This window comes from Clavelina lepadiformis, chromosome 7, assembly GCF_947623445.1.
Source record: "Clavelina lepadiformis chromosome 7, kaClaLepa1.1, whole genome shotgun sequence".
NCBI classification, from domain to species: domain Eukaryota; kingdom Metazoa; phylum Chordata; class Ascidiacea; order Aplousobranchia; family Clavelinidae; genus Clavelina; species Clavelina lepadiformis.
The window spans coordinates 13,457,869-13,580,130 of NC_135246.1; the positions used below are offsets into that span (position 1 = coordinate 13,457,869).

Consider the following 122,262-nt stretch of genomic DNA (forward strand, 5'->3'; position numbering starts at 1 on the left):
AATGCATGATGTCACGTATGCCTAGTTGTGCGATTTCACACTAGAGACTAGACCAGGGGTCGGCAACCTACGGCCCGCGGGCCGGATCCGGCCCGCCATGCGAAATCGTCCGGCCCGAGACATATTAATTAGTTATCACAAGAATACGGCCCGCCGTGTCTTATTGAGTTTCAAACTGTAGTGTTAGCATTTAGCAATTATAGTATTAATGAAAATTCCGGCCCGCCAAAGAGTTGTACGCTCGACATTTGGCCCGTGACTAGCAAAAGGTTGCCGACCCCTGATTTAAGGGTAAGATATTCGCGTTTCAGAAAAGCTGTCCCGGCAGTTACGGCCCGCCAGTATATTTTATTTTATCAAATTGGCCCGCGGCTCAAAAAGGTTGCCGACCCCTGGACTAGACCCAACAAACTGGCAACCTGTCAGTCTGTCATTGCAAAATGTTTAGGTCAAGTTGAGTGTGTTCTATAAAACGTTAAAAGGATATACCACTCAAAAATGCATTATACGTTACCGTTAAGAGGAAGTTTTGATGTGGTATGAGAGTCTTTCCCCTAAGACTGAGGAAAATCTTTGCGCGATTTAAACCAGGCAATGATACCTCATCGCTCGGGATCCCGCTCCCCGTTACTGTCACGGTGTCACCCAAGTAGCCCTTGTGCCGGATTGGAAAGTTTGCTAAGTGCGTTGGGAAAAAAATTAATTGCGTGTATAATGGTTGTTGTTTCAATTTGATTGCGCGGGGGATTTATCACTCATCCTCTCACTCTTTTTCTTGTATCGTATTGCCCAAACTTAGAACTGTTAACCAATAGGCCTACCACTTTTAATTAAGGCCAAAAGCGAAACGTAACAAATCGCACTCTCTGTTGCCAATATACGCCATATGACACAGGGCTACAGGGTAGCTAAAGGTAAAACTAGCAGATGGGGATGGGGTAGGAGACCAGGACTTATTACATCAAGATGTGAAATCGTGGTTTGTTTTTAGGGAAAATCCCATTTCAACAGCAATTCTTTTTATTGGCAATACGTATGATGCATACTATACCTCATTATATCAATGCATATTCATCCAATTAGACAATGAAAATGCCATGGCAAAAACGTACTATCAACTTAGATTTATAAAGTATGAGTTTGCATGGTCTCAAAATTTACATTTATACTTCTTTTGAAGATATTAAATGCGAATTTTGTAAATATCACATCACAATGATCCATAATTTTTTAATTATATGAAATAAGCCAGACTAGATAAACTATAAACATCAGATAAATATTTATAAATAACACTTTAATCAGAGTCTTTATATGCTTGTTATATATATAAAGACTCAGTTTTAATGTTAAACGTGTTACAAGTGGAAGTAGAAAATGTATTCCGGCAAATTTCGAAGCCAGTATACATTTGGCATGACGCTAGATCTAAAATTCGATCTTTATTTCGACATCCAGCTGGTACCGGACTTTGACTTTGACTTTGACAAACCGGTGGTACTTTTAAAATTTCGTATGAGCTGAGAAGAATCGTGATCACTTGCTAAAATGCTTCTGCAATTATTGTTGTCAAGTTATTTTTGATAAGTAAACTTATCAGACCTCTTCATTTGAAACCTTGTTCTGGTACAGTATCTGGCATATGATATGCTATCTTGCATCCAGGAACAAATTTTGAAAACTGTTGGTTATTCGATGAATAAATGAATTCGTCCAGAATCCAGATTACCCGTGTTTTTTCCTGAGAGCGCTTTTAACCACTACTGTTCTAAAAAAAAACTTAGCAAGCAAATCTGTTAAATTACGCGGCCAATTTGCGGTGTTAATTGATACAGTTAAGATACTTTTGGCGGTCATTCAATTTGCGTTAGGATGTTAGATATAAGTTATTGTAGTAGCCTATGTAGTTATTAGGCTATATGTAACTTATTAGTTATTACTATTGCTAACCTGGGCAGTTTGGTTAATGAAAACAGTGGACAAAATAGAACTATTGGTTTAGCAATATATTTCAAATGTTATTTTACCAATTTAGTCTTCAGTTTATTTTACAATGCTTTGTTTGCATTATAGGCTATTTTTCGTTTAGAGATAATCTCCACTTAAATGAATCATATCTTGATTTTCAAGTAAATTAATGTGAACATTACCTTAAATTCTTACTGGTGGAGCCGCTTCTAAAACCATTGGTAATTGAGCAGCTCGATAACCAAAAGGAATTTAAGCAAACTGCAAAAATTTTTAGTGTAAGTGTTAATTTCAAACTGCTACTGGTGGAGCCATAGCTTTGCAGCTGCTACATTGATAATTAATAAATTACCACAAACTTTCCATATACATAGCAAAAGCGTACTGTGTAGCCTACATAACGACAGCAAATACAGTAGCCTATAACTTCAAAAATGAGTATTTCATTATAGAATAACACAGATGAGTAAATTGTGAGTAAAACAACAAAAGAGCGTCTGGGTTTTTTTACAAGCAGTGATCACCTTTATTCCGTTGACTATGTAGTTAAATGATGATTTATGAATGGCAGATGTCTATGTTTCAGTTACTGTATGAAAAACGTTGTGGTATGGAACTTCCACCTCTTTTCATGTAATGTAAGGTTTACCTGTTATTCTTCCCCAAAAGATAATCTTTCCGATCCATCCGTTTAGGACAATGAATTGTCAATTTAGTATATACATTTTTTATATAGATGAGGAGTTACCCTGGCAACCAAGAAATCTTTTAGGGTGAAAAATGGCCGATGTCTGCCCAATCATTTTAACGCCAATCTTGAATATGTATCTCACTTGCTCTGAATTGGGTGTGACGTATGACACAACCAGATTTGCAATTAGCCCATGTAGACAGTAGATTTTAAAAATTCAAATATAATCTTTTCTGTACTAATTACGATTTTACATTGATTGTGTTTTCGGTCATGTGTAGAATTGTTGGCAACTTTGACATTTGCCTTTAGTTCGTCATTAACAATCACCCAAACCTTAACCACACACAAAACAAAATCAAGCTAAGAAACTGTGCGACAAAAGGGCCTTCATGTGCAACGTTGAAACTTTTACAGGAGTAGGATTTGTGGTTCGATATCTCCGGAATGACGATTTACCTAATCCTTGTTTTGACTTTATTTTGTTACTCTTAGATACGCGAAATAATTGCATTGTCTAGAAAGACCTATGCGGCGTGTATAGTAGGCGTTTAGCTGAAAAAGAAACACAAAGAACTCCAGAATTGAAGGTAAACTCTTTTGTGTTTCTTTCAAAAGGCGCGTTGCCAAGCGCCGCCATGAATAGACGCACATTTATGCCATTGTCACTTTTTGATATCATTTTAAGACACGCTGGCCGCTGAGAAATGAACAACTGAGATTCACGGCTTACGTAAAAAAGAAAGACGCAAAACGTTTGCATTTTTTTCGCCTATGTGTCACTTGTGGCTTTGTTTCAATCTTGTCCACCTCTAACTGATTTCTTTTGTGATGCGCAGAGCAAATAATAGCTTACAATACGATCCTTTGTATTGTATTTTGTTTGGTTCGGACCATTGTTGGCTTAATCTACACCTTTTTAATGAAACCCGATTCTCTGTAGTTTTTATTGATAGGCAACCTGTACGCCCTAGCAACGGTATCGACAACGCATCCCACGTATCTATGGCTACCACACTTAAAATGTTTTGGAAGTAGATATGAACTGTTAGTTTTCACCTGACCACGAAAGAAGAAGCAGCGTTCAATTTTGCTGACCGCTTTTTATTGCGGAGGATTATTAAGTTCTTACAAAATCATATTTGACAGACAGAAATAAGGTTAACTAGGGATATAATAGATTTTATAACAGATAAAATAAGGCTAACTTTACTCTGTAATTTGCTAAGGGAAGCCTTGCTATACCTAGGCCTATACGTTTAAAAACATACAACAATGCGCAGGTTGCAAGCATATTCAATTCAGCTTTGACATAGGATAAAGTTTCAAGGCTCCCGTAAAACTGAAATAGTAGATTAGAGAAATAATTTTGTTATATAGGAGACACACATAATATTGTTTAATTACAGGTGTTTTAACTGCATAAAAGAACATTCAATTCAATTAATCAATAAAAATGGCAACTTTCAACCAAGGACTTTGCGGTTGCTTTGACAACAGTTCCCTCTGCATCCTTACCTTCTGCGCTTTCCCATTTGTTGTTGGAAAGAATGCCGAGTCCGTCAAGGAGAATCCAGTATTGTGGGCCATCGGATACCAAATGGCTCCATGTATTGTTGGTGGCTACCTCAGAAGTTTAGTTAGAAAACAGAGCGTAAGTTTTCTTTTTTTACAATATATGCTTATAATATCTGATATCCTATTATATACTATACTGATATTAAAAATTGTGGTTCATTTTCTTACAGGGTATCGACGGTAGTTTTGGTAACGACTGCTGCATGCATTGCCTATTCCCGTGCTGTGCAGTTACACAAGAAGCCGCCCAGACAAAAGCTTGTCATTATCTTTTCCCAGCTGAAGGCCAAGTTGTTGAACGAACCCCAGCGGCATAAGTTGTTCGCAGTAATGTTTAACGAACAATGACATCATTTTGTAAATAGTTCGTTCTTTTGTGTATTTTCACTGTGATCGTATAACCTCCTACCATATTTGGAATTGCAAGCGGACACAATTTTCCTAAAGGTTTTTCTGTAAATGTAAACTTTTAAATAGAGATTTTTATATTTTTGTATAAGCTTTTTTATGCAGGATTAAAACACAATACGCAACCTTCAGCAATTAATCAAAGTGTTTTATTTTTGGAGCAAACCTAACCAAAGAGCCGAATACAGTATACCTGGTATAGAGATCAATACAAAAAATTTTGAAAAGATTAACGGTGGGTTTGTTTAAACTTGCCCAGTAATGCGCTCACATCAAATTACACAATCCTTCGTCTGCTAGCTCACCATCATTGAGTAGAAAGACCTAGTTACGGTGAGGCAGGTTTTTAAAGTTAAAGGCAGGCAGTTAAAAGTTATTTTATTAAATGAAAAATACCACTGAAACAGCAGCTTACAACAATATAATGGTAGCTGTTAATTTATCTGGATTCTAATCATACAGGTCAAAGGATTTATTGAAAAATATTTCTGCGTGAGAGCGCCAAAGAGTTAATTACCGTAGGCAATAATGCCAGCACTCAGCAGAGATATGCAAATGAAATGAAAGCACTTTTTCAGGAAGCATCATTTCACTTAAATCACACAAAAAGGCACAACCAAATTTATGCAAAAAGGTTAGGTACATTTGTTCATATATACTGAACAAAAAAATATATAGAAAGAGTAACATGTAGTAAATATAACGCATGCGTATGTAGTAAAATGTACAAACAAACTACAGTATGCGATTAAAAATAGTTTTAGAATGACAGGTCCACATAAACTGCAATAAAACAGAATAGTCCCGGCATGTAGGAAAATCAAAATTTTCAAACAGATTACGAGCTATTTGTCACTTCACGCTGCATGGCCTGCATCTCCGGTTGCTGCAAATAATCCAACGCTCCGGTTTCAGCCGTTTCCTGACAGATTGCGCAACAGGGAACGCAACACCATAGCCCACAGTCCACCCAAAACGAACCCTCAATGCCCTATTGAATAGAAAAATAAACGACGTTCAATGCCTGAAGGAAAGGAATGTATACGGAGTTTTTGCTAACAAGGCAAAACACTAATCTGTATTTAAACACAAAAGGCGCCTGCTCCAAAATTAGGGCCGGCACGTCTTAAGCAACGTGGTGTAGATAGTTCTGTATAAATACAAAACGGTTTCCCAACCACGCCTAGCAATTCAATCGACCCAGTGATGCAATAGTGTATGAAAAACGTTTGCTGTACTTGCAAAGGCAAGAGCAGTGAAGTCGAACAGAGACAGAAGCGAAAAAAGACGCGTAGTAGCGACGGAAAAAAGAAAGGTGGATTTTATTTCAGTGACGTCAATGGACCAACTCGCCTTAACAGCCACATTTACCAGTTAACCTCCGCCTACGTGAACAATGCTAAGGCTAGTTGAAAATAAGCGATGCAATGGGATTAGCCAATAGTATTTCCGATATTTGCTAACTTCCAACGTTGGCCAATGCAATATAATCTTTTTACACTTAATTACGCCTATAATCTCATAAATTTCATGCTGTTTGTAATATTTCTTGTATAGTCGATATATTTACCATTACTTTACTAAAAAATGAATAGTTCTAAAGCAGACACTGTAAATTATGGCTGCAACCTAAGGTTCAAAATAATATTTCGGACCCTCTATCGCATAACATATAATAACTGTCTGTGATTGGTAGGGTGACATGGCTAGAAATATCTATATTAAGAGGTAAACGGAAACTTTCAGTTAACAGAACTCTGCTGTAAACGTTTTTATTTATTGTTTCTATTGTTTGTTTCTATTTATGGACAAGCCAGAAAAATATGTGCTCTGCATTTTCTAGTGAATGCAATCGTAGAATAAAGTACCAACTTAAAATGTTTTATTGAAACTGGGACCGTGACACCTTTGCTTGTTTTTGGTTGTCTCTAGCAACTGCAACGACACTAAAGCTAACTCTTAAAATCACAACGTAAAAGTTAAGCGTTTGCATAGCAAACAGGATACCAACCCATAAACATCGCCGTAAAATGGTAAAGGAGATATCCGCCACAGTTATTCCTTGAAATAACTGTAGTATAGAAGTATTCCCTTGCGGCCATAAAGCCGGTTGCTATAGATTACACGCACGATAAGAAAGAAGGGAAGGGCTCGCTGTTGTAAAATATTAATCATTCAACGTATCGTAGCAGGGTATGACCAGCTATGTTGTAAGTTATGATATGATTTCACAAATCACAATGTGTGGAGTGTGTATTTGAAATTGTGCCATATCATACAAATCAGAAATAATAATTAGAAACACAATACCTTCTTTTTCCTGATGAGCCCTCTGAGCAGGGCTCCCGCAATGCAAGGCGAAGCACTAACTGCAATTACCCATAGCACAGAGTTGGGTTCACCAACCGCTTCTGCATTCTTTCCAATAGCCAAAGGAGCTGCGCAACACGCGATGACACTCAAACCCATGTTTCCAAAACATCCGCAAAGTCCTGTCTTCCAAGCCATTGTTTAGATCAGTTTTCTTATTTTCTTGGCAAAGTTAACAAAAAACTACCTTTAATGCAATCTGTAATGGCAAAAGACTAACTGTAATCAAGTTACCACCATTAACTACAAATCATCTGAGAAAATCAAACCAAACTATTCAGACCAATTGCTGCTGTTGGCGTTTCGATTCTTATGCTATCCGATCTATTCAACATTCTGCTTACGCGTTTGTTTGCAAATATCTGGCTTGACGTCTCTCGTAACCATTGAAGATAACTGAGATACTGTTTAACTCCAGAACTGTCTCGCTGCTAGCAACAGTCGCACGATTAAAGAATTCAGCTTCCTGTATTTCTCATTGCGCGAGCGCTCGAATTGCATTCACAATGAAATCGCTTGTAATGCTTGTACATCGTCATTCTCATACATAGATACAATAATTTCAAACTACGGCTGTAGGGAGCTTAACCTTATATATATATATATATATATATATACGTATATACAGTAGTATGATATGACAGGTTCCTGTAGTCCCAACAGTTGTCTCAAATTAAACAAAACAGGTTTTGAACTTCTGTCGTGATCGAAAACAACACAGCCTATTGTAAACTTCACCGCAGTTAACAAGCGCTTGCTTGCTTCATGTAAGCAACTCTAAGCACATTTCATTCAGCTTTAGACCATTTCACAAACACATTAACCAGAGTAAAATCGATCAACCCACATGTTTACCAATCAGTTTAACCACGGTAGCATTATTCGGCACAATTCATATCCTGTAATGATAATAACACAGAATAATATCAATAGGCAACCTTTGCAGAGCCAAGGTAGAGAAGCGTCGCATGCCTACGTCGTTTAACTGGTTAATTGGTAATCGTGTACACTGAACAGCATGTCATACATTTTCTAGGCATTGTATTGTGAGGAAGTGATGACAGTATGACCAGCCAAGTAGAAAAAGACTAATGTTGCAGTGCAAAGCATAACGAAATGCTTGTTGGATGGTTTATCAATGAACAACTATATTTTTGTTGCTTTCAAACGTATTACCTACAAATAACGTTGTTTAAAACTTTAGGTACATACAGCAAATGTAATTAATTTAACAAAGCTAAAACTTTCTATCCTATCACCATAATCTTTACGACGTTATTTTGACACATAATGCAATAGTAGTTTTTATTCACAATAGTCTACCTACAGTATTATTCGCTTCCCTGCAACATGTCTGCGTGCAGGACTGTGCACGAAGTCCTTTTTGACAATGTTGACGTAACCTTAAGCACAACTGAAGCGCGACGTTTCTATTCGAAAACCGCAAATTTGGCGGCAAATGCTATTCTAAAGCCAGCAACTGATCCCTTGTCAAGCTCTCACGATAACATTCCTTACTGCTTTGTTAAACTACCTGTAATGGCACTTCTCTACTGGCATCAATGATAAGCTCCAGATAGTACAAAAAGGGCTGTAAAATTAGTTCAACATCTTGTTAAAAAAGAAACTACCGCCCTGTGGCGATCACAGGAATTTTAAGTATTTAGAACTTTTCGTCTTGAACTTTTCTTCAATTTAGTAGCAACCCCGGCACGGTCTCGTAGTTGCTTGGAATGGATCAGATAAATTCGCCCGATGTGTGCCAAGAAAAACAGGTTACGTCGTAAACCAAAACGTATACCTATAAAAGGAGAACCACCCATCAAACACATAGAAGGTTCTAATAATAAATCTTTAAGTCTATAAAAATTTTGCGAAACAATACGGTTTATAAGGATGGGTGCAAAGCAAATGTTTGAGTTGGTTTGTTTGCTTTCGCGGCGTTTTTTTCAAGATGTTTTAGCTTTTACGAGTGAGCCATCGACTGGAGTTTGGACGACATCTTTACATAGTCATCGCGACCTAAAAGTTTCTGCTTGCATTTGAGACTAAACACATCTAAAAGATAAAACAACACAAACTTCGCCCACGCTTCTTTTAACTGTTTATATGGCACACACAAATATTTAGCCTTCCTGTTTGCTGAGCCGAGACCAAACAAAGAATGCGGAATTGCTTTAACGCTATAATGCTACACGTCCACATTCGTGTTGCTCGTCTCCTAAACCTGCATTTGAAATGACGGCCTGGTTTCACAGTGCTAAGCATTACCATGCAATTGTAAGTGTTATTACTATATACAGTTTAAACTGGTTTTTCTAAGATCCTTTTATTTCTCGTAAAATCAAAAATATTCAAGTAACATCATAAGATACTTCAGGTTTTTCAAACCACCAATGCAATACGATTAATCTCTAACACTGAACTTGCTTGCAAATAATTACAACTTTGTGGAGCGTTTACGAACTTGATGTTGATCAAACAATGCCTAAAATGCCCTAGCAAAGGACGGCCGTTTTCATATAATTCAACTACTTTCAATTATGGGGATACGTAGAATACAAAGGTATTGGAATTGTCATTTACGAAGTTAAATGCCACGCAGATGTTGAAGCAAATGACTCCACTAACTCACTTACGGAGGCTCGTCATATTAACCAAAATAAAACTATAACTATAATTCACACCTCATTAAATTAAACAGACGTTTTATGGTGTTTATAAAAACGATACACAAATTACGAGCAGCTGCGTACTTCTAGTTAAGGTATAGACAGCTCACTAATATCCAAGAATGTCTAAATAACACCCCAGACGACACCCAATGGCCTTTTGTTATAAATCCAGCCTTTCTTCTTTTATGAAGTAACGTGCACTTTTTTCCTGGCACTATCGGCTATGTTGATTTTCTTGACGATATACTTTTATATCTTCCTTTCTTTTTGTGAACAATTTGTAAAAGACTATTTCTCAGTACTCTCACATTATTATCATATCTTTCCAACCCTTCGTAATTACATGTAGCCTACTGTATACAGCAAATTTATGTTCAAGTGAACATTGCATTAATGTCATCAAAATCATCTAATCATTGATATTAAGTATGTAAAAATAAACTCAATTCAATGTTTCTGTTTTCATAATCGTCTCGACATCCTGAGGCTATCTTGCCTTGATTGTTCATTTATAATGTCAGTGTCATTTAAGCGCCCCACAAAATGTCGTTTACAAAATCATAACGAACAAGGACATCGGCACAGTCGAAAACCTAATGAAAGAAGCGCTTAAGACTAAATAAAATTCTAGTTATCAAGCTTACTTTATATCCTTTATTCGCTTGCTTTAAATAAAAACATAAATATCTGGAAACGGTGCTTTGTCATGACCTGACATAGTGACATGACTCATTTCGTTTTTCTTCACTGTCTTCGCATTCAGTCGTCTTTTACTTGCTTTGTTAAACATCATATCGCCACTAATCTTTAAAAACGACTTCCATGCCTTTTGAGCATATAACTATTGCAAAGCGGCGCATCTTGTTGATTCATTTCGTCATTGGCCCGTGGCCACACCCTTTCCATGCTGACGTGTTCTGTCCCGTAACTCGCTACGCTTCACTTCCCAATTAGTCGTCTTTTGGATTTCTCGAGCGAAATTTTTCAAAAACGATAAAACGGATATATCAGTTTTATTGACACCAACCAGACAGAGATACCTTTATTTTCAGCGCCGCTCAATCCAATGGATGGAAAAATACAAAAATCTATTAAAAACGCTTCCTCAGTTATAGCCTATAACTTATAGGCTATACATTATATTGCCATCCCTACAGCTGCATGCGCACAGAGCTCTGTGTTCGCGTTATTTCTAACTACAGTCATTCTTATTCACATTAACATTCATTAGAACTCAATATAAATTCATTAACTCCACGCTGCAAGCATCGACTTGACTTGATGGCCTTACCACAAGTGATCAGCTTTGCAAACTTCTCCCTTGGGCCAAACTGCATAGCATTGTTTAGCGATGACGTCATACTCTTTGTCGGTATTGGCCATTTGATACTTTATCACCAATTGCATTGGAGGCGAAGTAGTTGAGTTCTTCAGAAGAATGGATTCACATTGCGAGGTGTTCACAATTTTAATCGTGTTTAACCATTATGGTAAAATGGCCACATAGCATGTAACTAATATTATTGGCACCACCACTGTATTTTCAAGTTTTCAAAATCACCCAAAATTTTACAACTTGTCTCGAAGACAGGGCTACAATGATGTAATATGAACGTCAGTTAAATGTCTGTTGCAGGCCAAATAATTCAAACTTTAAAAAATGGCTAACAATATACCGAAAATAAACTGAATAGAGTGTTAAACTAACTGAATTTTCTGTAAATTTCATATTTACCCAAAACGGCTGATCTTCATGAGACATAATTCAATAATAATATTTTTGACGAGTTACAAACACCGCTGTACACAAAAACTATACTTACAAATGCCGTTGTCGGTGACGATTTTCACTATCATTGTATGATTTTGAGAAACTTTTATCGAGAAATGAGCAAAATATTATTACACTGCCTATACAATATACAAAAAGCGACTAAACATCCTTCTTATTTCTTTTTTGAAACTATTTAAACTATTGGTATACACCTTCACTGATATAGGTAACTCAGATAACTTATAAAGGCTTTCCTTTCCTGGCTATCCCACACAGTATACTTAGTAGCATAACGACTGGTGTCTTTTTCAACAATCTCTAAGCTGCCGGTAAGTCACGTTTTATTCATATATCTAGGTGCTTAAACCTCCGCGTCATTCCCGAAATAATCGTGGGCGATGATTTTCCGGAATGACGTAACAAATTCTTTGCAAATCTTTTGCTCGCAATAACTGCCATCACGCAAGAAGTTTTTGTATTTGATTCCTATGGGTTAAAGAGGACTTCTTTCTCATTTTAGTATTTCTGTTTAATATATCATCAACTTAGGCGTGGTCGAAATTTCCTCCACGCCATTTTTTGCATACCAATCACCACCAGCCGTGTAATCGGGGTCGGGTGCAGGTTAAACATTTGATTTTAGATGATGAGCGCGCTCACTCTTTTGACATTCATCAAAATTGCAATAACGTTCTTGTACATTAGACGACTTTGAAACAGTAACAGTTACAAGTAAACGCGACAATTTCCTTATCGGTATTCTCGAAAAGGTGAAGGTGTTTACTAAGAGTTTAAAATTGAAAAGAGTCTGCAACTGAAGCATGCAATATTCACGACGGGTACATGTACAATTAAAAAAAAATACGGTCTCGGCAGCCTTCGCATATTAACAACAAGGAATCAAATCGTGAACGAAAGCATAAATTCAACGGGACTCCTGTGCCATTCCGTCAAGCTTCCAAATACTTTTGAGTCACTCTGGTTGGATAGCTCACATAGCGCTGGCAGCCGAGTCACTATGCAAGAAACTTATATTACACTAAGGCGCTGTGGCTGCTACCCTTCGTGCAGCATCTCTGGCAACAGAATACTCCACTATTGAGTACTGAGCACCTGGTGTCTAGTGATGTCGTTACACACATGATCCATTAAAACAACGCTGTCATAAACAGTGTCTTGCGTGTGGTACTGTGGCTGGATGTCTGCATCTCACACCACTGGACAACCTTCTCATTGTCGGGTTATCTGCAACCTGATCGATCTCGCCGCAATAGAGATATTTTTTCTCATCCATTGGGTAAAGGATCGATTCCATCTGCTCCCTGCACTAAAAGTCCTCTCAGTAAATAAGCAAACCCGACGACTAAAACCGAGACATCCATTTGTAACGACCGCACTGCAACCGTTAGAACATGCCGAAATTTGAGGCATTGGTGAGAATCGTCGAGTATATAGACGGTGTGGCAGGAAAGTTTGTCCTAATCACCGATGCCAACTCCCATCAAACAGGAATATCACTACACTGTTATTTTGTTAAACACTTTAACTAAACACGAAAAGTGAGGCCTAAAAGAAACGCCTAAAATGGTTACATGTTTAAATTGCACATGTTTATTCTGTTTTGTGTTTAAATGTTGTAGGTGTTTACTAACTAGGTGTTTATTATCTTTGGTGTTTATGTTTAAATGTTGTACGTGTTTACTAACTAGGTGTTTACTATTTTATGCGTATTGTCACTTGGCAGTCAAAATTTCCAAAATAGCATTTATTACAACAACGCAACAGAAACAAGGCAGGTATAATCACGGGCGCCGGAATTATTTTTGTCAGGGGGCAAAATTCGAAAAAAGGACACTTTTGAATGTCATTTTGGAAAATAAAGAAAGAAAAGGGGGCGATGGCCTCTCTGCCCTTCCTCTTCCGGCACCCGTTAGTAATAATAATTGCTGCAAAAAGTTTAGTGTAAAATCATTACTCATAATGTTCCATGTTCATATTGTTCACATACTTCTCAAGAAGACGTATTTGGAGGACTTATGATAACCAGACAGAATATCCTTCAAGAGATGAGCTTGTAAAAAACCCAAAATAGGGTAAACCTTTGGGTATTGCAATTGCTAAGCATAATAACAACCGATAAGTTCCATTAAATAGCCTAACACCACCCTCGAATCGTTGTTACATCTGACGTGGATTGAATCAGCAACAATGAATGTTTTCATGGTTCCGGCTTCATTGTAAGAAACAAGCAAACTTGGCGGTGTTTTCTTTCTGGAGTTTAAAGTAATCCGTAATGCCTAAAAAATTAAAACAAATATGTCAATGTATACAAATTGTTCTGTAAAGCCACATGTTCTGTTCAATCGTTCTGTAAAGCAACTACAACTCACATTAACAGTCTGCATTGCATGAAAAAGATTTGTTTTGCAGGTCCGCCAAAGTTGTTTTTGTGACCTCAAAAAGAGATTAAGTTTTTTCTCTGATGATGGATCCTATGTCAAAAGTTTTGTTAGATTTTTACACTATTAATAATAATGACTCTATTTTTCCCTCAATATATATAAAGTGTCTCAAGATCTGAACAAATTATTCCTCAACAAAGCAATAAACTAATACACAAACAACCAAATTAGATTTTTGTTAATTGCTGGATTTGAATGCTCAGATTGCTCACCTCAGTCTCATGGCATTGCCGCTCAAAATTGCTGTCACATTTGTTGTCTAGTGTGGTTAGCATGCTTACGCAAGCCTCTTAAATCGTATTGTAATCAAATTGATAAACGTTTCTGAATTTTTCCTCAACCTGCATAAGTTATCATCATATCAATAACCATGTTGCAGCCTCTAAGCACAATCTACAACTGTATTGTTTTAAAAATGCATCAAAATCTAAAACACATTATCATAGTTTCTTTCAAACACTGACAAAATGCATTTGTCCTAATAATGAAAAATTTTCAATGATTCCACTAATGCATCCATCTTTACATTAAACTAATTGCTTCTTGGCGAAAGACAGACATTGGTCTTAAATACCTGTTTTAGTAGACCGCATTCCCATTCTTGATTCTTCCTTTTCTAAATGTTGTCTAATAACTTCAGTAGCCTTTTTTGTCCATTCTGAATCTACAGTGATTACAAATATAAAACTAAACAATATAGCTTTTAAAACAGTAGTCAGATGTAATTATTATTCAAGCTTTTTGATAAGGTATCAGAATCTTTCTTCTTGACCTGAGTAACGTCTTTGGAAGACTCGGACTCGGTAATGATTCCTCCACTCTCTGCAGTTTTCCACAAAAACTTAATTTTTATTTGTGGAATTTCACAATGGAATTTTATAACGTATTGACCAACGCTGACACTGCTTACCGGGACCAGAAGAGTAAAGGTTGATAATGTCTTACCCAAGAACATTACAAAAGTAGTAACACTGGACATTTGCAATAAGTCCGCATTGTTTGAACCTGTTGGTGCTAAGCCAATCCACCACTGAAGCAACACTTTTTGGTATGCACTTATTTCAAAATTAACTCAATATTGTTAATAATATAAATTTCATCTGGATCAAAAATATATAATTCTGCATCACCTGCCAGTCTTTGTAGCTGAAGGAAACCTAATGATGAGGGTTGTTTACTACCATTATGTGATGGCACGGGTGGATGGCTTTTCTTCAACATAAGTTTCTAAGCTTTTCCAATAACTTTCTACAGAAAGTACAGAAACAGCTTAGTATAGACTGTTATAGCCTATACTGCGTACAAAAATATTTTATAATGTAGGAAATTTATCATTACAATTATTACAACAATTTCCTTAGGCTACTACTAAATTATCAAAATCAAATGCTTACCGAAGGCCGATGCCTTGCCCATCAAGAACATTAAAACGGTATGGCACCACCGGTTATCGAAAACATGCTATAAGTAGGCCTATTTGTTATTGTCTATAACTCTGTAAACCTTTCTGCCTGCATGGAATATAGGCTATAGGCCTATATAGGCCTAGCTTGTAGTAACAAACCTGAACTATACAGCGAAATACGTTACACCAGGCTACCTATATAGGCTACAGAAAATAAACTGTGACAATAAGCTACAGCCCTACGAAACGTCATAAAACAATTCGCTGTCTTTATGTAAGCTGATTAGCTGAAAAGAGGATTCAGATTTTAGAGATAGCTTGTAGCCGTCTGAAGGTGGTAAATGCGCGCCCATATTTTTGACAATGGTGGAACTTAACATATTATTTCATAGAACTTAAAATAATTTTGAAATGGTAAACTTGCTGAATAAAAAACAAATAAAAACTTTTGCTTGTTCTAATGTAAAAAAATACGTTTAATGTAATGTTATAAAAGTTTTTTTTATTTTAATATTTTAGATTTTGAGTTATTTAAGCATGGAATAAATAGTTATAACCTACTATTTTCAGATACACATTCTACATTATTTGAACAAACGTTATTCAGACGTTCCACTAACTGACTAACTGATGGTGAACGCTTATCATTTACCTTTCGATCAAACGACGAGAAGAGAACGCCCACGTTAGGCCATGCCCGAGTAATTTCAAACTTTGATGGGCAAAGTATGGTAATTGGTTTTTCACCCTCCATTCCTGGGTGAATGGCTTTACTTGAAAACCAATCAAAGCCAGTGGCGTAGCCGGAAAAAAATTGGGGGGAGGGGGTCAAATATTTCATGAGATTACAAAGAAAACTATACAAATTGTTGGTTTTAAGACACCGCCACCCGATGTAGAAACCTATAGACACAAAGTATGGGGGCAGGGTGGCCAAGGCCCCTTTCACCCCTTTGAAATATAGCCTACAGTAAGGCCTGAACAATACAATTTAGTGTTCAGCCACTCCATACACGAAAATTTTGAAAACGACTTCAAGTTGCCAACTTTAAACCTAAGAATTGAGTCCGAGATACAAATTTATACTGAACAATAGCTCGTGTAATTGGGTAATGCAAAAAAGTCTAAAGCATATAGTACCGAACTGTTTTTGATAGATTCTTTCTAAAGCAACTTAAAGTATAAGATATAATTCAATAAAACTCATCAAAATAAACACATTCCTCCTAAACACCTTTTTGTTTGACACATTTTGTAATCTTTGTGTTATGTGTTTAACATTTAAACGCCTAAAGCGTGGAAAAAGTGCAGAATAGGCATAAATCATTATTAAACGTGTTATGGATTGTGGTGTTTAACCCATAAAGTGTTTAAATTTTGTCAAATTAACAAAATTTATACACTTAAACACATAATTAAACACTTTAACATGTTTAAAGAAGTAAAATTGTGTTTAAAATTTAAACACATGAATGACAGTGTACCCAAGATGGCTTGAGTATGCAGGTTTAAAGGCGTCGGTGGTTTTAGATCAACGATCATTCACAAACGTGGAGCTTCAATGTCTGCCGCTTGTGCCGCGTAGGAACAAACCATAGACCATGGCTTGTACAATTGTTCCATATACCGTGTTTCCCCACGTAGCATATTCTTATAGAATACACACTGCAAATTTTGGATGATAGCACGACCGAGTGGTTGTTCGACTTGTTCCCCCAGCATCATGCTCGAGTAACAGAAGCAGAACGCTCACGATGAAGATGATGTCTTCATATGTTAGACGTCAAAGATGTGTTAAACTTGTCAAAGTTGATTGCACGTTGGTTTTGTTTCATTGAGTTTTCACTTGCGCCACCTAGAGGCTAACAAATGTAAATATTTTGGCTACCAATCAAAAAAGCCATATTTGGCCTCGCGTTCATGCTTAGAAGCTTTTAAAATTGGAGATATCGAGCTTAGCAAGAAGGAATAAAAAATACACAAATATATCAATCACCAATCAAGACCAATTAAAGAATACAAATGGTAAATGGCCAATTCTCCTAATCCTATCTCTAGGGACAGGTTTTAATAACAGCATGTTGCAAACCAGGGTGACTTTCATTGCAAGCTTACTTACCGAAATGGGAGAAGCAGGTGATTACATACTTAACCAACTATGTCAAAAAATTGGCGACCTTTGGGACGGGCATTTTGCGCCATCAAAGAAGGCTACCTAGTACCTACTGCAATTTTGGCTACCAATTGCACAAAGCAGTAGGACTACTTATTATTACACTCATCATTATTTTACCAAGTGGAAGCTCACTAACCGAAATCAGCAAAATTTCACATGGAACGAAGTCGAGCAAGTTAACTTTATTGTACATCGTAACTCATTATTCATTAGGCATGCGCACTAGTTAAGGAAAAAAGACAAAATTACATTTACGTAATCGCACAGATTTTTTTCAACTGGGAGAGCTGATTTGCTCCTTTCCAGTGAAGCACTTGACTCAAGTGCGAATTTCAAAGAACTCGGGTGCATTTTATCAGTACTAAAAGTTATGACGTATGTATAGGCTGTAACCGAACTGGAAAATAATATTTGCGTTCATTCCTTTGCACAAACGATCGATAGTGCGCTCGCTTAAAACTAATAAAAATTGTTGTCACGTTATACCAATATAGCATGCCCTATGAAGAGGAAACTTCATAATGCAAAAGAGTATAAGGAACAAACGCTTCCACAAACTTTTTAAAAACAATTGTGTTTTGAGTCATCTATCTATACATATTTGCTATATATAACACAACCAAGTACAATTACAACAGCGAGCTTCTTATAGGTTTTATATATGGACCACAAGCTTTATTGAAGTTATGTTCGGCACTAGTTATTTCAATATTTAAAGTTCAAAGGTTACCAGTGTACAAGGCTGCTTCACATGTATGATTCAGTTGTCTGTGCATGGTTCATGGTATTTTCGAGTGATTTTGTGACAACATTGCCAATACATTTATTGTTACATTTATTTGTTTAACCATGTTTAAGGTTACGCATATATGCATCTGGCAAATGTTTAGATACATTCGTCAATTTTTTTATTCGTTAACGTATACTTAAAAAAACTTAACAAAAGAGTCAACCGAAAAAGTGAACAAGCATTAAATCATAAATATTGATAACTTCAATATTGTTAAAATGATATTTTGGTTTGTGTAAAATTTGACAGAATTTAAAGCAAACAGAAAAACGATACGCAGTATAATCAAATTTATATAGTGCAACAAATCGTTGTAAAGAAATTCAGAATAACAGTGAAACAGAATTATATGAAAAGAGTGAAAAACGAAAAAACGACAATAATAATAATTTTATTTTATTATTTATACATTTACAGGCCATAGCATTTTGGTCTCTGTAGTTACTCCATCATATTCACCGCGATGTAAAGAAGAATGAGCAGACACAGGATAATAGCAAAATTTAAGCAGACATCTCTGATCCGGAAGTTCTGCACCTCCATGGCGAAATCCGATAGGTTTTGTGTTAACACTAAAGGAGGAGCGGGCAATTCGCGAGTATGTAAAGAAAATTTTCTGAAAAGTAGATTATCGTCAAATATAATCACAAAATATATGCAGTGATATTATAATAAGCAGAAGAATATTATTCCATGTGATACGTAGCAAGCGTTTTTGAACTAGGGCAACTTATTCAACTTTGCCTATGCAATATGTAAGCTATACTCATAGCTACAATTTTATGCGATACATTCTGCTTAGGACATACTCATGGAAATTGTGATTGTTTGCAGTCACGAAATCACTGTTAGAAATTGGGTACTAAACATTTATCCTATTTTTGAGGTGTAGGTCTATAGATAAACAAAAATTCTTTGAGTGCAGGCAGTCCCTGATATATATATGCATATGGCACTGCCTGCACATTTTCAATGCCAGCGCTTATCTACATTTTTCTGCAAGATATGGATAAGGATTGACAATGACAAGAGCCCATAGATCTAGAAAATAAAATACAAACCAAAGATCGTAGCAAAGTAATAATCCTACAAACATTGCTCTTTTTAGCATCTATGTCCTTTCGCAAAAAAGCTTTAGATTACCAATTTAGCTTAGTAACAACTCAGTTTAACGCATTTTTATTTTTCGCATTAACTGAAAACCTTTAGTTTACTACAAAACGTTTTGCAGCAAGTTTTCATATTTTATACGAAGTAACCATTTCACCGTATGTAGGTCACGAAGCCTGTTGTTAAAGATAAGCGGTTAGGTTGAGAGAATGGGAATGCAAAAGTTGATTTTAGCTATTTAAGGTTTTATTGGAGTTTTCCATTCACACGATTTTATCCGGTGAAATAGTGGCAGCCTATTTTATATGCATAAGTTACCATTCATGGTAACTGCAAGCTCTGCGATAAGGTAGGCTAAACAACAAAATGTTTGCAGATTTTTTGAAACATCTACCACAATTATTAATTCGTCTATAACTTTTCATAATATCGAGAAATCTTCTGGCTTACTTTTGCTAATCAGAACTTTTTTTAATTCTCCAACAGCACACAGGCTTTTTCTTTAAGTTTTCCGCAAGCAACTAAGGAAGGCACCTCCTGCACATAATAAACCCAAATCACTGCGCAAAGCAATTGTGTCCTTCTATTTATGGTTGCTGGCAGATTGACTGTTATCTGTTTCACAACAACACTTTTTGCTTCGTTGCTTGCAACAACGCATGTCTTCCATCACGTGGTAAAATTTTCAGACGTAAAGAAGTCTTCCAATGCAAAAGCGGATAAGACAATCAAAAGTGTGCTCAAGTGAAGTTATGACTGCCGAGGTGACATCAGCAGAAGTTAGATGTAACATTTCTGCTTGTTTCCTATTCAATTACCATCAGAACACATGAACTGCAATGCAAGACGCAAATGTATACTGGTTTGCTTTAAACATTTGACAGTTTAGCAAGTACGAATCACAACAAATTGCGTGACGGTACTTCCGCAAGGATTATTACAGACCGACGTCATTTTACGCCCTAACTATTTAGCTAAACGGCTCGCAATGCACCACTAAAGTTTCATGATCGTAACGAGGTGTTGGTATTTACTGACGCTACCACTGTGACCCTCGTCAAAGATTGCAGTACTTGATGTTCGTCTAATCAAATTCTTTGATATCATATGTATTACATATCACTATATGCAACGCACAAAAAGCTTCATCTTTTATGTCATAATTTTGTTCGATTTGTGGTTAACAAAATTACTCCACATACAATCTGCGAAAACATCTTAAAATAAACGCCTTTCCAGTGAAATTGTTTTTGAATATGAAAGAAAGCAAGCGGATACTGATTTTATACCTACAATATTTACAGTAACTAATTAGAAAAAACGTTTCACCTTGAATTTCACCAACTTTTGAATTCGACTGCACCCAACAACCAAACAGGTAGTGTTGCTGATATATAATACAGCCTATTAAAGACATGAATACAAGCTAAAATAGACATAGTTTAGTCATTACCACATCAATGTCGTAAATGTCACAAATACCATACATACAGCGTGAATTAAAATAAATTCCACAAAAGAGCTAAAGCTATTGAATGGAAAAATAACAGGCGACAAAAGCTATACAAGAAAGCACAGGTCTGCATGTCACTATAGATAAATATAATTAATCATATGCACTCACAAAAATATTCTCAAAACACAGTATGTCTCTATAGAGGGAAAAAAAGACTGATGAAATCACGAAGAACACAAAGTCATTTTAATATGTGCCCTGTTTTTTATTTTTCACTGTTTTATTTGTCTTCCAGTCTCTGTAACGAGCTCTACATCTTTGGCAAAGTTTTATATGTAGCATTATTTGATTTATTATAACATTATTATATAAGCAGTAAAGGGAAGCCTTTTGCTGAAAGAAAAACCTCAGCATTAAAAATATTAAACGAATAAAACAAGATTGTAAAATCATAGGCTAAATGTATCCCACATATCAATACACCAAAAGAAATCTGTGAAATACACATTTGTGCCATTTGGAGCATCTTGTGGTACTCTTTATTTAGCAACCATCAAACTTTCTTCGCAAAGTTAGTGTAGAAAAGGGAGTAGTGAAGCAACTGCGCAACTTGGCTGTCCAACCTTGCAAAGCCATCTAAGCATGGCCCTTTCAACAGCCACTCACTGGTATCAACCGGTGCAGTCTGGTTAAGCCATGAAAAAAGGTTGTCAAATATTTGCAATTGTTAAGCAAAGTATGTTAGTGGGACAAGCGCAGAGAACTCACTTTACTTGCAAAGAGTGTCATCGTGAACTTTCCAGGTTTGAAAACATCCAGCACTTTGTGGATCAGTGATGAATAATCTTTGGTGAGCAAGTTTGTTTCAAAACTAACATAGGAAAAATCTTTTTCAGGTGTGATGTGAATTGTCCAGTACTCCCCCTATGAAAAGAATTAATACTCTTCAAACAAGTCTAATTGATGTGCGTTGAACAAATACAAACAGCATAGTAACACATTTTTTCCGATAGGCATGATTAGTGATGCATATTCTACAATGCTGAATTCTTAGAAATCAAATTTCAAAATACTCAAATCCAATTTTTGTATATTTTCTTAACCCCAGCAACCAGTCGTCTTTCATCATTAAATGTTTTCATTAGCACATGCTGCATGTAATCGATTCTTATTACAAATCACAAAACCCAGCTTTGCATGTGTTAGTTATCATAAATTAAACTGCATCACGTTAACTAGACAACTGTTATCATTCTTGAAGATTCAATATCTTGGTAAATGTGATTTGAAATTTATATCAGGAATAAAGTGTTGTAGAATAATTAAATATTCAGGATGGTAAGTGTACACCTCTAAGCATAAGTGCCTAGTAAAATCACACCTTTGGAAGTAAGCCATTAAGAGAATAACCACATGGATCAAAGAGACACACGCTCAGTTCTGATTTAGGGATCAGATCTGCAATGCCGCTTTCCTGAAATTGTCATGTCACAAAATAAATAAAGATTAGTCTTACTTACACTTCTGAAAACTGCTGATAATTCAAACTGATATCATTTTAATAACCACTTAAAACCTTTGTAACAACATCCTGGTTTTTCTTTTTTCCCTCAGCATCCCAGAGAGTAAATTGTGACATAACATCCTGGTCTAAGTCTGTCATCAAAATTTCAAGTGTCTGATCTGGTTCGACGACTGCAGGAAGTGACATATTACCTGCATGATTTAGTGTGTATAAAAACCAGCAATCGCCATTCATTCTTCCAAGGCAGTATGATGCACTAGCTAAAAACATACAAAAAGAAAAAAACATTATTTTGCTATTATTGGTATATAACGTGTTTAATGCCATTACTGCTTTTAAATCAAACAGTTTAAGATCTTTTTATCAAAAAGAATCAACAAGAAAAATGCATGTTAAATGAATGCTTTTTCATGTTTGAATGCACGAAAAATGTTGCTACAATGTGTCCATTTTTTATCCAGTCAGAATTTAATGGTTATTTATTGCCAATTTTATCAACTTTTTGTAACTAAAAGTTTGGGAAAACTTAAAATAATATTATCAGTTCCTTCAATTTCATGTACACGTATAAGAAATTTACATATGCCCAAGCTTATTTTAGAAAATTACCTGATAACATTTGGTCAAGATAAACTATTTCATCCTGAAAGGTTTTATGGGGGTGTGGCTGTTGATTAGGCTTCATGAAATTCTTCCTTGAATAGAAGCAATCCTGAAATTTAAAAAAAGTTTCATTCACATGCATTTAACTTATACATACCACAAAAACACACTTCTGGAAGTAATATATAGAGCATGTTTCATCGGCAATGATTATTGAAAACTGTTTTAAAATACTTTTCTTAGAAGTTGATCTATTTAATCTTATAATTTTCAAGGTGCAGGGCAGCAAATTTACAATTGGAATTAAGTTAAAACAATCATCTTTGACATGAGATAAGTCAAGATAAGTGGGCTTATGAAAAATAATAAATGTTTACAGCAACAACATCCAATCCACAATGCTTCTTCATAAGGTCAAGTATGTAAGGGAGTGCTTGCAGACACAATGTTGTTCCACATGTTTTCAGAATAATTCGTCTTTTCGAGACAAAGAGACTTGACTCACTACAATCAAATAATAAAGATTTAACCTCCAATTGCGCTTTGCTACTATATATTCACACCTGGAATTCAATAGCTGGTTCACTATTAGAAAAATCGTTAAAAACACTGATTGAATACCATACCTTAAAAGGTATGCAACCTGCGCACCACTTTCAACCACATTCAATATTTTGCAGTGTACATGATCCAGGATACTTTCCCACTGTTCCCTACAATCAATAACAAAGTTATCTCATTTGTAAAGGTTACATGAAAATTTCAACTGATACAGTTAATATGTTACACATAAGCTAGCCCATCCCGCGGTTCTCAAACGTTTTTCTTTCTCGGTAACCTATGAAAACTTGCGGCGTCGTAATCAATCCAAAACCAGCAGGTATTTCAAAGGGCTGAGCAGTTGTATTGAATCATGTTCAAAGCGCATGAGAACAATTAATTGAGTTTATTCTTCTAATTCTACCGAGACAAAATAAGGTTCAGTCTTTCTTATGAAATTAGCATAGCTACATATGGTCAATACGATCTGCATTTGTTTATTAAGTAACAGAAGTAACGTGCATTTTCTTAAAAACTTTGATTCGTGCAAGGTGAGGTGCATATTTGAGAAAAAATTCACCTTGTAACCAATGAATTAGATTTACATCCTTATAAACGCAAGTATAAGAAAAACTAAATACAACGATTTTCGTTCAAATTTGCCCCCAGCAAAATCAAACCTTTAAGAACCACTGGCCTATACAATTGAAAGTGCACTGTAAAAAGGGGAAAATGCACATAAAGTTATGCCAAGCAGATAAATGTAATTCGAAACCTTGAAGCCATTCGAGCATCTCCCTCTCCGCTAGAACTTTCAGATTTGGCAAACCAAATCTCAAGCAATTTTTCCACCCCTTCGAAGAAGTGTGCCTCACCATTGACCACAATGTCGCCCATGATGTGACGTTAATAGAATAATGTGATGTCAGTCAAAGAAATCGAAAAACTGATGAGGGTCAGCTGACATCAAAACACATTTCCCAAATGACACTAAAATATTTTACAACAAGTACTTTCAGAAACCAAATGTTGCAAACCACTCTACATCTCACACTATCAAAGAAATTAAAAACATCTGTAAGCACTACGGTAGAAAAACAAAAGTTGTAGGTTAGAATTTAGAAACGACTACACAAATGTTAATTGATGTGCAAATTATCTCAGTTGACATTTGTATTGTCCACTTTTTCCTAGAAGCCAAGATGGTATTCTAATTCTTATCCGAGCAGATAATTAAAATGTAGGTCAAACTTATATACAATGACAACAAATAACAACTATTTGGACCATTACTTTTTCCTGAACTTCAGAAAACTGTTCTTAGATCGTCTCAAACCATCAGTATATATTATTATGAATGACTGTGTGCTAGAATTTTTGGACCTAAAACTTTTGTGTGGGTTTGCACATAAAAATTTTACTGAATTAGCTTATGCACACATATCATTTATGTAGAAACATTGTCGTTTTAGGTACATGAATTGTTTACTATAATCCTGTAGTTAGATCATTTCTCACCTAAAATCAATTGCCCGCATAATGATATTTGATAGATGTTTTTGGTAAGGTCATTTCACGACAAAAGGTGTTATTAAAGTACAACCGCAAAATCTTATAGGTATTTTTATGTGGTTACCAGTGATGTCGTTAGAAAGTGAAAACGGTACGCGTTTTCAATAGTGGTTTTGGCACAAAATTGTTTATCTTTCTCCCCTCTACCTCCTTCCTTTGCCCTCATTTTTGTTTCTTTCTTTCTCATTACACGTCATGTATTTCTTTGTTTTTGCTGATGGCAGTCGTTTCGTACTAATGCCATGTGATACCTTTGGACATAAATGCTGTAAAGTATAAAACAATGGACATACCACAGTTAGCAAGTTTTTTATCGACAAGACGAAAATTTGCAACATCCTATGGTTAAATTTAAAAATTTAACCATTGAAAGAAACAACGATATGATAGTGTCGTTTACAGTTTATTCTTATGTTTAGTTGTCAAGGTACCAGACGTCTGGTCTAAATAACATAAGCTAATCTTGGTAAAGTCCACTGTTTCACAATATTTATGTCCAAAGTGATCGCATGGCATTAGAACGAAATGTCTGCCGTAATTGAAAACAAAGAAATACTCATACACGGTGCGTGAGGAGAAAGAAACAAGCAAACAAAAATCGAATGCAAAGAGGGAGGGAGGGGAATAAAAGTAAAAAATCTTGTACCGAAACCACTGTTAAAAAGCATACTGATTTCACTTTGTATAGATATTACTGGTTACAACTATTTTATGCAGTTAACATAATTATGAGCTATGCATATTAATTAATGCAACATTACTGTTTTGAAATGTATGTTGCAAGCATTTCTCCAATAGCAGTGCCTAGCAATTTGACCCTTTCCAAGGTACAGCTGCCAATGTTTTTGGGTGGCAAGATTTTATTGATTGCCTATAATTAACAATGAATTTTGTTGACCCACATTAATTCTTTATTAAATAGCAATCGCTTTAGGCATCGGATTGTAAATGATTTACTCAGATGAGCAGCATATGAATTCCTTTACACACCAAGCCAAAAATGCTGTGTAGGGTTTATTCTACTGTCCTCAGAATTATGGGCACTGGGCTTGTTCAATATGACGTCATGGTCAATGCAGCAAATGCAGTTAAGTATTTTTGTATTTACTTTTAGCGTATTATTTTAGACTTCGTTCTAAATTGAAGGAAAAACTAGCTTCTGTTACGCACAGTTAATAACTGCAAAGATAAAGTTAAATTGGGTCAATTTTTACCGATAACACTTTTTAAGACTCAAGTCAAGTGGAGTCTTTCGGAAGTAACTCACGTCAGTCAAGTCATTGGGCAAATAAGACTGTGCCCAAATGCGTTTGTACACAAACAAACTTAATTTCAAGTTATGCTATAATTGTTTTTAGCCTAGTTTGGACCAAAGAAAAAAATCGATTTACCTTACAGCTTTCATTCTTATCTAATCAACTACCGGTAACACGGTAGGCCTATAGGCAGGTAGGAACGACTACAACCAAATTTGAAGTATGGTAAAGTCGCCCCATGCATGAACTAGGCCTAGACTAAGAGATTGTAAAATGGGACTGTAAAAACTAAATTATCGTAATGTAGGCCTATGCAGCCTAGGCCTAACCAAAGAGATTTAAACACCAACCTAACCAATAACCTATTGGCCTAAACAATAGATTACTTGAACACACCACCTGCTCGTCAGCTTAATTTTCGCTTTTCAAGTTATGTTTTATGGGTTTAACTAATTATAGCTTATATGTTTAGTGGCCGTGCTAGTTGTTACCAGCAAATATTAAAGTTATTTCTCTTGAGCACGTTTTAAGCCTTTTCGGCTTTGTCACTTTTTCCTGTTTATTGGCGCGTGTTAATAACAACTGGTTTGATGTTTCGTCCCCACCACGTTTTTGACAAAAAGTATAATGATTGATTGATAGACAGATCTTAGTTTGTTTTTCGTCATTGCGAGACAACACTAATCAACCGAAGTGCAGAAAGTCACAATACTAAATTAATCTAAAACTAGGTTCACCGGTAATACCAACCAACTCTAACTCTTACTTTTCATGACTCCATTGGCTCCAGCAAAACCAGAAACCGGCCGGCGCATGAGTCGTAAAACTAATTTTGTGGGCGGGGTTGTAGCCAAAACAACGGGTGTTATCGTTGAATAGCAGCCTACACTTTTACAATACCACCCTGCTGTTGCTTGGTGACATACCGGCTGCTGTTGGTGATGTAATCAATAGCAGTTTGATATTTTAACAAATTGAGCGAGTGATGTGGATTTTTCCAGGAAGTGAGTGCTACTTGAGCAATTGCAGTCTGCTGTTGGTTACGTCATGATCTGCAGCCTAGCGATACAAATTACCAACAGCAGCCTGACCCTGACTCTCTTTTACAATCTAAAATTCTAAATTTCTCACGTCGGATTGATACCCTAATGCAGGGGTGGGCAACATACGGCCCGCGGGCCGGACCCGGCCCGCGACGGGATTTTGAGCGGCCCGCAGACAGTTTCCGGTCTTACATGATAATGTGGTCTGCGGCCACACTCTGCCGCAATCCAGCTATTGAAGTACATTATTCGTTAATAAATTCATTAAATACTGTTTTTGGTCTCTATGCTTAAAACTTAAAGTTTATATTAAATACGATTTATTCCTTGCATAGGTGGATAAATACACGATTAATGTATCGATTCAGGAATCCGGCCCGCCAAGTACTTTATTTTCTCATATCAGGCCCGCCGACCGAAGAAGTTGCCCGCCCCTGCCCTAATGGCTTGAGTAATGTGTCAGAACATGAATAAAATTCATCAAATAACATACAACCAGATTTGTGATAAAACGTGCGGAGTATATTTTCACATGAATCACAGTTCAATGCAAAAAATTAGGTAGAATGAATTGACAAAGCCAACAAAGGTGTGACTACAAGCGTTTTTTATACTACACAAAAATAGCAGGCTGCAATTGGTGACGTCATGAATATTTTAACATGCGTTCAGTTAAAACTGCTGCCGCCTGCCGCTTCTCTCTACCGCCAGTTGTGTGGAGACAGAGACCATGAGCGAAATTCCGGTACTACTATGACTATAAAATTAGTAACTTATCCGACATAAACAATCATTGGTTGATTAACAAACTAAACTGAAAATATCTGCAATTACTATTACAGTAATTCTTATCACAATGGAAGGTTTTTCATCAATTTTACATTTCTTCTTTTTTGTCAGGTTCCTTTTCGGCGCAGACTTGGACAACCCTCAGAAGTCCAGAAAATCTAGTTTTCTCCGAAGGATGTGGGCACTTCTCAGCAGAACTATAGGCCTATACTTACAGAATTGGAGGAGATTTTTATCGAGGGGCAGAGTTGGAGGGGATTTTTATCGGAACTTGGCTTCAGATCACACTGCTAAAAAGTAAAGAAGGTTTTGATGAAAGCAATATTAAGGCCAAAGTGGGTTGAAGAATTTAGTAAACATAGATTTGGTCATATTTTATACAAAGAGCGATGTTTTACGTGTTAAAGCTTTAATAAAATCAAACAGCGTTTAATTGCAGTGTTTTTACAGCCGAGTAAATTAATTTGAACACTACTGCATGTAGGCTACACTACGCTATTTATAAACCTATTAGCCTACATTAAACTAGTGTTGTAATGACTCGAGTCAAAGGTCTTAAATGACTTGAGTTACTCTATGACGATTGTGACATCAAAAATGACTACTTTAGGTAACAAAAACGCATGTTTTTCAAAACATTTACCACTCTCAATAAAAAAGTATCAACCAGACTAATCTGTATACCGTTATGAAGTTGTAGTAACCAGTTTAATGCAACGCATGATGATGTGCCCTTAAAATAGTCTTTACGTTAAAGGCATTGGTCTCACTTGATTCGAGTCACACTTTTAAGCCGAATCAAATCACATCTCAAATTGACTCGTCTTGACTCTAAAACTCAAAATGACTCGAGTCAGAAAAAATGAGTTGGTTACAACGCTAGATTAAGCACGAAATTAAGCTGGTAGATTAGAAAAACATTTAGACCGCGTTTGTACAATACAATCAGGATGGAAATGACCTATGTGTCTCGATAGCGAAAGAAAAATTTCACTAAAATGAACTTGCATCCGAGGAACCGAGAAATCCTGTTCAACTGGCCTGAAGTGAGAGCAAGGTACCGACGAAGACCTGTTCACCAGTCAGTTGTGGAAGTGAAGTATATTTTGGATACTACACTGAGTGTGGGTTTGTACTGCCTGGCATTTCAATCAGCTTGATTAAACTTGCACACATTGACTGTGATCAATATGTCTGAGCTACCAGTAGGCTAAGACTTGAACAAACTGCAAGATGCCAACGACGCCACATTTCACGCATACAACAACTGTAAATATTTACAAAAATTTTAACCATATCCCATCGTTTGTCGTGCGAGTTAGGAAAAACGCGTTACGGTTTTGGGTAGAGGGGTCGTTTGAAAAATAAGTAATACTCTCCTCGCAGGCGAAATCGGAAATTAATGTATTTCAGAGGGACGATTGGAGACAACGCAAGATAGCTTAGTTCGTTCACATCGAGACCTTCTGCAAGTTCGCTCGCAAATTGGCCAAGGACTTGCATTTAGAAACTGAAATGTCCTTTTTCAAAGAGGTACGGAAGCATTTGAAGAAACCAGGTAAAATCACAATGGTTATTGTACGCAATTTCAATAAAAGCGCCTTGTCTTAAATGGGGAACCAAAGTATCTATGTATACTCTATATAGGATTGTTTGAGAACCGAGTGAAGTTTCTATGAGCCGTATTTACTTGAATAGAAGGCGCGGCTAATATCTTTTTATTATAGCGTTTTGTGCGGGTTCTAACGGAAGGTGCATTCCATGTTAGGCCGAAATAATTTTGTTTGCTGATTGCTGCATTCACGAAAATTACCATGCTGTTAATCATATTTAGGTTGTACGTACAATAGTTACGTTCACAATACCACAAATATCCTTTGTTGGTAAGATCACGTCGTCATACTTCCAAGTCGTATGCTTCTGGGCTTTTAGCAGGATAGTTTTTAAACTTGAAGAACTTGTTGTTAGAACTTGATCAATTCAATAGCCAATAATAACCAGCTTAAGACCTAAAGGCTATACTTACAGGTAGGTAAAATTTGATGAATGGTGTCAGACAGTCAGTGAGCCATAAACAAATCTATGTCATGCTATTTGAATTTCCAATGCGGAAATGTAAGCTGTGCATAACAGAATTCGTTTGTTATGCAAAATTCTGCTGAATAGTCCGTCAAATTTAATCTATAAGAGGGACGTATGCTTAAGTGTCATATTTTAAAAACATATTGAAAATCAGGCTGTTATTAATGCCGTTTCTAACTACTATACGCACACAAGTAATTAGTTGGCAATTAGCTTTGTTGCTACAACAGTCCCGCCTAAACAGACGTGACATGCATGGCCTGCAGTTAATTGAAATACTAAGACACGGAAGTATATGTGTGAAAATGACGGGCCGCGTCATTTCAAGTGACCCAACAAATTTTAACTGTTGCAATGTAGACTGTAGAACACTAAGCTGTAAAGTTTGCAAACAATTAGGCTATATGGGTGTTTTATGGCATGCTGGTGAAAGTATCGCTCGCAGTTTTAATGTTTTATGACTTTTTACTACCTGTAATCGAACAGTTATGCTCCACCGCAGCAGAAATAGAAAAACCGGTAGGTTTGAAAACACCGTTTTGGCTGTTCATACCGAGTAAAATTAAAATGTTTTTACATTAAAAATACAAAAAGTGATAAATATAAAACCGAAGCTGATCTTATTAAGCAAAGTCGGATGTACTTTCAAGAGGTAACGCTGCTCCGCTTTTACAAACGCGTTGTTATTTTTACGAGAAAGGACTTCAGGTGTTTCGTCAACCACTTAACTTACAGGACTTTACCATAGACTAAACCAAACAATAGCCACGTGTACAGGATAAAAGCAGTCGGCTGAAAGGTTGGTTGTTTGTAACGAACAGCAGTCAGTTGTACTTATACTTTGAAACTACCTTAATTAGTGTCTCTTCTGCTCATCAAAACCTACACAATATTAATCTTATGTTTGAACGGACGACCAAAAGAGCCTTCCCCAGTCTGCTTATTGAGTTCTCATTAACACCGCAAAAATAAGAATGCGAGTTCTTTGGGTTTTGTAAACAAAGGTTTCAAATATAACAAACCATTTTGTGTCGTTAAAGTACTAAAAATCACAAGTATATGATTATAAAGAAGATCACTGATGTATGCGTGTTTAAACTGCAGTGACATACATAGTGGTTCATGCATATTAATTCCTAATATCAGACAGTAACCGTTATATATAGTCCTAGCAACACTGCTGCTCTTTCTGTTTCCCGATTTTGAGATATCAGTGTTACGCTGCATTGCGTAACATTACTCTGTTATTTTAATGCTATCGTACCATATCCTGTTACAAAAACTCTTTATGGGAAGTGCAATCAATCAAATGCTTATTTTAACAAGGGGTTTATTTTACCAAAAGGACAGGTAAGTAAGGTATGTTTAGGGAACTCTTTTGTAATAATTGAAATCCACACGATGACGCCAGGTCACATGTGCTTGTGTTGTTTTATACAATTTATAGGGTTGAATCAAACTTTTCTATAATATGAGATATATTGGGCATTTTGCTTTCTTTTTTGTGTAAATTCAGTTATTTCTGAAAAAAAATTGCTTTTGTTTCTAAACAAAGTTTTACGCATTGAACATTACCGGATGACCATGACAACCGTCAGCAGTATTCTCAATAGGCTGGCCACACAATATTCATCAACCATCAGTTTGCTACTTTACACCACTTATAGCGAATCATCAACAACAAGACTTTAACTTGATTTAGGCTACTTTTCTATACATGGCAAACTATGTCCTAAATATAGCCTATGCTACAGAATTCATAATAAAACATACAAGTAGAAAACACTGCTCAGATCACGACAAGGGAGAGCTATATACATTTTTTAATGTAGCCTAAGCGCAATTAGCATATGTTTTGATAAACCATTGGCTTGTTAGTGTTTGTGATTCATGCATACTTCTTCAAAAACAGCAAATATTTACAAAATATATAAACTTTGTTTGTAAAATAATGTTTGCGCGGAAGATTGGTTAACACGAACATGTGTGGTGCTTGGCAACATCCAATCAACAAAGTCAAGTATCATCACTTAGTCAATACTGTTTCATTTACTGAGTGTTGAAATGATTTTACGCAACAAGCTAAGAATAACAAATGGAGCTTCAAGTATTTAAGGCGATCAAATAGACTACTGAAAGCTTACTTCGACTTTGGATATCGTTGTTTGGCTACCCTTGCTCTCTCTAAAAATGAAGTTCTGCGTCTTGATCTTATTGGCTTGCATCGCCGTAAGTATTTGTAAAGGATAGGATTTGTTTGCATTTTAGTCTATTTTTCTGCTACTTTTTCTTATTTTTCATTCAAAATTTAGAAATTCTTTTTTATCATATTCTGGAAAAGCCGGCTGCTAAAAATAAACTATGAGAACGATATGAAGCTTGTTGTTTAATACCTAAGCTACTTTTTTCATTTGTATAACAATTTAATTTACAGACTACATTTAAAAATTGCGTTGAAATAAAGTATGATTTTTGTAAATGATTAAACGATATGTTTTTATTTGCAGGGATGCTACAGCTTTCCATGCTCCTACACTCCTCAAGTTGTCCCACATACAACTATCGATTGCCAGCAAGTCTTCGACGAAATTAAAAAATGCATCAACATTCCTGCTGTTAAGTGCGTCACTGCTCAACCTGTTCATTTTGCTTCTTGCATCACCCCCGTTCAGCACACCCCCGTTCAGCTTGCTTCTTGCGTTACCCCCGTCAAGGTCAGCAACTGCTTTTACCACCACGTCTATAGCACTCCTGTTGTTTCTGCCATTCATTGCTAAGATGCAGCGTGATAAGACACAACACAGTGATTACGGTGTTTCATTAGAATGCTAATAAAACCAAATAAATGACCTAACATGCAGTGCAAATTTTTCCAGTCATTCAGTAACAGGATAGATCTGAGTTGCTTGTAAAAAGTCTACGGCTATGAATACTACATTACAAATTACAGTAGGCCTACGTTAATTTACTACTAGAAATTACTTTATTTCCACTGCGTTTTGTACCAGTGATATGTGGTGTGGTATGTTTTTGAACAAAGGAAAACGCCATAAGAGTGTTAGGCCTATTTATCTTGCGACTAGCCGCTTGGAGAATATTTCGGGAAAAAATAGTTTTATAATAAGCAGGATTAGGACCCTCGAAAGTCAATTAAATAATTTATAGGCAATGACAACCTTGGCAAGCCATTTAGCAAAATGGAAATAAGATCGATTTCAGTCAACCTATATAGTGTTTGGTCTGGTTCATACAAACGTGTCGCACTAGTTAGGTATATACTAGTTAGATATATAGATAGACAATAATTAAGTAGAATTAACAAAAAAATCTGCTCAATTGGCACAAGAAGCAGAAATAAATTGTCTTTTCCATTTTTATTCCAACCAAAGCACTACGCAGCAAACAACAAAAACTTTTAAAGTAAAATTTAGGAATGATTTGGCTGAACCAGTAAAAGAGATAAAGATCATCATTAATATGCACGTGCTTTAAAATGTCACCAACAACAATCATAAGCTGTTTTTATTTCTTTAACCTAGTAAACATTGTTTATATTACTTAATATAGCAAGTATATAAACTTTTATAAAGGTTAGCCCACTCTTTTTGAAGGTTAACTGGCGAGTTTTTCTTAGCTTTCTTTTGTCAGATTTGATTCTACAAGGCTACACAGAGTTAAATTGGGAAGAAATCATTTGTCGTCTTAAGCTAGCATGACATTTTCCCTATCATGAGTACAATTTGACATGACCATCATATCGGGTCTTCCTCACTGCTGGTTGTGGTTATTCTGAATCAAGGGTATCTTACAAGATGTTTTTTGAGACAAAATCGACCACAAACATTGCTTTTCTTTATTGTGTAGGGTAATGCGTTATTAACTTATTATAACATAGTTCATTGCAATCGCTAGTTTGTAGGCCTATACGCCATAGTCGGTGTGTCCACTATTCATCACATAATACCTTAGTTGAAGGGAATGTATAGGCATAATTTCCTAAGGGCAATATTATACTTTTTTGTTTGATTCTTATACTGTTAATGTTTTAATACACTAGTGGGCCTCAAAATTGTGCCCTTTTTTGGTCACGGATAGGGTATTCCGGTCCCTACAATGGACTTTCTTTTGGGCGGTTTTCTTGTCTCTTTGGTCAAACCAACGATATATCGTTGGTCAAACCATGTCACTTTAAGTTTTTATTTCAGCTGTTAATATCGGTGTTTGTTAGGGAACGTGTCTTCTGCGTTTTCCAATAGTGTAGATGTTATGTTGTTTGCGTTGTTATTTGTTTCGTGTTATTTTGGTTTTAAACTCGTTAGACTTAGAAACTATATTATGGGTTTGGTGGACATGCTAACCTACCATCTTATAGCACAATTCTATTATAAGTTTATAACCATTTTGCATGTTTTAAGCTCTTTGGTTTTGCCACTTTTTCCTGCTCGTTATCGGTAACAGTTAATGGTAAAAATATGCATTACAATATAACAGAATACACTCGCTCAAGTCCCATTTACCCAGCTAGTCTTTGACAAAGTTTCGATTGTCACAATTTTTTTTTGCGACCCTGCCTCCACAACAATGAAAAATAAACCATTATAGACATCATATAAAATTACAATGTACTATGGGGAATAAGAATTTACTGCAAATCACGTGCAAAAAGTGCTACAAAAACCAAAGGTTATGGTAATGAATATATGAACAGTTTTGCCATAGTTTTCGTGGCTAGCATTATCATAAAAAATTGAATAACAATAATTAACAAGAGTAAACAACAAATTTCCAAAAAAATTTAGCATTCAGCAGACAACAAACATTAAGAAATAGGCTAGAAGTTAATGTTATTGTGTTATAAGTACGCTAGACTGTAAACTATAGGTTAAGCTAAATGTCTATAATGGTTAGAACTTAGAAGTAGTTTAATAACTAATCAACTAATAGTTTAACAACCCCGAACAATTAACAGCTAAAAATAAATGACGTAATACCAATAGATGATAGTATAACTGCGACTGAAGCATGCGCATTGCACACGCAAATGAGTTCGTTACCTTTCCCAGTTACCGATGGTGTTTCATAATCAGAAAACTTTACCAGTGCTTAGCGTATACATCGCAATCTGTACATAGGCTAGGCCAAGAACAAATAATAGTTGACTTTTAACATCGTGATGCATTGTAGCATTAGTACGTAATTTATATGAACATTGGGTTTTGTGCACCCATCAGTCCTTACTGTCAATCTGCATCAAAAGAGTAAGATTAACACTGGAATTAGTAAAAGCATTTGAACAAGAGCTGAAGGGGGAACATCGATAAGACCAAGAGCGTATAGGAAAAATCTAAACTAGCACTGTTTCACCGGAACAAATCAAGCGTTTGAAACTATTTTTCAAAGTTCCTTGTAAACCTAACTTAATTGTTATAATATAGCAATCTAAACCTAACCTAAATCGGGTCTAGTATACAAGTGCACAACCAGAAGACGTATGGTGAAATAGTCACTTTAAAAAATATATCCTAACTCTACTGAAAAGTTTGTAGTTTGTGCTCTTCTACTTGTAAGACATAGTGATAGAGATGGAAAAATTGCTTGAAAACAATCTTAAAAGATCTACTTTTTGGATGAGTAATTGTTTCATTACCTAGGCACTTATCCAAATTTAGTATGAGATAATTTTATATTTGAAGGCAAATGGCAAGTATAGCATAAAAATATGGTTAACTTAAATCTGTATGCGGTCTGCTGGTTCTTACTCTCTATCGTAGAGGTTGTATTTTGTCAAGAAATCTTGGGTTGTGGAGGCTTTGTTAAGTCTGATGTGTCAATTGACTTCACTCAAATTGAGGTAAGTTTTTTCCTAGGTGCTAATTAAAGCTGTGCTGGTCGTTGCAGATAAAGGCAACTAAAAAGCACATTTGCTTAGGTAAAGTGTTTAGTTATCTTTCAATTCATGTTATACTTGTGGCTTTTGTGATGTGAAGTTTACATGCATTTGTGCCATTTTTACAAGCATTTCATTAAAGACTTCAAAGTATTGTGTTGGTCACCACTCATCATTGAACAAAATACTTAGCATTTAGATACCTACTGCCACATTTTTAGCCAATTAGCTTATTTAGTGGAAGTCGATTAAGGTATAGATAATTAGATATTCTTACATTCTGTGATGAACCAGTGAGTAGATGAAGTTTTCTTAAACGAAAACTACTAATGTGACACAATTTTTGCTGACTAACTGAAACGTTATGCTTTTTGAATTGAATAGCGATTTTGCATGAACATATTTTTGCAAAATTTTGTGTTTATGTACACTACCTTATCCAATTGTCTCCTCGTATGTCGTTTCGTTATGTTAGCTTTAAATATTTTAGCAAACAATAAAAGTCAGCAGCTTTTTATAAACAAATACAAGTATATATAAATACAGTTACGTCAGTTTTCAGTCATTACGTCCATCTTCTTTTTTGTTTCAAAAATTTAGATACAACTTTTCACTTATGAAGGAATGTTGAAGTATCAGACTGAGTGTGCTCCTAACAATGGATACTTTATGGTTCCTTTTGTAGAGAAGGTCTGTGAAGCTAACAGTTTTTGTTGATATATATATATATATATATAATTATCAAATATAAGGCACTACTGGTAAATGTAGAACTTTATAGTCTGCCTATGTTTCATTAACCCATTTGGGTTAACTTCATCATGGCAATGGGAATAAAATTTCAATTTGGCGAAAATATATAGAATAATTGTCCAGATGAAGTTAACTCGAATGGGTTAATGAAACATAGGCCGACTATAAAGTTCTGTATTCAACTGTAGTGCCTTATAATTGATGACTATTATGCCTGGTGGCAACCGTGGTATATGTAGATATATAATGTTTGCAAATGTTATTTCACACTAAAGTAATGAAAAGTAAACCTATGGGTCATGTAGTTTTAAACTTCTATGAGTAACTGTATGGTTGGTTTATTTTTGGCATAATTGCTATTTTTTGATTTAAAATGATTAAGAAATTGGATATGCTTTATGGTATTTGTCTTTATATTGCTTTTCAATTTAGGGAAACTTTATTTTGAAAATTGATCCTCCAAAAGGTTGGCTGTTTGGTAAGCAATTACTATTTACACTGATTCAGGAATATTGTTCAATTAATGAGAAAAAGTTTTGACGACTTTCACGTCTTTTAAATTATTGCATGCCTTGACGGAAATTGTATAGTATCATTCAATTGCTATAAGAATTTGCAAAATGACAGCATTTTTTGTGATTTTAATCATATATACACAGGAACAGTATGATTGTTTTATGTACTGTATTATTGGCAAATGCAGTGGCTATAGGTAAAAGCAAAATTGTTGTTTTAGAACCGATGTCAGTTGACCTTAGTGTAGATGGTGTTAATGATGACTGCACCAAAGGCAAGGACATCAATTTTGTTTTTAAAGGGTTTGCTGTATCTGGGCAGGTAATCTTTTGGCATTTTTTAGAAAATAATATCGTGTTTTAAGTGAAATGTTGCACTAACTAGTGTAGTGAAATTTACTATGATTTAAATTGTTGTTTTACATTATGGAAGATATAAAATTTGCATCCTGTTTAGAATTGCTGTTTAAAATGTTTCATATTTGTAGGTATCCAGTATTGGAACTGGTAATTCAGGGCCAGAAGGTGTAATTGTTAAGCTAAAAGCATCAGACTCAAACAAAGTAATAGATTCAACAGAAACAATCATCAGTGGAACATTTCACTTTGATGGTGTTCCACCTGGTCAATATGTCATCACTGCATCACATGAAACATTCTTGTTTAGCAAGGTTTGTACCAATGTACCATGCTTATTTGTTAACATGACAGTAACTTTTAACAAAAAATGTGTAACTATGAGCTTGGTTTTGTTGGTAGTTGGCGATGCAAAACTTTTATAATTTGTTCGTACACTGCAGCATGAATCGCTACTCGTAACATCATGCAACTCCAGCAGTTCCCATCTTTGTTACCTCTGCTTGCTTTATTAATATTAACTCCAAATCACACTGAAACTACTTTTATGCTAGAAGAATCTTTTGAGAGTGTAGTTATTTCAATTGTAAATTGTAGCATTAAATATAATATAAATTATACAAACACAAATATAGAGGTTAGGTCTGTGCAGTCAATGTTGGAGTTGGTGAAATTGTCCTGACTCCTACTTCAATTGATTATATTAACATCTCAGGGAAACAAAACAATATCTTGGTGTCAGTGAAGGTTTTTGCAGCCCCCCCCCCCCCTGTAGCCCTGATACATAATTTTAATCGACAGTTAACTTACAGTAGAACTAAAACCAAAATTCACCTAATTAGCCATCTATCCCTTGGTGCCTACCTAGCTAGCATAGCGAATTTTACAATGATTTAAATAGTTGTTTAACATTCTGAACTAATAAGGATATAGAAGTTGCATATATTCTTTGACATTGTTCACAATCCTTATTCCTCACTAATGTAACACAACCTGCTTGTGCATCACAATGTAGGTATGTCATCATATGGATCCATTATTTTGTGATTTTATGCTGCTTTTATCAGTTTTACTTAGTGGAAGCTCCTATATAAAGGACAAATCTTTGGCAAAGGCAAAGCAATCAAAGATATTGAATTCCTTCAAGATTGCATTCTGAACTCCACATTATTGTGCACCAATCCAAATTGTGTCTCCTGCTTGCATTCTTTTTTTCCAGAAGTTCAGTTTGAAAAAATAGGGTTCTCAAAATTGTGTAGGCCTATTCTTATTCACATGTTGTTTGCCTAATTCCCCACTTTTTCTGTGCCCCTTGAGTCGGCAAATTCTACTGGACATCATAGATCCAAAAGATTTTGCATTTTGGCTATATATAATTTATGGCGTCTTTTAATAAAGGCTTATTCACACTTTTTTAAGCTCTAAAATTGTTTCAAGTTTAAAGGTTTGTGCTGCACCCCCAGGTTTAGCTTAACGGCAGTTGTTGTGCTTGTAGTTGTAAAAGTTGGATTGATTTTACCTTTTAGGTTAACTCAGTGATTTATTTGTGTAGCAAAGCACTACTATAACTGTTACAAATGGAAACGCAAAGTGCAAAGAAGATCTTGTTGTTTCTGGTTATGACATTAGAGGGAAAGTATCAGTTCAGTCACTTCCCGTTACTGGGGTCGAATTGCTTCTATTTACGAAGTCAAAGTTATCAAAAGAGGTTGGTGATGTATGCAAAACAAATCATATTGTTTTAACAAATTTGTGGCATTGTCATGTGTGCACCACACATTTATGTTGTGTCATTACATGCACTTTTAAGTATGCAACTTACTATTATGTCCCTTTATGATAACTTATTTTTAAAAAGTAGGCTTTTTTTCTGGTAATTTTCAGTACTTACAAATATTATACACAAAAGTATTATGCAATAAACCATACAGCAGAAGACAGTTATATTGTCTGTGTTTCACAGATCACAGATTGCAACAAGCAAAAGCCAGCTTCTGCTAGTCATATCATTTGCCAAGGATACCCAGTGTTTCTATGCACTGCCACCTCAGGGGGAGAGTACAGCTTTCCCAACCTTCCACCTGCAGACTATGCAATCATACCTTATCATAAAGGGGAACGAATGCAGTGAGAAAATGTTTCGTTATTATAGAAAGAGTTTTCCATCCAATAGCCAGTTCTAACGGATTCTTTGTACTATCAAGTACATAGTTATCATTTTAAAATATGAGTTTTGCTTGTAAGCAATTGGCTACAATTATGTTGCTTCAGTATTCATTTATTTTTTGTGCTTTGATAAATTGAATATCGTTAGTAGTTCATGTAAAATATTTTTGATTTGAACTAGATTTGAAATTGAACCGAACATACTGAAAGTAAGTGTGAAGAACAACCACATTGTCAAAGGCACTGACTTCACCGTCACTGGTTATTCAGTTCAGGGACGAATTTTGCATGTGGTTGGTGGTAAACCAGTGGAAGGTGAAATATTTATGCCTAAAAAGAAGTTATGTGAAATAATATAAACATGTTTGAATTGTCTATGTTTAAAAATTGGCCATAACATTTGTTTATATGCATGTAACTTATATATAATATATAAATTCAAAATTATATTTGAGGATGACATTCAGTGGCTTGTGTTTTACTTATTTACAGGTGCAATGATAATGATCAATGGCAAGCAGCAGGATGTCACCAACAGTGAAGGATATTATACAGTGAGGCACAAGCATTCAGGTTCTGCCTCCGGTTAGTACAGTCTAACCGTCTACACATTCTACCTATTATTCTACATATTTTACATATTACATTACATTTTTGCGTTGGTCGCCGTCTTCATTGCATTTAAGTGGAAACAGTTTGAAATAAATAGTGTTGCGACTCCTATATATCCACTATACTGCATATGGTATAGGCTACGGCAGGGGTCGGGAACCTTGTTGGCTAAGGAAGCCATGAAAGCTACATATTTTTAATTGTATTTCCGCTAGAGCCATATAATATTTTTCAAAGCTTAATGCAACTAACGTGTGTATTTTAAGCAAAACTAACAATTTTAGACAACGGTAAATGTCTGAATTTACTCTTTAAAAACATGCTTCTTACTGTTAATGCCACTTACAATTACAGTAAAAGTTTTATTCGTAACAATTGTGTTAAAAAATGCCAGCTTAGATTTATCTGCGAGTCAGATGCTGTCATCAAAAGAGCCACATGTAGCTCGCGAGCCATAGGTTCCCGACCTCTGGTTTACACCATTGGACGCAATATGGCAAAGGATGTCAAGTTTAATAATTATCAAAGAGTACAGAATATTGCAATATTTCTCTTTTTGATTTTGTAGGTGCTGTACTAGAGGTTACTGTTAAAAAAGAAGATATGACATTTCCCACAACTAAGGTATGAGTTACCAGCAGTTATTTTGTAATCTTTAGTGTTTGACAGAGTTGCATGATTTATTTCTTGCAAATATGCAAATATTTTGTTTAGGTTAAGGTTGATCCAGATACTCCCATTCTACCAACAATTGTAGCAAATGCCTTTTCTGTTTGTGGTAATGTTGAAATTTCTGAAAAACTTTCACCAAGTTTTACTCCGGAACTGTTGGCTATGGAAATTTCACCAGAAGGAAAAAGTCAAAATGCCCAGAAAGCTTACTTGAACAAAGATGCTCGATTTTGTTTCATGAAGTCACCAGGTATTCAAAACAGTTGGATTCTTTTGTAGGCAGAAAAAATAAATATAACAAAGTCACGGAAATTCATAACCGTTTAAAATGTTCGTAATAAAAGTATTGAAATACTGGAAACTTGTATCTAACACTTTTATAACAAAAAAATGATCTACTAAATAGTGTTGTGACTGAAAACTTGCCTATTTTATTGTACACCATTTGACTTTTCGTGGTTTAGGTGAGTACAATCTGAGAGCCAAAATACCTAAAGTAATTGAAGAACAAGGTTTGGTGATACACCCGGCTATCGCTAAGGTATAAATTCTCTACTATTTTTCAAACTACAAACTTTTTTGCCATTTTCACTACTTCTTTCATTTCATATGAGGTTTCTGAGGAAAGACGTTGCTATGCATGTTTACAATTTTCTTGAGCCTTAATAGCTTATTTCTGTTTAATTTTGAAGGTCAGTTTCACCAATTCACCAGTGAAGGGCATTCTATTTAAACAATTTCAAGCTAGTTTTACTGTACATGTTACCTGCATCGCTGCTTGTAAGAATGTAGTTGTAGAATTGTCAAGTGCTCAAGTAACAAGAAAGAAACAGAAAGTTTCCATTACGGAGAAAGTAAACGACACCATTGTAAAATTTGAGTAAGTTTGTTATTTCTCGTTGTTTCAGGCTTTACAACCTGGCTGAAAGTTTAAGGTGTTTTAACCTACTCATTTGTATAGTGGTGTAGCCCCAGGAGAATACACACTACATGTATCCCACAATGACTGGTGTTGGGAAAGCGAATCCAAAAAAGTAACAGTCCCAAAAGAACTGGTGAAAGACACTGTTCCTCTTGCACATTTCAAACAGTCTGGTTTTGTTCTGGTTTGTTCCATTTCTCATGACATCAAAATGGTGAGCTATCCTTAGCGTTGCTTTTCATGCAGTCAGATGCTTTGTTGTCTCATTAAGGTTTTTCACAGACTTAGCCAGTGAATTCTTAATGTTTTTGTGCGTTGGTTATATATCAGTGATTAATTGCATTTATTATATAATGGCATTTATTGAAGTTACATTTTAAAGGTTATTCACCATGCTGGTGAACCTGTTGATACATTTTCCCTAAAAAAAGGCAGAAATCGCTTGTGTCTTTCGAACCTTGGCAAATATACTTTGGAACCTCAATCTTGCCACAAGTTTGATGTTCAGTCTCCCATTGTTTTCGACACCGCTAATCCAAAGCCAATCAACCTTCATGCAATTGCTCATGAAGCTGTAATAACTATGGAAGCCAAAAAACTATATCTGGAATCCCCACTCAAGGAAGATAAAATTCAAGTTGAGATTCGGTCTTCCAGGGGAAAAGGTAGCATGACCACTTTCATAAAATCATGTCTGTAATATATTGTGATGTATTGCACCATTAAGTGACGTTAGCATCATTTAACTAGGATAGTTATCTATGACCTTTATCAACTTACTGTAGCATGTTTAAGTGTAGTGATGATTATCTTTTTGTGCAGTTACAAAAGATTATTTAACCTTAAGTGAGGAAAGCATAGATGGAAAGAAGGTATGTGATTTCTTATGTCACATGAACTTATACACTTATCAGTCTCATATTGCAGTAAAAAACAGATTTTTACAATAGGACACCATCTTGTACAAACTCTCATACTGGGCCAGTGATGGTGAAAAACTTGACATTACTCCAGTGTCAAAGCTGCTTCTGTTTGACCCACCCACTGCCGCAGCGTCAATGCAGTCTGGTAAGATGGTTTATTCTTGCTTAAACATAAGCCAATATCCTGTTGTGTAGTTGGCATATGCACTTCATACTATGTCAGTATTGATTTAATACTTCTTACTAGAGGAAATTTAAAATGTATTTTATTACATTTAGGAAGCTGCGCTGTAGAACTTGTCCGATTCAAAGGTATAGTTGGTACCTTTGTCACTGGCCAAATAAATCCTCCTCTAAGTGGTGTAGCTGTATCCATATCAACTGTGGGTAGTGAAGTGGAACCCATTTCACTTAAAACAGGAAAAGATGGAAAATACAAGTAGGGATTTTTTGAAGTACATTTATTCTTTTTCAGTGAGAGGTTTTTATAGGAACTATTGAAAACAGTTTTTTGACCTTTGAATATTTTTGATTTTTAGAGTTGGGCCGCTTCACCCTCAAACGGAGTATGCAATCTCAGCATCATTGGATGATTATGTGCTTACTCCTGTACCTGATAAACGTGGTGATTTTCTGGCCAAGAAATTAAGCAAGCTAATTTTTAAAGTAAGAAAAATTTGACTTATTCTCTTTCTTCATCTCATTGTGAATTCTATTCGAAAAGGGAATATTTTTTTGCAAATTTTGCTTGCACACTTACGAAGTGTCTCTTCATTTTGCAGATAAACCTGGGCACAGATGAAACACCATTGCCAGGAGTTTTGCTCTCCATTAGTGGTGGTGATTACAGAAGTAATAATTTAACAGGAAAAGATGGAAGTCTTACTTTGACAAAACTTGTAAGAGAAGCTTTCACTCATTTTAATCTGAGTGTTGTTTAATATCATTGAATGAAGTTGGTGCGTGGTGATTTTGTTAAAAATTGTGTCTTTACATGATTTGATTCATTTTTCTCATTTTTTACCCATCTTCTGTTTTGTTTCATTAACAGGAAGTGAATTTAATTTTTTCAGGAACCTGGTCAGTATTACTTCAAGGCCATAATGAAAGAATACCAATTTAGTCCACCATCACAGGTAAATGGTAGTGGTATTGGTAATATTTAGCACTGTGTTGTAATGTTTTAACCTTGAAGGAATTAAATTTTTGTTTAGGTTATTGATATTGTGGAAGGAGCTAAGACTGATATCAATATTGTTGGAAAACGTGTTGCGTTCAGGTAAATGTTTAAGTATATACAATTTTAGTCTCATCAAATCATCTTACACACTTAAGCTGTACTTTACATTTAAACTGATATGAAATTTTAGGCATTTTCTCCTGTAGAATTGTAGATTGTGCATATATATAATTCATATAATTACAGTGTCTACGGCAAGGTGACTTCACTTAATGGTGAACCTGAGACGGGAACCGTGGTACGTGCTTTATCCCAGTCTGGTGAAAACAATTGTGCAGGGCTTGGAGAAGAAGGTACGAGTGGAAATGATGGCTCGTTCAGAATACGTGGCTTGCATCCTGGCTGTGAATACAATGTCAGTGTGTACGATGGAGCTGAGAGATTTAGCAGAATAGCTCCTCAACATGTAACCATCATCATGAAAGAGGAAGATGTGGACAATGTTAAATTCGTTGCCTTTCGATCTGTTGTGGGATTTGAACTATCCGGATACGTGATCACACCGCAACAATTTCTTCCGCACATTAAGGTATCTGATTCTTGGTGAGTAATGAATTATGAAATACAAGTTTAACTCATACTCGTCACTTGCTTCTGTTAAGCTTGTGTTATATCGGGCTGGGGGTGGTGCATCTGCTAATCCTGTTCAAACATTATCGATGACAAAGGCGACGCCATTTTTTCACTTGCCACAGCTGCCACGTGATGAAACTGAATACGTTGTAAGGCTAGAATCAACCCTTTCTCAGTCACGTTATGACTACACCGCTCCAGCGGCTGGTTTTTTTGCAAAAGGCTCATACAAGCATATAACATTCAGATTTGAACCACAAGTACGTTTATTTGTTTTGAACTTATTAGCAGAAAATTTAAACTGTTTGTTTCACTTTAATTTATTTTGGTTCGTGTTATTTTTAACAACTTCTTGTACATTATAAGTTTATTTCGTAGATTTTTGTATTGAAATAGTGGGAAAGCATAACATCGTATATTTTATAGATGAAAGTTTGTTTATTTCTCCACATTATTGACTCTTTGATTTTTTTCAGCTAAAACCAGTGCTGCCGGAAATACCTCAAGTTTCAATTTTGGCACTTCCACTGACAATACTGGCAATATATTTGGCTTATAACTATGCTGCTGTAAGTGTAAAAGTTATGAATTAAAGAAAAATTATAATGACACTTCATTTGGACTTAGGGCTGTTTGTCATACATTTTAACAACAACCATAGAAAATTATATGAACTTCCAACCACTATAAATTTCTTACTTTTAGGTTTTCACCTTCTTGCAACAAACATATCAGACCATGTTAGCAGGCATGGATCCTGTACGTGCTCCTACGCAAAAAAGTTTACGAAAATCAAAGAAATAGATCATATGCAAAAATATCTCTTTCAGAATTACATGCACCTATTAGGTGGTCTGTGCAGTATTGTTGGAGAATTGCAAAGAAAACTGATTTTTATCAAGTGCAGAAGACTTTTCTAAATTGTTGCATTTTCTCCATGACCTTTCGATGGTAATTTTTATTTGTGATGTTTTTTTGTCCACAAGAACTGAATTCTCCAGTCTACTGTGTGAAACTACATCCATATTGTTGACCGTTTTGCCAATCCTCACTTTCTAAATTAGTGTAATTATCTCATTCAATTAACTATGCAGTTTGGAAAAGCATACATACAGAAACATTAGCAGTTAAAAGCAAAATACATCACATAAACCATTGCACAGGAAATTGTGTAAATCAAGCTCGAATTTGCATATCTTTTAATGTCTGAACTATTGTGATAATGTTTTATATTAATGTCTATTTAATTGTCTGGTACTATATGAACTTCAACTTTTGTTTTGTGCAATTTAGCAAAGATACAGAGAATACAGAATACAAAAATACAGAGAATTTTGTTTAGTTATCTTAGTGTCCTCTTTGTGTAGTCTATTATTCAGTAGTGTGATGTAAAATGACTAGTTAAAGTTTTCTTGAGGCATGAAATAATAGAAATCTTAATACAAGCAACATTTCTTTAATAAACAGGTCCCACCTCTGCCATTTAACAGCAAACATGCATTTCGATAACGAAAATTTAACATGCAAAGCAGAAAAATGTTACTATTATAATTTTATGTGTTGGTTCTACGCACCTGGCATATGCACAAATCACACTGTAAAAGATACTAAAAATTATGGCACTGAAGTTCTTTGTGGAAAGAGGAATCAAAACATTGTACCAACAAGGGACTGGTACTGCGAGGTGATAATTGCTACACTACTATAGCTTCTGCAAAACAACAGCCCAGTTACCACTGTCATAGTAACAGTCAATAACATTACAGCCAGATATGCCTTGACACAAATTTTGAAGTTCATTTTGTTTAAAAACATGATAAAACCTATAATAGGTTGAATCTGCTGAAATATTATGGCTGGATGTAACATCGTGCCTGTTTTTCTTCTTTTTCCACGGGACAAGTAAATCTTGCTGTACAAATGAAGTCTTGTTTTCATGGACAACCAAACTTTGATTTTCTGCAAACGCATTGCAACTGTTTTCATTACGTTTCGTTATATTACAGTTTGCATGTGATTTTTTCAGATAATTTGAGTCAATGTCATTAAACCTTTGCTCAAATGCCCATACATAAATCAAAGCAAGTGCACCCTTACGCAACACTCGAAGTATTTCAAGTATGGCAGAATGTCTTCGATCACTTGTGGAATAGTGATGTATCACAGCGATACAAATGCATGCATCAAAGGTACTATTCCTGACAGGTATGTTTTGTCCATCACAGAGGAATGCAAAACAATTCTTGTTTAAACAAATGTCAACCAGGGATTGACTACTGTCACATCCCAACATACAAATACCGGGACAGCAATTTAGATATCTTCCACTACCACAGCCAACATCTAAAACAACAGAGCCTGGATTAAGATTTTCAAGAAACTTGACTACTTTTGGCCAAGGCTTTTCACGAGTTGATGAAAAATGGTCTGCTATTTCATTATAAACAGTCTGGACAAATCGCTTTTCCAGATCCACAGCTGATTTTTGACTATCTGGTATGGTGCAGCCCAGGTTTTCAACGTGATTAGATGTACTTTTAAGAATCTTTCGAAACGTCATCGATATTCTTCGCTCTCGTTTTACAAGGAACTCTTGATCACTACGTTCATCACAAACTAAATCACTTTTCTTCTGCGTTATGCCATGTGTCCACTTATACCGAGCGTCTCCAGTAAAAATTAACAATGTGCGAGGTTTCAACATAATGTTTGCTTTGGGTCCAACTGGAGATTTCATTTCCATCACTATCTGTGAGCCCAGACTGATTGATGCTATTCCTGTATCAAATGCATCAGGATTGTCAATATGATGAGGAATACCATCACCAGGATTGTAAATATTTATGGTAAGTTGATCTGGCCGGTTTGGGATATGTCCTGTCTTCATTATCTTATCCAATATGTTGTTTGCAAAAGAAGGGAATTTTTTGCTCAAGGGATTTGATGAATTAACATCGTTGCTTCCGTATTGAAATTTATATCCATAGTGAAGAACAGTTCGATGCTTCAAGGTTTCTTGAATGTGCATGTCCGAGCGCTTTGCCAGATCTTTCTCAATTTGCATTATTAATTCTTCTTCCTCTTCAGTACTAAGAAAATTTTCAAGTGTAATTAAACCTTGTGGGAAGTCATTTTTCTTTTTGATTGCACCTTCGGAAGGAGGCAAAGTTTGTAGGAAGTACAGATACAGTGTTGCTAACTCATTATCTGATGTTTTAGAAATCTCAACACTTTGCAGTTTATTGAAACAAGCCATAGCTTCATCTGTTTTTTGATATGATAATAGTGCATAGGATTTGTCCATGTATGATCGTATGGTATCAATACAACCATACGGCTCACATAACTCGGTTATTACTTTGACGCATACTTCATTTCCTAAACCAGCATTGGCCAAAACAAGGTTGTTTGTTGGCTCGTCGCTTATATCAAGACCATTGCTGGAAAGTTTTGCCTTGACTTTTAGCCATTTCCTCGCTTTCTTTTTGCTCAGGTTTAAGGTCATTATGTGTTTCAGACTAGCCTAATTGTCACAAAATCGAACATGGATGTAAGATCACACCGGGACCGCAGTTAGTATTTGACGCTGTACATTACGTTCTACGACCCGATCCAATCGTAACCTTTTTACATTAAGTCAATTGCCAAGCAAAGCAAAAGACGGTAGAGCGGTGTTTCCACGTTCGATTGATCACGCGTGGAACCAAACGTGTGCAAAGTTTCTCCGTTATTATTACTCTCTTTTTAATCTCTAACAATTTTTACCTGGCAGAAGCCAGACGAGAAGTGTCACGCTCCATAGCTTTTTGAGGGTATGCCCTCGTATCATTTTCTTTGGTCTTTGGTCTTTGTTGCAATGTTTCTGTACAAAAACATTCTCGGTGCTGATAATAATAACCAAGGTAAAGCCAGCCCGACTTTTTCGTTTGTGTCATGGCGCAAGGCGCATGTCTTTATAGCCCTGATGTTAAAAAAAAAACTTTTCTTTTGAGAATGTTTGTAGACAGAAATGAAACATTTGCTACAAATATGTATAAAATTACTTTCTAATTCGGCTTTGAATTACTAGTCGCTGTAAACACTGCATGCAGTGAAGTATATTTTCTTCATTTTGTGCAAATAGGATTAGTTCTGAAAAGTGAAAAGAAAAGTGCCGGTCGCGTCACTCTCAGACGTCGGTTCATATCAGTTATTGTTTTAACAGCAGGAGTTGATGTTAGTAGCTAACTACAAAAAATGCAAAATAATCTGAGTCGCTTTTCGGAATGGGGAAGGAAAGTTGTATGCGTTGGAAGAAATTTCAAGGACCATTGTGTTGAACTTAGTAACCCCATTCCAAAAGAACCTTTAATATTTTTGAAACCAACATCATCATATGTAGTGGAAGGAGAAAGCATTAAAATACCCAATGGATGTAACAGTTTGCACCATGAAGTTGAACTTGGTGTAGTTATTTCAAAAGATGGGTCAAATATTCTTGAAAATTCTGCAATGGATTATGTTGGAGGCTATGTTCTTGCCCTTGATATGACAGCTAGAGATTGGCAAGACAAAGCTAAAAAGCAAGGCAAACCATGGTCCTTCGCCAAAGGTTTTGACACAGCATGTCCGATTAGTAGTTTAATTCCAAGAGGGGACATAGTAAATCCAGATGATGTTGGCTTATGGTTGAAAGTAAATGGAGTTGAGAAGCAAAATGGTTCAACAAAAGATATGATTTTTAATATTCCAAGTCTTATCAGCTATATCAGCCATGTTATGACACTTGAAAGGGGAGATGTTGTTCTAACTGGAACTCCAGAGGGTGTGGGGCCAGTTGAAGCAGGAGATGTTATAGAATGTGGTGTTAATAATTTGCTTACAATGAAATTTAATGTGATGAAGAAATTTCAATCTTAAAAATATTTAGGGTTATAATAGTAATTTGCATAATTTTGTATGTTTTAAGCCGTTGGGACTTTATTGCCTTTCCTGTCTATTAATTAATTGCAAATGAGTATGTGTTTTCTGTTGGTCAGTAATAGTACCACGAAGTTTAGAAGGGAAAAATAAACAACTCAATTGAATATCTTCAATTTTAAATCCTAATGTCGTAGCATTCTAGCATCTGTACTCTGTAAGTATTAACCTATTTCTACAATAGGTTATACCTGAAGTATAGCTACATATTAGCAATTAATACAGCCACAAAGGTGCCAGTCGAAATTTGAAAATCTATATATATATGCACTATATATGAATGTTCTTATTAAATTCAATAATTTATTACACTTCACATCCTATAAGAATTAGAGTAATAATTTAAATATAATAGTTGTCTGTGATGGATATTTTGCAATGTAAAATGTGAAATTGTTGCATAATCTAAAATTTTTGGTTGTTGAAATTCTATTGGAAGAAAAATAATAATATTATACATTTTAAGCGAGAATGTTGTTGTTTAGGTTAAATTGATTAAAAGTTTATCATATCTGATTGTTTTTTAATTAGTTTTTATTGTATGTTATAATTTTGTAAATCCATCAAATGTACCTGTATAGCATATACCTTACCGTATAGAATCTGCTATATCAAAATAAATGGCTTACGATGATAAATAAATTGGTTTTAGTGTTAATAACAATTATGTTTCATTAAGCACCAGGGCGAATTGTGAACTGACAAGCAAACAAAAATGGCAACATATAACCCCTATGAGGGTAGAAAAGAAGGCATCAAGATTACTTTTAAAATAAACTTACCACCTAAACTTAAAACAACTGGAAGCAGCATTGAAGCTGCCTCGCCTACTTTGAAGGTTTTGAAGCGATGGTATTATCGGGGAGATCCTAAGCTCAAAAGGGTAAATCAAGATGTTTTTCTTGATTTAGAACTTTTTTTGATTTGTTAAAACATGCAATATGATAAATGTTATATTCAAAACATGTACTAACTAACCAGCAAAGACCTTCTTATGCTTAAACTGTCATTACTTAAAGCAGCGAGGTCCAACTTCTTTTCATCGCGGGCCAAAATCTGAAATTTTTTTATCTTGCGGGCCAATGTTTTTAAATTAGAACTGAAGAACAATGTGACATTGATATTAGAACTGAAAAAAGTTCTCTTTTTTATTAAAACTGAAATTAGAATAGTTTAAAATTTAGCTGATAAAATTTAAATGCTGATCAATGTGACATCTGCGGTCGAGGTTCTTCCTCGACAATAGCGACTATCAAAGCTGACTATCAGTTCGCGGGCCAACTTTGGCCCGCGGGCCTGCAGTTGGACCACGCTGACTTAAAGTAACAGTGCTATAAATAAGTTAATTTTGCAGTACTATGTTTCATTGTGATTTTGAGAAACCATGTCATCAAATTATATTTACATTTAGGCTGGTATATCGGCATCTTTACCTGTTTAATTTTATTGTACCTTACCAAGGTTGGTTGATAGGTGATTAGATTAAATCTTAGCATGTTGTTATATAATATCACAATTTCTTGTTTTTGTACTGATTTCATGGCTTTATTCATTTCAGGTTTTGGAATGGTTTTATTCTGTGACCCCAGAGAAGGCAAGCAATGCATTTGACTTAAGTGTTTCAGAGCCAATATTAAAAACAAGTGACAGCTCTTTTTCATGGAAAACACCAGTTTCTGCAAACAACAAAAATAATATAAGCCTTTCAGTTGAAAAACCTGTAATAGCTGCAGATCCCCAGCATATAACCTTGACTAAAAGTAGACCTGTTATTCAGAATGACCCCAGAAATACAACCATAAGTATTGAAAAACAGCCTCAGTTTTCCTCAAACAAGCAACAATCAAGTCTAAAATGGGGAAAGCCAGTTATTTCTGCCAAAACTGGAACCCTGCTCAAATCCACCCCAGTTTTAAGTAATGACACTGAAGCAAAGCTAGAAGAAAACAAACCAGAGCTTTCAAACAAGACTGAATTAGTGTTGGAGAAAAATGAACCTCTATTCTCTAACTCAACTCCAAGTGTACTTGAACAAACTGTTCCTGAGTTATATCTGGCTGAAACTGTTCTGGAGAAGAACAACCCTGAAATGAAGATTAATCCTACAACTTTATTACAGTCCAACCCAGAGCTGTATCTCAATCCATTGGAACTTGTACACCAGGTTCCTTTGCTGACAGAACCAACAACTACCCTTGAAAGGAGCCTGCCCGAACTGATGAAGGTTGAGGAAATATTGGAACATGCTAGGCCTCTTATGCTGTCAAAAGATTTTGAACTTGAACACAATTTGCCAGTTTTGGCCGATGTCAAGGTAATTTTAGAGCATAATCAACCACTACTTGCACAGGTCCCAACAGATTTCTTGATTACTACCCCAATGCTCTCACTAGATGAATGAATTAACGATGGCTTAATGTTAGCAAAATTTTAAATCATTGTATAATGTACATTGATGATGGAGAAATTACAAGACCAAAGCCTATGCTATAGCTTACATATGTTTTAATTAATACAGCTGCCTTGTTATAATACTTGCTGTCTTTGTTTTGTAAGATATATTTTTTGATTCTTTTTCTTTATTAAACAATATATAATACTGATTATACTGTTTTGCATTTGTTGAAATCCGAACCCTTGCATAACACTTTATTAACTTTGTGTAATTGTGTGTACTGTGTACTACATATTTTGATCAATAATTAATCAATTGTATTTTTTGTCCATTAAATGAAAAGAGATTGAAAAATTATACAATTGTCGAAAGCAGGTTGTTGGATTCAAAAAAAATGTTTGGCTTAGCTTTTCATATTATTATAGCCTATATGATGTATTTGAAAGTTGAGACTTCTACAGCAATTTTTTGTAGAAAGAATGATTTTATTAATGTTCTCAAATTTTGGACTAGAAGTAAAAGTGAAACTTACACATGGGATGCTGTTGTCTTTTAACTTTTCTATATATATATATCTTATATTCTTAGTTGCAATTGCAGAACTGTATTGGCATCTTACCTGCAACTGTCAATGTTTATTAGACGTGCAGCTATTGTGCAATAAGCAGACAAAGTAAACCGTATTGCAAATACTTAGATAATCTATTCCAATTATGGAATAATTTTAAAATGTACTTTGTATCATGCTCATTGATTTGTAAAATGAGTTAAATGTTCTAATTTTGAAGATGTGAATATCATACTTTTAGGAAAATAATTTTCTTTCTTTCATTTTTTAAACTTTACAATTACCTTCATCTAGCTCTTTTTATTGCTCTAGTTACTAACTGTACCTGCCTATGCATTTGTCACTTTTTGAGTAAGATTGGGCCTTTAATTCCCGGTTATACCTTAATTATTCAATGACATATTTCCTTAACTCTAGATTTTCTAGCTAGATCGGTTGGAACAAAGAAGTTTCCTCTCTGATTATACTGTGATTGTCACTATTCAGCACTAATTGCTTCATGAAATTCTTACAAATCTTTGATTCATAATATTATTTTTGTTAATAATGTGCTTTTGTATTGTTTTAAAGGCAGTTTGTATTGTTTAAAAGCTTTACCAATATTTGGACCCCTCTGGAGAAGTTTGTTGCTGTGTGAATGAATTATTTCCTGTGATGTACAGGCAATTAGCAACCTGGTCCATATTTGTAAAACTTTGTCTGTGTGCTTTTAACACCAAGTCAGATTAAGGCCCAAGAAAGTTATTTACAATTGTAAATGTTTGTAGTAGTTTAAAGGACACAAAATCAAAATATTGCCTGGTGGCTGTACAAACTATTGCTGTTTTATTAATTATCGACAAAATAAATTTTTTACTTGAATGTGTTGAATGTTAACAATATATGTATTAATACTGAACTGTGTTTATATGTAACATTTCCTACAAAGTTTTCATGGAGTAAATATATTCTGATAGTGATGTGTAGACTAAACTAACTATTTTATTGGAAGCTTGAGATGAATTTTGAGGACAGTAAAAGCCTGAAATGGAAAACAGTGTTTCCCAACTACAAGCCTGTTTTCTTCTTTTCAGCCCTTTCAGGCTTTTAGTGAGATATGAATTTTGATACGTATTTACATGGTGCGATTTTCAATAAAACTACGCATTTATTGGTAAGTTTTTGCTTTCTTTACTTGAAATGTGGCTGATATGTTTTGGTTTATAGACTGTTGAGTAGTTCTTTGTTTAAAATATGGTAAGAACTGATTATTACATCCTCTAATAGTCTAGTCTAGTGCCTATTGAGTGTGCGTTTTTCCTAATTTTAAACATTTTATAATAAACGGAAGGCTGGAGATGTTCTGTCATTTATGCATAAAGATGTTTTTAGTGTCCAAAGAGAGTAAGTCATTGATCGATCATAAGTAAAAATCGGTTGTCGGTCAGTTCAACTCAGGAGGATTAAACCCACAACAATTCAACCGACCGCCGATTAAACCCAGGACAGTTCAATCCAAGGACCATTCAACACACAGATGTTGGTTGGGTGGTTTTGGGTTGAATCGACCCAGAAACGTAGAAATCACTGCAGTTTCCGTTATTTTTTGAAGACGTAGGCTTACCCAGAGTAATCCAATAAAAAATATTTTTGTAAACAATTAGCTAGGACACCAGGCAGAGATGCAGTATCATAAATGAGATTCTATCAGGCTATGATACAAAATAAGTAGATTACTGTGAGTTTAATAGGGTTTCATTTTCATCACTGCACAGGTATTTCTTTCGATTTTTTACAACAGGATGGTCATGTGATATTTCCATGACTGGTTTTCGCTTATGTGTATTGCACTAACACATTCTATTTCTTCACCATTTACCAGCAAAGGTATTAAACTGGGTTGTTTAGGTTTGGTTGTGAAGAGACCTTGACTTACGAGGGTATCTATACTTAATTTACCTGTTTAATTATCTGATTCTACTGTTGCGTGTGACTAGAATACTCTAAAACTGTTGCTGTCAGTTGGCTACAGGTTGCAACGAATATGCTTATAAGTGCAGGCGTTTATTTAAAATTATGTATACGTTTTAACGCAAGACCATTAAGTAAGTTGCATCTTGAAAACTGCCGTGAATTCGGTAAACAACAAGTGTCAGGCGCATGGGGAGTTGAAATAAGCTTTTTCAACAAAAACATATTGATAAATACCAATCAGTTGGAAAATGTGTTGCAAGAAATGGTGCAATGTTGTTAGAAGAGATCACCAAAGCCGCTGCAGTTGATAAAACATAGATTTTGTTTTTTAGTATTTAGAGTTAATTTGTTGGCAATTAGCCAATTGATTACTTTCAACATTTCCAAATTTGCAGTTTTAGTTAATTCTTCGACACTTTTATCCATAGGAGGGCAGTACCACGGTACTATAGTGTTATACTGGTGTTGTAAATCTACCTTCTAATCTAAATCTAACTCCAAGAAAACTTAAATAGCTAAAATCAACTTTTTGCATGGCCTTTCTGCCTGTTTGTTTTCTACCTATCCACCTGTTTTTAACAACAAGCTGCGTGACCTACATACGGTGAAACCGCCACTCTCTATATTCATAGCTAGTTATAATCATATATTCAGTTGAAGATTCATAGCTTGATAAACATTTAAAATTGTGTAACCAAGCCATTTTTTTATGATTCGAGTCAAATAGCTGTTTGGACAAGAGTGAAGTCCTTTAAAGTTTGCTGATGTCACACTACACTACTATGTCATTTTAGTCTGGTTATTGCTCTCTTTAAGAGGACTTCCTTTTGTTCTGAAAATATTCGTTTTTGTTACATAAATGCCCAAATTTTTTGCTTTCAAATCTACCAAAATGTGACTTGAGTCAAGTCGAGTCATTTCTGCCATACCTGACTCGAGCCAAGTCAATGAAAAAATTTTGCATCAGGTGCAATGAACAATGAGTTGTGGTAAAACAATGATGCTTGATCTTTATTTTTTCACATAACTATGAAAACAAAGGTGAAATAATTACTTGATTCGTATCGTTTATTTTTGGCCATGAACTGTGCAAAGTGAAAATTACGATGCCAACTGTTACAGTTTTAGTGCAATAAAGGACATGCTCATGATCAATTAATGAACAGGAAAAACTGTTACATCAATATCAACTTTTGATCAATTGTAAAGTCATCGAGTGTGCAAGCGCAGGAACCAACACTGTTTTTCTTAAGTTGTCAAGGTGTCAGGTTCTGGTCAGTGCTTGCTGCTGGTAAACTAGGTGACACGCTGTAAACATGATAATTGCAAGAACTTATCATATAATTTTCATTTGCTATAGCTTACCCATATAACGTCTAAAGGTAGGCTGTATGAATATTGACCTATGTTTGGACTTACTGATGATTGATAGGGCTATACAAAAAATGTAAACAGTCTGACACTGTTAATAAAGTATTATGTTGTCCAGCTAATACTTGTGGGAAAAGTGTCTATTTTTATTACTATACTTTTTGTAAAATATTGCACGAAGCTAAAGAATGCAGTTGTCTCATATTTTTCTTACACATTTCTTTAAATTTAACTGCTTATTTTGTTTTTTTAGTAGCACATTAAGTAAGTTAACTGAATATTTCTTATGTATGCTAGTAATACAAGTTGTACAAAGGCAAGATTGAGTCTGATTAAGTGATATACACCTACAGTTTGTGTAATGAGCTCATTCAAAAATGGCAAAAGGAGATGAAAAATCTATAAGACAAAACAAACCAGGTCAGAATAACTTACCAGAATATGAAAAGTTATTGAAAAGTGTTTTGTACGTAAATACATTTTAGTGTCTTTACTATCAAAATTGATGTGTTTTTTCTTTAATTAACTTAAGTTGTAAAAAATGGAAAAGTTAGAAGAACTGGTGTTATTTTTTATGGGGGAACATTCCAAAATTCTAATATTGGATATAGAAAAGTCACCATATATCGATATTCTATGTGGAAAATATAATGTATTATGTCCTGTTTATGGCAATGGTGATAGGGCGTGGCAGTGCTCTGAAAAGTGAACATTTGTATGATAAATCTGAAAAGGTTTTAACATGATTTTAAATGGCATTGTTATATACTTTTTAGCCTTCTAATGTGAAACATCATAATTATAGTGCTACATACAATGGGAAAGGATATTTTTTACCTGTAAAGTATTTTACTTTTGTTATATCAATAAGGAAATATGCATTCTACCTGCAATGTAATAATATCAATATTTGGGATAGAAAGCATTGAGAAAGAGACAACGAGAAAAACTTTGCTGATATTTTGATCAGGATTTCATACTTGATAATGTGATTTGAAATTGTAACTTTCGGCTTATGGTTATATTATTTTATCAATGAACATGGGGTTTCGTGGAGTTAATCAGCTTTAGCAGAACTGTTTTACATGTTTTATTGAAAGTACTGAGTAAAAGAGCTATCAAGTCAATATTGGTAAAATTCAAGTCAATACAATTTGTTTATTAATTTACCTTTTCGAGTTTGCTTAATGCTTAATAGAATTTATTGTTCTTGAACTGGGGAATGTTTTTAAATAACTTAAACTTGGTCATGGTCTCTCATTGTTAGCAACAGTTAGTCAGACATTCTACCACAGTTCCATTTCTTAATCTTATTTAACAGAAATGTCAAATGATGAAATTCAAAACTTGGATTTTTTGCAGAGCTGTACCATTTAATGGCTGTTTGCAACTAAGTCACTGTGCCACAACCACCACCATAAAAAATTACACACACCTGCTTATCTTACTGTTTTCCTGAAGATGCACTTCCCCCAGGTTGAAATACCTTTTTGATGTTATTGGCACTGGGCAAGAGGCGAGTGTAATAAACTCATGCTTGTAATAAACTGATGTAACTTCCAATAGTATGATTTAGAACGAGCTCACACAGAGCGTGCATACACAACTGTTAGTTTCATCAAATGACCTTAGTCAGTAAGGCGATCAGAAGGATACCGGCACAACACAAGATTAAAGGGAACAGTAATCAAGGAACAGCATGTAATAATTTATTGGCAATTAAATTCCAGCATGCTGTTTCCGCATTCGATGGTGTAACAGTTAGGGAGATGATGACGAAGCTAGGTCAAGCAGTTACCAGGGCAACTATTATAACAACCAACACATCATCAATAACAATTTCATTTAAACATCATTTATCACAGTGAGCAAGAGATGTATCAGGGTAAAATTTGTCAAAATGACGTACCAGGACCAAAGTCGAAAAGACGCTTTGTAACTAAGACTCCATATGAGAAAAGATACAGCAGTTGCTTCAGGAAAACACATAAATTGCAACGTGAATTGTAAGAATAATGCGATTTACTTATTCTGGACATTCTGATTTACACAGGAAAGGTGTTGGGTATATAGTTACAAAAAGATGTGTACATCCAATGCTGAGATACAACTCGATTACGGTAATGACTGACATGATCGTACTATTACAATTCGTCTCAAAGGACACCCTGTAGACTTCACTGTTGTACATGTGTATGCACCTACTGCAGCATCAGAAGAATACCAAGTGGACACGTTCTATGATACATTACTGTACATCACACCATTAGTGGAGTTTCTAGGAAAGATGCTTTGCTTGCTGTAGGTGACTAATTACAATCCTAAAGTGGGTTAAGGTGAAGTGATGAAAGTTGAAAGTAAATATGGGTTAGGACACAGAAATGAAGCCAAAGATAAACTTGTTGAATTTTGTGAAAGCCATGATCTATGTATTGCAAACTGTATTATTTTCCAACAGCCTAAGCGATGTTCTACACATGGACTTCACCTGATGAGGAGTATAGGAATCATAGAGATTATGTTATCTGTCAAAATATTGAAAATCTGTAGTCCTTTTGCCCACAATTTTTTTTTGTTGTAAAATTTGTCATTGCGCTTGGTTTCTAGCTTTTAGCCTATTCAAAATATGTAAAGTCTTTGATTAGTTTTGATGAAGCTATGTCTTGGCAATAAACACTTAGATCTAATTTTAAAATGTTGGTGTGGCAGCAGCTTTTTCAAACATTATGGACTGAAAGAAGAACAAATTCATCTACAGTATAATAAGGGAAATTAAACTACAAATTTCCTTAGAAGCTAAAATTTTAAAACAAAAACTTTTTGTTTTCAAACCTGTTATGAGGAAGGGTTGGATAGTGAAAGATGTGATGTTGGGTAAAGTTGTCGGTAATAGAAATCCCGTACGACCAATAAATGAGTAGTTGAATGCCATTATAAAGGAAGCGGGAGCATCACTAGATGAATTAAAGCTTATTGTGCAGGACAGACAGCTGTGGAGGAAGGACATTCATCAGGTCACATGGGCTTTGTATTGGAATACAACTAAAACATTGGCTTCCTTAAATTATGTAATTATTAAATGATTAAGTTCAATCACTAATTTGTTTGCAAATTCAGGTTGGCCACAAATCTGCTCTGTTAACTTGTCATACATTAGGAATAAGATTGAATTTATGAAGTAGTTGGTCTAACATGGACTGTTTACATTACACTTACAGTCTTAATTGACTGATGATATTGACTGCCTACCACAAGTATTCTTTTTAAGAGGAGAGTAGCATTCACTGCCAATACGAGTAAACTTGTTGTTGCCAGTTTGTCCACTTTGCCTTCTAAATTAGTTACTTGGCATTTAACATAAAAACTGCCAGATCCAAATGTCTGGGAATAACAACAGGTTTCCTCTTGATGGCCAGAAAAAAATTTTAAACTTTTAATATTTGTAATATGTCTAGAATATTATATCGGAAAAGCTAGTCAGTTTTGAGATTTTGTTGCAGGCATCTTGAGCTAAGCTGCTTTTTAACCCTGCAGCAGTCAATGTGTTTTTAATTAAGTAAATACTTCCCTTTAAACATAAGCTTGCCACAATTTGTTTGAAGCTGTTCCATGGAAGGAATGATTAGCCTAAATACTAAGTTTTTTAATAACTTTTTGAAATTTTATCCGGCATAATTATGTGCAAAATGCTTTCCTGAATCTTGGTACTACTTTGCAGGTGAAGGAGTAAAAACAACATTGTACCGAGAAGGAGGTGCTTCCAAAAAAAATAAGGTTTGTAAAATTTTGCGTTGTTATTTTGTTCAAAAGTATTTGTTATAATTTACAGTAAATGTTACTTTCAAGGCTGTCCCATTTAATACTAACTCAGATGGTCCAACAGTGGAAGATCCTGCATCAAGCGTAAGTATTTTTCGCATAAAGGTTATACTAAGAGCTGCTCATTGCCCACATATAGAGCGGGTGATGGTGTGGACCACCATGCATAGTTGGTCAGTTATACACTCAGGTCTCGTTTATCTAAACCCATAGAAACTAGAATCCCCATTATCCAACATGAAACTGCTAGGAACGGATTAGTTCTCATGCCCTTTCTCTGTTAATCTGGAAACCTCGTTGTCCGGCTCTGACCCAGAAATTTAGAAACGTATATTATGTATGTCTAACAAACAAGAAAAAAACACCCACTTATCTGAATCATAAGTTTTCATACTTGTCATATTTTTATGTTTGTTTAAGTCTGAGGCATTCATTGACCAACTTTCTAAATTTCTTTACTTGAATCATTTATTTTGGATGCAATTGGATTTTTTAATGAAACAAAGTGATCTGCATTAAATAGGTCTGACTGTAAATGATTCTTTTAGCATAGAACCTTCCATCCCGAAGAAGAGGAAAACAGTGCGGCCTGGTCGAGCAGTAGACATAGTGAGACAGGGGAATCAAGTAAGCTGCTATTCTAACAGTACTTAAATTAGCAAAAGCTAACTTTCTATAAAGTTATTAGGGTGTCTTATAAACTAAAAATTAAAGAAAAGCTTTTATGCAGCCATTGTACAAACTGAGACTACAGAACAACTACCAAAGAATTCACCATACAGAACAGTAAGATGAAAATTTTACATTTATCTTAACATTTTTTGTAAAATGTTATGGGAATTTGAAAGATAAAGATTACTTTTGTTTCCTATACCATTACGAGCAATTTATTTATTCTTTACCAACTTCATGATGTTGCTACTATCAGAAAGTTTCGTTTGGAACAGGAGTGGCCAAATCGCACATAAATAACTTGAAATTGGAATAAAATTTCAACGCTACTCTTCCTTTTGTATCTCTAGTTTGACTCAGTCCGTGTTTGTTGGCATCATACAGAAATATAAGAAAGCTTTTCGAACGATATGTTACTTTAACTTGACTTTAAGATGATGCTCCCGTCATCTAATGACAGCGTTTTCTTAACCACTGTTTTAGATGCTATATTTTTGCAATGTTTGAAAAAATGGCTTAATTGTAAAAAAGTTTCCTTGTTCAGAAGTTTGTCCAAGCCTAACATACTATAGATACATATGTACATAATGTTGAAATATATGCCTATTTTCAAGCTATGTTTATTTAGATAGCTTGAATTTTTTTACAGAAGCATGTCAGTAACACCACATTTACTAAAGGAAGTTTTAAGAATACAGTGCTCAACTTTGGCCCAGGAAATGTCAACGTCAATAAGAAAACTTTCTTTGGTATGCTTTTCTGTTTTGTTCTGTTATATATTATGACATTTGTTTTGTTTTGGGAAGTATTGGTCATAATATCCGAAGACTAATTTTAGTAAACGGAGAATTATATATGGCAAATTTCGGGATCGTACCAAAAGGGTAGTATAAAGCGGATATCATATTTTCTTGATTAAAAGCCGCACAAAATGATTTAAAATATAAAATAGTATTAGTAATGGGGTTCTATTCGAAGAAATGATGTCATAATTCAGCAGATTCTACTGTACTTAGCATTTAAAGTTTTTTCAGATATTTTTATTGTATGTGGAGGGTTTATTAAAGGTTATGTCCTGTATAAATTAAAGGTGTCTTTTTACGCATTTTGTCTAAGGGCAAATGACATAATTTTGAATGTGTGTTTTCTTATCAACTTTCTGAGTGCTTGATTTTGAAGCAATTTCATATCAAAAAATACCAATTTTTTGTTAGTGGAGTGTATACTGTAGATAGGTTATATTATTTATATCAAGTTTAGTTTTAATGAAGTGAAAATGGGCCTTGATCCGAACTAAATTGTTGATCTCTTAGCTAAGTATAGTGTACATTTTACCCAATTACAGCACACTTGCTTTTAAATGATATAATCATATTATGCAATGTTTTAGGTGATCCGAGACGACATACATCTAACACTAAAGTGACTTCTGACAACACTGTGGTAAGTTACAAAGCTGCAATAAGTTTTGCATGTAGAAGTCAAGAGAGGATCGTCAATATTTATATGTTTTATCACACACACTTTGTAAAAAGAAAGTAAGGCCCTGGATATCACAGCAGAACATTATCATGCGCAGTTAGTCAGTTATTGAATTATGCCATAAGAAACACAACGTCTCATTCTCAAATAACTAATGTATTGTTAACAATTGATTTTCACTGTAATGAATGGGTTGGTATTTTATGTTGTAATATCTCCAAGAAACTCCAGGATTTATATCTTGTATCCGATAACTTTTGGACCAGATTTTTTCTCCAATCCGTTATGTGTAAAGTTTACTGTGTTGCAATTACAACCACATTTCGCTCAGAAATTTTCTTTTGTACGTGTAATTTGCAGCAGTTAAATGTCGTTACAATAAGTACTTTGACAAAACAGAGAATGCTTAACAAATGTTTACGAAAGTGTACTTTAAACTCCATTAAATTAATTCCCAGGAAGTGCGAAAACGTCGCCCTTCTCAAGATACTCTGGAAAGGCTAAAAAGTTTCACAGCTAATGTAAGCTTTCTTTTTTTCTATGTGTCATGTTGTTTGCAAATTGTTGAAAGGTTTGTTGTGATTTGTTTCTTCATTCTTTAAGATTTGCTTCATGAGAAGATTTCAAAACTTCACATATCATTTATTTTTTTAAATAAATATCCGTATGGAAGCTATCATAATCGCATTCAGTTGATCTTCAAAGCAAAACTGTTTATGAACTTTGTTAAATTATAACAAATGCAAATAAGCAAACAAATACACAGTAAGCCATTTTTAAAACATTTTCATAGGTAATTTCTCTTTTTAGGCACAGCCTCGTCTTTCTGCTGAGAAAGAAAGCAAAGTCCCAGGTAAAGATGAAAGCATTTCCATTATTACAGAAACTAATTTAAAACAGATCTGACATATTTAGTTGATTAAGTCAATACTATTATCTTCCACAATTTAACTTAATTTTTTTAGCTCCAGTACCGCCTGTCGACCCTGGTCTCCAGGTATTGCAATATTTTGCAATGTTTTGCATATTTACACTCATTCTGGTTGCTGTTTACATGTTATTTACCAAAACAGGTACTTCAGGATTATTGGCTTAGTTGACTTTTTAGGTTACGTAGTTTTTAGGTAATATAATCTCTAGTCTGAACCAAAACTTTTATTGCATAAAGAATGGACTTTGTTCATATTCTTACGTTAACTGTTGTTTGCGTTCTAGGTTTTATCCACATAAGTGGTAATCAAGGTGCAACCATTACTGCAGCCGGAAACACTGTAAATGGTTGAAGCTGACAACTAGAAACCTAGATAAATGACATTGCGGTGAAATACTTTTCTTCTGGTTACAAGTGAAAGCAGTTTACAGCATTGTTTGTTTTTTGCAGCAACACATAGAACGCCAATGTTTTCAGACGGATATTCGTTTGATATTTTAGTCTTTTTTATCCCCAATATTATGATATTATTATTTTATCCAGACGTGAGAGGCATTGCCATAATTGTTATTAAAATGCCAACATACTGGTAAGCATTTTGGATGCTTTTTGTTATGTTTCAATTTATTTCTGAATTAAGGCCCTTCCATGAAGTTTGATTTTTTGTCACTTATTTTAGCTAACCTGGTGTAATGCATTGTATAAGTACGAAGTAAGACCCCAGGTTTTATGGTTATTTGTTTTAATATTCACTACTGTAAGTTGTTAGGATTTGTTGCTGTGTTGTTTGTAAACATGTGGTTTGTATATACTATGCAGTATGTTTTCACTTTTCATATTCGAAACTGCACTTTTAAAAAGTTTTATTATAGTGATTTTTGTTGCATCCCTATAGTGTAGCGTCTTACTTGTCGTTGCCACTTTAAGAAGACACCACAAACGTGAAATCTACACCACTCTTTAGTGTATACACTCAAACATTGGTAATAACTACCGAGATGTGACTAGGCCGCATCTTTTTGGATATTATCAAATAGCCGGCGAGCCCAGTCGCTACATCAGAATCACATTTCAAAGTTAACGAATATTATAAAACTATTTTAATGGAGCCTATATTACATACAACTTACATAAATTTATAGGTTCAAAATCAACAAATGGTGCAATTACTATTTAGGATGTTCGATGTGAATTCATTGTGAAACACAGCTTGTCTTGCATATAGTATTGTAATATGCTTTAATTTGCATAATCCAACAAGTATGAGTATTGATTATATTGAACCAAACAATGCCATGTTAGTGTTGTACTGGCGACTTTTTTCCGCCAACACATTAATTGTTATGGAAATCATTTATATCATAATTGGTCGTGTATTGTTTTATTTGTGCTGGTTGGTACTGTAGAGTAGAGAATGTAAATTACTCGTGTGCTGATTGTTATGTCTATAATTCCTACCATAAAATGGTACAAATTGACGCATTCTGAATACAGTTATGTTTTCTTTCCATATGAAACCAGAAGTTTGCTTTAACTGGCTGATTCCCAACTCTTTATGGTACAATGTGTGGTATTATTTCGTTGTCATCTTTTCTATAGATAAAAAGTTTGTATTAACATCTTTAATTTTTTCTCATAAAAACACTGAATATAGTAAAATCAGTCGAATCCCAAATATCTATTTGCATGTAGGCCTATTATTTGTATTATCAAGTGTATTATTTTTACGAAACACTGAAGTAAATTTCATTATTTAAAGTCATGCCCATTTAACTACTGTATCTGACCACTGAAGCTAGGCGAACCTAATAGGACTTGAAGTGAAATATATTTATGTACTGATGCAACTTGTAATACTTAGGAAATCAAGTTCTTTTTTGTTTTATGTCTCCGCTAGCGACTAGCTTCAAGTGTATACTGTATGTTTTCTTGTTACGTTTTAATTAGTCATAAATGTTAAACGAGCGACTCTTTATTCTTAAACTATAGAAATGCGTGTTCCCATATTTGCAAATAAATAAAAATTCCAACATGAGACTCAACCTCTTATAAAAAAAATTGTATCTACAAAACTACCACATATGGGGTTTTCCCAATGCTAACAGGACTAATGATATTGTACAAAATAGAAAATACTGTAGCCCACCTGCGCTGCATATACTGCGCTCAGTACGTCATTTCTAGTTACTGTTAGGGACTTAGAGTGATCAACCCTCAGACGTTTGAAATCATCAAATATATATGTCATATATTCTAAGACAAGTAAAGAGATCTAGTCAATTTAAGCAAGAAATGATGCAGAGGTTGCAAATTACGTTACAGTAATCAATTCCCAGGCACTTAGGATCCTTCTATTTTACGCTATGTACATCAACCACATGCAGCATTGGGAAGCCATGTGCATCAACCTTGTGCAAATTAATTCAAAGGAAATAGCAGTCCAGTTATTTCGGCTGTTAATATGTTTTTAATGTTAGGGAACACGTCCTCTACATCTTCCAGCAGTGTAGTTGTTTCGTTTTTTGTGTTATTTCGGCCTTAAATTCGTTAAACTAAGGAATTATTTGTGGTTTGGTGGCCATGCTAATCTACCATCTTATAGCGCAATTCTATTATCGCTGTCTTGCATGTTTTAAGCCTAGGGCTTTGCCACTTTTTCTGCTTGTTAGTTGTTCGTGAGCATTTGTTTTATTGTGCTATAACTACTACAGTTAGCATCCTAACTTTTGCTTCGCACAGTTAATGGCAAAAAATAAACAATACAAGTTTAAACAATCCACAAATTACTAATGAAAAACTATACTAATAAATAATTTTTACTCAAGATGGAAAAGTATGATATGGTAGTTTATGAGAAGAAAAAATACATGCAAAAATGGAAAGTGTACCTTAAAAGCACGTTTTGTGGCCTAGCCTAGTGAGGGCAGGAGAGAATGATATAGAGGCCCACGAGTGTACTAAAATATAAACAGTAAGAATCCGATGCTAAGTATTAGCAGATATTAGAGTATTACCATTAAGAAGTCATGCCTCTGTCTTTAATATTTCTAGTATGGCTCACAAAGAGGACACAGTTTGCATAAAGCTGCACACGCTTAAAATAATGTGACTGCAGACCATACGCTTTTTTGAAAGAAGGCAGAATTTTTTTGCATTCTACACCATTTTAGAAATTGTAAATCCAAAAACTTCTGGGGAAGCATGCCCCCGTACCTACCCCTCTAGGAATTAGGATAGGTTACTACACTTTACGTCTCTTGCAATTTTACTTGACTGTACATAAAAATTTTCACACAGTAAGGTATTGACCACATGGAGTAATTCAGAAGTGGTCATGTGACCTCTTTAATGCACAGAAAATATTCCATCCATTTTGAATTACAAACGATTTGTCAAAAACTTCGTATATTTCTTTAAAGTGAAGTTAGTCATCCTAGTTATGGGACTCTCACGAACTGACAAAAGTTTTCCATGCTAAAGTTATTGGTGTTTGGTGCTAATATCTTCTAAAAACCTAAGAAATATAAAAGTCATGGGATCAAATTGGATATATCATTTAGGGGTTATAATATGGAAGTGCACAATCCTATGGTCGCAAAGTCACAGTGCACAACGACTGCATTACTCACAATCAGAAAGTATCATAGATTTGATGTAGCCTAGGCCTAGTCTGATAATGATACGACAATAAGATCAGTTAGAAAAAGTAAACTAGTGCACTGTAATGTCGTGGTTCACTTATATTTGTGTATATGCGGCCAAATGGAGTTTAGGTATGACATAACTGTGTTCAGTTTTTAAGTTTTGCAGTACATTAATTAATTATCAGCAATGTTTATGGGGAAAGAAAAGTGATTTGGGTTTGTTATTTCAGATGAGCTGAAGTACAGTGATCTGTAAAAGTTTATCTACCAGTAAAATCCTAGTTAACAAATAAGCAGATACTTTTCTATTTATGAATAAGCATGAATTTCAATGGGAAGCCAAAAGTATCAGGTAAGATCATTAGTTGTTAGTGTTACTGTCCATATATATTTAATTGGAATATTGGATGTCTCTTACTTTTTCACTTCCACATAAAACCTGAATTGGATGGTGTTATGAGGGGTAACCATAGTGTTGCAATCTCACATAATTGTACCCATGTGCATAAGTTGTTGTGTGATTACTCTTTTTAACTGGTTTTTAATATAGCAATTATGATAATTATTTTTTGTTAGATGTGCAAGAGGAGCTTTCAGAATATGAAGAGTCTAGTACTTCAGACAAATATAAGGTCTGTGATTTTGTTATGCAGATGAAGTCGGTTAAGTATAGACCGCTTCAACGTATATATATATAATATTATTGCATACAAATCTGAAATTACGAACCAAAGTTTATCTAACACTAAGTAAAAATGTCGGTTAATCGCATAGCACTTATAGAAATAAGCTGGATTATTGTAAAAGATTTTTGTCCCAGTTTGTACCGTCATTCGCTTAACTGCATGTTTTTTTAAGCGTAACATCTAAATAGATTTATACTTCTCACCTGGATGAGTGTCATTAATAAGAATTTCATCTTCTCTGTGGTAGTAGATCATATGAACGACCTGCCCTGGCAGTTTAGTCCCCCGCACCAGTTCGGCAAAATCACATTAGTTCCTCACAAGGAAAAAGAAAACAGTATAACACAGTACTTTGATATATCCTACAAATGAATACTTGTACATCAGACCACTTAAATATATGTAGGCGTTCAGTAGGATAGGGGTTACTGATAATAATATGTGTACTATTTTTCGCTCATAGTATTTCGGCCAATGACAACCAAAAATTTTTTTATCAGAGTTTAGGTTTGGCATATAAGGCCCCTCCTGATTTTAATCCAATTTTTTGTCATAAAAAGTGACTTATTCCCCTGTATATACTAAACTGTTATTTCTGTGGCTTTGATAGAATATAGTTTTGTAGACTGCACAGTCATCTGATAGATGTTTTTAAAGCGAATCGCTTAAACGTATGTATTGGACAATTGCATCAAATTTGCCTGACAAGTTGGATGTCTAATTAAATGATTTCGTCGATATATTTTTTCATGCTGGTGCTTAAAATGCATCAAAAAGTATGGTTGTAGGTTTTGATTCTTGTGTTTACTCTCAAATTTTCTTTTAAAGCTGCAGACACTTTGGTTTGGTCACCCTGCGATGCATATAAAATCTTGTGTTTTGCACTACCATTTGCAGTTGTAACATAAATGCCTAGTTTTGTTGATTAGGCTGAACCATTCATGACCACCCCATCTGGAGATGGTCGATGTGTTGATGAAGATGATGAGACTTGCAGTGGTCCAACTGTTGAAAGAAATGTAAGCGTCTTTACTTCGATAAAAGGCAGTTTGAGATGGTGAACATGTCACAATTATTTCACAGTTATCTTTACTTGCATGTTTTTAAGAAATTTCAGTCAAGTGACTTGTAAATCTATTTATTTTACAGATTAACGTTTCCTCTGCACGTAAGTAGACTTGATTGCATTTTTTGTTTTGCTTATTAAATTCATTTTTATTCACCACTTATAATGGCTGCAGAAGAGCAAATGGAGTATTCTGAAGAGAAAAACACATCCAATCCTAATAAAGTATGTCATGCTTCAGAAACTCTTTTATGCATTAATTTTGAAAAAAGTATAGGTGTTGCAGAAACAACGTTGTTTGTGTAATATTCTGTATATGGTTAAATTAAATCTGGTTATCTCACTTATTTTCTCTTCATCATACACATACTGTATTATTCAATTCACTTAGAGCTAGTTGTGATTGCAAAACTTATGTAATTATGTGCTACCAGTCACTAGTACCTGATTATTGTCAGCTAAATATTTTTCACTCAAATATTTGTTTTACATTCTGTGTTTTTAACTGAAATAATGTGGTAGGTTGAAATAGAAGTCAAAACAATGGCACATGCTAACTTCAGCCTTGCAGCTGTTGTGTTGATCATGATTCATGACAGTTACCTCATAATGTTAAACATACTTACAGTTCAATGCAAAATAGGTCTCTTGGCTCTCTGTCAAAGACAGACAAGTTATGAAAGAATGATGTGTGACGAATTGAATGTAGGATTAAAGTGGGATTATTGTTGAATCACAACATTGATTTTGGTTAACATATTTAGTTTAAGGTTTGTTAAAAAATCACTTCCAACTCAAAGTTATATCTGTTGAAATACTGTGACAACCATAAACAAAAGTGAAGCAGTGACACTCTTAGCTAATGCTCAAACATATAATTGAAATCGAAAGTTATAATCTAGTAGCACCGGCAGAGGTTTTACTGTTGATGCACTGTGTTTTAACAAAGCAATGTGCAGGTAGTGATATTAGCATCAATATCTAATGGAAAGCAAAGTGCAAAGCCCATATGTGGTCACTTAGAAACTGCTATCACTATCAACATGTTGAATAAACTGAGCAATTTTACACATTAAAGTTTTTGCATTGCTGCTACGTACTGTAACTGAGTATTTTTTCACACTTTGTTCTAAATTTTTTATTTGTAATGAAAAGTTGTTATTAATTATCTAAAGATTTATTCAGCAGAATATATACTTTAGAAACTATCATTTTGTCTGTCATGTTCTATGTCTCATTACATTTGACTTTGCTCACATGTAAAAACTTTTTCAGGCTATCCCATTTACTGATCTTCCCGAAGAGGATGATGACAATGGAAGTTGTAACCCTGAACAACCTGATCCAACTCATGAAAATCGTACCCCTCGTCAAAATGTAATAACTTCCACCTTAAATTGTTCGACTAATTGTGGAGCTAATTGACATGCATTATAATTACTGGTATATGTGGTCTTACAATTCTTATATATTTCAGTCTTTTACAGGAACCCCCTGGACATGAAGAACCTTGTAAGATTACAGTATTGCTGCTTTAATTGTAAATCTGAGGTTAATAGTGTCCATCATTTTTCTGTAATACATTTCTAGTTTTACTAAGTAAAGAGCAAATTTTATTCATCTGCAGCTCAGCAGTACTCTGAGCGAACACATTATTATCAGAAAACATCTGCAGCAAGTCAGGTGACTGTGTACAACAATGTATATATGCATATTTTATGACATATATATATAGCAACGTTTGGATGTCATCAGTTTAATTTTGCTTAGATTTTAAATAACATTAAGTGTCTCTTTCTCTTCATTAATATAAACGTTATAGAATTTTTGTTTTACAGGTTCATCAACGTATTCGACCCACTGTGATTGACCGTAATAAAGCCACTGTATGTTTTAATTACTGTTGTATTACTTTTGTAACAGATTTATTTTTTCGATGTCTGTTGTATTAGCCACTTTATGTAAACGTCTAGATTATTATCACAAATATTATAAGATACTTAGCATTAAGTTATCAGTAGGGAGAATTTTTTTAATTCTCAAGAAGTTACCGATTTCAAACCTAATATAGTGCTCTTGGACAATTTGTATGGTTTTTGGACCTGAAAACCTCGTCTATCTCCCTGGTAGACTTTAAAAAATACATTAAAATTGCTAAATTTTTTTGTCGTTAGAACATATTCATCAAAATAGTTTCGATTTTTTATTTTGAATGAAAACTTAATGTTTAACGTTTTTCTTGCTATCAGACTTGATTTTGTTAGCAAATATTAACCAGTAGTAGATGGCTTTATTTTTGGCAAAAGCCATCATTTTATCTCAGTTTTGCAACATACTAAAGTATAAAATTTTGACTTTTTGGACCAAGTTTGTGTACCATATTTGTAGGGTATGTTTTATCAACACACGTATTGTGAATTGATAAAGATTTTAACACAGCAGTATTCAATATAAAAGTATTTTAAGTTTGTTGTAATGTTTTGGTCCCACATTGCCACCTATGAAAAGCGTGTAATGTACAAAACAACGTTTGTAGTAACAATTGTGTTCTGATAGTAATCGTTCCCAGGTTGAATGAAGAAGGGCTAATGAAGTCCTACTTCTTTGCTTTTTCATATTAAGAAATGTCATGATGCAGATGGAAATACTTGTTGCAATAAATTTTGTCAAGTCATAAAGTTTTTCACAATCAAGAAACACCGCAGTGACACGATCAAAGCAATGTCATACTGCAAGAAATCCATGAAGAATGTACTTGTTTGCTTTACACAAAAGTAGTTCACAGATTGTTCGATCACAAAATTGTAATGATTTGTGTTATAAATTTGAATCTGCTTTGCTGAAGAAAAAAACAATGATGCTACAGCATTGCTGTTAAACATGCACACTTTGTTAACAAAAAATGAATAATTACTTACTGTTATGATAGAAGCAGTATGGTACATTAGTGTAATAATTAAATCTCCAGTTACATGCAACACTAGAACATGAATCCTTTTATTACAACAAAACTGTGCTGAGTTGTATGATGTTACTCATGTTGATACAGACATAATCAAATTAATTGTTGCAGCTATTTTTGGACAACACACATTAAGTAATAGTTCTTGCGCAAAATGTGAAAGCATAATCTTCGACCTGGGAAATGACCTGACTCTTCCTAGTTACCACATTACCGCAAATCCTGAAACTTGCCTTCTCCCATAAGGTTTAATTTTCATGTTTTGGTAGTTTTGTTCAGTGGATTTTTTTACAAATTTGTTTTTACTGTATTTTTTATGCTTCAGAATGATCCTCCACCTTCCAGAAGTAATGAAGTTCCAACAGGTAAAACGCTGGTATAAAAGTTGTAATTGGTCTAGAAGCAATGTAGCTACACTAGGAAAACATTGCTGAGAATGCAATGTAGCAGTGTGCTGAAAAATAAGCATTAGTTTTTTGAAGGAATAATATGCACAGTTAAAGTTAATTTTTAATTTTTTTAGCTCCGTGGTATGCCGATCTTAATACTTTCATTCTGGTGTTATTTTCCATGGTCTGCATATTCATTGTAGTTGTAGTAACCGTTTATCTATATTTTTCAAAGACAGGTAACTAACATTTGCATAAATAACAATTTTAGTTCAGCTTAATTCACAATATCCTTAAAGCGTTCTTGTTCATTTTTAACTGTTGTACATTTATAATATCATTCATTTCAAAGTATAGAAGAACATTTCAAGTTTGTTCTAAAACCTATACAGTAGTGAGTAGATGGAATTTAGTCATAGACCTTTTTAGAGCTTATAAGTTTATGTTTTGCCCTGCATGAACAGAAATTTCCCGAAACAATATTTTTTGTACTTTATTTATGTATTCTCTTGCGTGTTTCTAGGTTACATCACCATCACAAACAATCCTGGTGCAAACATAAGGGCTGCTGGTAATGATGTAAATGGCTGACATGGTACCTTGAAAACCTTCCGGTGAGGATTGCTCAAAAATATTCATTCATTTCAGCAGTGAAATTTTGCATTCTTCTTTACTCTTACATGACCTATATGTCACATGAGTGCATTTATGGTGTATCATTAAGTTTAAGAGATACTTTGAACAAGTTGCCCTCCATTTTACATTAGTTGAAACATTTACTCTGTGACAATGGAAGGAATTTTCTAGTTTTCAGATGATATTTTGCGTAAGTGGCACTATGTTATGCGTTTGTGTCCAATGCGTGTTTACGTATTTTTATTCATACATTTTTAGAAGTTAATTTGGTATTTCACAGTAAAGTTCTTTTTAATTTGTCAAGTATTTTTTATTTGCTATGTTGCATTAAAGAACATTTTGTGCACTTTACATCAGGTTTTTTAAACAGTTTGCTGTTATGGTGACAAGATTATTTTGTTTTTTTGGTATGGTAGTTTTGGCTTTAAATAACTGCGCATTCTGTATGTCATTTATCCTATTCACATAAAGTTATGCTCCAGTGTTTTTTGTTTTGATAGTCTTAAACATATTTGCAACTACGCTGTACGTAAAATATAAATCTTTATATTATTTTTACTGCTGTTATGTACTGCTGAATGTTAGCTTGATACAATGAGATGATTATAAAATAACAGGGTAACAAATAACATTTTTTTGCAGTTTCTTTAATTTTATTTAACCCTACTTTAAAAACATTGACGTTTATCCGAAAATATCTACATATTTTATGACCCGTAGGGAATGCTTATTGCCGTGGTTAACTTTTGAGCGATTGACTCCATATAACTTTCTAACTCTTCAAAAGAGCCTGTGCGCCACTCCCCAATATTACATGCGAGATAAGAACATTTGTAATTTTCTTGAGTAAAATGTACGCCTTGCACGAAGCTTGAGTAAACGCGAACAAATCTAGAGCTCAAACCAAACACTTCTGCTCACCAGGTGAAGCATTGGACGAATGACTGCGATTGAGAAGATGAATACAAGTAGAGTAGTACAAGGTGGTTGCACAAGTACCTGTGTGCAACCACCAACGAACGTCGTATACTCAGGCATATCATAGCGCTAATGGCTGCATTAACTTCATATAATGCCTTCCAAGCTGACAATAACTGAGCATCAAGAACATGCTTATTTATTTTTACCGATTTTTTCCTAGCGGCCAACGTCAAGTCCATGCTGTAACTAGATTAGGATGGTAGGATCTCAAATTTCGATCTCTCGTTATTAAAAATAATATATGCTATACCAAACAAAATAACCAACAGATATTGATAACTTACAATATATTTGCCTGATTAACAATAAAAAATCACATTTGCGAGTTTTGTGCCAACTTAAACAAACCTCGAAGCATAAATATCGAGAATAAATTTTCAGAAAACTACACAGCATATCACAAGCTTTATAGATCAAAACTTTAAAACAGGTTTAACATACTTGATAAACAGCGAATTGGGCACCCATAGATTAATGTCATAAAACAATCGGGCTGTATAACACCACCATTAAAACCGATGGTTCACAAGTACTGAATTGCATGGACTTATAATAATGCTTGCCAAGTTACTCACAACAAATATGATACTAAACTAAAAGTTTTTATTAACTTTTTTACTCAACGTTTACTTACAAAACATTATTTTGACTTTCTTGAAAGTTTAAATATTTCCTTTGCTCTGGTGTTTATTTGTTAAAGTGTCGCAAAAATCTTCTCTAAAAATTTGCTAAAGGTGCTCTACTTTAAACGGAAATGTTAGAATGTTTCAAAAACCTAGCCTGACTCAAAATAAATATGTAAGATTTCCTCCAACACTGACAAGCAAAATCAAACAATTGTAAAAAGACTGTTATCGAGAGGATACCACTGTTGAAGTGGCAGTGGAGGTGATTGCGCTCTGTGAAGAGCCAGCAGTTTCCTCAGGGGGTGCACTCGGCACTACGGTCGTTTCCTCAGTGGATTCCGGTTGAGGGTGGGTTGCGACAGTTGTGTAAGGAGGGGGAGGTTCCTGCATTAAAATTGCGCAAAGTTTTAAACAAAATTCAAGAATTGAAATTAATAAACGGCGCTTTTCTTGAAAAATTAGTTATATAAATAGATCTGTTCAAAAAGATGGAGGGTGAAAAAGTATATAGTCACCAAATATGGCATGTTCTGCGAAATATTAGAGTCGGTTGGTAATGGTGCACTTTGTGATGCGGTTGGAGTATAAGGAGGAAGCTCTACATGATCTGGTGGCTGTCAAAATTGGTAAATGAAATTTGTACGAAATAGGATAAAAAAGCAAATTATTTTTATTAATTACGGACAGGTCAACAAAGCTATTGTAATTTACCTTATATAAAAACTACAGTAATTATATTAGCTAATTATACACATGATTCTTATGATGCTTCAAGATTAGTGAACATCAAAGCAGAACTTCTGGGTTTTATTGATTGATATCAAGCTAAAGGTAAATAAGTCTCTTAGTTTGAAATATCTATCATGCATTCTTTGCAAATGTCTAGTTTAAAATAATCCACAAGGAATAAAGTTATTGCAAATATGAGCCAACAGCTTACTTTCCAGCTTTCATCGATTGGTTCATATCCTTGGGATGGTGATCTTCGGAATCGATGAAAAATGTTAAAAGACTCTGTTCTTAAAACTCCATAAGTCGGTTCACTAGCAACCGCGCTGCAGTAATATCCCAAACAAGCAAACAGCGCAGTAAGCACCACGAATACGATTACCCAAAACCCTGAAACATAAACGAAAACTTTTCAAGACTACATATAACTACTACATAAGTACTACAGTAAATAGATTAATTCTGTTCAACTAGCCAATTTAAGTTTTAAAAGAATAATTTAGCACATTCCAAATAGTAATACAACCAAAATATTAAAATTTTTTTTTTGCACCATGGCTTAAAAGGAAATTAGTTTTACTGGTTAAAAACTAGATATAAGCTAAAATAAAATACTAATAATTTTCTTACACCAAACTTTCCATATTTCCTCCCAGCAGCAGTTTTGCAAATGGCTTCCACAACAATACGCAGTGATACCTTAGTTTAAAAAAATCCTGATTAGTAAAAGCTTGCACATAGCTTACAGCTAAAAAAATTGGTAGTTGGCATGTCATCAACATCACAAAATTTTTTTAGATAAAAACAAATTCTATAAAAACAAATTTCTAAAAAATGTTACTCAGTATAAGTACTAAGTTACTATTGCACAGTTTGGTACCAAACTAAATCTAATTTAAGAAATTCGATTCAATTAAAGTGTCATCTTACCATAGCAATATTTTACAGGATACCGTCGAGAGGAGCTACATATAGCATCTGCCTACAGAAAAAAGAAAACTTTTTAAAAAACAATAAATCATTACAAAGACCATTTACCATTATTAACTCTAATGTTATTACAATCATTCCCAAATTTACAGTTACCATACAGTGTAGTGTTGTAATGACTAGAGTCACATTTTTAGATTACTTGACTTGACTCGAGTCAATGCTTGAAATGACTTGACTTGAGTCTCGGAAATGAACTTCATGGGAGTACTTAAATCTTAGTTGTTAATTTATTGACAAACTGAATTATAGACTTTTGATTTCGTTGTGAACGATCGGTTAAAGGTATAGCCAATGACATGACTTGGTTTAACTTGCATTATATTTTAATTTGACTTGACTTGATCCAATTTGTTATTCGACTCAACTTGACTTAAATCAACTTCCCAAATGACTTGAGTCTTAAAAAAATTATATCGTTACAGCATTGATACAGTGGTTATTATTTTGTAAAATAATTTACATGGCGTTATATAATGGTTTCCAGTGACTATTTCACTATAATTAAGCCATGCAGTCGATTTTTAAAAATAAGTGAATAGTTTAGCAAAAAAATAGATGTGGACAAAGTTGAGTTTCATTATTTAAGGTTTAGTTCGGCCTAAATTGCAACTGGTAGATGTTTACAATAAATTAGTAGCGTATTGGCTATAAACCACCAAGTTAGGTTAACAATAAAAACAGCTTCAACAGCGTGAGTGTTTCTTGTCAGATAGCAAAAACTTTTTATTATGCAGCACAGAACTACTACCTTAAATATTATTGTTGGAAATTCGTATAAAACTCCTTCAAATATGTTCTGTTTATATAACAAATCATAATATCTAGTAATAATAGCAATTTTGATGACAAAAAATGACAAAAGTTTATGAAATAATACTTATAACTAAACCCGATAAAAACAGTTCCCAGTAACCACAAAACAAGTTATGCCCATGGGTGCAGTACCGACACCTTGGTTACTATTATTTTTGATATTGTATATGCAGCAGGATCTTGAAATACAGTTGCACCGAGGATGAGCTGTTTGGTTTGTGTCTACCAATACCTTAGGTTATTAGTTTCTCTACTGGCTCCCTGGGAAACTGTGAAACTTTGCCAGCGTAACCGCGATAGTCATTGCATTTAGTTTTACTTGCATAAATAGGAAAATATCCAATTAATTGGTGACAAGGTTAGCTTTATCTCAAACCTCACAAATCATGGTTAATAAGAAAATGGATGTTACTGTGTTACGTAATAAAATAACTGCAGATCATATTGACCGACTGTTGTTATGCTTATTTTGTAAAAAAGACAGTCACACTTTCACAAAAGTTATTTTGCAATAGTGTTGTGCATTTTAGTTACAGATTTACTTTTAAATTCCGATAGATTGAAATCGATCATATTTGGGTTTGATAACTCACAAAGTGGAAAGTGTGGCAGCTGCATGCACGAGATTCATGAACGTGCAGGCCAAATTCTTTATCTTCATGCCGATTTATAATAAATAAAGAAAATTTATTTACTATAAATTGGCGTTCAAACAAAGGATTGAGGCTTCAGTGCGGGCCATCACCCAAAATTTTTGTCTTTTCAAACTCGATTTCTCGTTGAAAACTGCTGTAGTTTCCAGTCAGATTAATAAGTGATGACCATGTTAACTTTCTATTGTTATCGCTTCATTACAGTTACAGTTAGCATTTTGTCTGTTTTAAAGCTCTCCAGACTTTGCCGCTTTGTTTTTCATTTATTGCACGTACACAATTGATTTATTGTGCCATAACAAAGAGCAGCACGGTGGCACCATATTTTCGCTCCTCATAATTAATAGCGAAAACTAAACGGTAGCATATCATACTCACGCTCTAGCCGTCTAGACCAGTGGTTCTTAAACTGGGGGGAGTGTAACATTCATAAGGGGGGCGCGAGAGATGACAAACTGTCTATTATTATTATATGAGCTATGTCTAAACATGCTTTCTTGACTTTCGCTATAGGTTCATTTTTACTAAAATGTTTGTCACGATGGCAATTGTATTTTTGAAATTTGACTCTGAAATACGTCAATGGTTACGTCATAATATTTGGTGTCTCTCCGCGTTGAAGCGTATTGTTTTCCTTTACTCATTCATGCAATCCTAGCTCGACTAACTGTTCTCTTTTAGCGCGACCTGTTTTTCTCACAACGGGGGGCGGTGTAACAAGAAAAACTTTTACAAATGTATCACTCGTAGAAATACTTAATTTACACTAAATGCATTTTCTTTAGTTTTACAATAATGATGTATAGAGGAAACCAGATGTTTTTGCTACTAACCTGTAAATATCCGATCAGTTTACGACGTATAATTTTGGAGTCATTAACGATTGAAAACTTGTGTGCAGTGTCGGCCACACATAATAAAAATAGTAATGTCGCGCACCCGGTTTAAATACGGTAAAACCAACGTCAGCCAATATTAAAACCGTAAAATGAAGTAAAACTTAAATTTAGTATTGATTTAATAACCAGATATTTTAGTAATTAAACTAATTGTATTGAGTGGAAAAAAGAGAAAGTATGACCAAAATTAGCTGACGTATGGCTGTATAGATACCACAGTGAACGAAAAAGTCGTACCGCAATGCGTGATATGCTTAGAAAAGCTAAACAACGACGTTTTGAGACCAAGTCGTTTGCAGTGTCATCTCCATGAATATAAAGACAAAGCCTAGGAACAAACTTGACTGTGTAGCCGACCTAAGATATGCATTATCTTCCACAAAGCCTCGAATTAAACGTTTGGTTTCCCAAAAACAACTACATCCTTCTCATTAATGAAAGTTAACTGAAAATAAATTGCTGTTTTGTTTAATGCTTTTTTATTTTGCAATGAGGGGGCGCGCGAAATTTTTAGGTACCGTCAAGGGGGGCGTGTGCCAAAAAGTTTAAGAACCCCTGGTCTAGACTCTAGCGATTCAATCTGATAGCGTTTGCGGTGCTTTCCCTACGATAAGACAAATATTCGATGCAACTACATATTAGGCGAGGTAGAGAAAAGATGCACAGTATCGTTTAAATTTTAAATACTTGAAATATAAAAGTGTTCATGCTAGCAACTAAAAATCATAGATATAAAAATGGCCAAAATTTAAACAAACTTATCAAACCTGTGCGTTAAATGGACAAATATATTGCAGCCCGGCCTTGTGTAGACATTAATTTGCAAAGTGTGTTAATAAATAAAACAGTTCGTTTTCAGACAAAACGCAAGCTTTTCCATGTATAAGCGTACGGTTATATGGCTGCATATTAAGAATGGCAATCATTACCGTGCTTGTAATGTTTGCTTTACTAAACTGGGTAGGCCTACTGTAAATTAAAAGCTGTTCGGCTTTAAGGGATAAACTAAATTGCTGAGCAAGGAAGTTATCTCACACGTTCTATAAAAACCTCGACGCATTAGAGCCTTACGATGGTGCTAGTTCGGAAATTTGGAACATCCTGTCACATCGAAATGAGCTGTTTATACAAACATGATTCATTAACAATGCTGTTTGTGTATCATGTGCTTGCGCATTATATAAACGTCAATTAAGTTTTCTGAAGTTGATAATCGAAACAAAATATTACATACCAATTAATGTAAGTTTCATGAAGAATTACACATCCAACACGTCTTACCATAGCAAAGTCAATAGGAAGCAGTATCCATAACAAACCCATACAAACAGTGCGCGTTGGTGACGTTTGCTTCAAAGTATCCATCAAATAACATTTAAATTCACTCTAGAAACTGCAGTTAGAATAAAGCTTTGTTAGAACAATCATCAATCTACTGTAATACGGCGAAACAACTACGCTGAATTTTGAATGTCTGGCCAACTCAGGTGATATACAATTTCTTCATAATATATGGTCAAAATCGTAACCGAAGCGGTCCCAATATTTCAGCGCGAAATCTTCAGATAAACGCTGAATGCAACATTTTTGCTTAGGCAAAGACGCAATTACTTGCATAAGGCAGTCACCTTTTTCTTTTTACTTTAAAAATTCTTGCCCCAATAGCTACCCTAACTTACATCTACTTTCCATACTTCGGTTACCTTTAGCGTATTTCTGTGTAAGTAACTTAATTGATGGTCTTACTTCTGCCACAAAGTTCTACACTCCTAGTTAATGTTCATGCGGCAACAACAAAGATCTTTGAAATCAGGCGCAGTAAAGTCACAAGGGGGAAATAATCCGTCATGCAAAGTTGCCAGATTACACTACCAAGCAGGAAATACACGTCGCCACAAAAGTGTTTTCCACACACGCCAGTGTTGGAATAAAATATAAATAATTACCATTTAGGCTTCGTTGTTACTGCACATGGTGTCATTCTCAATAAATAATAATTTAATAACGTCCTTGCTAGAAATATGTCAGCTTAAATAGAGTGATCAATGAGACACCACGAGTAATAATACGACGGTTTATTATCCTATTATCCAGTTTGACCTCAGTGGTCTTTGTGAATGTGCACCCGATGTCATTTAGCACAGCAACTGAAGCTCGCACATTACCGTATAAACAACTGACTAAAAATTTGTTACTGCAGCTAGGCACAAACATAAACAGTACACGCAACTTTAATATCTGGGCAAAAAATCTTGATATCATAACAGCGCCTAAAGTCATATATCATATTATAACTCAACACTGCAAACTACAAACCTCATTGTACTTAGATAAACGGTGCTTACATTCTTTCACAAACACTACGCTATGCTACTGAAGAAAAAAAGACGACTTATACTGCATCTAGTCTAAGCACAAAAATAACAATAAAACATCGAATTATACAGCTATAAACAGGCTACCAAAGTTATATCACCATAGTGCACAACTACATAAAACCTTTTGCATTCGAAATACTTATGAAGAATGCACCTTAGGCAAGCGAAGTTACACAAAGAATTAATACAGAACAAACTAGACATAAAGGGATATAAAAATTCAGATTAAACAGCCTATTGATATTTCTAGGAATCTAGGCCATATCTAAATCTGCTATAATGGTAACTATCTTCCTCGACATTAAATCGCTAGATACATACAAAAATCGAGCGTTGACTTCAATAGAAAGTGGAGTAGAAAAATAATGCACATATCGGATCAAAGTAAAGGCTGACGGACCAACAAAGGCTTAAATGGAACCGGTTTGCTTTCACCATGTACTACGCAATTTATGTCCAAATGGCAAGATGCTCCAAATGTGCATGTGTTAGACCAGAAGACATTTTCATGAAAGCTCAATTACGATATATTTTCATGCGAACCAGAAAAAAAGATGAAAAAATTGTACTGTAATTTACAGATCAGTTTCCTTTTAGTTAGAAACTGATTTTGCGTAGTTTGATTGTTCGTTCCTTTCAAAAGCGGAATATTGCTACTAGACGTACAATTAAACAAAATTGTCCAAAAACGTTTTTGACATAAACACAGATGAACTTTAGTTACATTGTGAAAGCACCCCCTAAAACATTCGGATCGTTAAAAACAGGGTGGTAATAAAGTTTTTATAGAGTGTAAAGACAGGAACTTTGGAAACAAGAAATAGAAATATTGTTGCCTTTAAATAAATATCGAAATAGAAACATCAAGAAAAATGTCGGACGTGGTCATGGCCATATATAAACAAGAGCAACAAAACATGTGACAGTAGAGTGACGTGGGTAGGCTGCGTTCCTTCATTCCACCGTTACTGATTTCGCCAGGTTTCTGGGAAAGTCGACCTGTATTAAGCAGTAAAATGTTGTCAAAACTGTATGAAATGTAATAATACTAATATGTCATCACTTATATTGCATTTCAGTATTACGGAATTAATTACCGCAACAACAGTTCAATAATCCTCTTAAATTCATGTACCTAATTTTCTAGCTAATCCAGCATCCCAAGACTAAACGCAGTTGACGAAAACAATCGTTTGCAAACAAGTACTAGGCGAAACCGGTTAGGCAATATCAACAGCAAAAACTTGTTTTATTTCAAATCAAAAACGAAAATCTTATCGGATCGTGTAATCTGTTATAACGACTCACATCGAGACCCTTGAGCTCAGCGATATGCAGAGATAACAGCTGTAATGGAATGACGGTCAAGATGCCTTGCAGGCAATCAACCGTGTGTGGCACTTCGAGGATATTAGATGCGTACTTCATGCTGTCCTTGTCATCCTTCTCACAAATGAGAATAGGTCGACTCTGGATTAAGTTATAAAAGAAGTTAAATATCACAGCCGGTTAAGAATTGAAAATGTTGTTGTAAGTTGCTAGCATAAGCAGAGCGCAGCTGAGCAAGAGTCGTATGTTTGTTTTATATAGCATCCTTAATCTTCTTGTAACATGCCTTACCCTGCTTCGACTAAACTGGGTGGCAAGTTCTGCACAGTTGTCCGAAATAACCACCACTTAGAAGCTTAAAGCGTCAACACGATACAATAGACCATTTACAGTTAAATTATATCTCATACTTACATGTCTGGCAACGACTTGCTGAAGAGCGTTTTGCACTTTGGAGTAAACGTGGTCTTTAGTTACGATGATAACTACAGGCATCTCAACATCTACTAACGCCAGAGGCCCGTGTTTCAGTTCTCCTGCTAGAATGCCTTCACTGTGCATGTAGGTGATTTCCTTTATTTTCTATGAAGAAATCCAACGGTTTTAAAGAGTGAGCAATAATACATATCGATACGAGGTTCTCAGAAGTATTGCGAAAGTTGCCCCACAAGACTTTGCAGCGTTGGCATGATTTAACTCAACCGGATTACAAAATTCTAATTGTGGTTCTAATCTAATCTAATTGAACTTTTGGAAATGGCCGTGAATCGAGCAGTTTAAACAACGTAGTTTAGAAAAGCAAATATCTATCACTTACGAGTGCCCCTTCTAAGCATGTCGCAAAGTTGAATCCTCTTCCCATCACCAGCATTGATTTATTTTTGTACAAACATTCGGCTAACTTCTTGATTTCGCTATCCAGTGAAAGAACCTCCTTAATTTTCTCTGAAATTACATAAAATCATAAGTCAAAACCGACAGCTTTTAAAATTTTTCTGTTTTTTCAGATGTTCACGGAAACGTTTATCTGGTGATACCTGGTAGCTCTTTGAGGGCTTCCACGATTTCCAAGTATCTTGATCGCTTGGACAATCTGTCTTCCGACATCATCAGCGAAAACATTACAAGAGCAACAAACTGACTTGTGTATGCCTAAATACAAATTAAACAATTTACAATGCATTACATGGGATGACCATGCAAAATTTTTTAAACCAAACCACCACCATACCCTTCGTAGAACTTAGAGATAAAAATAGTTAAAATACTTACTTTTGTGCTAGCAACACCTATTTCGGGTCCAGCATTGATGTGGACACCACAGTCTGTAAGGCGTGATATCGAGCTGCCAACAGTATTCGTGATTCCAACACTGAGTGCTCCCCTCTTCTTGCAGTAGTGCAAAGCCATCAATGTGTCCGCTGTTTCACCAGATTGACTATGGATGATAAAATCGAAGAAAAGTTTTAAAACGGCTGTGAAATTATCACTCTCTGCTGGTCTAATCTAAAACATCTGCCTTATGTAATCAATGTGCACGTATTTTAAACAATAAAGATGAGGGAAATGCCATCACGTTGGGGCATTAATGAAGCATAGCAGCAAACGTTTTGTTCATACCTGTAACCATTGTCCATGACCGTTTAAGTTCAATGATTTGTGGATTAGTGAGATGAAATCGGTTAAAAGATATTTATAAACATGGTAATTTAAACATATGATTAATTAAATTGCCCGCCATCCGTTCGATGGCGCCTTTCCTTTGCTGAAAAAATTCCTTTTATTTATTTTCGTTTGAATGAAAACAAAAAAAAATACGTTTGAACGTTTGTTACTTGTCAATATTTTATAACAGGCGACGTAATGTACTAAGTCTCAACTGGAGGAATAGAGAACTTTTTTTCTGCCTGAAAATAAAGTTCTGTTCTGAAAATGAAGTTCTTTTTTCCACCAGTTGAGCCTAATATTTAATCTTCAAACATGACGTTAGCGTGTTGATTTCCAATGCTTATTATTGTTTTCGATAAGCGCTGTTAGGAAGTAGCCTATAGTCCTATAACATTGTGTAGTTGAAGTTGCCTATACATCGCATATTAAGTCAGACTGGGAATTGTGACGTCACAAAAGGGTCTAAATCAGAATTTGCGATATCCAACAGTGCTTGCTTGCAGGCTTTGCTTTACTGGCCAGAGTAAGGTTCCTATTATATGTTTGATTTCTTCGCTTGTTGCCGCAGTTAAACACAAAGCGGTTTCACGGTTGGACAGAGGAATCTCTCACCGTGTTAGAAGTGTAAAAATAAAGACATTTCTTAGAAAAAAAGGCAAAAATATTATTTAAGACACAGACCTTAAAAATAAGGACAAATCTTAGAAATAGGGACGATATGGCAACCCTGGATATACAGTATAAGAATTAAGATACTACACACTAGTATTATGACTTTCATAGGTTGATTGATAAATTAGTACAATGCATAACTTTAACATGACCCAAAAAGAATATACTTTGCTAAGATCATACAAAATATGGTAAAGAATAGGAAACTCAAGACTCTAGAGAGTGTTGACTTATACATTGAGAGGGTGTTAAGTGGTATAAAAATACAAACTTTTCCACACAACTGTCAAAGCTGTGCTTGAATACGTGACTAAGTAAGCATTTGTGGATTGAAAAGTGAAAAAATTATTTTTGTATTTTGTAGAATCTATGTTTGGTTTCGGAGAATATTTGTTTGTTTCAAATATTTACCTAATAAAAAAGCAGACATCATCTCTGAATATTGGAGTTTGTCGATCCAAGAAGTCCGAGGCCAGTTCAACCATGACCGGCAACTCGGTCATCTCTTCAAGAAGCTGTCTGGTCTGTAAATAAGTCAGCTTGTCATTTTATAACATAGAATTTTATTCAATTACCAAGTAAGAAAACTGAGACATGATATTGAACTCAATGACGTATTTCACTGCAGCATTTTTAAGGACAATCCGATAACTGTATATTAATTTGATAAACTAACTAAAATTTGTGCAAATTAAAATGCAGGCAACTCACTGCAATAGCCGAATGATAACTGGTCCCACAAGCAATGATGATGATTCTTCTGCATCTTCTGATTTCATCGATGTGGTCCATGAGACCTCCGAGAACTACACGACTTTCATCCCACAGCATACGACCTCTCATTGTGTTTACAACAGATTCTGGTTGCTCAAAGATTTCCTAAAAAAATTACTAAACTAACTTTAACATGCACTCAGTTATTCTGCCGTCAAATCTTGAGTTAAATGGTCTTGCTATTAATTGATTTCTACTATTCTTTGCAAATTTTTAACCTTCTGCATGAATGAGGAGTGATTTCCCTTCATAATTTGCTGCAGTTCCAGTTCCAGTGACGTTATTACACGAGTGCTAGCTTCATTGAGTTTCCCTCTCTTAATCCGATGTATGGAGAGACCTATGTAATGAATAAACTATGAATGGATATTAAAAAACGGTGCAAGAGTAAATATCATCCGATGATTGAATTATTCTTGAGTTTGTTAATCATTTAACAGTATAATTAATCAAAACTGATATATTTGCTGTAGGGAAACTCAGAGAGATATCTTATATTTGATTTTATGGGTGATAGCAATGACGAAACAGCTACATCACACTGATGTGCTATCCAGTCATGAAACACACTGCACTCTACCACAAATAGTACACAAGCACAATGCACTGTAAACGAAAATTGAACGAATAAAAGTGAAAATGTGACTTAATAAGCCTGGTTACATCACCGTTCCTTCAGACATTTATTTGCTAATTAGAGAAAGCTCATTATTTGGTTAAGGTGTTTGTAATGCGGCTAATGCCATTAAGTACAATGCACCACACTCCGAGTTCCAGTGCTTGTTTACACAGGCAAATATCGTGACGACTAAGTAAACGCATGTTGCAAGACCTACCCATGACCTCATTACTGGCTGTCATGCACGATAGCAGGTTATTCACTACAATGTGTTTCTTTAATAAATAAAGAGCGGATTTCGGCAAGCAGCATTACTTGACTGTACCTACCTCCATCAACCATCGCTGCTACATCATCATCTTCAAGGAAGATGACTTGGTTGGTATGTTCAATGATTGCACTGTAATATAAAGACCATCTTCACACCACGCCAATGTGTGATTTCGAATAATAAGGCGCACATAAAATTCCATGACTTTTCGTCTGAATCAAATTACAGTTAATAACCTTGCATCAGAGGCAACAAAAAATTCAATTCCTTCTGATTCTCGCTGGGCAACCAATTCTGTTGTACTGTATGCACGTTCCATTTTAACTTGTCCATTTGTCAAAGGTATGTGCTTCTTTGAAGCTGATTAAAACAGACTTATAATTATAACAATAGCCTTGGTTTAGATAATGTTCAATGGCATGATAATGCAATAAGTGAGTAATGCAGCAGTTATTTTTATGAAAACTTCAATAATTGCAACTAAATACAAAAATTACAAGGGCTTCTGCTTAATTAAAAATATTTGAGAGTGGAATAAACAATGCAAGCAATGAAGAATTAGTTGATCACACATGCATTTGCACTGTTTCAATGCTACTCCACTGCAGGGCATTACACTACAATGGTTATCCCATCTGTTAAGGCTGCATAAAGACAGTCTAGATGAATTCTGAGTGCAATTTTATATTTATACCTAGCGAGAAATAACTTGCAGAATAGTATGTCTCTCAAAAAAAGCATAACAAACAACACTATTGATTTATTTTAAGCAGTATGTTGTTAGTGACATTTACACTTGTATGGTTTTGCACATCTAATCTAATTGCTTACGCCAGAATGAAGTTTAATTATTTTTAGAAATTCTACAAATTTTTTTCATCAGCAATTAAGAAACATTACAATTTGCAGAAATCAATGCTGGATTATGGTTTTGATGTAAATTGCTCTTGTCCATGAGCACGCAATTGGCAAAACATAATTCATTTTCATGTGAATGCAATATCTCATCTAACATACTGGTCATGCCAGTTACCCTCATCTGGTTGGGTAGGTTCAATATCGCTTTCTTTATGTACGGAATGAACATGTAAATGGTTAGTTACCACAGCGGGCTTAGTAGCTTTTATGTATTCGCTCAAGAGGTTCATGCCCCCACTCTTACTAGGCCGGCGTTCACCTGCGACTGAAAATATTAACTACAAAGTTACCATCAATGTCAGTTTTTTTCACCAAATTACAACTGAATGAATATGTATGCAATTACCATAAAATAAAATTCTCATCACAGTCAATATGAGAATTTTAACAAAGATCAGGAAAATGTTATTGGCATACGATACAACAAATATATAACATATATTTAGCACAGGCACAGTTCAGAGTACAAAACAAACTGTATTGCAAATGGTATTATGAATCAAGTGTTAAATGACGAAACAAAAAGTTAGTAAAGCAGCCCAAGGAACTCTTGTTTAGGGAGTAATGTGAACTTACATGAGCTGTACAGAACAGGAATATTATCGGTTGACAATTTTGACTTGCTCCGAACACCAATTAACAATGGGCTTCCTCTCCTACAAAAGTAACATGCATATGTTACTAGGATTATTGATTTAAATATACTATAGTTATATACTATAGTTCAATAACATGTATAAGATAATTGAAATTTGATGATATGATGATGGTATGAAATTTTAAATGTATACAAACTTAGGGCGCTTTTACGTCATTCCAAATATGTTCATTCAATCATAGCTTGCACATGCACAATGACGTCATAGTGTTAATTACAGTGTACGTGTTTAGTCATGATATCTATCTATGTTCTGTTATGGAAACAACTTCACCTGGTTGCAATGCACTGGCCTGGAAAAAATTTACTTTTGAAGACAAAAGCACCAGCTCCTTCCTGCAAAATTGCAATCATACATTTTTACATTTTTGCTGATGAAAAAGCAACAATTAAAGTTGAACTTGATTCCGCTGAACACAAAAGTTAATTTCTTAAAGCGAAAGTTTAACCATCATTGGTAAACTTACTCAGTAAATATTTCAGCTAGCCATAAATTTGGCAAACACACTAACGCAAGACACACACTAATAAAACCAGAAATAATTCAAGTTAAACAAAAGTCTGTGACAAATAACACGTCAAGAACGTAAACACGTCATAGCTGTGTAAACAGCATTTATTGGTTTATGGCAATTTTGATTCAAAAAATGCTATTCATGGCCTCTGAGAAACTCAGGTCAGTTACCATATTTCATGTATCAATCTTAAGATATTAAAATTCCTATGGTCTTTAGTTATTATTAGTGCTAATGTCACATTAGTCATAAGCATATGACATGCAACAATGTTGGCCTATAGCAGCATGTCTTCAAGGAAAACACCAAATAAGAGATTAAAAAAGTAGGAAGTATAATGTATGGAGGCCTTTTTGTAGGAAAAAGAAAAATGCAATTGAATTAGAGCACAACAACCGAGCTTTGTATATTTAAATATGTTGTAAGTGCCATATTGGTACAATATGATCAGTGATGAAGTTCTATGATTACCATTTGTTGCATAACTCGTTCCACCAATGTGCTGAAACAAATATCTTCAATCTCACGATTGTCCCACAAGTATTTTATTAGCTTTGCTATCACTTCGGTGTCGGTTTCTGACTCAAATTCATAGTTATGGCTGATCTAAAGCAAGAAATAAAGACTTTAATTCACATTATATTAACCAACTTTATATTAAACACAACAGGAGTATGTAAAAATCAGCCACATTTCCAAAACTTCAAATAATTGAAAATAAACTCAAATCTAACCAGAAATGTCTTGATTGTTTTGTAGTTTGTGACAATTCCATTATGGCATACAACAAAGCCTGCGACAAAAATTTGTACTTTTATTCAAATAATATTGGATATTATTGGTATCAATCAAATACAGTATTGCATAGCACTACCAGAAATAAGTACAAAAGCAATACAAAAAACATCAAAAAGTAAACTTTGTGGCCTAGAATCATTTAAAACTTGTTGAAATGGCAAAAACTACTTACAATTGTCATCATCGGACCGTTGTGGATGACTATTAACAGAGTTTGGAACACCATGGGTAGCCCATCTTGTATGAGCAATACCACAGTGGGTACTAAATTGAGTTTCAAAGTCAAAGTTATCACTTTCTGGATCCAAAACAAAAAAATAAATAAACGAGAAAAGAATAAAAAATATTACAGAAATCTCCATAATCTCACTAAAAATTTTTTCCTCAAGAGCCTTCACTTTTCCCCGTTGTTTCACCAGCACTGTGGGCTGACTGTCATTTTTAACATCTCCGCCATCCACTGCAATACCTGAAAAATATGGCTCACTGTAAATCACTAAATCAAGGTTGATTTGTACGATTATAGGAAGAAAAGTTATACAAAGGATGTTTGTTGCAAACACTAGCATTTTGGGTTTAATGAAGACAACCACCTGCTGAATCATAGCCGCGATATTCTAGTCTTTTCAAGCCATTTACCATAGTTTCCAAGATGTACTTTCTATTCTTTGGAGTTGAGTAATTGATATAGGCAAATATTCCTGTAATAAACAACACATTATACATCATATTATAAAAGAACTACCACTACTTAAGTATAATCAAGGCATATATTGGTAACTAAAAGTACATATATATCTTCAACATTAAGAAGAAACCGAGAAACAACTTAGGAAGATTACACTGTTGGTTACACATTGCTAAACACTACGTCAAACACAAAGTCAACAAAACCCCGCATTCTATTGTCTTCTGTGACGTTCATAGGTACTTCAGATGAGAGCTAATATTTGGCTTACAAAGAAAAAAAATTCACGTTATCAGGGCTTTTACATACAGTAGACAGGGAATAAGAACTCCTATAAAAAATCAAAAAACTAGTTCCAAGAAAAACAACTAGCGTCACACTTGAAACAGGATGTGGTTGGCAAAGAGTAAGTACTTCGATATGAATTAGCATGGAGGGATTTCCAACCCTAAATTACCTTGTAAATATTAACCAAGCAACACTTAGCTCTGCGTAGATAACTTATACCCCAACAAATAAATAAATACAATTTCACTTTCAGAAGCAGAAATTTTTGAAAAAAGTAACAATTTACTCACCACACATTTTTCCGACTATTAAATGTCGCAGCTAAAACAGTATATAAATATATATCTTTCAATGTACAAAACGTTCTTGTTGAATAGCAGTGACCAATAATAATTAATGGCTATCAAAACCTGAAATATAAAGCATTATTTTTGGTGAAAGCGTAAATTTCTGCTTATATATACACTTCCATTTTGTAGTAAACCTTTAGGTTTAATAATAGCAAACAATTAAATTCCATTAGTCCATAGATTTACTGACTATGAAAAAAAAATTGCTGAGTATCTAGATTAATTTTGTGATAAATCAATACTGTACAATTAAAGCACTTATCCATATTATTAAAGAGTACAAAGCAAAAAAAACTTTTTGCAACAATTTTTTTAGAAGAGCTGTAGTCCAGCTTTGTTAATAGGGTTTATGGATTTTACTTTCATGGTGAAATGGGAATATTTTCAATATCTGGAAAATGTTTCCGGTACCAGTAGCGCTATCAGACTTTCCACTACCTTTTGTGGTTGTGTGTGTTCTGCTATTTTAGTAAAAGTGGCATATAGTTTTAGCTATGGCACTGCATGTAGGTATGACTTCTATCAAACAAGCACATGCTCTGATACCCTAAATTTGAACAGAGAGCAGTGGATCAGAACTATTGTTTTTCTAAAGAAAGTTACCATTTTTCTCATTTTTATTGCCATTATAGAGATTGAATTTTTAATCTGCTTATACTTGCTTTCGTAAACGAATGGAATTCAGTCCAAAACAAGTTAGACATTTCTTTAATTGTAAATAAATAATCTATTTCTGCACTCGTTGTGTTGATTGCAAAATTATAGCAAAACATATTCACTTCCGCCCAAATTTAATACCTTACTTAAAATACTATATATATATCTATATATGTAGGCCGCAGCATATATACAAAGGAAAATCATCTTCAGTTATCCTGCATGTTGTCAATGCTATGTGCTACTGGTTGACTGTAATTTATTACTAATGTAAAAAACAGGCTTAGGCTCATTCCAAGTTCAACACCATCAAAACTGGTCACATGTACGAGAAAGAAATGAAAATATTTACATTGATTCTTACCTTTAATAACCAAACCATAAAGGATATGTAAAAAATTGCACTATATGATCAAATAACCATTCAACAGTTTGTACTCTCCCAAGCAACAAAAAATCATTAAAAACTTGATGAAAAAGTGCGGAAGCTAATTTCTAGAGATTGATGTGGATGATGCCACATTATCTTTGTACACAACATTCACAAGGACTCAAACAGTCAACGTTCGAATTGTCTCAGGGTATTTTTTACTTTGTCATTCCAGAATGAAGGCCAGCATTTTTTAGTAAATAGAAAAGTAAAGATGTAATACTTTCTCAATACTTAACCCTGCCTGCCTGCCTGCCTGATATGTGAAGTGCAAATGTAAAACAGTCCCTGTTCAATAGCTATCTTCATGAAAACACATACCCCAACTTTTTGAAAAGCAACACCTTAACTTAGTTAGCAACACCTAACTAATGATAAACGTCACACTGCAAATAACAAAAAACTTAAGCAGTCATTATACTGGCCTCATTTTCGATAACTTTATTGATCTCCTATTTGTATGAGACTCAAAAGTGTATTAATTGCATGGGGTTTTCACAGTTTTAAATCCGTGCAAAATGTACATTTAAAGTATGTTTTTTAAATGATTGATTGTAAGTTTCTTAAACCTAGCCTAGCCCTAGCATACGCATTTGATCAGTGTCGCACCGCTTCCCTAAAACTGAACATTTTTTTATCTGGTTAACAGAATTGCGTAGAATTGCGCACAAGCCAAAAACCTTCCAGCACGAAATTCTGATGTTGATTTCGCGATAAGGTTTGCTTCCCAAGTCAGTCCACACGTTAATCTTAGCGAGGTATTCGGTAACGGTGTTAAATTAAAATTTCTCCCCAAAAGTAAAATTTCCCACAAGTCTTTGATGAATTCCTAGACCTTGCTATTGCCACGTAGCACAAGGAACTAAAGTCACTAGCTCAGAACAGTGGCAGATACAAATAAATGGCAGAACATTTGCAGAGAAAAAGGCATTCAGTCTCAACAGCAATCACCTGTATCAAAAACAGGCAACAGCCGCACCTTTAAAACGCCCCTTGCCAACTCGCACCGAGTAGAAGCTATAAACACCTAATAGGCTTCTGTTATTACAATCAATACCCATTGCAGCAACAGAATTAAGTTTAAAAGCCGCGATTTTAAAACCTTCGGACAGTAACAATTACACTGCAACTAAAATAAATATATGCAAGTATGTATTTTTTAAATTCAATTCAATCGCATCAAACCATTTCGTCTGTTTTTTCACAATGCGAACTTTTCCACATGCGATATTTGAAGGGATAAAGAATTTATTTTCGACTGCTAGAGCTACTTGGATTGTTTAGATCGCAAAGTCAGCCCAAATGGCTTGGTTCATTGACTTAATCCAAGATTTAAATTCAAAGTGAAAAGTCATACATATTAGCCTACATACATTTTCGGGCTGGAGCTAACCAAAAATACATAGCCTATCATTCCAAAACTTCAAAACAAGTAGGCTAAAAAATTTAAAATTTTGAACTTGAATTTTTCAAAACTTTCAACTTTGAACGCGTATGAGCAGCTTAAATACGTAAAGCGTTTGAGAAAAAAATGGATTTTTGTTACAAGCTTTGAATTACATGAATTTTCAGGTTTAAAAACGACCAACAACTTTTTACACGCTTGGTGCTGCTAAGGAGTTGCCCTTTATTTCATATAATATTATCGAAACAATCTTCGGCAAGGTTTGCGAACCGATTATTAAAAAAAAAACGGTATAGTGTAGGGAACTGTATGCCTATATACAGTAGTTGAAAACTGACTAGCAGAAAAGGAAACACTTAAAGAAAAGTAAAATTATTTTTATCGCTGTACGGCTAAGATTAATAACCAAGTTTTTAGTAGTGGTCATTAGAATCAGGTTTTGCAAAGCAACATATTGGAGATTTCCTTCGACAGGAGATAAAGTCATTGTTCACTATTTTACTTGTAACTTCGTAAATTTCGATGTAACTTCGCTACAAAAGCTCTGCACTGATGCTAGCTTAATTTAAACATTGTAAATCTAACAGAAGCGGCACATACTCTACTTATAGATCCCGGTGAATGGTTGTGTACATTATTAGATATGTTAGTTATTACGCTTGTGTAGCCAAGTGCAAATCTTACTAGAGTGAAATCTTTGTAGTGTCTGCAATATAAGTCAATTCTTCTTTGAAGAAAATCGTTTAGAAACAGTATTTTCGGAATACCTTTAAGCTACAGTATACAAACATAGACTTAGATAAATAGATAATTGCACAAATCAATTTTAAACGAACGATTTCAGTACTTATGCAGTATGGTGCTTTTTGTTACTCCAGCCATGCAAATAACTCGACCTGATCTAAAAGTAAAACGCAAAAGAATAACTTAAACTCAGAATTCAATTATATGTACACATAAACTTTTGAAAGAAATAGTCTACATTATGTTTGTAGTCTTCTTGAATGTATAGGCTTCAACAAACTTAAAAGCAAGCAATTAACAGGTCATGATATCATTATCTTGTATCGGCAAAAAGACTTGGCGAATCTAATGAGAAATGAGAATTGTAAAGCAGTTTTGTTAATAAGCAATTACATTGGCACTCAAGCTACTGTATGTAAAGGTAGAGCAACGCATTATAATGACCATTTGCTTTAAAACGTCTCGTCATTTACAAATGGATTTCTTTGAAATAAACTTAAAGCTCATAATGATAGCAATTATTGTTAAAATATCTTCCTCTTTCGTATAGGCCTTCCCGTATATCGCTTGTTTCTTGTAGCCTACAATCGATATTGAGAGTGCATGAGCGTGTAATCCTTACACGGGCAATGCAATATCAATAAAAACTATTTAAAAAATGATAACCAAAAAGCTTGTTAAGCTATGTTCGAATTATCTCCTGTGGGATCAAAATGCTTCCTGCACGAAACCATTTAAAAATCGATCTTCTCTTCGAATTAAAAATCGCACAAGATATAAGCAGCATGAAGATGTAAGTGACCCTGGCTTTGACCCGGCTTATCCCCAAGGAAACACGTTGATTTACTCCGAAATTAACATTTATTAGAATATCTTGTCTTATAATTTTAATAATTGCATTGCTATGGCTAAAGTAGGAAAAGGGTAGCGACAAAATTGAGCAGTCGATGGGAAACTATAAGGTTTTATTAGGATTCTATTATGTATCATTCAATTGTACTTTTGTGTATACTTTTGAAGAGCTACTTTTGTGTTATATTTATGAAAACAAGCTATTTACACTGATAGCTTGTTAAAGTTAAAATACTCCATCCAACAAGGCGAAGCGAAGCTTACTAAGACATGTCTATAACAAAGGCTTCTTCGATGTAAACGGTCGTTGTTATTTTATCAGCATACATCATAGTATGAGAGAGTTTTGATGACGATTGGCCGCGTTGAAACAACTTCATGAATGAAAGTTTTATTAAGAATCTCAATTCAGTATCTTTTGTAAAAAATAAGAATAAAAAGAGTTGGAAGTAAAAGTCCAAAGCATTCTTAAGATAAGTGCTTGTAAATGGTAGGCTTTGGACAGAAAATATATAGCCCTGTAATTTCCTATTCTTCTGTGCAGTCTGTTATTTTGTAATTTTCTATTTCCAATGGAAAGCGTTGATACGACAAATGCCAAAAACCACAATCAGAATAGAAAACTTACTTAAACCACTAAAAAACTTTTTAAGGTCTGCAGATAGCAGGAAATGCAGGGTCAGTGCCTATCATATATATAGCCTATACTGCTAGCGGAAGACAAAAAGCAAAATGTCTTGGCACTTTTTAGAAAGGTGGGTGGATAAAGCTAACCAATATTCAACCCTAGTTGGAAAAATTTGGATTACATTTCTAATTGTTTGCCGAATGGTCATTGTCGCTTCAGTTGGTAAGTTAATACTTTAACGAGAAAAATCATCACTTATAAATAGAAAATTATACATATATAGGCCACTATTTTATTTTACTTATCAACGTAAAATATCCCATTTTATGTAAAAAATTATTACATTTTGGTTATGTTTCTGCAGGCGATAGAGTTTACAGTGACGAGCAAAGTGAATTTAAATGCAACACTTTGCAACCCGGTTGCACCAACGTTTGCTTTAATCAGTTCTCTCCTATATCTCATCTTAGGTAAGTCGGTATACCTCAACCATTTATCAAATGCTTGGAGGGATGAAAATAGTAATGCTAATGCTAAAATTTTGTATCGGCTATTTAAAGATTTATTAGACATGTGTGTTCTTGTCAACTTGTAAGGCGTTAATCTTGTTTCATTTATATGACGAGTCCGTATTCAAAAACCGACATTATAAACAGTAACATGAAATTTGGGCGTTTTCAAAACGGGTTTTCAAATAAAACTATAGTATACGTAAAAGAGAAACTAATGTTTACCATAAGAAAACGTCCCAGTTAACAGTAACATGAACAAGGTTTTATAAAGGCGATGTAATAAGTGTGCTTTTGTGTGTAAAATATAACCACAAAGTATTGTCGTAATTGAAAATCACAATCCTTCACATTCTTATTTACTGCAAAGTGTTAATGGTTCACTTTTACCCCGCAATTGGCGTTCATTGATTCACTGTTTTAATTGAGATGTCTGTGCATATAGCTGCACGCGCAAGTTATCTCTTTCGTGGGAAGAGCGCACTATTAAAAACTAATATAGGCCACATGCTTCGCAACACTGCTGTGATTTACAACAATACATAGCGGTGGTATAAAACGTCGAAAAAAGCAATTATGTGTAATTCAGTCACTGCAAAATTTGCTTCGAACGAGATCTTCGCCAAGCAACCAACAATCGATTACAATTACGCGCAAAGCTAAACAACACTCAACCACAATACGATTAATTTAGACTTTTAAAATTTTTCAGATTCTGGAGCTTTCAAATATTAGTTGTCGCCACGCCATCAGTTTTATTTGCGATTTTTTCTGGACACAAGACAAGTGAAAAAAAATCGGCAACCAAAAGGAGTGCAGTTTCTCATGAGGAAAACGAAATCAGAGCCAAGGAAAAACGCAATTTTGGCAGGTTAAATTTCAAAGCCAGTTACTGAAGTTATGTGTTAGTTTTTTGATTGACTTAACAGTTTAGTTATTCTCATAAAGCATTATAAAATATATGTTGAAGTAAAGCTTTTAATAAGTTTCTCGAAGTTGGTATATTCAAAGTAATTTACACGACAAAACAAAGCCTAAAATTTTGAACAATGTGTTTTTTGTTTAAAAATTACTTCGTACTAAAGATATTGACAAGCAGAATGGACAACAAAAGAAATTTTCTAATATTTTTGTTACGTTAAAAAAGACCAATCGTATATAAATAATTAATTCATAATGATGGCTATGGAAGGCTTGTTACTAACAACGGAACAAAACACACTCGGTTAATTTGTTATGGCCCTTGTTGGGTTTCCATTTGTCGTATTAGTTTGAATTTCACTTCTTAGAAACAACTTTTTATTTTCAATATTTATTAAGATAGGCTGTCGGTAAATGTGAAGTAAAGCCCATACAGTTCAATGTCAATGCTTAAAATGAACTTTAAATTGCAAATTGTGTTGTAGACAATGTATTTAATCCCAAAAAGTTTTGTGGACAGTTATTTTTTGCTAATGAATACAGGAAAGAAAATCTTTCTCGTTTGCAAAATTCGAAAATTGGAAAAACTTCTTTGAAATTAAAGGAATTTTTATCACCAACACAACAGCAACCGCTTTTAGCAACAAGCTTTCAGGAAAAGAAATTTAAAGGTATTTTGCATTGCTATTAACGATAAGCAAGGAAACTAAATAACGAAATAACCAAATAACAATAATCTATTATTTTAAAACGCATTACGAAAATCTTTTACAAACTAAAATTACCTGTTTACGGTAAAATTACAGGTCTCGAGCATGAAAAGACCTTTCACAACTCCAGAGTTAAAAGCACATTGATACGACTGCCTAATTTTTATTCAAACGAAAGCAAATGCGATATCAAGTTGGAGGACGAGTTGAAATTTCCTAACGTCTTCCCAAGCAGAAAGCATTCGGAGAAATCACGCTTCAGCCACAAGCTCTCCGCCGATAACAAGAATAACATAATATACGACGCAATTAAACTAGTCGACAACACGCAAAATCCACCCAACGCTGAAATTGACAACAAACGATCAAGAAATAACAATAACAACAGCAACGAAATAGGCAAAGCCACTTTTTGGAAACACCCAACAATGATTGATCAAAAACAAAGGCATATCAGGCGGTTGGTTGATCCTTCATGTCAAGGGAACGGAATCCTAGATGAACAGTCAAAAGCACCTTGCAGACACCCGTTGAATGATGATATCACATACAACAAAGATCATATCGTGAGTAACATCATTTAACCTTTGTATCGCTCACTAAATAATTCATGTAGCCTAGTTGTATTATTCTGCGCCAATACTTGGGCTTATGCTATTTGTTGTGTAAGAAGATCCGTTGAGGTTATATCTTCATTACGTATGCGTAGTAATCCCCTGTTTAAGTATAATGCTATTTTTATTGTATGCAGTTCGTAAAGATATGCCAATATGTAACAAGATTAGTCCATACTTATTAATAAACACATACAACATTTCAGACGCACATAAAGCTACGCACATGTGCATAGCCCAAAAGTAGTCTTACTAGTAGAAAGTAGTGCTAGTAGTGTAAACTTACAGTCCTGTACATAAAACACACGCTTTTGATGACTGTTATTGACAAGGTTTCTGGTGACATCGGGTCATTGGTAGAAGCTGACATGCATCAACCACTCTTTAGCGGTATCAAACAACCACCGCAAAACCATGCAGACAATTCTTTTGCATCTAAATCTAATTTAGCTGCAGCAAAGCCAGAAAACGGTGACGAAGGTGTTGGTAAGTTGCAGGGCAACTGGATTAAAAACGTTTTTTGCTGTAAGGTATAATTGAGATGATCATCTGACGCTTGCTAATCACTCATAAACCAGGGAGTTCTTTTCAAAATGATTACTGCTAAAAATATTCAAAGCGGTGTCTTCATACATCTAAAGTGACTTTTCAAAATCTTTTCCCCAAAGCAAAAATGGATAGTTGTTTGCTGAATTTTTTGATTCCTCATATGCTATAGCTTCTTTTGACTAAACTCACTTGTTCTGTTACAGGCCTAGGACTACAACAGTTACGTTAGTTTCAAACGTATGTTTGTGAGTAAAAAAAAACACTATTTTCTAAGCTATAGATATTAATTTCGTAACCAAAAAAAAGACCGCCGTAGTTAAAAAAACTTTTTAAACATTTTAGTGGTAAATGTTGTACTGATGTTGGAATGCCTATGATTAGGCTGTGCCTGTGATTCCTGCCTCCCTACCTTTGTTGTCTTTGGCCTGAAAAGAGTTTTTGCACAGCTTACTTGGCGATATTTCACTGATTGCTATACGAAGCGAACCGTCTTAGACGGTTTTCGAATCCTTGCTACAGAGCGAGTATTTCCGTTTCCATTTTGTGGTTTTCCTAGAAATGGTCATTGAAAATGGTACAAAGAGGATACCTATGAATCATTATTGCTCAACCCATTGCTGCTTGCTGCCGTGGTTGCAAAATGCAGAAGATAGACACAACGTATGTAGCCTGTGGCAGACCCATCCTTACATCACATTTAAATTCATGAATGGCGACTTAATAAGCTCATGAAAAATATCATGTCGTGGGTAGCCTATGCTCGGCTTAATTTGAGTTGCATTTGTTAAACGGCGTATTTGCAAAACTAACTTTGTTTGGATTTTAATTCTTTAACATCACATTTTTCTGTTAAACCAAACTTGGCTCGTGGGCGTGGCTTTCATCTATAGAGCACGGTAAAGCTAGACTACATTGCACCATATCGGATTAAAAATATAAAAACTATACATACTAAAAAGGTGCATGCATATAAAAATTCAGTTTAAAATAGAATGCTGAGCTGTATGCAAAAAATTTATAGAGAATGTGTTGGTTAAACATTTAAAAAAATAAGGAATTTTTATTACACTTTTTGGGAAATACTGTTTGTGAATATTCTGTCTGCACTTTGTTCTGTAATAAATGGTAGAGACAAAATTCGGGTCTGGTGCAGAAGTGCACAACCGCGTGATGCATTTGTATATTAGCCCCTATTACCCAAAATGTAACGTCATTTGGTTGTACACTTCTGCACTATACTCCAAAAGTACAGGCCCCTTGATATTTTTAGCCCCAGGCCCTTCACAGTTTTAATCCGGTTCTACTTTGAGCCCCAGCAATCACTCCAGTGGAAAGCGGAGATGTGCGTCGCATAAATTATAATGACAATAATTTTTGTTTTCATGTAAACAGTAAATTCGAAAAAATTAAAATATAAAAGTTTAACCAAAAACCTTATGCAAGGTTCACTCACTATATGAAGAGGTTTGAAATTGATTATATTTTCAAGGGCAACAGGATCAACCTTTCCTCATCCCAGGGAATGCGTATGCTCCGAATCCGATTGTAGAAAAGCCGAAGTTTTGGGAAGACCAACCTCTTAAGTCCAAAAGAAATAGGGAAAGTAAAAAATTTAACTTTAAAAAAGGAATCATTAAAAACGATTCTCTCAATTCTCACTTCTATTGGTATCTTATCAACGTTTTTGTCCGTTTGCTGTTGGAAATAGCGTTCACAATCGGACAAATCATACTATTCGGTTTTAAAGTGCCAGACATGTATAAATGCAAACGTTGGCCTTGTCCAAACACCGTTGATTGCTTCTCATCACGACCAAAAGAAAAAACAATCTTCCTTTGGTTCATGTTTATCTACAACTGCATTTGCGTGTTGCTGAATTTTTGCGAGCTTGCATACTTGCTTTACGTGTACGCAAAACATTACTGCAAGAAAAGAGCAAAGATGTACGACGGAAACGAAGCAGAGATTTTTGACGAGACCAACGACTTCATCGGTGTTCGACTTACTCCAGAGGAGGCTACCAGTTATAGGAGTAGGAAAATCAGGGCGAAAGGAATAAGACATAAAGATGGAAGGGGTTCTAAGATGCGTTGGTCCAAGTGGGGATACAGGCAGAAGATAATCGATGAAAATTACATAAGAAGTGGGAAGATGAGATCTGCTCGCGAAAAAGGGAACATCGAAAATCATGATCTCGGGCTTATGACGACCCTGCAGTCGGAGGAGGATAGAGTGATAGACATGGAGATTATGGAGAGAGAAATGGAAAACGACATAAACGAACAATATTACAATGATGGGCAGGATTGTGACGCAACTAGGGATAATGCTGATGGAAATGAAGATCTGTGACTTTTTTATAGCTATGTAGCCGATATTGCACGTAATCTTTTCAAGAACACATTTCATTGCATTGCCCTTGATGCAAAAAATCAAGGCAAAAATGACGTGAAGGCAATTGCAGAGATTTCCCCGAAGAAACTGTTTTGTGTGTTTTTGAAACGTTCGCATTGTTCGCTGCTTGCTTAGTAGACCTAGAAACATGACCAATATGCTTTTTATATCGTTTGCCAAAAAGGAGTAAATCAAATAAACCTTATACAGTCAAGCTCCAACAAAAATTTGAAATGATAGGAATATTAAAACTGACAAACTATTGAATTGCCACAAACAAGTTCTGAAAACGTAATAACACGAGTCATATCCCAAGCAAGTCTTCGAACAAATTGGCGAGTGAGCAACGGTAACAAATTCTAAATAAACAAACAGGATCCAAATCCCGTACGCCAGCCTAAGATTTCTCTCCAAACATTCTACCTCTGTTTCACAAAAGCCAGTCTAATTTGCAAACGCTGTCGTCAGAGTGAGTTACGGTATCATAATTTCAACAATATTCTTTGTATTTCATAATCACCCAGACAAGAGCAACGATACCTGGCAAAAACACTAATAACGAGTCGATGATAAATCGGCAACAAACTATTAAACTTATCAAGGCGATTAAAAAGAAAAGTTTACAGTCAGAGTTCAAACTCTCCGCTTGTAGTTTATTTATGAATAAAACCTACAACAACACGCGCATTCACAGCGCAATTGCACTTAAGTTTAATATGATCGGTAGCAGGATAAATGCACTTTAGCCGCTATAGGAGCCGCACCTTTCGAAGAAATAACGATAACAGAAATTTTGCCGTAATGTAATGTAAATTATTCTCAAGAAAAAAAAAAAAAAAAAAAAAAATGAAAAACAGTGACGATAAGACTGAGCCAATGGCATAAATGATACGAAACGTCTTTTGTCGTGTACGATGTATTTAATCAGTTAAGTGCCGGCAGAGAACCTTTGCAAAAGAGTTGTATGGCAAGCATCACAAACTCGGACTGGCTTGGCTGACGAGGCAAGTGGCATGGTGTTGTCGCTGCATGTGTTGCAGAATATCTGACCACAGCTCCGGCAATGATGCTGCGAAATACGTAATGTGACTGAGTAAGTGAACATACCTCAGAAAGTGCAGAAATTGAAAGTAATTTTTTCTGCAGAAAAATGTCATTAAAATTATGCAAACTGCTAGTCAACCTTTCTTCGTGAAATACTGAACGGCTTCTCGCACTGCATGCAGTTGGCCACTTGCTTGTCTTTTTCCCACGTGCTTGTGGTTATTGTCTTGTGAACTTCCTTCAAATCTCCGAGATCTTGTTTTGACCTGGAATCAAGTCAAAAAATCTTGAAATAACTGAACCAAATCAACAAATATTCACGTTTTTTCCGACAAAATATAATAAGTTTAGATACATAAATCTCGAGGACACCAGGCACGACATAAATCTCATGTGATGTGGTGTAGCTGTATGTTGTCAATTTTCAACCGCCTTACTTGCCAAGATGCCCAGCAAGGTCGTTGATCGTAAGCTCCTGCTCGTTGCACGTTTCTCTCAGGTCATCTCGCTCGCTGGTGACTTGTGTGAGCTCGTTTTTCAACGAAGACATAAGTTGGAGTTTTTCGTTCAGCATTGTAATCTCCTGCTGGTATTTTTCAACGTCCGCTTGCAGCGCTTGTCTCCACTCGCGTTCAATTTGAAGATTAGTCAAGAGGACACCTCTGTTGTTGAAGCATATATATGGTTGAGGAAACTGATTTTTGGTTTAAACATTTTTCAGATGTGTTAAGGGAGGATACCTACTTTTGTTTCTCCGAATCATCAAGCTGATAGTTATAACGATCTGCTTGCTCTCTCGCGACATTTGTTTGCTGATTTGCTTCCTCCAACCTGGGAAATTAGCACACACAAAAATGGAGGAAAGATCAAACAAAAAACAAAAGAGGGTTTTGAAACTAAAAGAACCAAAATTCAAAACAAAATTAAGAGAAGGCAAAAATTAGGTTTGGAAAATAAAACTATTAGGGTATTGCAGACACTGTATAGACTATAGAGCTTCCAACTGCTAACTGTGGTCACCTCAGACTATACACCTCTTTATACTCCCATCCCTTTTTAGCAAGATAACTTCATCAAAATGCTCATAGTTAGCTTCTATCTGCAACTCAACGTATATCAGTGGCAAGGAAGTTTATTAAACGAAAAAGGAAATCACCAGGACAATAAAGGAAATGCATGAGCACAACTAAAGCTAACATAGTAGAAATATGTTTCACATAAAATCTCAGTCAGCCAGCTGACCTTAAAATGAGTTACAATAATCACCAGAATATCTTTAGAACGAAACTAAAGCATAGAGTTGCATCATCATGCTTAGGAGGTATTGCAAAGACAAAAGAAAAATAGCAACAAAGGTGTAAAGATTACAACAAAGAAGACTTCTACTGAGTGACAGCAAAGGCGTGATTTGCTTTTTTCAATATTCTGAACACGTGTCCTTAAGTATAACTAATTTGACTATGCATTAACAGTAAAAAATAACAAACAGCTTGTCAAAAAGTGCAATTACAAAATGCTTTCAAAATTCTATTGCTTTGCACTCCATAAGCATTCCAGCCAGAGGAGATTTGTAAACTGGCAGGCTTTGTTGACTCAATGTGTAACTAAAGTTGGCCTGAAATTTATTGAAGACTGACCCTTAGATCCAAACTAAATCAAACCTATTTTCTTCTACTTTGTCTTGTTCCCGTTTTACTCTAGATATGAGAGGGACGAGGGTATAAAACAAAATAAGAGGAAAAAGAATAAAAGCATAAAAAAGTCATTAAAATAAAAGGTTTATGGTTAAATTGAAATAAAGCATGCATATCTTAAATTCTGATACCTTGATTAAGGGTGCAAGCAACAATGCTTTAAGTAATTATTGAAAACAATTAAAGACATGCAAAATTGATAAAGTTTAAACTCCATACAAGTAAACTCTTACTGTTTTTGAAGCTTAGACACCAGATTGGCCAATGCTTCTGTTTCCTTTTGGAGTTTTTCAATAGATCTATTCTTTTCTTCTTCTACAACAGTCTTTGCCTAGACAAACTGAACTTATTTGGAAATGTTACAACTTCATATGACACTGTAAATGCGGACAATATACCTGTAGCTTGTTGTAAATGTCAAGATTGATGGCTTTGACATTGTCAAGTTGCTCACGTAGTGTTATCAAACCATCTTGTTTGTCATAAATGTCTTTCTCAAGCAATTTCATTGCAAGTTCTAGTTCTTGTTTAAGTGACAGCTGAAGTTGAAGTTCCTTTTCAACATCCTGTAACAACATTTCTCATCCTGTATCAACTGCAACTTGGTTAAAATTGATTGCAAATTACAGAGCATTTGATGATAATTAATTACCATTCTCATGCGGGTTTCGTGTTTCAATTGCTTCTGGATTTGTGTGTACATTTCGTCAAGGCCAGCGCGAGACTGACGAAGTGTTTCTCTCTCAGTATCAAGATCTTTCTCACGATCCTTCATAACACACCAAAATGATTTTTAATATTGCAGCATGCAGCAGTTCACACTTGATATTAACCTCACACATTCCTCCAAACAAAAGATTACATAAAAAATCGCCCCACTTATATTATATCACACCCACGTTACCTGTAAAGTCTTCTGGTGTGAGGCAGTGATGTCAACCTTTTCACTTTGAAGTCTCTCCTTATCACTTTTTATCGTTTCCAGCTGAATCTTGAGAGCATCGAGTTCAGTTTCCAGATTTTGATTGTTTATCTCATAATGCTCAACCTTTCTTTGTAACTCGCTGGATATTGTCTCCAAATGTCTAATAAACAGAAGGATAGCATATATACTTATTGGACAGATATTTTAAAATCTGTTTTTGAACAAAACGTGGAAATGGAGTGTAAGTTTTGTAAGACAGAAATCAATACAGTGCTCATGGTATTGTATGATAAAAAGCAGGGACAACACTTTTCAATGCTGAGCTAAACCTGTTCCTTTCTTCCAAGTAATTTTTCTGGTTGACAAGATTCTGCATCGACGTCTCTTCATGTTCTTCACTCTCATCCGGTTGGAATGCAATGTTTCTGTTGCTATCTTTCATGTACATGCTATAGTCAATTACTGTAACCTGAAAGAGTTACATTAATTAAACCAGAAATATTTGAAAATGAGTTACATATATAGAAAATAGCGGAATAAACACTAATTTACATCTTAAAAATTTGACATTGCCAAATTTTACAATTTACAAAGATCTACAAATTTACGACCAATAGTTAAAGAACCAGAAATCAAGGAAAAAACCTGATTATCTAAATCGTCGCCCTTCATACAAAGATTAGCATCAATGCAATTTAAGCCTACTAAATGCCCAGCCAAGACAACGCCTTCATCATTCATAACAAGAGCGCCTTCATCATACCATTCCCTGAAAAAAGATGTGCACATGATTATTCTACAATTGACGCATGATCTGTTTGACTGCAACTGCATATGAATTATGATAGCTGTGCAAAGATCAATAGTGTATCCGGTAAAATTACCCTAAAATAAGTTTGTTTTCGATAAAGATTTTGAAGTAATCCGCCAATTTCTTTTGCATAACTGCCAACCTCAACCATGCCCGACCACGCCCTAAATGAGTCCTGCGAAATAAATAATCATATGCGAGGTTGGGTGCAAGGTCACACAGTTTTTGCGAGAAAGTTTCATCATAACTAATCACTGAACATTGTTGAATATTTGATCAAATGATTAGACATTTATTCTGAACATAAAAGTATTAATATTACACTTCAGAAAAGCTAAATTTACTTTCAACTGTTATGTACAAGCGTACATTAAAGAATTCCAAAGCAAACCTTTTATATAATTGTATTTAAGAAGACCTATGAGGATTCAATGATTACCTAATTCCCGGTAGACTTCTAACACTGTTTGTAATTTCCATGGCATCGGGGCAAAGTTTTTCAACTGATTCAAGTGGAGGCCAAAAGTACTTGTTTTGAATGAAAAAGTTCTTTGGAGCTGAAAATGCCAACAAAATTGAATAGGGTTGCACTAAAACAATGACGGTCTTTTCTACCTAACAGTGAGCGTAAATCACCTACACGTATATACTAGCAGACCAACGTTTACAGAAATCGCAGTGTACACAAAACCGTGTGCATTACATATCAGCAAATGAATAAATTAAAACAAACCTTTTAACCCATGTCGAAGTACATATTCCAGGATAATAAAAAACTGCTGCAGAGGTTCATGGTCACTGTCAAGTGTGTGGCCTGCTGAGAGTGATGATTCAATCAAGCCTTTTATGCTTAACTTTGTCATTCCTGAAATATTCAGTTGGAAAATATTTAAGTATAACAGATCTAATTCCATTTATTCGGTAAAATTAACTAGCTTTTGAGTAGATTGCAATTCTGGATACAATAAAATTTGCCAATCAATCACCAAGCAAGTTTCTTCTTTCAACTTTCATTTCATCTTTGTTCTTGATTTGTTCCTCAACACCATTGCTTGCTGCTTCATCTAAACAAAACAATAGGTTAAAATAAACTGTTTAAAATTGTTGAAAAACTTAGTTCCGAACTTAGAAAATTTACAAATGGTTGTTGGTTGTTTTACAAGTAACTTTCTCGGGCAAACACACATACACACACCTCTTAAAAGAACACAAAAACTTGCAGGTAATTGTCTAATGAAAAAAGGGTATATTCAAATAAAAACAAGTACGGTAACTATCACCTTCTAAAGTACTAGCAACCAAGGCACAAGGAGGAACAATGTCATCACAAATTTCTTTCAAACACAACCAGTCTCCATCAACAGTTACCCTAAAATTGCACAGGTAAAGAGTTTCCATTGCCTTCAAAGTCTCGCTATTAGTATCACTGTATCTGCATGATGCGTCTGCTCCGTCTGTTAAACTGGGTACAGGAGAGACTGGTTGAGCAAAAACATTATCCATTTCCCCAGAATTTGCATCTCCCCAAAATGTTGGTGGACTCGATGGAAACACAGAGAAAGAAGCAAGTTGATCTTCATTTAATTGTTCGCACAGGTTAATATCACTTGGGCTGGCCATAGAATTCTTAGGCACAAGTTGAAGTTGAGTATCCCATTGATCTGACATTCCGAAGCGAAGTGGATAAAGATCATCTTCTGTCAAGCCATTTTTTTCATCATCTTGCTTTACTTTTTTTGGTGCTAATGCGTGCTCCCTCCTCTCATCGAACACCATGTCTTGTCGATTGCTCCTAATTGCTAATTTCATTGCCTGCTTCATTTCCCTTGTTTTCTTGTTGGACTGAGCTTCAGAAAGAACTTTGTCTTCGCCGATGCTATTTGTGCGGTTCCTTGACCCATATTTGGCTTTAAAACGCTTCATATATTTATCAAAAAAGTATCCGCCGCTACTACGATTGCTTGTCTTTCTCTTCTTCGGCTCTCTCATGGGAACAGGAATGGGGGACGAACTCAACTGGTTGACTTTCGCATCAGAATGGGAACTTGTCACTTGGCAACTACGTGATCTTGGAATAAACGACGGCATGGAAGTATCTATCCTAGACGAGCTATCTGATAAAATGCTGTGTGGTCTTACACTTCTGCTGCCAGTGCATTTTCCAGGACTAAAGTCACTCAGCTGCTGAGTGGTGGGCAACACGCCGCAAAATGAAAGTTTCCAGCCATCACCCTTTTCTTCTATAGCACTCATTGACCTTGGAATAAATTCTTCGGGTTTAGAAGCTTCTGGAATATTACACATAGATCTAAAGACGCAACTTCTATGTCTTGTTTCATTAGGCTGAAAGGAGTTTTCTTCTTGTTCGGTGGGAGAAAGATAGGGATGATGCTTTCCAGCTGAGTTGGATATTTTTCTGACAACAGGCATTTTGGTAACAGAAACATAAAACAAAACAATACAGAAAGGAAAATAAAAACTGTACTAAAAACGGCCTAGAGCAAACCCAGACAAAAATTCACTTGTAGGATTTTAATCATCTTGTGGTTTCTCTATGGACAACAAAACATATTTTGTAAACACATCTGCTTCTCAAACATACTAAACCAACTGAAGCCCAGCCAACGTTCAAGCGACACTTCTAAAATCAATAGAATCATTTTTCCGCTTCTCCATTCTGCAACAGACATCCAATCAATATGGTGCAACTGATAAATTATTTATCAAGACAAAAACTCCTTCTTCAACTGAACATTTGCTGCTATGGCTTGAAGTATGAGCAACCAACAGCATCAACAACTAGTTACTGCTGTGCATTGATTTTTATTTCTTGTTTAAACACTGTGTGAGGTATTAGTGGAACTTTTACCCAATTCTAACTTGGCAAATTGATTTTTCTTATTTCTGAATTAATCAAAGCTCTTTTACTAACAATATCTTTTCAACTGAACAAATGGCTTTATTATTTCTAAATGAACACAAATACCTACAAATATTACAGGTAGAGCATTTCACACAAAAACTTTGCTCACATAAAAGCGAACAGTGAAAGTATAACAGAAACTTACATTACCAGATTACCGCAAATATATAGAGAAATCATTTAAATTTTCTACAATATTTATGATGGAGTGAAAATTATCAATGACAGTTAAACCTTGTACAGTGCTGGGACTGTTATTAAAGTCTGATGATGCATTTCAGTGAACAATTTTTGCAAAATTGGTTGCTGATGACTTAACATACAGTTAATATAGTTCAATATAACAATATAGTATTATATAACAATATAATATAACAATATAGTTCAGGTAGGGTTGAATCGTATTTTACATAACAAATGGTAGCAATGACAATGAGTGCCACAAAACCACACATAAGTATTGTATTGGTAAAAAAGTTGATATGTTTTGATCATTGTTTGTTTCAAGGCCAAAAACAGGTCAAATAAAAAGGATTTTTGTCTACTTGTGATTTTTTTTGTCTACTCATGCTGCAGGTTCCTGAATTTGTTATACGACTTACTTTAATTTTCAAAACACAACAAAGACATAAAACCACACCGTCAACAAGAGCAGTTCATACAATGAGTGCCTTTTGCTGCTGATGTGATACTTTTATCTTTGTTGTCTTATGTATAATATTGCTGTAATGCACATTTTCAATGTTTTCTGGCAATAGTTATGATCTGGTTATCCTTACTGCTATGTTTGAGAATGTTTGGTCCTCTGCATCAGCACAAACTTTCGTTTGCAGTTTATGGCAAAAAATAAAACGTATGAGAGGTTATTGTACCAACACATCAAACACAAGTTGTTGAAATTAGAATTATACAACACCAGTAAACTAAACAATTCATCCTTGTTTTCTGGAGATATCTGGTGTTTTAAAATTGCTCCGAAATTACAATTTAGAAAAAATGTTTTATTCTAGATGTGATGATAGTGAGTAGTTGATAGATGATAGTGATAGTGTATTTTTTTCAGCTTGTGATGTTAATAAGTAGTAATAACTTCATAAATTTTATACGCACTCATTTAACAAATGTTGTGGCAAGGTGGGTCGTCAGTATGCCAGTTTTTCACGCCATTGCACAAGATGGCTTTAAACCACAGTCACTAACTGGCTTCTAGGCAAAATATGTGCACATGTATAAGAGTGTGGGTGTGTAGCTTTACGAGTATACGTACACTGTTTCTGCATTTATCCACTTACCTGTGTGGAAATAGCAATTGATAATTTGCATTTCTTAACACTTCATGCATGCAGATTTGAGTAGACAAACTTATGATTGAACAAACGTGCCATCACACATTCTACTTTCTTCTTTATCCTTGCGTGCACTCAAACATAACAATCATGTGCTTTGCACTTGACCGGTTGCTTCTTCAACACAGCGTCTGTAACCTGCCTCATGATGATGTACTTTTCAGTGAAGTAAATATTATCGTTTTGCTTCCTGATAAAAGTTCCCAAGCCAAAACAATACCCATAAGGAAGCAGTCATTGTTAAAGTAGAAACATTTACGGTTATGTTTGACAGAAAAAAGTTGGAAATGCTAAATATTTTGCATGGCAATAAAACCAAATTATAAAATTGTACTCAAGTTGCTCTAACAGGGTGGTATATTTTGTTAAATAAATACAAAAAAGCATGTTATAGCTTCATGCTTTCAAGACCTTCAAAAATTACTCAAATTCTAGATTTATTTTAAGTATTCAAGAATACCTAAATATTGTGGAATGCTGATCCCTAATTTTCATTACGGTTCTAATAGACGTGCAATACGTATCATCATTAAATCATTGTGGTAAATGGTAGCACCAAGAGCAATCTTTCGTTCAATACAGTTAGAAAACTGATGCTTCACTTATTTGTAATTAACAATGACCAAAATGAGCACCATAACTGGAAAGATACAGCCACAATAACAATTATGCAATAATGAATAAACATATAGGCTACATATCTGTCTACATGCAGCATGCCTATCATAAATTAATAGCTTACCGGTTGGTGTAGGTGTGAGCAAATCTTTTGAAGTTGATCGCCTTGTAAACGACTTCAAACTCATTAATGAGGATGAAAAAATAGATGGAAATGCAATGCTGCCTGTTCTTGATGATTCTGGTGTCGAAGCTGTGATACTTTCCAGCTCCGGTGTTGTCGGAGTGGTAGCCTCGCTACTCTGTTTTCTTAAATTAAGTTGCAAGTCATCTAGTTTGGCAAGGCTGGATTCTGAATCTGATTCCATTTCAAATTAACAAGAATATGGTTTGTCTGCAATACATTATAACTAATTGAAAACACTAACAGGTTATCTGAAGATCAGCATATCCGACTTTCAGTTATATAATATAATATTAAAATTATTCACAGTTCAAACTAAGTTTATATACAATATATATCACATAAATAGATATTGCAAATTGCAATATTGTAGAGAGCGTATATAGAACATTCAAGAAAACATAATTTGTCAGCTGGGATGGCGTGTGCTTACAGTTATTAATAAACGAACCAGGCAGTGGCGACTTGTACACAGGGGCTGCAATCCCTCTTGTAACATTTTTTCAAGGCAAATAACACAAAACCCTAACACGTTTTAGTTTTGAATTCTTGCTTCAAAGCGCTCATTATTTTCTACTGTATTTATTTTTTAATTGTTAGCACTTGGGGTTATGCCTGAATCTGATTAGGTTTGTTGTTATTCTTTAACTCGCAGAGGGGAAATGCCCTATTAGCTAAATACCATATTTTCTAACCAAGGCTATAGTCATGATTGTTTAAATAGTTAGAACAAAGGACCTGGTTGGAAAGTATGGCAGTTTTCAACAAGAAATCATGTGTGCAACAACGCCAATTTTTGCATGATGGTGTGGGGCACAACAAAGCCTCAATTCTTTGTTTATTTATTATGAATTGGCGCTCAAACAACCAGCTTTTCTTTGCTTGTTCGCTATATATCGGTAAGAAAATAAAAACTTTCTGTGTGCAAATAGGTGTGTGTGAATGAAACAAGGAATTGTAGTTAATGCGGTAATACTGCCGGTAATAACTAGGCTACGTTATCTGTCATACATAGAATCTCTGTGGTGTAGGCTTACTAGCCTATTCAAGTTATAAGATGGGATGTAGCCTACATACAATACTGGTTATAATGGAGTAATATTAGCTTTAGCCTATCGTACTGCCCATAACTACAGAACTGAACATGCTCAATGCTCATGCATCATAGGCCTATACGCCTTATGGCTAATCGACGTAGAAAATTACTTAGCATTACACTGTTCAGCTGTTATAGGCCTATGATGTGAATTAGTACAAAAACAGTGGTGTGGTAGCTGCATGATGCACGAGATTCATCAATGCAGTGACCTGCCCACTGAGTTCATTAACGCTATACAGGCCTAGCCTAACTAAGCTACGCTAGATTAATTTTAATATAAACGCTTTCTGGACTAGATAACCGTGCTATCTGTCCATCGTTGTAGCATAACTGTAATTTACACCTTGCTGCCTTACACGTTTCAAGCCATGCACCTCAAGGCTTTCCATGATTTGCCTTTTTTTTCGTTCGTTGATTGTTTGACCAGTCTACAACGAGGTTAACAGTTTAGTATCATACTTTTTGCTACCCACAGTCAAAGGCAAAAAAAATAAACAATACAACACAAAAAAGTATAATCGTACTCGGTAACTATTAGGCTAGCCTAGCCTTCTGACCAAATCAACTGACCGTATCATAAAACGCAGAGTTTCAGATTAGGGAATTTTACATAATGATAACAGTCCAAAACAAAAAAGGAAATACAGCATGCTATTCTGGAAAACCTTAGCCACGGTGAAAACCGTTACATTATATAGTATGCTGTATATCAGGGCTTCTCATACTTTTTAGTTTTACGAACCAATTTTAGAAAAGAAATTTGTATACGACTGCTTGATGGGTAGACTACACATTAAAGATATTAAAACAATACACGTCTAATTACAAACCTCAAGTGGTGTTTTTGTCTCTGGCAAAATCATACAAATGCACGCAATCCATCAAAGTACAGTAGCTGTAGTCTACACTGTAGACTCTACAGTCTACAGTAATGAAAGAACCGCACAATGGAAAAAAAAAGCGAATAAAAAATTAACAAAAAAAAATTCAATATATTTAAATTAAATTTGTTTCACGACCCAAAAATTACATTTTGCGACCCCAAACATGTTCGCGACCTACAGTTTGAGAAGCCCTACTGTAGATCAAGGAGTCGAACCACAGTGGAAAATGGTTTAACTTCGGTTCAGATTTTACAAAATTTTACTTTCCCGGTTCTACTTCGGATCAGGTTTGCACCAGGTAGGCCTACACCTATTCATTCCGTTCCGGGTTTAGGTTCAGCAAATGTGCTAATACATATGGTTCGCTCCAGGTTCAAATGACATTATCCAGCTAATAATTTTTAAGTTCTTCAACTACACAACCCAATTAACAATTTGTTAGCTCAAAGAATTTCATCATAAGTGGGTAGGCTTATTTTTTAGTTTAGGTTTACTACGTTTTGAAATAATCAAAGAAAACACGACACGAAATTATTATAGCTTAGTGAAAAAGTGGTTACAGTTGAGAAAGGTTCGACTCCGGTTCGGGGTTTTTCTCTTAGTCTTTAATGGTTCAAATTTGGTTTGAGTTCAGAAAAAATTGATATATTGGGTTCTGCTTCCGGTTCAGTTTTCAAAAAACACAGGTTTAAAGGTTCAAATTCAGTTCCGGTTCGACACGCTGCTGTAGGTACTGCATTTACGTTCTAAACTTAACTACTTCCATTAAAACAAAAATGGGCGATGTTATTATTTAATCGCTGTTTCTTATAGTTACCCTCTACCCATCACAAGCATTTGAACTTCAGTTAGTTAAATTTCCCGTGACAGCAAACTTAATTATAGTCTTTTCAATCTCCAAAGTCAACGACTCCGATTGTAACATCGGCGAAGGCATCCAGTAATGCTGTCGTCTCAATGCGCACTGGCAATGCGTTAAAACGGTACTTTCCTTTCGAAATATTATGCTGGGAGCATAGAGTATTAAACATTTAATACTATGCTACTGTGCAAATCCTCCATGCTACTGAGTAGCCTACACCATGTAGTCTGCTGTCGGCCAATCATTTTGATTGAAATGTTTGCATAATAAACTAACTAGTTTTCATAAACCACACTAAAGGCTAATGATCATTCGTTTATAAATACGAACAGAACAAAAATTTCTGGAATTTTATTAAAAACATCAAGTAAAAACTATTTGAAATTTTATAAATTATAAATAACATTAAGCATATAAATATTCTAAAGATATCCAGGTTTGAAATTGCTAATTGAAAACAATGGAATTTTTGACTTGCATTTTATGCGTATAGCCTATCTTTAAATAATTGAGGTTTGTTTTGTATAGGCCTATTGCCTTCAAAAGCCGAGGAAAACAAAGTCGTCGTCTTTTTAAAAGGCGACTGCAAAGCTTTGGTAAAGTGAAAGTAGAGGTAAAAAATATGGTAAGTGCCCTTCCCAGTAAATGTTTCTATTTTTGACATAATTCAAACACCTAAAATGTCAACAAGTTGGATACCGAACGCCAAAGACAAATTCTTCATAAAAACAATTACTAAATGACTTCATGCTTCGTTTAGTTTTGTTGGCATTGACCACGATCGATCTCGAAGATTTCCATTCGATTGAAAATCTCGCCGTCGAACACGACGCAAAAAGCGCAAAACAGTTTTTCTGAAACTCTTTTTTCTCGACATTTCCTTTTTTACGTGTGGGTTGATCACAGGCGATAATTTCTGCAAAAAAAATATAAAAAATTAGCAATCGTTGCATTGTGTTTGTCGGAATGTAGAGATAAAAATATATTTTTTGTTTTGTTAGTTTTTAAATGGTTTATAATAACGACTGTTGATGAAAAAATACCGGCGATGCGTTTGGCTGCGCCGTAGCGCCACCTTCCGTCTCGTTCTGTTTGTTTGGCTTTTTTCCTCTTCTGCTTAAAGTTCTTGTAAGACGTTTCTTGATTGTGTTGAACTTATCAATTGCCGTATCTCCGTTCGCCTTTTAGGTAAATCATGTTTCTATTAGAACTAATATCTACTATACACATTCATTGGTAGCAGTAAACTGTAGTTTTATATTGAATGGTACGATGGGTAAAGTCTGCAAACCAAATAAATTCTTTTTGTTAGCTACAACGTAACCTATTACTCACATTAGATGGATGATAGATGTCACTCGCGCTTCGAACCACCCAGCGTCTTTTCTTTCTTGGTCTCGTCCCAGCGTAGCTTACCGGAATATACTCCAGAAAGTCTTCTTCGTTGTAACTGTAATGATAAAAAATATGTTTGATCACAAACAAGAATTCACAAAAGAATTATTTAACGCACTGAAATGCTCGGCACTAAATTTGAGTATTTCAAACATAATACGGTATCTAGACTAATACCTTTCGTCGGATACATCTAAAATACTGGAATACAACGTGTTAAGCCGTTCACGTGACGAGTAAGCGGAGTCGATTGTGTAGCTGGAATGAGTTGACCTGCTGTTAAGCGAGTTCCTATAAAAGATGAGCTGTTTAATAAAACGGAAATGATTTGTGTCACAATATTGATGCCCTTAAATTTCTGCACAAAACATTCCCATCGGCAACTTTCCTAAAACTTTCTAAAAAAATTTTCGATTACAATTTACAACTGTCTGTGTGGGTCTACACTTTACATTTTTGGACCTATGGACTTACAACGCCGTCATTATAGGCTTATTATTATTCAACATTTCAATACTTGCTAACTACAACGTCTTTAACTTTTTGAAACAACTGAAAAACTACAGCAGAACTTTCTACAGTAGACTAAATAAGATTTTTTCTATGCCTGTCTGTGCGGACTATTTTTTTCTGACTTGGACAGAGTTTAAGGTATAACACCGGAAAAAAAAGATAACTAACCGAAGAAACATACATGCTAACGTCGATAGATTTTATACATTTACGATATACGGCATACGCTAACATGTACGTGTACTTTAATTGATAACTTACATATAATTGTTTTCAGGCTGCATTTGTTCAGTTTGAGTGCCAGCAGGTTGCTCGTCCACCGTTGTTAAAATTGATTTATTTTGTGTCACGCTTTTTTGCGTCATTTCTGGATCACGAGCTTCAGTAACAGTGTTTGCGCAACAATTTCCTGCTCGAAGAACCTCCTGGTTTTCGCAATCGCTTTTCAGCTGTTTCTCCTGCGTAAAACGGTCATTGATAGTTTAAAACGCTACTTCAAATCAATACTTGCCATATATGGAGAACAGTTTGACGACGAAATATGCAAGCCAGCTACTTTGATTAACCCTCATGTAAAGCTTTGACAGTAAACAACATTGTCGGGCGTTTACCTGCTGCGAATAGTTGCCTGAATCGTCTTGACCTAACTCAGCAGTCTCGCTGTCATCATAATCATCATCATCAAGCGTGTTCAAACTTTCAAGCGTACGTGTTCGTCTCAAACAACCTTCAGCCGAATAAGTGGACAGCAGCTCTGTACTCCAGCCCAAGCTCTGTGACCTGTAAAATTGTAATATTTCTATAGCCAAACAGTAATATTGCCAACTTTGTCCTATGGCTAAAAAAAACATTACTATGCGCTCTATGTATATATCCTATACCGTGAACGGACACTTCGTGTAATAAGTCACTGTAGGAAAACACACGACACAATAAAGCCTGATTTCCGCGCTGGCGTTTATAGACTGACAAATAGGCCAACAGCGCATATGAAAAAGCCAACGTTAGCATGACACGCATATAGACTCATCGCATATACTCATATCATAAACGTGGTGTTTACAGATTGCCAGTCAGTTCAACTCCTTAATAGGCTAAGGTCTTACCTCTTATCCAGGTCATCCGGACATTGCTGCCAATTTTCTTCGCTTTCGTCAGTTTCTTCGATGCATGAAAGGGTTGGAATGAACTGTGTGGGGTAGTCATACCTTTGAAAATATTCACACGTCAAATCTGAAGCAGTTGACTATAAATACTACGGAGCGAGTAATGACATGGTATACGAAGGTCACCAAAATACCAAACACTATGTCGACAACAGGACTACGGCCGCCTCTTTCGGTTTGATGTGAATTTATCCTAACCTGGTCTCACGCAAAAGTAGAAAGTATAAAAATCAAGTTTAATTTTAAAATACTCACTGTTGAACTACGTCATTATCAACCAGGCAGTGATTCGGCGCATTTAGGGTTCCGTTTACGTCAAAGGGCTGATAATCGACCCAATCCTGCACCCGTATTGAGATCGGCACTGTGAGAAAGAACAAGAACTGATTGATATCGCCTCTTAATGGCACCGAATGCTACTTCAAATTAAAACTCGATCAATCTTGATTAATCCGGTAATACATTGTGCCAAATTGAAACAGATTGTGCTGCATGGAATGTACAAAGGGTTTAAGCGCCCTTTGTATTTTGGCGCCGCCACCTTTACAGGACTCTGCAATTGCTAATGCGAGATATGGAGCTAATTTTTTTCGCAACCGGTATCAAAATTATAAACATGATATTGATAACTAATAGCAATAACTAGCAGTAGTTCATGTATTTTGTACCTTATTTAATTACACTATATTATGCTTAAAACAGCTGAGTTTACAACTTATCCTTTCTGTTGGTCTTTTTATATTTTCTACCTAAATAAGGATTTCATATTAGCTACAATTGTCAGACATTATATTAAAAATGCAATTTCTAGAAATCCCCATCAGTTGATACATTTTGATGAAGAAACGAATTAATTAGGTTGGTGCCTAAAAATCTAAATTTACATCACTTGCGTTGTGCCGCCGTTAAGTGATTGTCTGCCAGAAGAATTTCGCCGAATGTGGCAAAACATATCAAAATTTTAACTCACCAATCTTTGACGTGAGACTTGGCTTACATTTCGGGTTGTTATCTTGCTCGTGGTTGGCAGAGAGCAAACATCCTTCGTCCCTGTAGAAAAAGTTATTTTTTAATTTGGTCGATAAAAACCCTGTTTTTCTACACACGTGGACATTATTTTGGTCGCATGAGAAGCTGTTGCCCAATACTGTACTAGCAACATTAGATATACCAATGATTAATCGCAATAAACATAAATGAAACACATAATGTATTACGGCAGACAGCAAATGAAACGTATTTCCTTGTGTATACATCCGTTGCGTAACTCGAAAATCATTTGTGTTTACAAAACAAACGAGTCTAGGTATGCATGTAACTGCAATCAAGCATGTTTCTTTTACAGGAAATTAAAATACTAAAAATTATAACTTGCTATAATAATGAGTCACTTACTTGATTGAAGATCTTTCTAAACAGTTGGTAGTGTCTATTGAGCAAGTGTTTTTTTTCGACGCTAAACATTCAAGAATTGGTTTGCTGCTTTCATGAACTGATTGATTTTTGGAATTATTACATTCGCCATTAACAGACGTTCGTGTCAAATTATAATTGAAACGTGCAAAATATTCATGCTGGTCATTCCCTGGCTTGCTGTTCGCTAATTTGTCTTTGCAGATTTCACGATTTGTATCGTCATGTGTTTCCTTGGATTCGTTCCCAGCAGTTTCGTCTTTTGACAACACCATGGTATTTTTTGCTTTGTCCGTTAATTCCATGTACTCAAAGCTTCTTCTACGCTGCAGTTGTTCCGCTTTCGACTTCACCGAAGGAGCCGAGATGAAATTAAACAGCAGGGTCATGTAAATATCTTGTTTGCTTTTCCTCTCCATCGTCAATGATTTTTCGATCGCGCACTTGTGGGTGATCATTTACTATTACACTTTTGCGCTTTTTGTAGTTAATAAACTTATCACAAACTTAAGTCATTCTATTACAAAATATATACAAAATGAAATATTATCCCGTTTCAACCAAAAATATCCACAAAATACCTGTAAGCAAAAGGCTTGCGTTGCACAGAGCCTGTTATCACACTTGCTGTCACTGGCTATAAAGACTAACCTGTTTTGATTAAATGTATTGTTCAGTATACGCTCAGTATTACTCATCGGACCTGTTTTCCAGTTCAAATGGTGATGAAGTAGTTTGATTTGCGTTTAAATACTCACAATCTGAATGACTTCAACAAGCTGCAATATTATATGATATCTGACCTTTCCCACGTGTACCTCTTTACAACAACACTGATGGAAGGGAATGGCCTGTGTCGCGTCAATTTGCTGCCTGAAGCTTCGAAATGCGCACACGCTAACTCCTCCTAATCACCCGTTTTGTACATTGGCTTTTCGGGCATTCGAAAATGCGAACCACAGTCGATTTTACCCAGAAGTAAACGATATGACGTATTCTGATGCGTTGTGACGTATACTATCATTACATTCGATCTAAAATTGTTCACAGTTTCTCACGATTTTCTCACTAAGTTTATTTTCTTGGGTTTTTCTTGAAAATCTTGCTTTCTTTCTAACGCCCGTCGCAACTTCCCTGAAATCACTCTACCGCGTCTGATACATTATCTTATAAGGAAGCTTATAATGTTATTGATACGAGTTTCCTTGGCCAAAAGTATAGGGAAGTGAAAGAAAGCAACCGTCGAAATTGTGCATTACAAAAAACTACTCGATTGATCTGGACGATTATGTCTTTCCTTATGAGGACTAAATACAGAAAAAGTTAAATTATTTCGCGTATGCAATAATAATTTTTGATCTTTTCTTGGCATCGGTCTCTTTTCGAAAAGTTCCTCATAGCTGAAAACAATTATAAGTTCTATGCTTAACAATTTAGGTTTAGATGGCCATGCTAACCTACCATCTTATATCACGATTATATTGTTACTATCTTGAATGTTTAAAGCCCTTGGGCTTTGCTGCTTTTTCCTGCTCTTCGATTGTTCGTGAGCATGTGTTTTGTTGTGCTATAACTACAACGGCTAGCATCGCAACTTTCGCTTCACACAGTCAATGGCGAAAAATAAACAACACAACAATACAATACACTAGAATACTAGATGACTTACCATCCAATGACCGATTAAATTTCCATATATCAATATATGTAACTGGGAAGGCATTTGCACAATATACGCTACTTCCGATTGTAAAACCTAACTCTATGTATGTGATTGCATTTGAGTGCAGATGTAGTTAAAAATGGTTCAATCGTGTTCCTATTGACATTATAACCTAACGACATGGAAATTGTCTATTTACCAGTGAGGTTAAACAAACGTCACGTTTGTGGCTTTGCTTCCGGCTCATTTCCTTTTTGCTTCTTACGGAAGTGCCCAAGAAAGTGTAATTTATACTTGTTCGTATATGGGTTACGAAAGCGTTTTGCTTATCTCACATATCTGTGATATTTAGTTTAGTTATATCAACTGCAATTCAATAAAATTGCTAGAGTTATATACAGAATTATTATAGTGTACTGTGTGCTACCTTATGAACTTGTGTACAAGATTGTACTCAACACTTTCTCTTGCCGTAGCTTATTATTTCAATTCTAACTTAACAACTTGTAGGCTACTTCCATAGACTTTATCATATCACATACTGCAAAAAAAAGCAACGATGTTGAATTACTAAGTTTGATAATCTGTTGAGCTCTACATACATACATACAACTCTACATACTGCATGTACCTCACAGATTCTCACAGAGAGCGTTTAGGGCTGACTAAGCATTAGTCAACAGCGTTACCAAGCAAGTACCAACCGAATCCTATTTCGCTAAACAAAAATGGGTTCCTATATGGCTGAATCTAACATGATTTCCTATTCGAGCCGATTACAAAGCAATTCTACGTCACATACAGCAAATTTTTCCTCCGAGTGGTGACGTTAGTCCTCACTCAAGGGCAATTTGCGTCAGTATGGTTGACTGTATTGACAGCACTAGGTGCGCAAAAGTCACGTGCGTCCGCGGCATCATACAGGAAGTGTGAAGTGGTGATTATTCACACGATTACTGATCGCTTGGCTGTATTACTTACTCGCACTTGCTCCTTTCAATAGTTAGGACCCCAACTGATGCTGTTCTACGGCAAGCAATCGAGTGCATTGTGATCTCATTTCCGTTTTTTCGTTTCCGCAGTAGCACGCTTGTCGTGACGTCACTAAAAGCGGTTTCAATGATTTGCATGTGTGTTAAACCAATAAAAAGAAGCATTTGTCGGCGTTCGCTGTCCAGGTTGGTTCAACATTTTTTAATCAACTTCCAGATGAATAACGTGATTTCATTTTGCTTGTTACTTTAAACATTTGAAAGCATATTCTTTGACATTACTGGTCATTTCGTGGTCTCGAAAACTTATGTGCTATTACAGCCTTGTAAATGCAGTGAAACCAAATAATGAATAAAAATCATTCTGCATGATAATTACAGGTGCGTTGGTTTGATTGTCTGGAAATCTTACCACAATCATAGCGTAAGATTTCTATAATCTATCCTGTTTGACGACTATAAAAAATAACAAATATCACACTGTTTGACTGTTATAGACAACCAAATAAGGATTAGGCTACTTATCAATTGCGTAAGGTAATAAAACAAGGCGTCAAAATGTTTTGGCTGCTTGGGCAACGCGTTCGCATCATTAGCATAGGAGAATGAATTATGCATACCGGAAAAAGCAATATTTGCATCTATTTATTCATCAAAATTCAACAGTGGGCTATATGAAACAACAATGTTTTGCGCAAGCTATTAGCATATGCACATTCCAAGCGATGAAAACTATGTTCAGCACGCTCAATAGCGGAAAATGAACAACAGCTGGTTACTGCTGGTTACAATTCGTTAAACCATAGTGTTAAGCTGCTTATCATTAAGCATTGTTGATGACATGTAAAAACTAATGTTAATGGATAACGATAGCGCGATATACGTTTTGTATTCAAAACTTTTATAGAACGCCTACTCTACTGGGCAGTGTATACATGCCGAAAGTTCTATGACTAATAAATTGCTAATATGGTTTCAGTAACGAAAAAATCGCCCACGCATTATGCAACAACCATTGGCTTGATAGCAGCTGATGCCAGTAGAAAAGTCTTGTTTGACTTAATGTCAGTTAGGCTACATTCTTATCATTAACCGACACATTTTCCAGAAAAGTCATGTATTGAATGCGACAACTTGACATACGCGCAGGCTACATAAAATTACCACTAGACGGCGCAAAGAGTATAATTTTGTGCTCATTCGCCGATGCTCTGATACAAGATCTAGAATCTAGATTCTAGACTAGAGATTAGTTAAGATCAGCTAAAACTTATTTATTGTGAAATAACAGAACATACACTATTAATTGGATAGCAAGTTTTGTAATGCATAAAAAGTTAGGCAATAAACATACCACCTAGCCTGCAGGCGGCAGTACAGTAATGCAGTATTCGTTATAACATTAATTTGGTGCGCTTGTTGGTATAGCTTCCATTGAAATTTCAAACTAAAACTTTCAATCTTTCTACTTATGAATAACAGTGTTTGTTTATACTTCGATTCTTCAGTTTAAAGTTTAGTTAATAGCGTTTATGCGATCGCAACTACATCGTATTTAATAGTTTTTACTTGCGAAAAAAAAAACGGCTAACAATTATTCTGATTCAGTCTAGCAAAAGTTTAGACTTTAAAGGAATGTTATTATCAGATAGCATTATAGGCTAACCACATAAAATCGAACATATGAACAATACATCGATAAAAAACATCAAAAAAGCTATACATTTGCCGATGAACTTAAACTTACTGTTTTGATATTTTAGTTTCAGTTTTTTTGCGCTGGTCCATATACAAACACATATTGGAGTTATTGGTGGTGGTTAATGGTGAAAACACACGGATTTATTTAGGAGATGTTTTGTAGCGAATGCACAGGTTACAAATTAAGGCTGATTGTAAAAGGATTAGCAACAAGAAATGTTACTGAAGTAGCAACAAACGATTAACCTCCAAATTAAAACATCGGCAACTTACCTCTCTGTATACAATTGTTCAAAAAGAAAGAAAAATTATGCGTCTTTAATGGGTTAATTGGTCCTCAGCAAAGCAAAAAAACGTCTGTAGTGAGAAGTATTATACACTGCACTTTGTTGTTGCTTACACATTCATAGAATGATCACCTGACCACTTTGTGGTAACCTCATGATGCATGTCAAATCAAGCGTGAAAAAAAGTTACGTATAGTTTGATACTATTTCATTTGTGGCCACCATTCGAGCATCGCCTGTGGTCACTACTTTTTAAGGCAATTTTGTTGAGCTCGATGGTCAA

At 35.0% G+C, this 122,262-nt stretch overlaps 16 protein-coding genes and 2 long non-coding RNA genes across 26 annotated transcripts; 8 read left to right on the top strand and 10 right to left on the bottom strand.

The window, feature by feature from the left end:
• The first annotated feature begins 4,047 nt into the window (after window positions 1-4,047).
• Window positions 4,048-4,776, top strand: LOC143465765 (uncharacterized). The gene is made up of 2 exons (XM_076964232.1): window positions 4,048-4,313; window positions 4,408-4,776. Exons 1-2 carry the CDS (start codon window positions 4,116-4,118, stop codon window positions 4,552-4,554), a joined length of 345 nt encoding a protein of 114 aa, XP_076820347.1. The 5' UTR covers window positions 4,048-4,115; the 3' UTR covers window positions 4,555-4,776.
• Window positions 4,777-5,107: 331 nt separating this feature from the next.
• Window positions 5,108-7,240, bottom strand: LOC143465764 (uncharacterized). Its single transcript, XM_076964231.1, has 2 exons — window positions 6,956-7,240; window positions 5,108-5,636 (listed from the first exon to the last, which is right to left on the bottom strand). The coding sequence occupies exons 1-2, from the start codon at window positions 7,151-7,153 to the stop codon at window positions 5,484-5,486; spliced, it is 351 nt and encodes a 116-aa protein (XP_076820346.1). The 5' UTR covers window positions 7,154-7,240; the 3' UTR covers window positions 5,108-5,483.
• A 5,974-nt stretch (window positions 7,241-13,214) lies between these two features.
• On the bottom strand, window positions 13,215-16,636 carry LOC143465935 (uncharacterized). Of its 2 annotated transcripts, XM_076964468.1 has the most exons (6): window positions 15,321-16,636; window positions 15,057-15,174; window positions 14,501-14,590; window positions 14,139-14,267; window positions 13,855-13,956; window positions 13,215-13,761 (listed from the first exon to the last, which is right to left on the bottom strand). In XM_076964468.1, exons 4-6 carry the CDS (start codon window positions 14,199-14,201, stop codon window positions 13,582-13,584), a joined length of 345 nt encoding a protein of 114 aa, XP_076820583.1. In that variant the 5' UTR covers window positions 14,202-14,267; window positions 14,501-14,590; window positions 15,057-15,174; window positions 15,321-16,636; the 3' UTR covers window positions 13,215-13,581. The 2 variants fall into 2 exon arrangements, with proteins under 2 accessions (XP_076820583.1, XP_076820584.1); XM_076964469.1 differs by lacking the exons at window positions 15,057-15,174; window positions 15,321-16,636 and adding an exon at window positions 14,699-15,019.
• Window positions 16,637-17,674: 1,038 nt separating this feature from the next.
• On the bottom strand, window positions 17,675-20,101 carry LOC143465495 (uncharacterized). Its single transcript, XR_013118622.1, has 2 exons — window positions 19,858-20,101; window positions 17,675-18,913 (listed from the first exon to the last, which is right to left on the bottom strand). It is a non-coding gene; the product is annotated as an uncharacterized LOC143465495 (long non-coding RNA).
• A 444-nt stretch (window positions 20,102-20,545) lies between these two features.
• Window positions 20,546-24,644, bottom strand: LOC143465496 (S-adenosylmethionine decarboxylase proenzyme 1-like). Its single transcript, XM_076963822.1, has 8 exons — window positions 24,307-24,644; window positions 23,618-23,704; window positions 23,369-23,495; window positions 22,998-23,100; window positions 22,440-22,648; window positions 22,245-22,337; window positions 21,632-21,787; window positions 20,546-21,548 (listed from the first exon to the last, which is right to left on the bottom strand). The coding sequence occupies exons 1-8, from the start codon at window positions 24,426-24,428 to the stop codon at window positions 21,417-21,419; spliced, it is 1,029 nt and encodes a 342-aa protein (XP_076819937.1). The 5' UTR covers window positions 24,429-24,644; the 3' UTR covers window positions 20,546-21,416.
• Window positions 24,645-32,342: 7,698 nt separating this feature from the next.
• Window positions 32,343-33,127, top strand: LOC143466099 (uncharacterized). The gene is made up of 2 exons (XM_076964711.1): window positions 32,343-32,502; window positions 32,781-33,127. Exons 1-2 carry the CDS (start codon window positions 32,464-32,466, stop codon window positions 33,048-33,050), a joined length of 309 nt encoding a protein of 102 aa, XP_076820826.1. The 5' UTR covers window positions 32,343-32,463; the 3' UTR covers window positions 33,051-33,127.
• A 2,819-nt stretch (window positions 33,128-35,946) lies between these two features.
• Window positions 35,947-46,225, top strand: LOC143464456 (BOS complex subunit NOMO1-like). The gene is made up of 26 exons (XM_076962231.1): window positions 35,947-36,124; window positions 36,761-36,850; window positions 37,346-37,391; window positions 37,650-37,750; window positions 37,917-38,099; window positions 39,338-39,493; window positions 39,749-39,912; window positions 40,133-40,266; window positions 40,444-40,536; window positions 41,132-41,187; window positions 41,278-41,485; window positions 41,700-41,776; window positions 41,928-42,115; window positions 42,197-42,371; window positions 42,540-42,822; window positions 42,980-43,029; window positions 43,108-43,225; window positions 43,360-43,519; window positions 43,620-43,746; window positions 43,863-43,979; window positions 44,154-44,216; window positions 44,295-44,359; window positions 44,507-44,849; window positions 44,923-45,153; window positions 45,370-45,462; window positions 45,599-46,225. Exons 1-26 carry the CDS (start codon window positions 35,993-35,995, stop codon window positions 45,695-45,697), a joined length of 3,552 nt encoding a protein of 1,183 aa, XP_076818346.1. The 5' UTR covers window positions 35,947-35,992; the 3' UTR covers window positions 45,698-46,225.
• A 108-nt stretch (window positions 46,226-46,333) lies between these two features.
• Window positions 46,334-48,690, bottom strand: LOC143464457 (tRNA (carboxymethyluridine(34)-5-O)-methyltransferase alkbh8-like). Its single transcript, XM_076962232.1, has one exon. It carries the CDS (start codon window positions 48,396-48,398, stop codon window positions 46,596-46,598), a length of 1,803 nt encoding a protein of 600 aa, XP_076818347.1. The 5' UTR covers window positions 48,399-48,690; the 3' UTR covers window positions 46,334-46,595.
• A 33-nt stretch (window positions 48,691-48,723) lies between these two features.
• Window positions 48,724-50,531, top strand: LOC143464461 (oxaloacetate tautomerase fahd-1, mitochondrial-like). The gene has a single exon (XM_076962237.1). The coding sequence runs from the start codon at window positions 49,130-49,132 to the stop codon at window positions 49,790-49,792; it is 663 nt and encodes a 220-aa protein (XP_076818352.1). The 5' UTR covers window positions 48,724-49,129; the 3' UTR covers window positions 49,793-50,531.
• Window positions 50,532-50,565: 34 nt separating this feature from the next.
• On the top strand, window positions 50,566-54,151 carry LOC143464458 (uncharacterized). Its single transcript, XM_076962233.1, has 2 exons — window positions 50,566-50,735; window positions 51,411-54,151. The coding sequence occupies exons 1-2, from the start codon at window positions 50,568-50,570 to the stop codon at window positions 52,251-52,253; spliced, it is 1,011 nt and encodes a 336-aa protein (XP_076818348.1). The 5' UTR covers window positions 50,566-50,567; the 3' UTR covers window positions 52,254-54,151.
• Window positions 53,887-65,078, top strand: LOC143464460 (uncharacterized). 3 transcript variants are annotated; one of them, XM_076962235.1, is made up of 12 exons: window positions 53,887-53,968; window positions 56,437-56,559; window positions 59,858-59,913; window positions 59,986-60,042; window positions 60,507-60,585; window positions 60,689-60,744; window positions 61,280-61,379; window positions 62,021-62,073; window positions 62,571-62,633; window positions 62,923-62,965; window positions 63,078-63,185; window positions 63,328-65,078. In XM_076962235.1, exons 2-12 carry the CDS (start codon window positions 56,517-56,519, stop codon window positions 63,393-63,395), a joined length of 726 nt encoding a protein of 241 aa, XP_076818350.1. In that variant the 5' UTR covers window positions 53,887-53,968; window positions 56,437-56,516; the 3' UTR covers window positions 63,396-65,078. The 3 variants fall into 3 exon arrangements, with proteins under 3 accessions (XP_076818350.1, XP_076818349.1, XP_076818351.1); XM_076962234.1 differs by lacking the exon at window positions 53,887-53,968 and having other exon boundaries at window positions 55,561-56,559; XM_076962236.1 differs by lacking the exons at window positions 53,887-53,968; window positions 59,986-60,042 and having other exon boundaries at window positions 55,561-56,559.
• A 1,837-nt stretch (window positions 65,079-66,915) lies between these two features.
• LOC143464462 (uncharacterized) lies at window positions 66,916-72,978 on the top strand. Of its 2 annotated transcripts, none has more exons than XM_076962239.1 (12): window positions 66,916-67,039; window positions 67,264-67,319; window positions 68,303-68,392; window positions 68,523-68,541; window positions 68,615-68,664; window positions 69,715-69,816; window positions 69,927-69,951; window positions 70,067-70,122; window positions 70,278-70,325; window positions 71,727-71,766; window positions 71,925-72,029; window positions 72,314-72,978. In XM_076962239.1, the coding sequence occupies exons 1-12, from the start codon at window positions 67,009-67,011 to the stop codon at window positions 72,379-72,381; spliced, it is 690 nt and encodes a 229-aa protein (XP_076818354.1). In that variant the 5' UTR covers window positions 66,916-67,008; the 3' UTR covers window positions 72,382-72,978. The 2 variants fall into 2 exon arrangements, with proteins under 2 accessions (XP_076818354.1, XP_076818355.1); XM_076962240.1 differs by having other exon boundaries at window positions 66,956-67,039; window positions 69,917-69,951.
• A 701-nt stretch (window positions 72,979-73,679) lies between these two features.
• Window positions 73,680-79,551, bottom strand: LOC143464464 (uncharacterized). Its single transcript, XM_076962245.1, has 6 exons — window positions 79,402-79,551; window positions 75,693-75,744; window positions 75,393-75,461; window positions 74,974-75,152; window positions 74,549-74,647; window positions 73,680-74,417 (listed from the first exon to the last, which is right to left on the bottom strand). Exons 1-6 carry the CDS (start codon window positions 79,483-79,485, stop codon window positions 74,259-74,261), a joined length of 642 nt encoding a protein of 213 aa, XP_076818360.1. The 5' UTR covers window positions 79,486-79,551; the 3' UTR covers window positions 73,680-74,258.
• A 784-nt stretch (window positions 79,552-80,335) lies between these two features.
• Window positions 80,336-90,110, bottom strand: LOC143464463 (glutamine--fructose-6-phosphate aminotransferase [isomerizing] 2-like). Of its 4 annotated transcripts, XM_076962242.1 has the most exons (20): window positions 89,987-90,110; window positions 89,314-89,421; window positions 89,091-89,189; window positions 88,893-89,018; window positions 88,657-88,715; window positions 88,394-88,528; window positions 87,682-87,743; window positions 87,326-87,405; window positions 86,865-87,014; window positions 86,068-86,191; window positions 85,890-85,960; window positions 85,160-85,281; window positions 84,879-85,046; window positions 84,579-84,691; window positions 83,100-83,265; window positions 82,865-82,979; window positions 82,645-82,772; window positions 82,242-82,409; window positions 81,807-81,968; window positions 80,336-81,497 (listed from the first exon to the last, which is right to left on the bottom strand). In XM_076962242.1, the coding sequence occupies exons 1-20, from the start codon at window positions 89,991-89,993 to the stop codon at window positions 81,453-81,455; spliced, it is 2,208 nt and encodes a 735-aa protein (XP_076818357.1). In that variant the 5' UTR covers window positions 89,994-90,110; the 3' UTR covers window positions 80,336-81,452. The 4 variants fall into 4 exon arrangements, with proteins under 4 accessions (XP_076818357.1, XP_076818359.1, XP_076818356.1 ...); XM_076962244.1 differs by lacking the exon at window positions 86,865-87,014; XM_076962241.1 differs by having other exon boundaries at window positions 88,893-89,189.
• A 4,548-nt stretch (window positions 90,111-94,658) lies between these two features.
• On the top strand, window positions 94,659-100,670 carry LOC143464925 (uncharacterized). Its single transcript, XM_076962983.1, has 7 exons — window positions 94,659-94,984; window positions 95,127-95,232; window positions 95,984-96,142; window positions 96,736-96,863; window positions 96,999-97,468; window positions 97,849-98,002; window positions 99,555-100,670. Exons 1-7 carry the CDS (start codon window positions 94,867-94,869, stop codon window positions 100,415-100,417), a joined length of 1,998 nt encoding a protein of 665 aa, XP_076819098.1. The 5' UTR covers window positions 94,659-94,866; the 3' UTR covers window positions 100,418-100,670.
• Window positions 100,671-100,947: 277 nt separating this feature from the next.
• Window positions 100,948-107,506, bottom strand: LOC143464924 (RUN and FYVE domain-containing protein 2-like). Of its 2 annotated transcripts, XM_076962981.1 has the most exons (15): window positions 106,214-107,506; window positions 105,920-105,997; window positions 105,667-105,798; window positions 105,373-105,490; window positions 105,007-105,108; window positions 104,768-104,891; window positions 104,452-104,591; window positions 104,102-104,282; window positions 103,850-103,966; window positions 103,596-103,763; window positions 103,431-103,528; window positions 102,248-102,334; window positions 101,941-102,165; window positions 101,643-101,769; window positions 100,948-101,528 (listed from the first exon to the last, which is right to left on the bottom strand). In XM_076962981.1, the coding sequence occupies exons 1-15, from the start codon at window positions 107,361-107,363 to the stop codon at window positions 101,388-101,390; spliced, it is 2,988 nt and encodes a 995-aa protein (XP_076819096.1). In that variant the 5' UTR covers window positions 107,364-107,506; the 3' UTR covers window positions 100,948-101,387. The 2 variants fall into 2 exon arrangements, with proteins under 2 accessions (XP_076819096.1, XP_076819097.1); XM_076962982.1 differs by lacking the exons at window positions 100,948-101,528; window positions 101,643-101,769; window positions 101,941-102,165; window positions 102,248-102,334 and adding an exon at window positions 102,620-103,200.
• A 1,479-nt stretch (window positions 107,507-108,985) lies between these two features.
• LOC143464926 (uncharacterized) lies at window positions 108,986-111,529 on the bottom strand. The gene is made up of 2 exons (XR_013118550.1): window positions 109,945-111,529; window positions 108,986-109,340 (listed from the first exon to the last, which is right to left on the bottom strand). It is a non-coding gene; the product is annotated as an uncharacterized LOC143464926 (long non-coding RNA).
• Window positions 111,530-113,151: 1,622 nt separating this feature from the next.
• Window positions 113,152-117,869, bottom strand: LOC143465887 (uncharacterized). Its single transcript, XM_076964407.1, has 10 exons — window positions 117,319-117,869; window positions 116,894-116,973; window positions 116,179-116,287; window positions 115,864-115,965; window positions 115,369-115,537; window positions 115,019-115,215; window positions 114,422-114,535; window positions 114,185-114,299; window positions 113,893-114,030; window positions 113,152-113,765 (listed from the first exon to the last, which is right to left on the bottom strand). The coding sequence occupies exons 1-10, from the start codon at window positions 117,792-117,794 to the stop codon at window positions 113,595-113,597; spliced, it is 1,671 nt and encodes a 556-aa protein (XP_076820522.1). The 5' UTR covers window positions 117,795-117,869; the 3' UTR covers window positions 113,152-113,594.
• Between the last annotated feature and the right edge of the window lie 4,393 nt (window positions 117,870-122,262).

Coding starts and splice junctions, on each gene's coding strand:
- LOC143465765 (XM_076964232.1), top strand. CDS start 4,116: ATGGCAACTTTCAACCAAGGACTTTGCGGTTGCTTTGACAACAGTTCC. Junction 4,314..4,407: donor GTTTAGTTAGAAAACAGAGC/GTAAGTTTTCTT, acceptor ATTTTCTTACAG/GGTATCGACGGTAGTTTTGG.
- LOC143465764 (XM_076964231.1), bottom strand. CDS start 7,153: ATGGCTTGGAAGACAGGACTTTGCGGATGTTTTGGAAACATGGGTTTG. Junction 5,637..6,955: donor GGCTCATCAGGAAAAAGAAG/GTATTGTGTTTC, acceptor TCTATTCAATAG/GGCATTGAGGGTTCGTTTTG.
- LOC143465935 (XM_076964468.1), bottom strand. CDS start 14,201: ATGCTAACCACACTAGACAACAAATGTGACAGCAATTTTGAGCGGCAA. Junction 13,957..14,138: donor GGCAATGCCATGAGACTGAG/GTGAGCAATCTG, acceptor CTTTTGACATAG/GATCCATCATCAGAGAAAAA. Junction 13,762..13,854: donor ATGCAATGCAGACTGTTAAT/GTGAGTTGTAGT, acceptor TTAATTTTTTAG/GCATTACGGATTACTTTAAA.
- LOC143465496 (XM_076963822.1), bottom strand. CDS start 24,428: ATGGGCGACATTGTGGTCAATGGTGAGGCACACTTCTTCGAAGGGGTG. Junction 23,496..23,617: donor CAGGTTGCATACCTTTTAAG/GTATGGTATTCA, acceptor ATTTGATTGTAG/TGAGTCAAGTCTCTTTGTCT. Junction 23,101..23,368: donor GTGGATTGGATGTTGTTGCT/GTAAACATTTAT, acceptor TTTAAATTTCAG/GATTGCTTCTATTCAAGGAA.
- LOC143466099 (XM_076964711.1), top strand. CDS start 32,464: ATGAAGTTCTGCGTCTTGATCTTATTGGCTTGCATCGCC. Junction 32,503..32,780: donor TCTTATTGGCTTGCATCGCC/GTAAGTATTTGT, acceptor TTTTATTTGCAG/GGATGCTACAGCTTTCCATG.
- LOC143464456 (XM_076962231.1), top strand. CDS start 35,993: ATGGTTAACTTAAATCTGTATGCGGTCTGCTGGTTCTTACTCTCTATC. Junction 42,823..42,979: donor TCGGTCTTCCAGGGGAAAAG/GTAGCATGACCA, acceptor CTTTTTGTGCAG/TTACAAAAGATTATTTAACC. Junction 44,217..44,294: donor AATTTAGTCCACCATCACAG/GTAAATGGTAGT, acceptor ATTTTTGTTTAG/GTTATTGATATTGTGGAAGG.
- LOC143464457 (XM_076962232.1), bottom strand. CDS start 48,398: ATGACCTTAAACCTGAGCAAAAAGAAAGCGAGGAAATGGCTAAAAGTC.
- LOC143464461 (XM_076962237.1), top strand. CDS start 49,130: ATGCAAAATAATCTGAGTCGCTTTTCGGAATGGGGAAGGAAAGTTGTA.
- LOC143464458 (XM_076962233.1), top strand. CDS start 50,568: ATGGCAACATATAACCCCTATGAGGGTAGAAAAGAAGGCATCAAGATT. Junction 50,736..51,410: donor GAGATCCTAAGCTCAAAAGG/GTAAATCAAGAT, acceptor TATTCATTTCAG/GTTTTGGAATGGTTTTATTC.
- LOC143464460 (XM_076962235.1), top strand. CDS start 56,517: ATGGCAAAAGGAGATGAAAAATCTATAAGACAAAACAAACCAG. Junction 62,634..62,922: donor TAAAAAGTTTCACAGCTAAT/GTAAGCTTTCTT, acceptor TTCTCTTTTTAG/GCACAGCCTCGTCTTTCTGC. Junction 62,966..63,077: donor GAAAGAAAGCAAAGTCCCAG/GTAAAGATGAAA, acceptor TAATTTTTTTAG/CTCCAGTACCGCCTGTCGAC.
- LOC143464462 (XM_076962239.1), top strand. CDS start 67,009: ATGAATTTCAATGGGAAGCCAAAAGTATCAG. Junction 67,040..67,263: donor TGGGAAGCCAAAAGTATCAG/GTAAGATCATTA, acceptor ATTTTTTGTTAG/ATGTGCAAGAGGAGCTTTCA. Junction 67,320..68,302: donor GTACTTCAGACAAATATAAG/GTCTGTGATTTT, acceptor TTTGTTGATTAG/GCTGAACCATTCATGACCAC.
- LOC143464464 (XM_076962245.1), bottom strand. CDS start 79,485: ATGGATACTTTGAAGCAAACGTCACCAACGCGCACTGTTTGTATGGGT. Junction 75,745..79,401: donor TTCCTATTGACTTTGCTATG/GTAAGACGTGTT, acceptor TTTTTTCTGTAG/GCAGATGCTATATGTAGCTC. Junction 75,462..75,692: donor TCCTGTAAAATATTGCTATG/GTAAGATGACAC, acceptor TTTTAAACTAAG/GTATCACTGCGTATTGTTGT.
- LOC143464463 (XM_076962241.1), bottom strand. Junction 81,969..82,241: donor AGCAAGTCGTTGCCAGACAT/GTAAGTATGAGA, acceptor AACTTAATCCAG/AGTCGACCTATTCTCATTTG. Junction 81,498..81,806: donor CTGAGCTCAAGGGTCTCGAT/GTGAGTCGTTAT, acceptor TGCTTAATACAG/GTCGACTTTCCCAGAAACCT.
- LOC143464925 (XM_076962983.1), top strand. CDS start 94,867: ATGTCTTGGCACTTTTTAGAAAGGTGGGTGGATAAAGCTAACCAATAT. Junction 94,985..95,126: donor GGTCATTGTCGCTTCAGTTG/GTAAGTTAATAC, acceptor ATGTTTCTGCAG/GCGATAGAGTTTACAGTGAC. Junction 96,143..96,735: donor GAAAAACGCAATTTTGGCAG/GTTAAATTTCAA, acceptor TAATGAATACAG/GAAAGAAAATCTTTCTCGTT.
- LOC143464924 (XM_076962981.1), bottom strand. CDS start 107,363: ATGCCTGTTGTCAGAAAAATATCCAACTCAGCTGGAAAGCATCATCCC. Junction 102,166..102,247: donor GATGATTCGGAGAAACAAAA/GTAGGTATCCTC, acceptor CTTCAACAACAG/AGGTGTCCTCTTGACTAATC. Junction 101,770..101,940: donor CTTGCTGGGCATCTTGGCAA/GTAAGGCGGTTG, acceptor ACTTGATTCCAG/GTCAAAACAAGATCTCGGAG.
- LOC143465887 (XM_076964407.1), bottom strand. CDS start 117,794: ATGATCACCCACAAGTGCGCGATCGAAAAATCATTGACGATGGAGAGG. Junction 116,288..116,893: donor AAGTCTCACGTCAAAGATTG/GTGAGTTAAAAT, acceptor TCTTTCTCACAG/TGCCGATCTCAATACGGGTG. Junction 115,966..116,178: donor GATAATGACGTAGTTCAACA/GTGAGTATTTTA, acceptor ATATTTTCAAAG/GTATGACTACCCCACACAGT.